We start from the raw sequence: 103,415 nt of genomic DNA, 5'->3' as shown, positions 1-103,415 counted from the left end.
CAGGCTCTGCCAGGCTCTTGAATGTCCCAAGTGCCACAGACCCAAGGTCTGACCACCTCACTCCAAGTCTGAATTACCCAGGTCATTTATTCCACATCCTGCCCTTCTGAATCCTGGGCTTCACTCCCTCTGGCCCCTCTCGGCTCTTAGGCTTGTTCTTTTTTATTTATTTACGTTGTATGTGTCTGTGTTTGGGTGCGCGAGTGCTAGAACACTCTGTGGCTCTCAGAGGAAAACAAGTAGGAGTTAGCGTCCTCCATGTGGGTCCCAGGGATCAAACTCAGGTATTCAAACTCAGTGGCAAGTGTCTTTACAAAAAACCTTCTCTGAGTCCCAGGGTTTTTCTACCCTGGGATCCCTGTGTAGAGTACAGTGGACTCTGGTTCATCTTTAGCGTTTCAGCTGAGGCCTCACCCCTTGACCCTTGTCCCCTCTCTGGCTCACTCCAGCCTTCGATACCTCCACGGTAGCTCATTCTAGAACCTTCTTTGCTTTTGTTTCCTGAGGTATGGTGAGCACTGTGAGGACTCTACTTTGGTGATTTGCCTTGTCCTCTCAGGCCTTGGATCGTGGCAGGAGTCTTTGGCTGTGAGCAGACTGGGGTGGCACAGCTGTTACACTGCCTGTGTCTTAATTCGGGTTACTATTTCTAGAATAAAACACAATGACCGAAAGCAAGTTGGGGAAGAAAATGTTTATTAGTGTATGTTTCCGGATCCATAGTCTATCACTGAGGAAAGTCAGAACAGGAACTCAAACAGGATGGGAACTCACTTGGAGGCAGGAGCTGATGCAGAGGCCATGGAGGGGTGCTGCTTACTGGCTTGCTCAACATGGCTTGCTCAGCGTCCTTTCTTACAGAACCCAGGACAATCAACCCAGGGATGGGCTCACTTGGAATGGACTGGGCGCTCCCATATCAATCACTAATTAAGAAAATGCCTAACAGGCCGTCTATAGCCCAGTCTTTTTTATTTTTAAAGATTTATTTAATGTATATGAATACACTGTTGCTGTCTTCAGACACACCAGAAGAAGACATCAGATCCCCATTACAGATGGTTGTGAGACAGCATGTGGTTGCTGGAAATTGAACTCAGGACCTCTGGAAGAACAGCCAGTGCTCTTAACCACTGAGTCATCTCTCTAGGCCTACAGCCCAATCTTATGGAGGCATTTTCTCAACTGGGGTTCCCTCCTCTCAAATGTCTCTAGCCTGTGGTGTCAAGTTGACATAAAAGTAGTCAGCCACATGCTGCTTCCCAGCCCTGGGTCCCAGTGGGCACCTTTTTGTTCTGAAGCTTGGGGTTCTCAGAAGGAGCCAACATGGCTGGACAAGCAGAGGCAGTCATTTCTGGCAAGGGGTTCAGAACTGGGGATGACACGGGTTGGGGGTGGGGGTTTGCAATCCTTATCACAAAGGATGACTAACAGAGGACAAGGAAAGGCTGTGCAAAAGATGAAGCAGGACTCACAATGGAAAGAAAGACAGACATGACTCAGAGCACAGCTTCATTTCCTGAGTGGGAAGGCAGGATCATGGTCAGGCCCGAGAGAGGTCGGACAGATGGGATGGGAAGAGGGTACTGGGATGGACCCTCAGCTCTAAACCCTAACCCAAGGCTAGGCAGGGTCTGTGACTTTCACCCTCTGGGGGTGAGAAACTGACAGCCCATGAGCAGTTTTTCATGATCTGGCTGAGAACTCCCCCTCCTCTCACACTGGAGGGCTGAACACGCTCACTAATTATAGCTTCTGGGACATTCTCTGTCACTAGCCAATTCTTCAAACCAGCTGGGTGTCTGATGATTCAATTCACTTATGGCTTGAACTACCTGGGACTTAGCACAGACCCCTACAGGCAAAGGATTCAGTCTCACAAGCAGGCACCCCTGCAAGAGGCCAGTCCCAAGCCTCAGGCTACCCTTTGTCCTTTCAATGGATAGGTTGTCTATGGGGCTTCTAGGACCCCCTCCTCATGTTCCATAATTAGCTAGATTGGCTTGCAGAACCTTGCAGAATGGGTCTATTATAAAGGATACCAGTGGATGGCCAGATGAAAAGGCGTACCTAGGGCGGGATCTGATAGGGTCCTCAGTGTGGGCTGTTCTGTCTCTGTGGCGTTGGTGTGCTCAGCGTTCATCAACCTGGCAGCTCTGAAAGGGACTCTTTGCTCAAGGGTTTGCAAATACCCATCCTCGGGGTGGGGGTGGGGGGGAAGAACAGTAGGCGGGGCTAATGGTTCCAACCCTATGCTAATCTTTTGATCTTTCTGATGTGATAACCTGCCTTCTTCTGAAACTACCCAGGGGCTGCCCTCCTCCGAGGAGAGCTCCTGAGCATGAACTTGGAAGGACAGATAGAAAGGTGCTTAGTGACTAACAAAAGATGCCCCCAGATACAGCCTCCTGATACACCCCTCTAATCGGAGCTCTTCAAAGGAAGAGAGGCAAGATCAGAGCCAGTCTGGATTACATAAATCTCGCCTTAAAAACCACACTAAATGGGCTGGAGAAATGGCTCAGCAGTTAAGAGTACTAAGTGCTCTTCCAGAGGTCCTGAGTTCAATTCCCAGCACCCACATGGTGGCTCACAACCATCTGTAATGGGATCTGATGCCCTCTTCTGGTGTGTCTGAAGACAGCGACAGTGTAGTAAAATAAAATCTAAAAACAAAACCAAAAATCACACATCAGAAATTCAATGTCATCCTGATGATTTGCCATGAGAGAGCTTGTCTCAAAAGGTGGGGCTGGCGAGCCAGATCGCAGGTAAAGGTACCCAAGCCTGAGTTTGAACCTTGGGACCCACGAGATGGAAGGAGAGCACTGGGTGTCTTCTGATCTCCGCACATGTACATACAATGCACTCACAACAGAGGATAAACAACAACAACAACCAAAAAAAAAAAAAAAACCAGAAACCAAAAACAAAACAAAAGCCCCCGCCCAAACTAAATAGCTAGGTATGGTGACAGTGGTTGTCCCAGAAACTGATGCAGAAGAAGCTGAAGCAGGCGAATTGACTGGAGTTTGGGTCCAGCCTGTGCTAAATAGTGACTTGTAATCCAGCCTGGGCTACCATGGGAGACCCTGTGTCACATAACAAAAGACACCCCTGATGCTAAACTGCTTGCTTGGATTCTCTCCCCAGCATTGCAACCCTACAAGTCGGGTTCCTTTATCACTCAGGAGATTCCAGGGCTTTGCTGGATTCTACACCAGCCACTAAAGGACAAACCCAACTATGTCATTAGCACCTTGGTAGCTAGCTCTAGAGTGAGATTCTATTTTTAAAAAACAGGGTGTGGGAGGGGTGTGGGGATAGAGAGGGGTGTACACAGACAGAAGGTCCGGATCCTAAACGTGTGGCAAAGTGACCTCTCCCAGGCTGTGGGGCCCGAGTCTCCTGCAAAGACTCTGTTGACAGCTGAGACAAATCTCCTTTCCCACCAGCCCTTGGAGGACACGTGGGCTTCACGTGGGCTTTCAGCTCAAGTAGGCCCTGAGGCCAGTTGAGCTGGGACATTGAGAGATGAGGCAAGGCCCTCTTCCAGCAGCCCCACACTGCTGCTGGGCCTTTGGTATGCTGCACTGAGCCTGTCCCAGGACCAACAGCAGAAAGGAAGCAAATGGGGCCAGCTCGGGCTGGGCCCTCCAGCAGCTCTTGAGTACTCTGATGGTCTTCCTGCTACCTGTCCATTTCTTGTCACTGTCTATCACCAGGTGCCTGCTCTTAGCAGTCTACAGGAGCCTGAGGTGACCATCGTGGGCTCTCAGAAAAGGTCATCCTAAAATTGCAGAGTGGTGGCTCTGAGAAGGCCCCAGAGTGGTCTCGATGAACAGTTCCCAATGGTTAGCGACCTAGACACCTGCATCTGAACACCCAGGGTCCCAGGCCGGGAAAGGCTAAGTGATAGCTCCATAGATAATGTGTTAGTGTGTACATGTGTACATACATGTGTGTCTGGTGTGTGCGTGTGTGATACATGTGTAATGTGTGGTATGTGTGTATGGTATGTATATGGTGTCTGTGATGTATGTGTGTGGTGTTTGTGTCTGTGATGTGGGATGTATGGTATGTATATGGTGTGTGTGGTGTGGTGTGGTGTTTTTGTGTGTGGGGGGTATGTGTGTGGTGTGTGTGTGGTGTGGTGTTTGTGTGTGGAGTGTGGTGTTTGTGTATGTATGTGTGTGGTATGTGTGAATGTGTGTGTGTGCGTGTGTCTGGTTTGTGTGTGTGATGTTGGGTGTGTGTGGTATGTATGTGGTGTGGTGTGGTGTTTGTGTGTGTGTGTGTGTGTGTGTGTGGTGTCTGTGGTGTGGGGTATGTGTTTGTGGTGTGGTGTGTGTGTAGTGATGTTTGTGTGTATGGTGTGATGTTTGTGTATGGTGTGTGTGTATGTGTCTGTGTGGTGTAGTGTTTGTGTGTGTGTATGCCCCAGGTCTGGCTTTTTTATACAGGCGCTAAGGATGGAACTCAGGTCCTCATGCGGTGTAGCAAACACTTTTACTGAGGTATCTTCCCAACTCCCCCTTCCTCTGTCTATCGATAGAGTCTTGTTATGTAACCTCGGCTGGGCTCCAAATCTCCAGCCTCAGCCTTCTGAATGCTGGGATTACAAGTGGTCCACCATGTCTAGCATTAGAAGCTTTGTTGTTCTTGTTGTTGTTGTTTTTGTTAGTTTGTTTGGGTTTTAATTTTTTTGTTTTTTGAGACAGGGTTCCTCTGTGTAGCCCTGGCTGTCCTGGAGCTCACTCTGTAAATCAGAGGGTAACTTTGAACTCAGATCTGCCTGCCTCTGCCTCACTAGTGTAAAGCTTCTTAGGACTCTCCAGTCGTAGCTGCGTCCTAGAATAAAAGCCTGTGGCTTTGCAAGGCAGCTCTTTGGTGAGCAGAAGCCCCAGTTTTCTCTTCCCTCCATGACTGTGTGTGGGCAGCCCTTAGCAAGAGCCTCCTCAGTTGGGGACCTCACATGCACAGCACTGAGCATCCTCGGTTGGGGACCTTGTGTGCACAGCACTGAGCCTCCTCGGTTGGGGACCTTGTGTGCACAGCACTGAGCATCTTCAGTTGGGGGCCTCGCATGCACAGCGCTGAGCTCTTTCCCTAGCATGACGTCAGAGCTTCCAACTGTCTTCGGAGCCCTTTGTAGTCCCAGTGGTTCCCTAAGCTCCTGCTCACCTGTTACTCCCCCAATACAGTGTGCAGTCAGCCTGGCACATTCCAGCCAAGACAGTGTGAGCTGTGTTGCCGTTTTTCCTGGTTACTTCCATTGACGGTGGCCTTTATCTCCAGCTTGCTCCTATATCCACGATCTTCGCTGGTGTAAAATTCGTCACACAGGCCATTTCCCCAGTGAAATTTTACCTGACTCCTCTCTAGCCACTGCCTTCTACTTACAGAGAGGTTTCTAGACGTGTCTATTAGAGAGTCTGCCTGTCTGTCTATCCTTCTGTCTGTCTGTCCACCCAACCATCCTTCCATCTGTCCTTCCGTCCATCTGTCTATCTATCTCATTTTGTATCCCCGACTGGATTGGTACTCACTCTGTAGACCAGGCTTGTCTAGATCTCACAGAGATCCACCTGCCTTTGCCTACCATTCTGGGATTAAAGGTGTGCACCACTAAGCTCAGTTTTAATTTTTGTCTGAAAAGTTTTCAAAAGAGTTGCAGGAGGTTGGAGGTAGAGCCTGTGCTTTATTTAGTCAAACCTCTGGACTCAATCCCCAGTACCTTATACTCAAAAGCATTGAAACTTCTACTTGTGCTCTCTGTGTGCCCTGGGAACTTTCTCCTTCCAGTTTCTCCATCTGCAAAGTAAGGAAGGAATACTATGGCCTACAAATGGGTTTACCGGCTATGGGGTCTTTTCTGATCTATGTTGTACCAGGGATTTTTTAAAGACAATCTCATGACATCTATATCTATATCTATCTATAGCTCTACATATCTATATATCCCTGGTATTTATGTAACTTAGATTAACTTCATTCAAGGCAATTGTCCTGTCCCAGCCTCCCTGGTGCTGTGATAACAGGTATTCACCAAGACACCCCACTTTTCTTCTTTATGAGGTGCTAGGGATGGGACTCAAGGTCTTATACATGAAGATTAAGGGAGCACTTAGCACCAAGCCACCCAATAGCCCTTGAACTTGGAGCTTAGAAGTTAGAGGCATTTTCAGGGGATTATTTTACACAAAGCTCCATAGTCCAACACGTAGGGATGATGACCGTGATTCGCTGGCCACGCTCCAACATTTATAAATCACCAGGGGCTTTGAAAGAGAATCTGAAGCATAGCATAGGTGAGAGCCAGTGTGGCTTTGTGGCAAGATGATGGATCACACAATGTGTGTGTGTGTGTGTGTGTGTGTGTGTGTGTGTGTGTTTGCGTGTATATGTGTGCAAGCATATAGAAGGGGCATGGAGCGGGGGCTGGCTTTATGCTGCCCCGTGTAGTTACAGGATGGCTAGCACCAATGTTCTCAACTGTGATCGCCCCTTGGAGTCACCTAAGAGCTATCCTGAGGCCCTTCTCCAAGATTCAGGTTTAGCTGTTTGGGGCACAGCCTGAGTCTGGGGTTTTTAAAGGCTCCCTGGGTGATTCTGGAGTACACTCAAGATGAGAAAAAGCCATTAAGGTCCACACTGTGGTGACTGGAAAGGATCCAGCTAGGTTAAAAGCCGGCTCTCCTGTCTTTGGACTTGTTGCCTCGTGAGGTAATACGCCGCCCCAGCGCTGAGCCTTAAAGGCAGTGGATGGCGAAGGATAGCGGTGGGGAGTAGGAACCTCTGCAGTGTCCCTCAGAAGGGTGAGAAACACCAGCGCTTTCTGAACACAATGCTTCTCGAGGGGACTCAGGTGCACCAAGGTGAAGCATGCTGGGAGGCATATTATCCCTGAATGCTTGTCTAGTGTATGGGGTTGAGGCTCAAATCAGCAGCTCTACAAAAGAGCTACTTAGAGGCCTTGTCTAAACAGAATGCTAAACAAAACATTCTCTCTCTCTCTCTCTCTCTCTCTCTCTCTCTCTCTCTCTCTCTCCCCTCCCCCTCTGTTCATTCATCCCTCCTTCTTCCCTCCTTTCCTCTTTTTAAAAAAATTATTGGGGCTGGGGATTTAGCTCAGTGGTAGAGCGCTTACCTAGGAAGCGCAAGGCCCTGGGTTCGGTCCCCAGCTCCGAAAAAAAGAACCAAAAAAAAAAATTATTTATATGAATACACTGTAGCTGTCTTCAGACACACCAGAAAAGGGCATCAGATCCCATTACAGATGGTTGTGAGCCATCATGTGGTTGCTGGGAATTGAGCTCAGGACCAATGGAAGAGTAGTCAGTGCTCTAAACCACCAAGCCATCTCTTCAGCCCCTCCTTTTGGTTTATTTGAGACAAGGTTTCTCTGGGTAGCCCTAGGCTATCCTGGAACTCGTACTGTAGACCAGGCTGGCCTCAAACTCACATAGATCTGCCTGCCTCTGCCTTTGAGTGCTGGGATCACCGGTGTGTGCCACCACCACTTGGACTTTAGAATTTGAATTTTTAAGAAGTTCTATGTGGCCTTTTCCTCTGGCTTGCCACTGACCATCCTATTGTCATCATGGGCTGCCTCCCCACCTGGTGTTATCCATATTGTAAGAACAAACCATACCCAAAGTCTCATTTCTGCCATGGTGTCCCTGATGCTAAGATCCACATCTTTGACTTGGTATGGAAGAAAGCAGAAGTGGACGAATTCCCACTTTGTGGCCACATGGTGTTGAACGAATATGAGCAACTCTCTTCTGAAGCCCTGGTACATGGTAAAGAGTTGTGGCAAGGACGGATTTCATATCCGGGTGAGGCTCCACCCTTTCCGTGTCATCCATATAAACAAGACGTTGTCTTGTGCTGGAGCTGAAAGGCTCCAGACAGGTATGCGTGGTGCCTTTGGTGCCCCAGGGCACAGTGGTCAGGGTTCACATTGGCCAGGCTATCCTGTCCATCTGTACCAAGCAGCAGAATAAGGAACATGAGATTGAGGCTCTGCTCAGAGCCAAGTTCAAGTTCCCTGGCTGCCAGAAGAACCACATCTCAAAGAAGTGGGGCTTCACCAAATTTAATGCCGATGAATTTGAAGACCTGGTTGCTGAGAAGCGGCTCATTCCTGATGGCTGTGGTGTCAAATCTCTCCCCAGTCGTGGTTCCCTGGACAAGTGGAGAGCCCTGCATTCCCGAAGGCTTCCACAGTGCTCTCCTGTACCCTATCAAACCATGGTCAATAATAAATCTCACATCAAGAGAAAGAAGTTCTATGTGTTGCTACTGCTGCTGCTGGTCCAGGAAAGCCCACTGAGAATCACAACTTCTTGGTTATAAAATACTTAATCTTCCTGAGGTCCTGAGTTCAAATCCCAGCAACCACATGGTGGCTCACAACCATCTGAAATGAGATCTGATGCCCTCTTCTGGTGTGTCTGAAGATAGTGACAGTGTAATCATAATATATAATAAATAAATAAAATATTTAAAAAAAATAAAATACTTAATGGGCTGGAGAGATGGCTCAGAGGTTAAGAGCACCGACTGCTCTTCCAGAGGTCCTGAGTTTGATTCCCAGCAACCACATGGTGGCTCACAACCGTCTGTAAGGAGATCTGGTGTCCTCTTCTGGTGTGTCTGAAGACAGCTACAGTGTACTCACATACATAAAATAAATAAGTCTTTAAATAAAATAAAACATTTATACTGAAGCTCTGCCTTCAGTCACCTCCCCTGAAACGAATGAATGACTGAATGAATTAATGAATCACTATCACTGTTCTCAAGGCTTTTCTCAGCAGCATCATGAATGACTTTCTGGAGCAGCAAATTTTTCGTGTATCTTTGGTCCCTGCCTACCAACATCGTCAAATGTTCTCTGGAGGACAGAAGTGACCCAAGTTAAACAGCAATGCTAGAGTCTGGGCGATCTTCAGGATGGAATGAGAAAAACCCCTTTAGTCTAGGCGTCTGGTACAGCCCAGGGCTCAGTGCAGACGGTAGGGGTTCACTCAGGATGTTTGCAGAGAAGAGACAATGTATGCAGGGGTCCTAGAGACAGCTGATGAGAGCAGAGTGCTTTACACACACAGAGGCGGCCATGTTAAATTCACCCCTTCCCCCCAGAATACTTTGGCCTGGGTGGGGTATTCGCTGTCTAGTCTCAGGCTCTTGATTTATTTTTTTGGGTTTTTGATGCTAAGGACCAAAGCCAGGGCCTCATCTACAACCCCAGTGAATGCATCCCAAATCCCTTAAAAGTCTGGTCAACCCAAGTTCCTGACAGTTTCCCCCAAGGCTTAATTTTCACCTTGGTTTCACTCCATCTTGAGGTATCAAGAAGCAGCAGGCTCAGGCCAGTCTATAGTGGTGTGTACCTTTAATGCCAGCACTCAGGAGGCAAAGGCAGGCAGATCTCTGAGTTCCAGGCCAGCCTGGTCTCTAGAGTGGTTTCCAGGACAGCCAGGGATACAGAGAAACTGTCTTAAAAATAACCCCACCCCACTCAAAAAACAAAGATACACACACACACACACACACACACACACACACACACACCCCACACAAAAGCAGCATCAGGCCTCTGGACCTATGGCTTAGCAAATACTGTGGTTTTGATATGTAGAAGCAACTGACAGTTGGCTTTGGACCAGTCAGCATCTCTGTCACCTGATTACATGGGACAAAGGATGACTGGAACTGCCTCTTTCGGGGACTCATCCCAGACTGAGGCCACTGACATTCCCAAGAATTAACTTCTCTTCCCTGAAAGGCTCAACTGTCTCTGTACAGCTACAGGAAGTAGGGAAGCCAGGGCTGTGCTCTCACGAACTGTTTGTAAACAAGCTGCTTGTGGGGGTTAGGGATAGAAGGGGGGGCTACAGGTGGCTGGAAACAGTGACTTAAAACCCACCTCCCGCACAATTCAGCCCACAGCAAGCCACTCACTGAAAAAGAAGTTTGGCTCTTTAAGTGCCCAAGGTATTAAATGCTAGAGACTAAAGTCATAAAAGGAAATTAACTGAAAGCCAGAGATGCCATTACTCATTCGGGAGTAATTTTTCTCTCCCAAAGTGAGGAGACAATTTGCACCCCCTGGAGATGTTTTATGCTTAAATCTTTATTCCCAGGCTCGGGCCTGTTCTCTTCAATCCTAAGTGATACTGCTAATGGCTCCTGGGAAGGGGTTGAAGCTAGAGGGAACACCTGCAGTCAGTCTCCGAGGCCTAAGCCTTCCAGTCACCATCAACTCTCAAGGGCCTGCTGAGAAGAAAGGCTCAGTAGGGAAAGCCTGACAACTTGAGTTTGACCCAAGGGATCCACATGGTAGGGGAGAGCCAACTCTAAGTTATCTGTGACCGCCACATGTATATGTATCGTGTTCATCCCCGCATGTAGCCTGGTGACCCAAGTCTAACCTGTGGAAGCCATGTAAAGGTGGAGAGAATCAACTCTACCAAGTTGCCCTCGGATCTTCACATATATACCATGTTTACAAACACACACGATGGCGTGAGTAGAAGGGGCTGGACCGAGGCAAGTGGACCTGGTGTTAAAAAGGGTTAGAGGGCTGGAGATGCCTTGGGACTTAGGAGCACTTGCTGAGTTCAGATCCTAGCGCACACATCAGGTGGTTCACAACTGCTCCTTACTACGGCTCCCTGGGCTCCAATGCCCTCTACTGGCCTTTGCGGGTACTGCATACACACAGTGCACATTCGGGAGACACACCCATAGATTAAAAATTAAATTTAAGGGGGTTGGGGATTTAGCACAGTGGTAGAGCGCTTGCCTAGCAAGAGCAAGGCCCTGGGTTCGGTCCTCAGCTCCGAAAAAAAAAGAAAATTACATTTAAAAAGGGGTCTTAAGCTACTTGTGATTTCTGTGGGGGCATGAAGACGAGGCTGAATGCCTTTTGGAGCCACACTTTCCTGGAGAAGGCCATCATAGCCATATATGGAACACATTGGTGTTCAGGCCCAATGTGATGTCAGAGTTACCACTTTCAGATTGATGGGTTCTTTTCTTCCACTGTTCGTTTTGAGGCAGGGTTTTCCTGGGTCATGCTGTGTGGGTAATTCAGGCTAGCTAGCCTATGAGCTTCGAGACAATGCCTCTGTCTCCAGTTCTCATCTTGCACCAGTACATCTGGATTTTTATTTAGTTTCTGGGGACCAACTCAGGCTAGCCTCCAACTAGCTACTATCAGAGCATGACCTTGAACTCGATTCTCCTGTCCCCTGGTTCCAAGTATTGGGGCCTGATCTCATAGCACACAGTCCTTCCATAAGGTAAAGGCTCAAAGTAATGACATTAGCTCCATGCTGTTTAACCCCATCTTCCCCCCAAATATCTGACAATGGAATCTTTAAACAGTGTCTGCAGAACCTCAGCAAACGGCAATCTACAGGATGTACCTGATGTTTACGCTCTCTGGGGCTTGGCTCCTTCTGTTTGCTGTCCCTGTCTCTGTCACACTGAGGTCCTCTGGTTCATGAGACACACCACATACCCTCAGGATTGTGTCTGTTTTTAGACAGCCCTCCTCACATCCTCTCCCCTATCCAAGCGTAATCACACCATCGATGTTTCCTTGTTCTCTCCCAGGCACAATAAATCGCTTCCCCCTGTGTTTCCAGTGTGCTTTAGTCAAACTTCATTCACTGTATTACAAGTAATTGCTCTGAGAGCCTTCCCATACGGCCGACTTCTTCATTAATAAGTTAAATAAATCTCTGGCTTGTGCTCACTTAAAAAAAAAAAAAGAGTTTATTTCCGACAGTGTTCTCTACTGGTCTGTGCATTTCTCACAGTGTCAAGGACAGGATGTCTTCTGTCTCTGTCTTCGGCAATGATGACTTTACCTGTCACATAACAGGTGCTTGTTGAGTGACTATGCTCTAAAACCAGGGTAGCACCCTCTCTGTAACATGGGATAAATATGATTCAAGATCATAAGCTGAAAGTCTAAAGCCAAACATACTCAGATAGGAAAACTTCTTGTTTTGAGACAGAAGTTTCCAGTAGAAGGCACATGACAGAATTTCTCACCATCTCTGTCAGAGCAGGAAAATCAGACAAAAAATAGGATCATAAAAAGCTCCAGAAACCGCCATGGCTTAGGCCCATCAGACACCCATCTCCCCTGTGCACTGCTCGGGAAGCAGCGTCCTGGCTGGGGCTGTCACACTCCTGTCTACTCCAGGACCCCAAGCACAGGGCTGCCACTAAGACAAGTGCTCTGGGCAGGGGGCAGAGCAGACAGGCCCTGTTTGTTAGAGATGTGTCCAAACACATGAGCGCCAGGCTCTTCCGGACCTCACTGATCTCCTCTGGATGCTCAGCTTTAGTTAGAGACGCTATTCTCCTGACAGCTATGGAACACAATTACACAACGTCATTTTCACAGGAGTGAAGAAACCTACCAACAGAAAGGGGAGCTCCACACAAGGGCCACCGACGTGTAAGTGGACTGTATATACCTCCCGGACATGTGCTTGCTCTGACTTACAGCAGCCAAGCCACAGAGAAAAGACAACAATAAACCCAAGCCACAAGGTTCTTGTAAAAAGGTATCTGTTTGGATTTTTAATACAAAATGACTCAAACACAGAAACAAATATCATACAAGCTAGTTATTCAATTTAAAAATAAAACAAAAATAAATGCAACTAACAAATTTCAAATTGCCACTCCCTGTCTCCAGCCTAGATTAAAAACAGGAAATATCAAACCAACGTTTGTCTTTCTGAAGAAATCTTATTTTTAAAGAGAAGAAACCAATCCCTGAATCTGGCGGGTGGTACCAGAGGCCACAGTGGTTCTGGTAAATGGGGTACAAGAGGTTGCTGGAATATGGCCATCAGGTCCAGCTGCTTGCTAACGATGGTCATCTGAAGGCAGGTCAGCCCAGACACCATCTGACTCTGGCCAATGGCGTAGTCTGAGCCTCGGGTCACGGGGCCTTCCATTCCACATTTTCACTGGATCTCACCCATGTACAGCCTCTTGTCACTGGATGCTGAGAGGACTGAGAAAGAAAGAGCGAGAGGAGACAATGAAGGCTCAGGACAATCCTCGGGCTCAAGGGCCCTGTGTCAAGAGACAGCTGTGACAAAGAAGAGCAATTGGATTTAGCTGGAATTCTCCTAAACACACAGGGAATTGCAGTCTGGCTTTTCATCCAAGTCCTCTCAAAATCGGGAAGATGGCTGTACACAGGAAACAGCCAGGCTCAAACCCAAGAAAAACACTGTTGATGTCTATGCCAGTCTCTCTCTCTCTCTCTCTCTCTCTCTCTCTCTCTCTCTCTCTCTCTCTCTCTCTCTCTCACACACACACACACATGCATGCGTCCACCTATGTGTTTCTTTGGGGCTGTGGCATTCTCAGACAAGATTTGAGATAGTCTCTCTGTTCAGCCCAGTCTGACCTAGAACCTGCTATGTAGACTGGCTAGCCTTAAACCTCCAGTGAGCCTCCTGCTTTTGCCCACTCAGAGCTGGGATTACAAGTCCCCACCCACCCAGTCAATGTGCTTTATAGAGTCCTGGAGAACACTAACAGGTTTTCTTTAATTGGCTTAGCTAGCTAATCAAATTTAATATAATTTTAATCTAAATATTTACAAACCATTCTTGACTACATACAATCCCTGCCACTCAGAAGAGACAAAAACATGGAGAGACCTGAACTGAGGGGTGACAAAAGGCCTCAGTCTATTCAGTCTTCTTTGAGGTAAGGAACTGATGGCTACCTCACCATCTGGGACAGCAATTCCAAGACTGAACCATAGATGGCAGCAACCCCCCTGAGGCATGTGTCCACTCCAGGCTCGCTCACTCGCTTGCTCATTCATTCATTCATTCATTCATTCATTCATTCATCCATCCATCCATCCATTCATTCATTCAATATAAGTAAGCCCTGTCTTCAGACACACCAGAAGAGGGCGCTGGATCCAATTACACATGGTTGTGAGCTACCTTGTAGGTGTTTGGAATTGAACTCAGGACCTCTGGAAGAGCAGTCAGTGCTCTTAACCACTGAGCCATCTCTCCAGCCCTCCAGGCTCATTATTAATAAGCTGCAACACTGCTTCATACTGACTCTCCCTGAGATCCCCTCCTGTGGTTTAAGTGCTGAGTTCACCTGAAGAACCTGGTATTTGGGAGGCCGAGGTAGGAGAGGTAGGAAGATTACCTCAGATGAGGCCAGCATAGGATACAAAGTGAGCATCAGCTAAGCCAAGGCTACATAGTAAGACCCAGCTAGAGAGACTTTCAGTTTGGCCTAGTAATGGTGGTGCAGGCCTTTAATCCCAGCACTTGGGAGGCAGAGGCAGGCAGATCTCTGAGTTCTAGGACAGTCAGGGCTACACAAAGACACCCTGTCTGGAAAAATTAAAAAGATTCCCAGTTCCATCTGAGCATTCGTATAAAAAGCAACCCCTGGGTTACTCCTGTGCTGGGTCTCCTGTATGCTGTCAACTGCCTTCCTCTGGTCACTGTCACTGTCCCAGCCCCCACATCCCCACACCCCCAAACCCTCAAACCCCAGTGTTAACACTGAATTCACATAACTGACTCCTGCCTGCCTGCCTGCCTCTGTACCCCCAGGGTCCTGGAGAGAGGTCACTTCCCATCTGGAGCAGTCATGGCAGACATGGACTTACTGATGGGCTCATCGGGATGGAAGGCCACCTCATTGATGGAGCCAGCATGACCAGGAAGCTTATACAGGATCCTTCTGCTTGTGGTGTCCCACACGTACACAAACCTGCAAGATGCCACAACAAACAAAGGAAGGTCCCTTAGAAGAGGGTCAGAGCACTTGGGCTGGAAGCAAAATGGAGAACGTTTGCTTACTGAACAATCCTCTGGGCTTTGGAAAACAGGACAACACCAACTGAAACAGAGAATATTTGGGGCTTCAAACCAACCAAACTGAGGCCAGGCAGCAGTGCTGCATGCCTTTAATCCTAGCATTAAGATCTCTGTGAGTTTAAGGGCAGCCTGATATACAGAGTTCGTTCTAGGAAAGCCAGGGCTACACAGGGAAACCCTGTCTCAAAAAACAAACAAGGGCTGGAGAGATGGCTCAGTGGTTAAGAGCACTGGCTACTCTTCCAGAGGTCCTGAGTTCAATTCCCAGCAACCACATGGTGGCTCACAACCATCTGTAAAGAGATCCGATGCCCTCTTCTGGTGTGTCTGAAGACAGCTACAGTGTACTTATATATAATAAATGAATAAATCTTAAAAAAAAAAAGAATGCTAAAAAACAAACAAACCCCAACAAAATAGATACAGTCCATGACTGATTATGCTATTTACAGAATTGACAAAATTCTGAAATCACAGAAAGACTATACCTGCAATCCCAGCACTGGGAAGAGGGAAGCCAGGAGGACTATGGGTTTGAGGCCAGCCTAGAATGTACTGAGATGGTCTAAACCCCTATACTCAACAAATGAACAAGAGTTCATTAGTTATGTCCTGTGCTCTCTCCGTGTGGGCTCCAAATCTGAGTAACACACTTGGAATAGTTGGGTATATTGGCACATGCGTGTAAACCCAGCACTTGGTACAAACAGGCTGCAAGACATGGAATTTAAAGGCCATCCTGGGCTATATAAGACCTAAATAGTCTAGACAGGAGGCAGACCCCATCCCTGCCTCTGAGCTAGTGCTCATGCCCTCTGATGCCTATCTCTGCCACGCACAAGCCACTGTCCCTCACCAGCCCCGCCCCAGGCAGAGGGGAAGGCTGACGGCACTGGAGTCAGAATAGTGGGGGCAAGGTCCACAGCATGGACTCACTGGCCAGCTTGTCAGACAACTGCCTTTCTTTCGTTAGAATAGTGGGGGAGGGGCTGGGGATTTAGCTCAGTGGTAGAGCGCTCGCCTAGGAAGCGCAAGGCCCTGGGTTTGGTCCCCAGCTCCGAAAAAAAGAACCAAAAAAAAAAAAAAGGTGGGGGAAAAAAGGATTCTAGCTTTTTTTTTTTTGGTTCTTTTTTTCGGAGCTGGGGATCGAACCCAGGACCTTGCGCTTCCTAGGCAAGCGCTCTACCACTGAGCCAAATCCCCAACCCCTGGATTCTAACTTTTTGAGAACAAGAATATACGCAAAGTGGCACGCAGAATTAGTGACTGCTATTGCTAATGTGAGTGTGTTACACAGCCAGAGCCAATGAAGTCATGTGCTGACCTGAATCCTCTTGGCGGCTCAGCCGGTGCCTGTAACAGGGCTGCGGAGGGTTAGAGGGCACAGGGGGAGGTGATCTGTAAGCAGAAGGGGAAACCCACCAGACCCAGGCACAGCTGGAAAGTGGTTTTCTGAGTTGGATATTATCTCTCAAGTTGGCAGAAACCAGCAGAAGCCTAGATCTCCAAGGGTTTACTTCAAGGCCTTGCTCACTCCTCATGGCTGCCAATTACATGCTAAATTTAGAGGGTTCCTTGTCCTCCCCACACGTGGGCATGTCACCATTTGGTAGAAACCAGGTTACTTATACAACAGAACTGACTGCTGACTTTAGGCTATCAGGGTGGCCTGTGAAATCCAGCCAAGCTCAGCAGAGGAGCACGCTTTCCTTCCACCAAGCCATGTGTCCTCTTTAAGGATTGGTCAGAGGAAGAGGAGCAAGAAGACATTGTAAGTCAGAAGATGTGAGCTGGACACGCTAGCTCACTCCTGCTCGGAGTTCAAGGCCAGTCTGCCGTACGCACTGAGTCTGAAGACAGCCAGAGATCCATGATGACACCTTGTCTTGCAAAGTTTCTAAGCATGTCCCCAAAGGGAACCCCTGCTTTCAGGCCTCTACTGTGAACCTCTAGGCGTCACTTACAAGTCCTTCGTCCCTGGCACTCAGAATCTCTACTCCATCAGATTTTCTCCCAAGTACGCAGCACCACAGACACCAGAACCAGCCTGTATCTGACAGGTGAATTCTGCCCTGTTTCCCATTCACAACTAAGGCCTTGAGTCATTCTAAGTTCATACTCGGGAAAGCCTAGTGACTTGGCAGAGATGGACGCTATCTAACCTGCTTCCCTCAGCGACATTGGCACTTTCCACCGAGCCTGGAGCTGATTCTGAATTATCTTTAACATTGACAGCTATGACCAAATGCTGGGTTGATACAAGGGTGGCATTTGATTGTCACCTCTGACCTAGGAATTTGTCCTTGAAACAGCAAGCGCTCAGAATTCAAGCACCAACCAGTACCCTGGGTTTACAGAGGATGTCAAAAGATTGTTCTGACTGTGAGAGCCATTCACAGAGATGCCCCCAATGTCTGTCTAAATGTAAGGAAGAAAAATATGTATAAAAGTTAGATGTATGGAACAAAGAGCAATGTGTCATGCTAAAGGGAGAGAGGGGGAAGGGAGAGGGTGAAGGAGAAGAGAGAGAAAAGGCGAGGGAGCGAACACTGAGAGAGTGCCATGGATAGCTCAGAGAAGGAGCAGAGTGGTTACTGGGAAGACAGTCTAGAGAGCACTGAGGGAGGTGTGAGAGACCCTGGAGAAGAATGGCAGGAGGGACAGCCTCTAATGTATTACATGACGGGAAGGAGAAGGCAGAGACACTAGGAAGATTATCAGTCTCCAACAGATATAAACACAGTCGACTCTCTAGGCCTAAAAACAAACAGACAGAAAACTACGTGTGTCCAACATGGGCTCTAAACCATTTGTCTTCACACGGCTTCACTTCTGAGAGCCCCTCAGTCACGTGGAAAGCTGTACCTCTGTTGTCTTCACAGTTAGGCATTAGGTGTGGGACCCGCATAGCCACCCCATTCTCCACCTCATACCCAGGGACCCTTACCTGTCTGCTGAGCCAGCTGCTATCTTGCTTCCGTCTGGTGACCAGGAACACCTCAGGAGGTTCTGCAATGAAAAAAGACTCCATGAACAGTTAGTGTGCTAAACCCGTCTCGCTGCACTAGGGGTCAGCTGACTTAATTCCCTACTAGGCTTCAGTATCTCCCAGACGTCATCAGCCATCACACTCCTGCTCAAAACAGCACGCTCTGTAATCTCATTAATTTTTCTTTAAATATTTCCGTATCTTACTTCTAAAAAAAATTCTTATTCATGTATTGGTTTTTCTAGACAGGGTTTTTCTGTGTAACAACATCCTTGACTGTCCTAGAACTCACTTTGTAGACCAGGTTGGCTTCGAATTCATAAAGATCTGCCTCCCAATTGTTGGGAATAAAAAAAAAAAAAAAGCATATGCCACTATGGCCTGGCCTACCTTATTTATTATCAATCTAAGTGTATTATTTTAGGTAATCTGTCTGCAAGTATGTTTGGGCATCACATGTGTGCCCAGCAACGGAGGAGGCCAGAAACAGGCATCATATCCCCTGGGACTGGAGTTACAGACAATTATGTTCTGTGGTTACCAGGAATCAAACCCTGGTCCCCTGAGAGGGCAGTCAGTGCTTTTAACTGCTGAGGCAACTCTCAGGCCTGCTTTGTAATCTTATAATACATAAAACTAGATGCAGAAATGTTTGACCCGGGTTGGGGATTTAGCTCAGCGGTAGAGCGCTTGCCTAGCAAACACGAGGCCCTGGGTTCGGTCCCCAGCTCCGGGGGGGGGGGGGGGATGATGGTTGACCCTAGTTATTAAGGACAAATCTGTCCATAAAAATTTGTTCTGTCTTTTTTTTTTTTTTTTTTTTTTGCGGAGCTGGGGATCGAACCCAGGGCCTTGCGCTTCCTAGGCAAGCGCTCTACCACTGAGCTAAATCCCCAACCCCCTTGTTCTGTCTTTAAATGAAGGCTCATAGCTTCACTTAACTTGATTCTATTAAAATATTTTTAAAATTTTATCTTGTTTTTATTTTTCTTTGCTGTTTATCTTGAAGGAAAAAACAAACAAACAACAACAAAATCCCCACCAAACCCAATAGAAATAAAATTTATTTATAAAATAAAGCAGTATGGGTAAGTTTGCAAAAGGAAACCACTGACATCTCTTAAGTAGCTCTCTGACAAGGAAGCTGCCTCCAGAAGAGCTGCCCAGGACACATTGGAGAAAACGATCCTGAACTGGAGCCATCATGCTAGGAGGGGAACAGACACAGACCAGGGCTCTGACAGCTGGTATCTAGGTAACAGCAATGGGGGCCTGGGCCACAGACAGTAACTTACAGGATCGAGATTCCCAAGGGATAAGGCCAGAAATGAAAGCCCTGTCAGGGAGGTGCTGAAGACAAGTCTAGGAATGAATGGGCCCCAGTCTGGCAACCCGTGAGACTGCCTTCTCTAATACACTCTATTAATTTCGCTTCTGGTAAGAAGAGCTGTGAGCCCACCATGGGGGCAGCTCTTGTAATCTGAGCACATGGGAAGCTGGGCAGGAGGGAGGGCAGCTTTGATGAAGAATGGCTACTATTACCAGACTTAACTCATTCATAGTGCGTCAACAACTCTATCCTGAGCATCACTTCAAATACTTCTTCAGATCAAACGCACAGTAAAACCAACCCCCAAGGCAAGTCCTACTCACCTTTTCAAAGTTGTGGACATTTCCTTGAAATATCTTCACACATCTCTCTTTGGGAGCAAATGGCCGGACATCCCAGACACGCACTACAAAGCAAATGGCAAAGCAGTCACGCTACAAACACACGGAGCCAGCAGCTCCTAGGTCAGTAACAAATGCTGTCTTCTGGGGAGGAGGCCCCATGTGACTCTTCCCTTCTCCTGTGGGAACAATCTACACTAAAGCTGGGCTGCCAGGGCCATCCTTCTCACTAAGTTAAGGGCGCAGAGGAGAGCGGAGGAAGCAGGAGGGAGGACAACACAGTTGGGATTGCAACTGAATATAGTTAGATCTGCCTGTCAAACACGCGTGCGCGCGCACACACACACGCGCGTGCGCGCGCACACACACACGCGCACACACACACATGCATGCATGCACGCACGCACGCACGCACGCACGCACGCACGCACCATTTTTTGGGGGTGGGAAATGAGGCAGGAGGTTCAATATAAATGAGACTTTAAGGTCTCCCTGGATCTTTTTTTTTAATATTTTAATATTTTATTTATTTATTATATATGAGTACACTGTAGCTGCCTTTAGACACACCAGACAAGGGCATCAGATCTCATTACAGATGGTTGTGAGCCACCATGTGGTTGCTGGGATTTGAACTCAGGACCTTGGGAAGAGCAGTCTGTGCTCTTAACCACTGAGCCATCTCTCCAGCCCTCCCTGGATCTTAAAACACCTAAAATGAAAAAATAGTTCCCAAATGATCTCTGACAGTTTACAGTCATATCCAGCAAAGCTTCAATATGGCAATAAATTTTTTTTAATTAAAAACAACAACAACAAAAAAAGTTCTGTGGCTAAAGAGACAGCCTGGTGCTTAAGAACACTTGTCGATCTTGCAGAGGACCTGGGTCCAGTTCTCGACACCCACGTGGTGACTTACAGCCACCCACCTGTAACTCAGTTCCAGGAGGTCCAGTCCCCTTCTGACCTCTAAGGGCATCAGGCACACATACATGGGAGCACGTAAATCCATGAGGGCAAACATTTGTACACATTGAATAAAAAGAAAAAATATTTTCGGGATACAATGTGAGCACATGCTTAGGTATATTCCTGTGTGGAGATATCAGAGGCTAGACTCCTTGCCTTTCTTTCTTTCTCTCTCTCTCTCTTTTTCAGACATGGTCTCATTCTGCAGCATTCCATGGCCTGGAACGCTGTATGTCAGAGGTTCTCAACCTGTGGGTCTAGATCCCTTTGACAAACTTCTATCTCCAAAAATATTTAATTTCTAGTCATAACAGTAACAGAATTGTAGTTGTGAAGTAGCAACAAAAAAAACTTTCCAGGTCACCACAGCACAGGAACTGTAGTAAAGGTCGTAGCACTGCCTTATGTAGATCAATGAGGCTAACCTTAAACTCACAGAGTTCTGCTTCCCAAGTGCTGGGGTTAAAGGTGAACACTGTGCTCAGCTTCTACCTTATTTTTTGAAACAGGGTTCACTGAGCCTAAAACACTCTGCGCTGCTAGACTGGCTGCCCAGGGAGCCCCCAGGGAACCCCAGGGAATCCCTTGCAGCTGGGATTACAGATGTCTGAACTCAGGTCCTCAGGTCTGAACAGCAGGCACTTTACTGAGTCATCTCCCTTAGCCTCCACCGACTGCTGTGAAGAAGTCGGTAAAACCCAACTTCTCCTTCCCTTTCACTTGATAGGCACTGACAGAAACCATCCTAGTGAGATTAGTGTGTATGACACTGTCCTTCCTCCCCAAGACACACGCACTGCTCCCCATCCCCAGTACATGCAAACACTGTCCCCATTCCCAGTTGCTGGGGATTTAATCCAGGGCCTCACGTACACCAGGCAAGTGCTCAACCATACACTCGTGCCTTAGAAAACACGAACTCAATCTAATTTTGAATCTTATATAGAAATATGGGTAATCCAGGTAAAGTGAGAATACATCTTGGCTTCCTGCTCTGCAAAATTAAGAACACCACCACCACCACCTAAACACCACATTTTTTTTTTTTTTTTTGGATACAGTCTCATGTAGCCCTGGGTAACCTTGACTATTAACTGAGGTTAACTTTGAGCTTTTAAAACAATAAGCCTATTCAAAGGATAACAGTAACAAGGATTCTCACTATTCTAACAGCGATGTAGGGAAGGCTTCGTGTTCCTTACTTTCAGAACATAGACTAAAGGTAAATCCACCCAAGGTCACGTGCAATCATGCACTGTGAACAGCAGTGAGAGCCATTATACAGCAAGGGTGGCTACATCGGGACGTTTGCTCCTGACGTGAGAACACGTTCAGGAAGTAAAGACGCAGAGCCATCAACAGGCACTTCCTCAGCATCTGTTACACACCAAACACACTTGTGCTCTGGTCTCCACAAGCCTGCCAGCCTGCACAGCAAGGGCATTTCCTACTTGCCACTGTCCGTCTCACTACAGCAAACCCATCCTCCCACTCTGTACCTCAGTGACAAGCAGAGGGAATGGGAAAGGGAATGTGCTGGGAAAGCCAGAATGGTGACACGTTTTCCTGAGGACTTTGCTACCGAGGGAAGACAACTGTCAGAAAAGAGCACATAAGAAAGCTTCAAATGGGGGTTGGGGATTTAGCTCAGTGGTAGAGCGCTTACCTAGGAAGTGCAAGGCCCTGGGTTTGGTCCCCAGCTCCAAAAAAAAAGAACCAAAAAAAAAAAAAGAACCAAAAAAAAAAAAAAAAAAAAAAAGAAAGCTTCAAATGCTCAGCAGACGACCACCCATGTCACTGGCAGTCAGCTAAAGATCCCAGTATCAAGTCTGCATCCAGAGCATCTCAGAGCTGAAAGGGAAGTGTAGCCCTCCGACTACCTGCGTGGGAAGCCGGTGCATGGAGGAGATGCCGTGTGTAAAACTGCTCAGACTGGCACACGAGACTTAGGACAAGACTTCTACATCCTGGTCTTAGAACCCTGGATCCTAGATCACCTCATGCAAATGGTCTCCTAGCTGACAGGCAGATCTGTCAGCCCCTTTCCCATTGGACTTCACTTAGCCTGAGGCACAGTTCCGTCCAGACCTTCTGTGTGGCTGGATATATCCCCAGACTCCCAATAAAAATATTTTTTTATTTTTTTATTTTTTATTTTTTTAAAGATTTATTTTATTTATTATATATATAAGTACACTGTAGCTGTCTTCAGATACACCAGAAGAGGGCATCGGATCTCCTTACAGATGGTTGTGAGCCACCATGTGGTTGCTGGGAATTGAACTCATGACCTCTGGAAGAGCAGTCGGGTGCTCTTAACCGCTGAGCCATCTCTCCAGCCCCAATAAAAATATTTTTACAAGATTTATGTTTTTAGTGTGTGCAAATGTGAGGGAGCTCGCTCACAAATGAACGAGGAGGTACACGTGGCACGGAATGTCTATGGAGGTTAAAGGACAGGAGTGACTGTTCTTTTATCACGTGAGCCCCAGGCTTAAACTCAAGTACACTAAATGCCCCAGCCCCATCTGGGGTCGCCAGACCTGCCCCAGAACAGCTGTTCTCCAAAGTTACCTGTGTTGTCCATTGCATTGGACAAGAGATAAGATCCTTCAGAACTCAAGCTCAAGCCAGTTACAGAGTCGGCATGGCCTCTCATGGTGTAGGTTAACTTGTTTTGGCGTAGGTCCCAAACCTGCAAAAAATGCAAAACTATACATTCAGGATTCAAACTGAAAAACAGCAGAGAAAGGCTGGTGTAGTGGCAGACACCTTTAATCCCAGCTCTCTGTGATTTTGAGGCTAGCCTGGTCTACACAGTAAGTACCTGGAGAGCCAGAACTACATAGACACTGTCCCAGACAAGGAAAGAAAGGAGAGGACCAGCAGAGACACTGGACATGGTGGCTCATGACTTTAATCCCAGCCCTTGGGAGGCAGAGACAGGCAGATCCTGTGAGGTCAAGGCCAGCCTGGTTTACACAGCCAAGCCAGGACAAACAGGGCTATACGGAGAGACCTTGCCTTAAAAACAGCAATCAACAGACCAGATGGATGGAGTCTACAGAAGGCGCCTGGAGGTCAGTGTGTTTGCTGCTCCTGTGTAGGATCTGGGTTTGGTTTCCAGCAGTGATACCGGGTCACTGTCTGTAATTATCACTCCAATGGGGATCCAGTGCCCTCTTCTGACACACAGCAAGTGAGTGCACACGCAGGGCACACACGGAGGCAAAACATTCACATACATCATTTAAATTTTAAAAAATCTAAGAAATGAGAAAAAAAAACCTATGTAAAACCAGATGCCAGGCTTAGTGGTATATGTCTATTCCAGCACTCAGGAAACAGATGACGAAGGAGTTTGAATTTGAGGCCAGTTTAAACAGAGTTCCAGACTAACTTGGCCACGAGACCATCTCAAACCCCCAAGCCCCAAGCCAAGAGCATCCCTTGTGGAGAGAGGCAGAAGGATCAGGAGAAAGATACTCTGAGCTATATATGCATTGAGGCCAGAGGTTTCAAGACAAAAATTAAAAACCCCACAATGATGGGCACAATGGTGTATTTAGGAGCATCACTTGGGAAACAGTCAGAATCGCAAGGAGTTCTAGGCCAACCAGGGACACTCAGGAAAACTGACAGACAAATGAACACAAAGCCCAAAATTATATAAAGTAAACAAGAAACTGAAAAATACTGTGTACGATTTTTCATCTTATGTCATATATATGCATACAGAAGCGACACATACATACATGTATGTGCACACATACATTTAGAAAAGAAAAGGAAAAGCTTATTTATGCAAAGAACCCTTCTGAGCGTCTTCTGGAAGACAGAATCAAGAGTATGGAGGTGTCTGTCCTCTGCTGTTTGTTTAGAGCTCAGGTCAAAGTCCACAGTTTTGGGCGCTACCGGTGAATTACTTCTCCGGCCTCAGCAGCGTCCACATCTTCTGTGCGTGTCCGTGTTTTTGTGGTGCTGGAGACTGAACCGAGGGCCTCAGGCAGACCAGGCAGGTGCCCTTCCATTTCTAAGACTCCAAATAATAAGGCTTTGCACATGCCTGGCTCGTGGCAGGCTCTAAACATTATTGAGCAGGTCCTAAAAATAACTCTAAAGCCAAAATATAAAGATATATATAATAGACGACTAAGCATATATGTAAAAATAAACATTAACACCAACAGAAGCAGCCTGGATGTCACGAGGAAAAGATTAGCAATTCTGTGAAGGTCATTGGTATTCAAAAACCCTTCATTTAATACAGCCATGTAATTTTTCTAAATGAATAAAGTTATCTGACATCCCCTAAAGCAAGACACTTTTTTTCAGAAAGGAGTTGGGTAATGCATGTACGATGTAAAGTCTGAATAGTGGGGCTGGAGGGTGGCTCAGCGGTTAGGAGCACGCGATGCTCCAGAGCATCCCGATGCATTTCCAGGACATACACTGCAGGGTACTACAGCTACAAGTTAACTTAGCTCCCAGGGGTCAGACACTCTTCTGCTTCCTAAGGATGTATATACTCACACAAGCACCCACACGTGCACTGTGAGTGTTTAAATATACGCCTCCAACGCCAGCACCCAGAAGGTGCAGGTGGAAGGAGGCGAGTTTGAAAATCTGCCGTCCAGACAAAATAAGCCGGGTGCCGTGGCTCACACCTTTAACCTCAGCCTTAGGAAGCAGAGGCAGGGTTCAAGGCCAGCCAGAGCTACAGATTTACTGCGAATGCCAAACCAGAAATCTTAGCTCAGAAAGATGAAGACTGCATGATTATGAGAACCAGGATGCTTTCCAGAAACACAGGAAGGATATTCTAGAATACAGAGCTAAATTTAAAAGCAATATTCTTGGACTATATTTGTATGTTCCTCATATTTAAGATAAGTTCAAATTTTGGAGCAGAACATGCAAATATCAACATTCAATGGCTAGGACTTATCCTCTACAGAGAACCTGCCCTACGAGAAGGTGTAATATATTGTCTCCAGAGAAGACAGGAAACTCCTAACAAGGACCAGGCAGACCTCAGAAATACACTACACTCTAGTTCACAGAGCAGCAGCAGCCACGCTATTCATAGTCAGATGTCGTTAACACAAGAAGGTTGCTCTGCCTGTCTGTCCCTGTAGTGCAGATAGAACCAAATTCTTGCAGCTTGACTAAAAAGAAGCCAGTCCCACACAGGTACACACTCATATTACATACCCCATACATTCTGGAAAGGGAAGCACAGGACAGACACAATGGCTGACAGACACTGGGATGGGACACGGAACAAAGGCCACACTGTAAACTTTTGGGGGATGGAAACTGTCCTACACTCTGGTTATCTGTGGTTTATTTTTATTTTATATTCATTAGTGTTTTACCTATGTGCATTGGTGTGAGGGAGTCAGATCCCCCAGAACTGGAGTTATAGACAGTTGTGAGCTGCCATGTGGGTGTGGAGAACTGAACCCGGGTCCTCTGGAAGAGCAGCCAGTGCTCTTAACCACCAGCCATCTCTGGTTACTTAGCAGCTTTTTTGTTTTCTTTTGGAGATAAGGTCTTATTATGTTGCCCAGGCTGATCTCAAGCTTGTGATCCTCTTGCCCTAGCCTCCCTACTCTAGCACTATAGAGAATAATGTGATCTGGGCAAGCATTAACATGATTAAATGATGTATATAGGACTCTGCCTGTGTGTACACCTGCATGCCAGAAGAGGGCATCAGATCTCTTTACAGATGGTTGTGAGCCCCCATGTGGTTGCTGGGAATTGAACTCAGGACCTCTGGAAAAGGAGTCAGGGCTCTTAACCACTGAGCCATCTCTCCAGCCCCAGCATTAACATAAAATAAATGCACACCAAGTTAGATCACATGTATCTTTCCACATGTATTTATTCGTTTATTTACTCATTTCTTTGGAGAGTGCACCTGCACTTAGGGAGGTGAGATGACAGCTTGCAGGAGTCAGCTCTCTCCTTTTACATGGCCACAAGGGACTGAATTTAGGTCCCCTGACTCTGCAGTGGTGACAGGTCACGTCTTTGCTACTTTCCTGCTGCTTGGTAAAACTAAAGGACAAAAGTAGCTTATAGGAGGGTTAATCTGGCTCATGGTCTGAGGCTACTCCCAGTGAGGAGTTCTTGCAGGAGGGAGATGAGGCAACTGGTCACACTGTGTCTACAGTCAGGAAACACAGAGCAAGGACTGCTGGTGCTCAGCGAGCTTTCTTCTTTACACGCAGTCCAAGACCCAGTGAATGGTAGGTACTCCACATTACAGTGATCTCAGGACTTCAACCCTCACACACATGCCCAGAGATTCTAGACCCTCCTGCTATACTGGCTGGTTTTGTGTGTCAACTTGACACAAGCTGGAGTCATCACAGAGAAAGGAGCCTCCCTTGAGGAAATGCCTCTGTGAGATTTAGCTGTAAGGCATTTTCTTAATTAGTGATCAATCGGGGAGGGCCCCATGTGGGTGGTACCATCCCTGGTCTTGGGTTCTATAAGAGAGCAAGCTGAGCAAGCCAGGGGAAGCAAGCCAGTAAGTGACATCCCTTCAATGGCCTCTGCATCAGCTCCTGCTCCCTGACCTGCTTGAGTTCCAGTCCTGACTTCCTTTGGTGATGAACAGCGATGTGGAAGTATAGAAGAATGAAAGGGAAGGAAGAAATTAAATAGTACCAAAAACTCTTCAAGCACGCATGACTGTGGATCCAAGATCTGGGTTCTGTCTGCTTGCTTGTCTGTCCCTGTCGATGTCTAGTCCTCCTCCTCCTCCTCCTCCTCCTCCTCCTCCTCCACCACCACCACCACCACCACCACCACCCCCCCCACCAGCAGCAGCAGCAGCAGCAGCAGCAGCAGCAGCAGCAGCAGCAGCAGCAGCAGGACAATCAACCTTCGTGAAATACTGTGGTGAAGGTATAATCCATGGGGTGACCACACAATGATGTTGAAGTGTGACCTCCGATCCAGCGTCCACCTCCCAAATGCTTGGATTACTGGCAGCTTCATCCCTCTAATTTTATTTGAGGCTGAGATGAAATTCAGGGCTTTGTGCATGCCGTGGAGGTATTCCAGCCTGTGAACTGAACTGCAGCTCCAGCCATCTATTGTTTTCTCAGCATTTCATCATGGCTGGCTCACTAGGAGGAGCAGGGAAGGACATCCTCAGCCACATGGAAAGCTTGACTCAGATCCCAAGTCTGGGCTACATAAGATGTGTGTGTGGGCGTATGGGAAAAAGCAAAGGAGAGAGGGATGGTGGGACAAGATAGTTTCTGAGCTCCTCACATACTCAGGCAGAGGCAGACAGCGAGCGTAGCCTGAGAACTGCCTGTCAACTTGCACTTACCCAGTCTAGGACTTGGCTGAACCCCACGACCCCACGGGGAGACAATGGGTCATGGCCACCTCAGCTGCTCACTCGAGGAAACTGGGGCTTAAGGGAGCTGAAGACCAGGTGATAATCACAACACTAGAAAATGGTGGGACTGGGGCTAGAATCCAAGAAAGCTGAGTGCTACTGTACTGTCAAATGCTCCATGGCCTTTCTCCCATGTCTTTTAAGTTGTCTCTTCTTGGACAAGCTTAGAAAACTTACTTTCCACAGTGTCAAAGAGAGCCACACTAATCCCTCTGTCATTAGACCGGAGAGCTCAAAACAATCATTTTCAATGTCTTTAGTGGGGTGACATGGCTCAGCAGGTAAGGCACCTGCCACCACGTCTGACAGTTTGAGGTCAGTCCCTAGGACCCACAGGGTAGAAGAGAACTGACTGCAAATTATTCCCTGCCCTTTGCATACAAAATTAAGTGTAATTTAAAATGAATAAACAATGTCTAGGCAGGGAATGAATACACTGTATTTTTTTCTATTCTTTTCTTTTTCTGAGATAGGGTCTCTCTATGTAACTCCAACTGTCCTCACCATATAGACCAGGCTGGCTTTGAACTCACAGAGATCCATTTACCTCTGCCTTCTGAGTGCTGATGTTAAAGGAATGAGTGTGCCACCAGGCCTGGCCATAAATTACGTTTTTCATAGTTCCCCTCTACCCAAGGATTTCACACTTCGTATTAATCACCTGACCCTTGGAAACATTTATTTATTATACATAACTTTTACTTAGGATTAAATAGGACAGAAAGAAAGTAAATTTTAAGTCACTTTCTTCCTTTTAGTCGGTATTAAGTGCTAACCTCCTGCAATCTCAACACTTAAAAAAGACTAGTTTCTGAAATGTAGGTAGAAGATACATATAAACAAATATACCTTGATGTCATTGTCTATTCCGCCAGAGATGATCTGATCGCTCGTGTCATTGAAGGTGACGGCTAACACCTGGTATGTGTTCTGAAATGTCTGGATGGCTGCTTTCTTCCGGATGTCCCAAAGCTGAAGCAGAAAATAGGCACCATCAGTAACACGTCCCAGCACATCCTCCACTCAGCTTCACATGAGCAGGAAACGCCAGACCCTTGCTAATGCTTGGCAGCTCAGCTCTTCCCCCCCCCTAAAAGCAAAGTCCATCGAGCTACCTCCTCCCCACCCAAGCTGGAGCAAGCTACTAAATAGCCAAGCTTGGCTACAAGGCCACATGCCCGATAAACTTTCAAATAAACAGAATATGGGCTGGAGAGATGGCTCGGTGATTATGAACACTGGCTGCTCTTCCAGAGGACCGAGATATGATTCCTAGCACCCTGTGGCAGCCAGTTCCAAAGGATCTGACTTCCTCTTGTGGCCTTCAAAGGCATCAGGCATGCAAGGGGTGCACAGACAGATATGCAGACAACTATACACATATAATAAAAATAAATCTTAAACAAACAAAGCCAGTATGTAAAACATAAAGACAAATATATATAAACAAGTGTCAGGGACGAGGAAGACCTAGATGCTGCTCAAGGAAGAGCTTGCTCAAGAAAGGACCATCGTGCGTTCTGCTAAGTTCATAGACTGTTCTCTGCACTCAATCAGCATGCCTGCTGAGCCTGACTTAGCAAGGCTGTAACCGCACTGTCTTGACCTCACTACATCTCCAGTGCTTTCATTATGAAACAAGAGTGGCTCACAAAGTGAGATCAGTTTCTCACACAATGGAAGGCCAGTGGAATAAGACATCTTTTTTTTTTTTTTTTGGGTTCTTTTTTTCGGAGCTGGGGACCGAACCCAGGGCCTTGCACTTGCTAGGCAAGCGCGCTCTACCACTGAGCTAAGTCCCCAACCCCATAAGACATCTTAATAACAGTTTCAGACTCTCTGTCTCTCTAAAGACAAGGTCTTACTCTGCACAGGGCCCCAAACTCCTGGCCTCAAGGATTCCTATTGCCTCAGTCTTCCAAGTAGCTAGTTCCAAAGACACATGCCACAGCCAGCCCAGATCCCTTTGTTAAAGCGTGAATAACGACGGTGCACCTATGTCCTCAGTTTCTGAAAGGCTGAGCCATGCCAACTGCTTAAGTTCAAGAGCTTGAGACTCTCTAGGCCACAAGTAGCTTGTTTAAACACCTGAATTAAAAAGAAAAAACCAACAAACCAAACCAAAAATTCACCCTCCCCAAACCTCCCAAAGCTTGGAGACAAAGTGCAAGTGTGTACGTGCTTGTGCATATATGTGTCTGAATGGACATGTGTGTATGGATGCATGTTACCCAAGTTCTCTACTGGTCTCCACCTTAATTTTGAGACACACATATGCATACATTACGCTCATAATACAAACAGCAGATTAACAAATGGCGCATACGGTTTATTCACACAAAAGACTCTGAGCCAAGCTGTGGCATGTATCTCCAGTACCAGTAAATATGGAATGAACAGGATATGGGATTTGGACCAATGAGAACATGTAGTAAGTTCTAGGTCAGCTAGAGTAAGATCAAAAACCCCAAGAGGGCTATAACTACTCAGCGGGTAAAGCTGCTGGTTGGCAAGCCTGCTGACCTGCGCTTGATCCTTGGGACCCAAACAGTAGGAGAGAGCTGACTCCTAGCTGTCCTCTGGCCTCCACATGCACATCATGGTATGCATGCCCCACCTACCCCAATAAACATAAACAAACAGGTAAAAAAGTTAAAAGGCTAGAGAGATGGCTCAGTTGAAAGTGTTTGCTAGATACACGAGCAAAGGGTTCAGATTGACCTCCAACATCCATGCACAAGCTGGCATGGCAGTGCCCAGCACGGGGAGCCGGAGCCGGATCATGGGGCCTGCAGTCAGTCACCCCTGCTCAGCAGATGCGCTCCAGGTTCAGTGAGCGCCTGTCTTAAAGAGTAAGTGGAGAGAGGAAAACCCTGGAAGTTGACGGTGGCCTTCACCTGTGTGAAGGTGAGCACGGCATGCACACCCGCACATCCTGAGGAGGTGGTGGCAGGAGAGAAGTCATCACAGTGCAAGCTAGGTTCTGTGTGGCCTACCTGAGGCCCTGCCTCAAAACAAAAGAACACCTTAGTCAGGGTTTCTATTGCTGTGATAAAACACCATGGCCTAAGCAGCCTGCAGGGGTTCACATCAGTTTACGTTCCCATCAGTAAGGAAGATCAGGGCAGGATCTCAAGCAGCGCAGGAACCTGGAGGCAAGGACTCATCCTCAATCAAGGAAATACCCACAGCCTACCTACAGCAGACTTCACAAGGACATTTGCCCAACCAAGTCCCCCTTTCCAAATGACTCTAGCCATGTCAAGCTGACAGAAAACTAGGCAGCACAAAAACCCAACCAACGCCAAAAAAACATGAAAAGCTCAACACCATAGTTTATAAAAGAAATGCAAATAAAAAGTTACTCCTGCATGGTGTACACTGCAGAGGCAGGCAGGACTGTGTTGAGGCCAGCCTGGTCTACATAGTGAGTTCCAGGACTGCTGGGGATACAGAGACCCTGCCTCAAAAAAAATCAAGACAAACAAAAACCAAAAGCAACAAACAGAACCTTAACAAAAAAGATACTATGATCATGATCTTATTTTTACTTTTGTTTTTTAGGACAAGGTCTCACTTTGGAGCTTTAGTTAACCTGGAACTCATCCTGTAACCCAGGCTAGCCCAGCAGGATAGCTACTGTAATAAACAGACTGGGCTGGGCAGTAGGGGTGCATGTCTTTAATCCCAGCACTGAGGGGTTGGGTGGGCTGAGGCAGATGGATCTCGGGCCAGCCTGATCTACGGAACGAGTTCTACAATAACCAGTGATACAGAGAAGCCCTAGGTCGGAAAAACAAACACACCCAGGAGTGCTGCATGCCTATAACCCAGCAGTGCGGAGCCTGAGGCAGGCAGAGCGCTTCCAATTTCAAGCCAGTCTGAACCCACACAGTAAGTGTGTCTTGAAACCAACCAACTGATCAACTACAACACATAGTGCTAGGCACTGTAGTGCACTATTTGAACTGTGGGTTACAGTCATTTGAACTCAGGGGTTAGCCTGGCCACACAGCACAGACTCAGTCTCACCAGACACCTCTCATCCTAGCACCCAAGAGACTTAGATAGGAGGAACAATGGTTCTGAGGTGAGGTTTCTGTACATGGTAGGACCCTGCCTCAAAAAAACTACCCCCACCCCAAGCCAAGAATTCCTTATCTTTCTGCTCCCCCTCCCAAGCAGCATGGTCACAGAGTGGAGGACCACATTCAGCTGTGATCAACCTTTGCATACATGTTTATAGTGTGCATCTGTGATGCATAAGCACAAGGTGTACACTGACACCGGGTGCCCCTCCACCTTACACAGAGGTGGCTTCTAAGCCTAAGGCTTGTCATTTCAGCTAGTCTGTAAAGCCAGCCTGTTCCGTGGATTCCGTCTCCACTGCCAGTGCACTGGGATTATAGTAGCCACAGAGCTGGCATCTTTCGCACATGGAGGTAGGTATCTGAGCTGTGGTCCCCATGCCTGCACAAAAAACATGTTTCCTCAGCCGTGAAAAAATGAGTCTGTTGCACCATGTGGCTATCATGTAAATTAAAGTGGTACACCGCAGTGTGCTTGAGGTAGGTGCTCCGGGGGCAGAGGAATCTTCTGTTGTCTTCTCTAAATCCCCATCCTGGGTCAAGATGGCTGTGTAATGGGGAGATGGAGAGATAGCAGGCAGCAAGGGGCCTGACCCTGTGCCCTTGAGAACACTGAGAAGGTAGCCAATGCCAACAGGAGTCACCACTGACTATCCCATGATTTAAAAATGCCCTTAGGGGAACCAGAAGCCAGGAGCTCAGCCATGGGAGAACCCTCAGTGTAAACTCCAGCAGAGTGCCTCAATTTCCCCAGTCCTTTTCTGCTGGGCGTTCGAGTGAGCTTGGATTTGACAGTTTCCTCCGTCTCTTTCTCAGGCAGGCCACCTCAGGTCTCTGATGGCCATTATGAACTGATTCTAGGATTTTTGCTACTTACTGTTTGTTCTTTTATGTTTGCTTGTTCTGTACTTAATAAACTCACTCATTAGAATCCAAAGGCACAGGTATCATGGGTCATTTTGTACAGCTATCATAGATCACACTGTACAGAAAAACAGCCAAGGCTGGCCTCAAATTTGAGATCTTCCCCCAACACTAAGATTGTAGCTTGTCTCATTTCAGTTGTAGGAAAGATCTAGGGCAGGCAGACCAGACTCCACAGCAGTTACCAGGGGTCATATATAGGACAGCAACAGGATTGACTTCTTTAACAGGGCTGGAGTTTTGTGGGAGAAAATGAAATGTTTGGGTATCAAAGTCATTTTAATTTTGATTTACTTCATTTAAATGCTAGGCATTGAACCCAGGCCCATGTGTGGAAGGCACGGAGTTAGCCCCAGTCTTGCTTGTTACTATACAAGATTCCAAGGTGAATTTAAGTTTATCTCAAAAAGATCCTCCAGGAAAGTCCACACTCCTTAGCATCAAAATCAAGGCTTTGAGAATCCAGTTCCCACATAGGTGACAAACCTTTCTTCAATCTTTGTCTCAATGAATAATTTTTACTCAGATCAAAATAGTATTTATCCCTCATTCCCCCTTCCCCCTTTCTTTGAGGCAGGATTCCCTATATAGCCCAGGCTAGTCTGAAACTCACCATTTTCTTGCCTCAGCCTCCTGTTTCTGGGATTATAGGAATGTAGCCCAACGCCTGGCACCAATCTGTCTTTAACCTAAAAGGTATGGTAGCCACTTAAAGTTTGATTAAGATAATTAAAAAATTTTTGAAATAATCACAAACATACTAAAACGTTGTAAATTTTTTTCTTTTTCCCCTAAAATCATTTTAAAGCAAATTGCTGACTTAATGCCCTATCCTCCTGAATGCACCCTAGGGCTTGTCCCAAAGATGGTTCTTACTTAACCTCAATATGCCATCAAAATGAAGAAATTAAATTTACCATAATTCTCAAACGCCATTCAAGCTGAACTATTATCCCCCTGCCCCGCAAAGACATTAAAGTTCAGTTTGTAATTATGTGTTAAATTTGTCATGGCTTTTTTCTCTCTTAGATTTCCCTTGAGTTCTGTGGCCCCAGCACTTCTGAAGACCACAGAGATCTTTCTCTCTGTACTTGGATTTCTTTGGTGTTGCCTCGGTGAGACAGAAGACTTATCTTTGGTGGGAATATCACAGAAATGGTAACACATCTTTATCGTGTATCAGCAAACGGCTCACGGATCTGCCTCATTGTTAATGACATTCAGCTGCATTACTCGCCTAGAACTGTTTTACAAGGTGCTCTAGGCTCCTCTTATATTTTCAGCTGTGAGGCGAGTCTTTAACATCCGAGTCATCTCTCCAGGCCCTACGCTCATCTTAAAGCACTTTCCCTGACTAGGTCTAAGCTAAGAGCCCAAGTTTTGTTTATTGGCAAATGGTATTTAAAGACCAGGACATAAATAACAAAAAAAACAAGCAAACAGGGCCAGGTGTGGTAGTACTCTTGGTCACCTTTAATCCCAGCACTCAGAAGGCAGAGGCAGATTTCTGTGAGTTTAAGGCCAGTCTGGTCTACAGAACAAGTTCTAGATTAGCCAGAGCAATATAGAGAAACCCTGTCTTGCAAAACAAAAACAAAAACTAAACAAAAAAGACCAAGCCATGACGCTGAGACTCAGTGGTTCAGAGCAGAGCACATTCTCAAATGCTTGAGGCCCGGGGTGATAGTCAGGAGATCAAGTTAGTCTTGTTGCTCCTAAGGCTTCTTCTAAAGCTGGGCAGTATGTGTTTACCTCAGAACATAGATGCCTGCACACACAGATTTACATCCTTTTTGTTTTCTCAAAAAATGTCCAGTGCATCCCAGGCTGGCCTCAAGTTGCCAAGTAGCTGATGGTGACTTTAAAATCTGGATCTTCATGTGTCCATTGCTCCTGTGCTGGGGTTACAGTGTGCACCATGCCTAATGCACGTGGTGCTGGGGATCAAACCCAGGGCTTTTTGTGTGGCAAGCAAGATCCACACCACCTGCACCATTTCCCCAGCCGTATATATATTGGATTCACTCCCCAAAATACTGAGAGTTCACATTCTGATCCCTCTGGAGTGAGTATTGCCTCTTATCTAAGAATGTTTATTTTCAAATAAGAATTTCTCAATTTATGTTATCAACTTCTGAAAAGAAAATGGGAGTTCATACTGATTATATCTGAGCACAGTACCACAAGACTTGTTTGATTTTCTCTCCTACTTTTTGAGAGTGAGTTATCTTCCTGCGATTCTAAATAGTTTTACACATTTGATCTGGCTTTGTGTATGTAGCCAATTTCCCACTTTCTCTTCAACTCTTTGCCTCCCTTGGTGCCTTCCCACTTTGGTTGTCCTTAAGGATCCTCCTCTCATCTAGGCTGAGCTGACCTCCTTACAATATAGTAGACCCTATCACAAGAACGCAGTCCCATAAAAAAAGTTTGATTGATGCCTTCAAATAAATTCAAAATAAAGAACTATGCAAAAAGTACTCATCTTTAAGTGATATTACATGTTATCCATATTACAAAATATTACTTTGATGGGGCTGAGAAGATGGCTCAGCAGTTAAGAGCACTTTTTGCTATTGAAGAGGACCTGGGTTCGAGCCCCTGCACCACAAGGTGGTTCACAACCATCTGTAATCCAGTTGCAGGGGATCCAATGCCTTCTGATCTCTGTGGATATAAGGCATGGACATGGCACACATAGACACACACACAGAAACTTATACGCAGAAACACGAGGACAAAGGGCTGCTTTTGGTCATGCCTGTCTCATCTCAGCAACAGAAACTCTAAACTAAGAAAGGCCCATGGTCTCAACTACTTAAAATGCTGTAGTTCAGGACTAGCCTGGGCTACAGGTGATTAGGGCTGAACTGGACAACTTATTGAGATTCAGTCTCAAGTGCCAGCAGAGGTCAGAAGAAGGCACTTGATCTCCTAGAACTGGAGTCACAGAGGGCTGTGAGGCACCACGTCGGAATCAAATCTAGGTCCTGGGCAAGAACATCAAGCGCTCCTGACTGGTAAGCCATCTCTCAAGCCCCATATTTACTGTTCTTAGGAAGGACTAGGTATGTATGCTATACACACAGAGACACGCAGACAGAGTATCCATACACATAAAACAAATGTCTCTTAAAAAAAAATTAAAAAGTAAGAAGCCAGGATGTGGCAGCCAGAGAAGGGGGACCAGGAGAGAGAGAGAGAGAGAGAGAGAGAGAGAGAGAGAGAGAGAGAGAGAGAAACATGGTATCAGGATATATATGTATGAAGTAGTAGCGTGTGTGCATGCATGTATGTAGGTGTGAACACGGTATCAGGAGCTACATGTATGAAAGTGTCGCAGTGAAACAAACCCATGATGCAGTTGGTATTATGAAGCACCATGCTTTCCCCCTTCCTATTTCTAGGCTTCACTTTCTCTGTTGGTAAAGTGAGCATGCTAGAGAGGACCAGTGGGTTCTAAATTCTCAGTGGAGTAGCATTTTAAAGATTTCCATGACCATTCGAGACTCACTGAATCAGGTTCTGATTAGTTTTTACTTACATGCTACTTCCTTATTTAGTTCTTTTTCTTGAGACAGTCTGGTTGGGTATCTCAGGATGACCCTTCTGACTTTAACCACCAGGCTGGGTGAGTTAGTGTTATCATTTGTCTTTTGAGACTCTCACTTCCCAGCTGAGGTTGGCCAGCACACCAGCTCTACTCTGGGTATTTTCAATAGGCTCTTCAGGTGATCCTAACACACAGTTTGGGAATCATCCCACTAAATGATCTGCAGTTCCCAGCCTAGGTGACTGAGATCATTTGCTGACCTTTTTTAGACATCTGTAATTTCACAACAACCTTGTAAGACACATCTATTACTATTAGAGTTCAAAGGGTTGACAAGGCACAAGTCCACAAGGCAGTGGTGATGCACGAGGCCAGCCTGGTCTACAGAGCGAGCTCCAGGACAGTCTCTCTACGTACACAGAATACACAGACAAACCCTGTCTCTAAAAGAAACCACAAACAAGTAATAACAAAACCCCAAAACAAACAAAAATCCCAACAAACTAGTCACACAGTTCACAGCTGAGCCATGAGTCAAATCCACGCAGCCCACTGATTCCATAGCAATATATTCTATAGAATTCTATAGAGTATTATTTTAATTAGGAAATTTTTGAGTGTCCTTTGGAACACTGGCAGGAAGGTAGGATAGAGACTGTCTTAAACAGCGACACAGAGAGATAACACCTACCTTAACTGTGCCATCGTCGCTGCCTGTGCAGACAAGCTGGGGCCCCCGCCTGGCTGGATAACAGGAGTTCACAAAGGAAGTATGCCCTTTTAGCCTTTTAACTCTCTCTCCTGTTTCACTATCCCACACTGCCACAGTTTTATCTGTTGATGCTGAGAAGAGCATGCTAGAAAGAGAACACAAAATAAGACAAACAGGGACTGGAGGGATGACCATGACTCAGTGGTCAAGAGCGCTGGCTGCAATTCCAGAGGACCTGAGTTTGTTTCCCAGAACCCACATAATGACCCAGTAACTCTAGTTCCAGGGAACTGATGCTCTCTTTTGGTCTCCACAAGTACTGCATGCATGTGGTATACAGAAATACATGTAGGGCAAACACCTAAGTGCATAAAATAATTCTCAAAAAGTCCTCCCCCTTTCTCTCCAGAAGGTGTCCAAGTGCCTGCTGCGCTGTGAACACATGAACACAGGGTGCCTCGCCCTGCCTTTGGCATCCTATCACCGTCTAGATTCTGCATCAGGTTGACCTCACAAACAAGACCGTGGTTTCATCAGCTGATCTTTTCCTTCTCTGTGATACACATGGATACAATGTCCTCTTACATGAAGTATTTAAGCACCGCCTGCTGTGGTCAGGAGGAGGCTGACTGTGGTAATCCTACATTTAATAGGTGAGTAATTCCAATCCTTTGTTCTGTTTCTGAGAATGTTTCTAAGTTAAAGTTGATCTCACAATGCTCTATGTGGTCCAGGCAGATCTTGAACTCAAGATGCTCCTGTCCCATCAACACCCAAGAGCTGGGCATGGAGTACATGCAGCAATACTCATTATAGTGCTGAAGAAAAAAACATTATTTCTATTTTATGACAACAGGTATGTTGCCTGTAAGTGTGTGCCATGTGTGTGCAGTGTCTATAGGCCTGAAGAGGGCTTCGGATGCTCTGAAACTTAAGTTACTGAGGGTTGTTATCAAGAATGTGAGCGCTGGGAACTGAATCTAGGTCTTCTGCAAGAGCAGCAAGTGCTCTTAACCTCTGAACTGCCTCTCAGTCCCTTATAATGCACTCTTAATTTACAGTATAATAATGTAGCACTGTGAAGGTTGAGATCAGAAATGAGAAACAGGCCAGGTGCAGTGCCATATACTTGCAGTCCCAGTTACTCAGGAGCTGAGGCAGGAGGATTGCAAATCCGAGGTCGGCCCGAGTAAATGATTCAGAGGGAAACACAAGGGCTGTGGAGATGGTTTAGCTGGGATGAGAACCAGAGTTCATTCAAGTCTCCACATGAAACACTGGGCATGGCCATGCATACCTGTAAACCTAGCTCTGACCGGGCAGAGGCAGGAGAGGATCGCTGGGACTTGCTGCCCACCAACTTCGCTCTAGACTCAGTGAGAAAACTTGTCTCAGGAGACTAATGTACAGAAATAAAACAGGAGAGCTGATGTTCCTTTGTCCTTAAATGCACGTATGAGTGCAGACACACTCTACCTCCAAAATGCCATCTATATGCTATTAGCATAACGTCTATCTTAGAATATAGAGCTATGAACAAGTGAAAATAAAAATTAAAAAGAAAGAAAAGAAAGATTATGTGTAGGATGATGTCATTATGCAGATGAAGGCAGCTACAAGTTAGAACGAGGCCTGTCATTGGACGAGAAGGAAGGATGGGTGGGAGAAAAGTTTTAGAGGAGGAGGAGACTGGAGGGAGAGAAGAGAGCAGCCGAGAGAACATGGAGGCGGATGTTAAGGTTCCTCTCTGTACATTTACAGGTTGTTATGATTACTTTTAAGGGATGGATGTGTACAGAGCTCTGTATGTCTATCTAGATGAGCAAATTATATCTTATCAATTGGATCAGAGGTTACTGTGTTGTGTGTTCTTTCATGTGGTGATTTAATTGAGTTCAAGAGAGTGTGTGGTGGCTGGACACACTGGGCCACCATGGAATTGGTATATGTATGTCTGGCATGATGGCAAGCTGCCTTGAGAACTAGATGGGTAAAGAGATTGTTGCCGGGCTCAGATGGCTCAGAGATCAAGGTATCCATTTCCAAGCCTCATCTCTGTGCCCCATATTGTAGAAAATAAGAACCAACGCCCCAAATTGGCTACTAATCTCCACGGCTGTTCTATACCATGTGCCCTCCCCCCCACATCCCTAATGAGTATGTTAAAACTCAACAGTTTTGGTAGAAAAGGACTTCAGAAAAATGTATAATATAAACAGGTAAAATGTGGAGAATTTCCTTATCTATTTGTTAATTTTAATTTTTTCTTTTTTTTTTTTTTCGGAGCTGGGGACCAAACCCAGGGCCTTGCGCTTGCAGCAAGCGCTCTACTACTGAGCTAAATTCCCAACCCCTAATTTTTGCTTTTTAAAAACATAGGTTATTATTTTCATGATAAAAATAGCTAATTTCAGCCCTCTGAATCTTTTAACAGATGTAGGCATTTGTCAGTTTGACTCCTAGAACCCACATAAAGGTAAACAAAACAAGCTCCACAAATCTGTCTGACCTCTATACACACTCTTTCAGAGAAACATCATGCACATACACAATAGATAAAAATGTAGCTCTGGCTGCCCTGAAACTATGGAGGCCAAGCTGGTCTTGAACTCAGAGATCTACCTGCCTTTGTCTCCTGAGAGCTGACATGTGCCACTATACCAGGCAATAAGAGCATAAAGAGCTAGTTTTAAATCACATTGCTTTATGTCTCGTATAACAAACTAGCTGAGTTCTGGCAGACTAGGAGAAAATGATGATGTGCTCTGAATTGTACATTACATTGCTCACATGGGCCTTAAAACTGTGATTCTCCTGCTGCAGCTTTCTCAGTCTGACATTACAGGATTATAACACTATGTCCCCGCTAACACATACCTGCTAACGTCTCTGAAGAGACAGAACTCAGGGCTGACCCATGGGTAAAGTTTGCTGAGCATTAATGTGGGCAGCAGCTGTCACTCACGTGCAGCCCTCCCCCTCACCTGCCGTCTGTGTTGTAGTGCAGCTCCATTACTGCTCCGCTGTGTCCCTTCAACGTAGCATAGTTGTCACAGTCTCCATAGACGCTCCACAGTACTGTTGGGAGACACGAAAAGCCACTGTCAGCCACAGAACTGTCACTTGGAAAATGACCAGAAAGTCTTTTTGAAATTACACACCCATGGAACAACATTCAGATCGGCTTTCCTGACACTACACCTGTGTGTGTGTGCTTGCATGAAGGTGTGAAAGGAAATGAGTGCACTTGAACAGAAGTCAGAGGACAACTTTTGGTGGTGTTCGTTGGGCACCATCCACCTTCTTTTTTGAGATAGATCTCTCGAGGTCAGGAACTCACCAAGTAGACTAGGCTGGCCAGCTGACGGGCCCCAGAGTTCTGCCTGTCCACCTCCCCAGAGCCGAGACACAAGCACATGCCACCTTACCCGGCTTTATATGAGTTCTCAAAATTGAACTCAGGTCCTAACTGACTGTGCTGTTTTCTCTCAGCTTTATGAGACAAGATTTATTCTTATTTTGAGTATCTTGCTTGCGAGTATGTATGTATATACAGATATATATGTATATACACACACATATATACATACATATACACACACGCACACATATATACATGAATATATGTATATGTATAGCACATTCATGCCTGGTAACTATGAAGGCCAAAAGAGGGAGTTGATTCCCTGGAACCGGGATTACAGATGGACGTGAGCCACCATGTAGCTAATGGGAACTGAACCTGGGCCCTCTACAAGAGCAGTATCTGCACTCACCTGCTGAGGCATCATTCCAGACCCTCAGCTTTCATTTTTAAAAAGCTGGTACCTTGGGCTGGAGAGATGGCTCAGTGGTTAAGAGCACTGACTGCTCTTCCAGAGGTCCTGAGTTCAGTTCCCAGCAACCACATGGTGGCTCACAACCATCTGTAATGGGATCTGATGCCCTCTTCTGGTGTGTCTGAGGACATCTACAGTGTACTCCTATACATGAAAAAAAAAGTTGGTACCTTTACTTATATGCTTTGAATCTAGAGTCTGAACAGAGGAACATTAAGCTATAGTACCTATGAACCACCTTCTCTTTAGTTCTATTGATTCTTTAAAGCTGTGTGTGTGTGTGTATATGTGTGTGTGTGTGTGTGTGTTTTCACACTCTCACATACCCTCAGGTCAGAGGAGAGCATTGGATTCCCTGGAACTGTATTATAGATAGTTGTGATGTCAGGTGCTGGGAACTGAACTCAGGTCCTTTGGAAGAGCAGCAAGTGGTCTTTTTTGTTGTTGTTCTTTTATTTTATGTACACTGGTGATTTGACTACACATAAGCCTGTGTGAGGGAGTCGGATCCCCTGGAGGAGTTACAGATGGTTGTGAGCTGCCATGTGGGTGCTGGGAATTGAACTCAGGTCAGCAGCCAGAGCTCATAACCGCTGAGCCATCTCTCCAGCCCATTGTTTGCTTTTGTTTTTTTCTGTTTTTTTTTTTTTTTTTTTTTTGAGACAGGGGTTTTTCTGTATAGCCCCGGCTGTTCTGGAACTCCCTCTCTAGATCAGACTGGCCTTGAACTCAGAGACCAACCAACCTTTGCCTCCAGAATCCTGAGATTAAAGGTGTTAGCACGTCCAGCTAGCAACTGCTGAGCCACCCATTCAAACTGTACTTATTTTTTTTTTTTTTTTTTGGTTCTTTTTTTTCGGAGCTGGGGACCGAACCCAGGGCCTTGTGCTTCCTAGGTAAGCGCTCTACCACTGAGCTAAATCCCCAACCCCTGTACTTATTTTTTAAAGTATGGGTATTCTTAATGAGGGTTGAGAATCAGGTAGCAAATGATTTAAGTTAGTTCCTCCTGAAGATTCTGATCTTTCTCCCTCATATATGAGGGTCCTAGGTATGGATTAAGGCCCCATGTTTTTACAAGTAGAACAGTTCTCTCTTTCTTCTTAATGCTCAGTAACCATTAAAGCCAAACTGATGCTCTTACTAAATCAGTTCAAGAGTTGTCTCCAGGGGAAGAAAAAATTCAGCTGCTCTTGGTAGCACGAGCCTGTAATTCTAACACTTGGGAGGCAGTGGCAGGAGGATTAGACATTCCAAAGTCATTCTCACTACATAGCCAGTTTAAGGTCAGTCTGGCGACATGAGCCAGTAGGACAGTAGGAGAATGGAAGAGGGGAGGGGGAAGGAGATGGGGAGAGGAGAAAGAGAGCCAAGAAGATTATTTAACTCCAACCAAAGCAACCCACTTTCCAATTAGCACAACGGTTCCTTCTTCTTATTTACCACATGCACCCGAGGTTGTACCAGAACGTGTGCTCAGCATTTTACCACGCAGCTTTAGCTAACTGTAGCTGGCTTAACCTCCCAAATTAGACAGATGCCAAATTAGACTGATGTCTGATGCCTCCTATGGATGGCACTCAAAATGAAAGAGATCATATTAGCAGAGAGCAGTTAGTAACTCCAGTTCAAACACTGTGCCTTACGTATGAGTCGGTCAAATCCTGCAGAAGCCAGGGTAGATCCATTGGGGTGAAACTTGCAGCAATACACTTCCCCTTCGTGTCCTGAGAGCAGCATGATGGGGGCTTGAAGGGACGAACACCTTGGCGGTCCCTAAACCAAAGACAAGTGTGAGGAATGGAACGCTGGGGGCAGTGCATCTCATCTGCTCAGGGCACAGCACCTCTGCTCACAGAACTCCTCCTGCCTCTGGATAATCCCGTGGACAGTCCAGCGTATGCCCTATGTGCTCTCTCCTTCCTAAGGCTGTTTTTGTTCCACAGCCAACTTTTGACTGCTTGGTCACATTGAACTCCTTTATGCCTCAGGGTCTTAACAGAGAAAGATGTCTTCTATAGAAGCACTCACCTTATTTTGTGTCTGTTAAGTATTGCCTCCCCAGAGTCTGTCTTTCATCACTCACACTATTTTGAGTGAGGCAGCCCCCCTACCCCTTATTCCACTGGGTCCAGGGCACTCTGTCAAAGCCCCATCACTACCTGAACTTCCTTCTCTTACATCATTGCTCATACCTTTCTTTTTCCCCAAAGAAATGAAGCTCTGGTCGTTCTCCATTTTTCTGTCTCTAGTCCATCCAGTTAGCCTTTGAAAAACCCAGTGGGGTACAGTTTATTATGCAAAATAGATTTTGGGGCATGAGCGGGGTGGGGGGGGTCTTTTTTTTTTTCTTTTTTCTTTTTTTTTGGAGCTGGGGACCGAACCCAGGGCCTTGTGCTCGCTAGGCAAGCGCTCTACCGCTGAGCTAAATCCCCAACCCCGAGCGGGGGTCTTAATATGTAGCCCAGGCTGGTCTTAAAAATTTTCAGTCCTCCTAAGTGCTGGTATGACAAGTGTGTATCACTGTGTCAGGCTTAGCAAAGTAGATTTGATTGTGTGGTCTTGCACACTAAACCTAGGCAACCTTGTCAAATAAGAACCAGTGTATTACCAATAATCCTGAAGTCTCTTTAGTAGATCCCAGTATACTTACTTATTTTTATTATCATGTACTAACTACACCAAGTAATGGGTTTTATTACGAAATATCCATAAATGCAGATAATGTCCCATGGTCATACTCATCCAGTATATTTAGTCACAAAAATGTTACCTGTTGGCTAGAGAGATGGCTCAGAGATGCTCTCCTAAAGGACCCACATTCAGTTCTCAGCATCTTCAATGGGCAACTTTCAAGAGCTGTAACACCAGGTTCTGAGAATCCAACATTCTTTTTTTTTTTTTTTTTTTTAAGATTTACTTATTCATTTATTATATATAAGTACACTGTAGCTGTCTTCAGATACACCAGAAGAGGGTATCGGTTCTCTTTACAGATGGTTGTGGGCCACCATGTGGTTGCTGGGAATTGAACTCAGGACCTCTGGAAGAGCAGTTGGGTTCTCTTAACCGCTGAGCCATCTCTCCAGTCCAGAATCCAACATTCTTTTCTGGCCTCTGAGCCCCAACCCCAGCGCACACACACCTAACATATCTAGGCGCTGGAGAAGACAGCACTTGGTAAAACAATAGACCTTGCATTCTAGTACAAAGTGTGAGAAAGGCAGACAAGCAAACCCAAGTAAAACACCCCCTGTTGTGTGCCATGGGAAGAAACAATATGGGTTCCAGAGTGCAGGACACTTCAACCTAAAATACAGTTGTCAGAAGAGCCCCACTGAAAAGCTAGTATCTGAGCAAAGATTTGAAAGAGTCAATAGTTGACCATGTGGGCATTTACAAGAACATCCCAGCCAATGCACCACAGAAAAAGTAAGAACATATATGTGTGTGTGTGTGTGTGTGTGTGTGTGTGTGTGTCTGGAGCCAAGTGACATGCCAGAAAACTAGTAGATGAACAAGGTAAAGAGGGGAATTATTACAGAGAATTTCCTTTTTTTTTTTAGAAGGCAAGGATCAAGGTTACACAGTTCTCTTTCCTTTCAACAGGATTTTGCCATAATAATAGCTTAGATGCTTGAAGTCCTGGATCTTCCAGCCCCAGTTTCTCAAGTGATGATTATAAATGTGTGTATCCAGCTTTTTTGGGGGGTGGGGTGGGAGTGTCTTTCTATGTTGTACAGGTTGGCTTCCAATTCCTTCCCTTAAAATTTTCTTGTCGGTCTTCTGGAAAGCTGGAACTACAGTCCCACACGCCTTGCTCACTTTATTTGTATATTTTAAAGACCACCGCAAAAGGATTTGGTTAAAGAGTTGGGGCAGGAGTACACCTATTTCCTCATCTGAACGTGTGGCGGGTGTGATTACTATTTTACAAGACATGTAGTTAAAAGCATGGGTTCTGATTCAAAAAAGCTTGCTTTCCCCATTTTGCAAAATAACAGCTGCTTCCAGGCTGTTATCAAGATTAACGGAAATTTCACACGCAAAACATCCAAGAACCAACTAATGTTAATTACTATTATAAATGCAGAGAAAGAAAAAGCTGTACCAGGTAGCAAAGCGAGCCACTATCATTCATTTGCATTGCTTCTCCTCTCATTCATTCATTCGTTCACTCTGCCAACTTTCCTGAATGTTTCTTTTATGCTAAATCCCTGAAGATTTAGGATGCGGAAGCTTGGGTCTTGACTTTGAGGCCAAAGTTTTAAATGATTCAATGCCCCGGAAGGGCTAAAAACAGGCGTCTAACAGGGAAACACGTATGGAGCACACACAGAACACAAGGCACCTTTACAGAGGCCTATTTTAACTTCAGGCTCACTGCTTTTCCGTTCCTGCAGAGCTGATACCATCCGTAGGAAGAGGGGTTGGGGGCCGAAGGGGGGATGCCTCCTCACTTACCGTCTGCAGCAATGCCCCCGGAGTCGCCTGCTGTTGCCCGGCTCCGGGGCCGGATCCTGCGGCTCCCAACAGCAACTCATGTCGCGGCCGCTTGACGGGAACCAGGGGTAGCTCTGGGCCCTTGCGTTTCTGCTGCTCGATCATGGCGGCAACCACTACCCTCGGCGCCGCCAGTAACCGCGCCGCCTGCAGCAGGCGTTGCGCAATTGGTTTCAACTGAGTTCTTCCTCCAGAACTTCCGGAAGAGAGCAACCAATCGATTTCTAACATTTCCTTCTGCAACGCCCTCTGAATACACTCTTGCGATTGGTCTCTTCTTGATGACGTCACGAGAACTCCACTCTGGATTGGGTCGCAGAACTGACGTTCTCCTCCGCCCCCTCAGGCGCGCCGTGCATTGTGGGTGAGAACGAGCGGAGCAGATTCAGTGTTCCTAGGGATGAAGCGGCTGTCCTGTTAGGAGCGGACGCGGAGTGAGTGTGTGGGGAATCAGGCGGGTGGTTGTTACAATTTGGAAGTTACGAGTCAGGCCTGAGCCTACCATTTTCAGCTACCAGCTTTGGCAGCGGGGTGTGGCAGGGGATGTCCTCGGAAAGAGTCCCCGGAAAGAGAAGTCCTTTGGTAGGCTGGAGCAGAGCTTTGGGATCTCTGGATGCAGGACTCGAACTCTCAGGCCGCTATTCATTGACAGCTGCTCTGCAGGATGCCGATTCTGGATCCCACTCTGTGCTGGCCTTCCCAGGCCCGACTCCCGGCCTCCAGGCTTCAGTGCCTGGCTTGGCTGAGGCGGCGGACTTAGTTTTGTCACTGCTTTAGCCGTCTTTTCTAAGGACTTATTTATGTCCCCGAGACAGCCAGCGATAAGGAAAGTATCAGATGGCTCCCCAAAGCACAACTTTATTGAGAAGTCAAATAGTCGTGCTTACGTACCAGGCCTTCTCGAAAGTGGTCCATGGGGTTGGGGATTTAGCTCAGTGGTAGAGCGCTTGCCTAGGAAGCGCAAGGCCCTGGATTCGGTCCCCAGTTCCGAAAAAAAGAACCCCCCCCCCCAAAAAAAAAAAAGAAAGTGGTCCAAATGGTATTTATGATGCAGTGCGTTGGAGGTCATTCTGAAGAAACATGGTCCCCTACCTCAGGGTGTGGGAAACGTGTTAAGCAAATCTCACCAGTTGATCGGAAGACTACCTGAACGAGCGATGCCTCATGCTATGAGTTACTAATAGAAGCTTGAAGGCTTTTCAAAAGAAAAGATGGCTGAGCTGTTCCTATCTGATGGGACAGTTCTAATTATGGGACGAGAGAAAGGGAGAACGTTCTGCACAGAACAGCATGTGCAATGCCCTATCAGTTGGGAAGATGACTGAGACACAGTGGGTCTGAGCGGGTGTGCTGAGAGAGAGTGATTGAAGTGACTATGGTATGGGATGAACCCGGAGGTCATGAAGATTTGCAGGAAGTTGAAGCTTTTACTTTAAAATCAATAGGAAGCCAGTCAAAGTTTTCTCTCTTCTCCAGAATGTGGTGCAGAAGATGGCTTGATCCCTCAGACTTAATGGTGTGATGAAACTGGAGAGATAAGGGGAGGTTTACTGGGAACAAATAGACCATTTTGGGAGCATGAACAGTAGTTCTGATCAGCAATGTCAGTGAGAATCAAGGTGAGGTGGGACTGAAGACAGGTTTAACAGTTTCTTGGGATAGCAGGGAAGTAAATTGGATAGGATTTGGTGATGATGGATTGGATGATGCCTAAGAGAGGATTATGTGCTTAGTCCCAACATTGGAGGCCGAGAGACTGGAGGATTGCTACAAAACCAAGGCTAGGCTGGGCAACATTGGGATCTTTCAACTCACACCAGGCTGCTAGCATGACACCTTGTTTCATCCCCCTCCCCCCACCGCCCAAAACAGGGTCTAAATATGTACTTCTGGCTGTCCTGGAACTCACTATGTAGACCAGGCTGGCCTTGAACTCAGAGATCTACCTATTTCTGCCTCCCAAGTGCATGTATATATTTGTTCCTCATGAATGCCTAATGCTAGCATGTGAACTTCCATGGAGGTGCTAGAAACTCTAACCCCAAGTCCTTTGCAATTGTGTCTTCACTAGGGTTTTATTACTGTGAACAGACACTATGACCAAGGAAACTCTTATAAGGACAACATTTAGTCGGGGCTGCCTTACAGGCTTAGAGGTTTAATCCATTGGTGCAGGAGGAGCTGAGAGTTCTATACCTTCATCTTCTAGAAGATTGAATAGCAGTGTCGAAGCCCACCCCCACAGTGACACACTTCCTCCAGCAAGGCCACACCTATCCCAGCAAGGCCACACCTCCTAATAGTGTCACTCACAGGGACAAGAATATACAAACCACCACAAAGAATGACAAGTACTCTCAACTAATGAGACATCTCTTTCTAGCCCTTGCGTAGTGAGATTCTAGCTCACAAAGCCAGGGGCTGGGGCTGGGACTTCTGGGTTCAGTTCTTAGCACTGCAAGAAGACCTTTCCCATCAAATAAAAGTTTAAAAACTGGTTAAGGCTTCTGTTCTGTGGGAGGAGCAAACAAAAAAAGCTTTAGGCAGGGTAGAGTGAGTGGTACATGCCTTTAATCCCAGCACTCAGGAAGCAAAGGCAGGTGGATATCTGTGAGTTCAAGACTAGTCTGTTCTACATAGAGAGTCAGGACAGCCAGAGCTACATACAGAGAATCTGTCTCAAGAGAGAGATTTGATGGGGGGGGGGGTGTCTTAAGATATAGCTCTTCCTAATTTTATTTAGATTTTTTTAGAATCATTATTTTATGTGCATAAATGCTTTTCCTGAATGTATGTATGTGCACCATGTATAAGCCTGGTGCCAGAGGAGGCCAGAGGAAGGCATCAGATCCCCTGGGAGTGGAGTTACATACTGTTGTGAGCCACCACGTGGGTGCTGGGAACAGAACTTGGCTCCACTGGAAGAGCAGTGCTCTCTCCAGTCTTTCTCATTCTCTCACAGCCTAATTCGGCAAGGAACCACTTAAGCGTATTGCTCTTTCCATGACTAATGTGTGTGGAGAGGAACTAGGATGTCTGCCCTCATTTTGAGTGTCCCAGTGCTATTATAGATTCTATACTTGGCTAATTAACTTTTTAAATGTGGTAGCGACTAGTAAAGGCCTCTTAATAGACTCACGAAGTTCCAATTAATAACACCCGTTCTGTGATGTGAGGCAAGGGATGCTGGGCAGAAGGAGGGAAAGTCTGGAGGTGAAAGTGCTTAGCTGGGAAGTAGGAGAGGGGCATTCAGTCATTTCTCTAGAATGGGCAGATCAGCCTCTGTCCTGTGTACTTCCTTTAGTGTGTACATGTTCCTGTGTGTAGGTGTGCATGCATGCACATGAATGGAGATGAGAGATTGATACTGAGTATCTTTTTCAGTTGCCCTCCACCTTATTTATTGAGACAGTATCACTAAACCTGATGCTCCCTGAGTCCACTAGATCTATCTATTGGCTACCTACCCCCCCAGGGATGCTGGCGTCACTGCCTCCTCAGCTGGGATTACAAGCTGCACATCTGGGCCCAGTTTTTATACTTGGGTGCTGGGGATGGAAACAAGTTTTCATAATTACAAGGCAAGCCTTTCTGACTGAGCCTTCTCACCAGCCCCAAAAGTATACATTTAAAATTGAAAGCACATAGAAAAGCTGGAGAAACACTCAGCCATTAAGACCTCTTGTTGCTCTTGCAAAGGACCAGGGTTCAGTTCCCAGCACCCACATTGGGTAGTCACAACCAAACTTAACTCCAGTTCCAGGGGATCTTCTGATGCTCTCTTCTACCTTTAGTGTTGCACATGCTCAAGTGCGAACACACAAACACACACACACACACACATACACAGAGAGAGAAATAAAATTTCCTTTTTTACTGTATAACTTTGATTGGCAGGAACTCACTATGTAGACTAAGCAGGTTTCCAACTCAGAGATCTACCTGCCTCAGCCTCCTTTTTTTTAGAGGGAGGGGTTCAAGATAGGGTTTGTCTTGGGCAGCTCTGGCTGTCCTGGAACTTGCTCTGTAGACCAGGCTGGCCTTGAACTCAGATCTGCCTGCCTCTGTCTCCCCAGTGCTAGGATCAAGGGTACAGCACCACTACCCAGCTAAGACTTCTGTTTTTGATGTTTTTCAGGCTTAGCCAAGAGCGTTAGACTCTGGGATCAAATTCTGCTGTTGCTAAGACGTGTGTGTGTGTGTGTGTGTGACTATGTATTTCAGGCTGTCTTCAAACTTTCTCTTCTTTTCACCCCACCTGAGTATTCGTGCATGCTAGGCATTCTATTACTGACCTATATCCCCAGTCATAGGCCTCAGGCTTTCTGTGTAGCCCAGGCTAGCCTCAAACTTATGATCATTTCCTGTTTTAATTTCCCAAGTGCTGGGATCATTGGCAATACAGGCAGAGGTCACTACACCCAGCTTCATTGCTAGGTGATCTGATTCCCAGAAGCTGTTTATTAGTAATGTACATAGAATGGAAGCTATGTTTCGAGATGTATTACATGTATCTGAACAGCATAGTACCTGGACATAGTAAATACTTGGTAAATGTTGTTTTCTTACCATTCTTACATGTGTGACTTTTTTTTTTTTTTTTGACAAGGTCTTACTATATAACCTTGGCTAGATTGTGGCTCAGCTGGCCTGAGACCCTTCTTTCTGATGTTTTTGAGATCTAGGCACACATGCCCTTTCTTTCCAAAGTCATCCCATGACAAATGAGTAACAGCAGTAGTGATAAAAAGAAGGAGTACCACGCAGGGATGATGTCACTGGAGTAGTGATTTAGGCGGGTAAGGCAGGAAGATTGCTTCATCTCAGTTCAGCAGGGGTCTAGAACCGGCCTGGGCCATACAGTGAGACCACATCTCAAAACAGTGACGGTGGCCATGCAGTTCAGTCGCCAAGTCTTGTACAGCATGTACTGGGTTCTAGATTTGACATCCCTTATCATAAACGAACAAAACTGATCTGAATAAAGCCAAGCATGGTGCACATGCTGTCATTCCAGCACTGAGGAGGCAGATGCAGGAAGACCCTCGCAAGTTCAAAGATAATCTAAGCTACATAGGAAAACTCTTGTCTCAAAAGAACCCCAAAAAACAAGGCGAGGAAGATGGTAAGGGTACTTGCTGTGCAGGGGTGAGGGCCTGAGTTCAAAACCCCAGAGTCCACACAGAAAGCTATGGCTACTTGTGCGTATGAATCCAGTGCTGTAGCAGAGGAAACAGGGTTCACTGGGGCTTGTTGACTGCCCGACTAGATCCAGGTCAGTGAAGAGATCCTGTGTCAAGGGAATGAGATGGAGTGCCCGCCATGTGCACCAATATACAGGCATGCCCATATACCATATACACAAATAAATGTAAGTGAAATGAAAAGCACCAACAGCATCCAGATGAACTAACCTGTGTAGACTGAAAGTTCTGTAGCCTAGTGACTGGGTAAGTAACAGATCAGAAGAAGTGACATCCAGGTTCCCAGATGTCCCACAATAAGAATGCTGAGATGGGATGAGAGTCCATTGTGTAGCCTGATGTTACTCCTTTTTGGAGGTTATCCATGGCCTGTCTGCACATTTCTTTCTTTGTGTTTCTGAGGATGAACTTAGGGTTTCATGCTGAGTGCTAGACAACTCTGCCATTGGACTCCATAACCAACCCTCTTCATTATTCCTCATTTGTATGTGTTATATGTGTGTTCATGTGTGTGTGCGTGGGTGTGTGTGCACAGGTGGGGATGCATGGAGGCCAGAGGTGGATGTTCAGTATCTTCCTGATCACTCCTCACCTCGCCTTTTGTGGTCGTTTGTTTGAGACTGGGTTTCACTGTGTATCTTTGGCTGTCATGGGGCTGACCTCCAAATCCCAGAGGTCTGCCTCCTATGCCTTCCGAGTGCGGTGATTAAAGGTGCAATCACCAGGACTGACCTCTTTACCTTTTCAAATCCACTAAGTCCATCCACTAAGCCTAGAGCTCAGGAATTTGGCTAGGCTATCTGGTCCGTAGATCACTGACTTGGGATCCATCTGTCTCTACCTCGTACCACTGTGGTTACAGACCCATGCCACTGAGCCTGGATTTGTATGTATCTGAACCCACGTTTATACAGTAGGCTCTCTGTGACCGAACCATATCCCCAGCCCCTCCTCCTTCTTTAATACCGATGTCTCTCTAATTGTTGTTTCTTTCCGAAAGGACGTTTGAATTAGCTTTAGCGGAAGAGAAATGGAGGAGCCGTAGACTATTAAGGATGAATTCAGGAAGGCCTGAGACCATGGAAAACTTGCCTGCACTGTATACTATTTTTCAAGGAGAGGTATGTTTTACAATTTGAAACTTCCCCTTTAGAGTATGGAAGCATTCGAGGGAGGAAAGCATCCGGGTTATCCCATTTGAAACTATCTTTGATGGGAAATGCTCTGGGGCCTGGGACATGCAGACCTTCTCTGAGCTACAGACTTCTGGGTACTTACACCTCAGAGCATCTCTGCCTTAGAGTTTAAACTTTTTGTTTTCACAAAGCGGGTCCCTTTACCAGTCTTTTTTCAATTTAGCAGATGGAATCGTTATCTATTTGGTGCCAAAGCTAGAAATGTGGTCATTGTACTTGATTTCATCCTTCGACTCACTGTTGGTCTTTGCTCTCTCCCTCCTTCATGAGTCCTAATTAAACCTCCAGTCTGCGAGGTGATCCATGCCTCTGCTGCCCTGTAGTCCAAACTCTGCGTCTCTTGCTTGGCTCTGACTGGAGTTGCCTGCTTCCATTGTAGCCCCTCTCCAATCTGCTCATGACTGCACCCAGATTATCATTCCAAAACAGGTTATGCCCAGAAATGTGGCTCAGTTGGTAGAGTGCTTACCCAGCATGCACTTGGGTTCCATTCCCAACACCACAAAAGCCAGGGTGTGCTGCTGTGAGCCTGTAATCCTAGCAGTGTGGAGGATCAGGAGTTCCGCTCAGGCTGTCGGGCTTGGCGGCAAGCTCTGTGCCTGCTAAGCCACTTGACAGCCCTGGTTCTGTTTAATTTTGAGGCCGGGCCTCACTCTGTAGCCTAGTCTGGTCCCAAACTTACTTTGCAGTCAAGCCTTGGTCTCAAGTCACAGCAGTACTCCAGTGTCAGCCTTCTACATGTTGGGAATTATGAGCGTGAGTGTTGGCCTAATGTATGTTTTTATGGATCATCATTAAGAAGGGTGGTTGGAGGGGAGGTAGAACTTCACAGCCTTTCAAAAAAATTTATTGAGGTAGGGTCTCACTTTGTAGTCCTGGCTGGCCTAGAACTCACTATTTAGACCAAATTGGTCTCAAACTCAAGAGATCCACCTACTTCTGTCTCCTGGGTGCTGGGATTAAAGGTGTGTGTCATTGACACATCCAGCCTTTAATTTTTTCTTTGTGTTCTAGACAAGGTCTCTACAAGGTAATCAAGGTTGATCTCTATCTTCCTTAGGATTTCTGTTGCTTTGATAAAACACCATAACCAAAAGCAACTTGGGGAGGAAAGGGTTTACTTTACTTCCACATCACAGTCTATGTAAGAAGTCAGGGCAGGGGTTGGGGATTTAGCTCAGTGGTAGAAGCCTGGAAATAGGAACTGATGTAGAGGCCGGGGAAGAAGACTGCTTTTGCCTTGTTCCCCTGGGCTTGTTTAACCTGCTTTTTTCTTACAACTCAGGACTGCCTGCCCAGGCATGACTCTGCCCACAATGGGATGGGCACTCCACATAAGTCATTAATCAGGAAAACGCCCCCACAGGCCTCTGGTGAAGGCGTCTTCTCAGTTGACGTTCCTTCTTCCTGGATGAGCTTGGGCTGTGTTGACAACAGACAAGACGGTCTACAAGTCTAGTTGTGTGTCCAGGCCAGCTTGGAACTCGTGATTCCCTTCCCGCTAGCTCCAGAGTGCTGAAGAACTCCGTAGTCATGATGCTTTCTCGGCAGCACATGGTGCACGGTTCTCAGACACACTGGTGCATGCTGGTTAGTGGATGCTTCCCAGTCTGCTCTCTGTACTTGACAAGTGGAGGCAAGGGGATCTTATTTGTGTAGGCTAGCCTGGGCTACAGAGCGACAGCCTGTCTTGAACAAACCAATTAAAAGAACAGTCCCGGGAGGCAGAGGCAGGTAGATCTGTAAGTCTGAGTTCAGCCTGGTCTACAGAATGAGCTCATCAGCTAATATTTACATGAAGGACCAGTTTACATTAAGATTGAAAACAATAGCCAGGTGTTTATCGAGCATTTGGGAAGTAGAGGCAGCCTAATCTCTGAGTGCAAGATCAGCCTGGTGTACATAATAAATTTTAGGCCAGCCAGAGCTACAAAGTATGACCCCATCAAAAAACATACTTGAAAACAAGCAAAATTAAAAAAAAAAACTTCCGAAGTGTGCTAGTGTGCGTGCGTGTGCAACCGAGTACGTGTGCCCCAGTGCGTGAGACACACACACACACACACACACACACACACACACACACACACACACACACAGAGTGTTATGAATTTCTTCATAAAAGTAACTCCTTTTAGAAGGTGAGAAGGCTCTTCTCAGAAGCTCGGTAATCCCCCAGTGGTTAATGAATGACCAGGCTATGTTCTAAATCTGCCAAGTCTGTTCTCTCCAATCTAGCTGGGACTGATTGCAGGGTCACGCTGAAATGTATGTATGAAGGAACCAGGAGCCATGCGAGAGAACGTTTTAAGAGAGCGGCAGTGGAGAGGGAGGCCAGGTCAGGGTGTCTGGATGCTTCTGCTACAGTGATAGCCACAGTGGCAGTTTTACTTCACCAATGCCTTGGAATGATTTATCTCAGAAATCCATATTCTTTTAAAAACAGGTTAGGCATTTTTTTCTTTCTTTCTCCTTTTTGAGACAGGATTTCTCTGAGTGTTCTAGAGCTAGCTCTGTAGACCAGGCTGGCCTCCAACTCAGAGATTAGATGCCCTTGCCTTTGCCTCCTTAGTGCTGAGATGACAGGTGGGTGCCCCCTCCTCCCAGTAGGCATCTGTTTCATAAGTTGTTTTTATTTCATTCTCACTGACTTGGTACCTGGTATACATAGCTGGTATAGAAATGATGGCGTACAACTGTCCCTCCGGCTGGTAGTGTGAGTTGTCCTTAGCAGGGATGGTGGCAGTGTTTAGTGACTGAGCAGGTGCAAAGTCAGTATCCATTTTCTTCTCATCCTCTGAGATCTGCCGCCAGTGTCTGTTAAACATGGCGGGGGTGCAAGGACAGCAGTGGGAACTAGGGTTTGTCTGAGATTCACCACAGACAAAGGAGATGCCAGAGGGCGACCAGTATTGGTAGAAATGTCACTGGAGTCAAATTAAAGAATGCTCTGTGCCTGGATGCGCTACTCTCCAACGCTGAACCAGGAGTCCTGAGCCTGGGTTTCATCATTTACATTGTGAAGAGAACACGTTTCAGGACCAACACAGACTCTTATCTAAAGAAGGAAAGTCATTTTACCCAAGGCCTGAGTTTCTGTTGAGATAATGGCTGAATTTCTCCCCTCACCCGCCCTCCTGAGTCATTTGAGTGATTATTCTTGGGACCCCAGGAAGACAGTGTGCTCATCCGTGGCAGGTGCCATCCTGTTCATTTCAACTCTGACGGCACCCTAGGCGACACAGGGGAGACACCTGGTGCAGGAAGGAGGCAAGAACACCTTTCCTCACTGAAGACTTGCACGCTTTTCCTCTGAAGCTCATTACCCTCTCCCTTTGGGCGAGGCAAAATTAAGGTCTGTTATTACCTCTAAAGATGATAATGTGGCCCTGGAGTCTCAGGATTGAGAAGTTATTTTGTCTTAATTTACGACAGCAAGGTGGTTTGGGCCCTAACTTCCAGATGGTGTTGTTGAGTTTCTCAGATAACCGTGATCCTTAGTAGTGCCAGTATGAGCCTGCTCACCTGTCTGTCTGTCAGAATCCCAGAGCAATGTCAAAGTGCTTTAGCTGAGACATTTGTTTTTATTTTTGTTAAAAATGGGAAGACTTGGGGCTGGAAAGATGGCCCAGTGGTTAAGAGTATTTGCTGCTCTTACAGAGGACAACACATGGTGGCCTGTGACCATCTGTAACTCCAGTTCATGGCGATCCAGTGTCCTTTCTGATCTTTCTAGGCAGCAAGCACGTGCATAGGGTGCATGCACTAATGCAGGCAAACACTGATTCATAAAATAAATATAATTTTTCTTTAAAAAATGGGAGATAGTTCTCCATCTAGGACCATTTTCACAAGGAACAAATTGCTTTGTGGACTTGGGTAAGTGTTTGGCATCTCTGGCCTTCAGTTATTTCATTTAAAAACTGAGAGGATGAATCAGCTTATGTCTTTGTTGTTTTGAGACGGAATTCCACTCTGCCAATACACATGAGCTCACGGCAGTCTTCCTGCTCCTCCAACCCTTTTTCCCTGTCCCCATCCCCTCAGGCTATGCACACTGTGCCTGGCTGGACCAGCTCGTTTTAATGTCTTTTCTAGCATCTTTTCTTACCTTTTAAAAATACTTATCTTTATGTCATGCGTATGTGTGCTTCCCTTTGTGTGTGTGGCTATGCACCACAGGCATGCAGTGCCCTTACAGGCCTGCAGAGGGACTGGAAATGCAGATGGCTGCCAGCCGCCCTGTGGGTGCCGGGAACTGAACCTGAGTCCTCTGTATGAACAAGTGCTCTTAACCCTGAGCCATCTCTCCAGCCCCTTTAGTAGCTTTCTTAAAGCCCTTCTGGTTCTGACTTGTTGTGATCTCTTAATTGTATTGTTTTGTTGTTGTTTTGTTTGTTTGTTTTGTTTGAAACTGTTTTATCCTTACTTTCCCATAGCTTATTCCTTTGTATACCTCAGGAGAATTGAATGTTAGGGTTATAACCCTTTCTTCATGGTGGCTCTGGAAAGAATACAGTTTCACCTCATGGTCGGCCATGCCTTCTATAAAGTGAATTGGAGGCCTGCCTGCCTGCATTACCTGAGATCCTCTGTCAAAAACAATAAAGAGGAAAGCTTGATTCTCAGTTGTGCAACATTGATTTTTTATTTTGTCTTTATAGGTTGCTATGGTGACAGACTATGGAGCTTTTATCAAAATCCCAGGCTGTCGGAAGCAAGGTGGGAGCCCTTAACGGGGAATTCAGCACTTCCACTCATTCTACGGCCCCACGTCCTCGCTCTAGGGCCTACATTTTTCAGATAGTTGCTTGTTTATCTTACTCTGTTCTCAGTGGAGCGATAGGGATAAAGAGTTTTGTGTGTGTGTGTGTGTGTGTGTGTGTGTGTGCGTGCGCGCGTGCGTGTGTGTGTGTGCGTGTGTGTGTGTGTGTGTGTGTGTGTGTGCGTGTGTGCGCGTGTGCGCATTGCGTGCATGCCTTGATCTTAGGCTTACCAGCCTCTGTTAACTGAGCACCAGATTGATGTTTGTTTTTAGAAGAGACTGGAGAAGCATTTTAGCCGTATGTGGTGGCTCAAGCTTGTAACTCAGCACCCAGGAAGCAGAGGAAGGAGGGATGCCACAAGTTCGAGAGCAACCAAAGACTACAGAGTGAGGCTCTGTCTCAAAAGTTAAAATCACAACAACAAAGGAGCTAAGGAGATGGCTCTGAGAACACGAGGAATTGTGTTCACTCCCCAGCACTCACATAAACAGCCAGGCCCGGCATCCATTGTTGTAACCCCAGCACTGGAAGGCAGAGACAGTGGATCCTGAGAGCTCACTGGCTGCCCTGCCCATCATGTTCAGTGAGAGACACTGACTAAGGGCACACACGACAGCAGAGGGTGCCAGAGGAAGACATCTGATGTCCTACTGTGGCTCCTGCATGCACATGTGCACTTACACACACACACACACACACACACCTGGAAACACAAAAGTAGGCTGATCTCGGAGACAATAGAATGAAGAAATGAAAAATGAATCTTGCCGCGTACCATGGAGCATCCCATGGTAGCCTAGGAGAGATGAATGCAGGAGGACTGAACTTGGAGCTAGTGAGGACCACGTGATTAAAAACTGCACGTCATAGCTTATGCCTTTTTGGTTCTTTTTTTTTTTTTTTTTTTTTTTTTTCGGAGCTGGGGACCGAACCCAGGGCCTTGCGCTTCCTAGGTAAGCGCTCTACCACTGAGCTAAATCCCCAGCCCCACTTATGCCTTTAATTTTTCCAGCTCTCCGGGGTCTATTATGGGAGTATCGCACTTGAGTGTGAGACCAGCTCCTGCCATGAGACCAGGCCACAGAAACAGGAGCAGGCTCAGTAGGTAAAGATACCTGTCATGGAGAGTCAGAGGACCTGAGTTCAAAGTGCTGCCCCCATGTGGTAGAAGGAGAGAATTGACTCTTGCAAGTTCTCAGACCTCCACGTGTGTCCCCGTCACACCCATACAATTAGTAAAAACATAATAAAAGCAAACCAGTAAAAACTAAAAGGTTGGCATGGTAGCATACACTTTTAATCTTAGCATTCAGGAAACACAGGCAGGGGGATCTCAGTAAGTTCCTGGCCCTCCAAAGCTGTAGTGAGAGGCTCTGTCCCAAAAACTCAAAAATCAACCACAAAAAAAAGCAAACATGAAGCAAGGCAGATCTCAGTTTACTGACGTGGGAAGAATCTAAAATAATAAGAATTTAAAACCAGTCGCAGAGCATTCGTGGGCATTCCCTCCCTTCCCCTTTCACCCCTTTAAAGAGTGCACCGTCTCTGTGTTTTAAATGACTGTCCTTTCAGAAACTATTGAACACATTCCTCCCACAGGCCTCCTGTGGGGAGTTGGCTTGCGAGAGGAAGTACAGAGGAGAGGGATTTTTCAGCCTTTGGAGTCTTTCATAGTTTTTTTCTGTCAGAAAGCTGCAGATCTGTGGCTCCATTAGCCTCGGTGACAACTGTGTGGCACATTTCATCCTTGCGTTTAGTGGCTTGCCTGTGGTCTTCAGGCTGGCAGGCAGCAGTCTGTAGTTAAGTTCCGGGTTTTATGTCGGCTGGGACTGGGAAGGTGGAGCTCATCCCAACCTCAGGACTCATGCCTCTTCCTGCCTAAAGACAGATTTTCTCGTTAGTGTGCTCGCCACGGCTGCTGGTGCCAATTTCGTGTGGGCATTTATGTGACACTTTGGGGACAGTGTGGAGAGGAAAAGCCTGCTACCTTTCAGCAGTCAGTTTTCACCTCACTCGTGGCTGTTCCCTGTCAGACCATACCTGTGATAGTGGCTGACAGCTGACAAGTGCATCTGTCGGGCTGACAGCTGTGTCAGACGCGCAGCGAGAGCTCAGGAAGCCAGATAATTAGGCGGGCATCTGAGCTCTGATCCTAACGTCCTATGTAGGTATGCTGGATAACTGGGCAGACGACTTCGCTACAGCGTGTCTAGCTTCTCCAAAGAGGGACATCATTAGGTGTGGCCTTGGAGGATGCGAGCATGAGTTAACTGGTCTGGTCAGAACGTAGCGTCTGTCTTTTAGGGAGGTGCTAATTTGAATTACTTTCTCAGAGTCCGTTCGTAGAATCCTTTAACCGCTATCAAGTTAAAGATACCTTCCTGATATTCAGGTCAAAACTAGTCTTTCTTTTTTTTTTTTTTTTAAACATTCACTCGTTTTGTGTGTGTGAATGGGGGGGCCTTGAGGACATGCCATACACTTGTGTGGGAGTCAGATCATAACTTGGAGGTACTCTCCCTCTACCGTGTGGGCTCTGGGTTTGACCTCAGGCCGTCAGGATGGTGGCAATTGCCTTACCCACTGAACCCTCTCCGTGGCCCTAACCTCGCCTCTGCGGTGTTGCTCAATAGAACTCAGTGTGCTGGTTGTAATGTTAGAGATTTGTTCTCAGTAGTTGTGTCACACAAACCAGATTTTTCACTTTTTTGGATACCAACAAGATATTCAACAACTCTCAGTTCTGTTCTGACATATCAACCTTGACTTGATATCAGGTCCAATTGTTAAAGGGATTCTGTCCCACGAGATTGCCATCTCTCAGGTACCCCTAAAGAGGACCAGCCAGTCTAACTTGGAGGTGTCCATGACCCCCTACTTAAGTTTGGTAATTAATGTAGATCAGGTATTGTGTTCACCTATAATTCCAGCACATGGGAAATAAAGGCAGAGAGATCAGAAATCAGGCCAGCCTTGCTACATAATGAATTGGAGGCCAACCTAACCTGGGCTACATGGAACTCTGTTTAAAAAATGAGCAGGGTAAGTGAAGCACTCCTTCACTCCCAGCCCTTAGGAGGAGGCAGAGGCAGACAGGTCTGAGTTCCAGCCAAAGCTATTCTGCAAGCCCCTGTCACAAACAAACAAAACACCATAGTAAAAGTTCACATAACTCATCAGAGCGTTCGTTCACCCTTGCTGGTTTACAGTAAGTGCAGTTCAGGAACAAACAAACAGCGGAGGTTAGTGGAGTGGGGCGAAGGCACTTGTGAAGTCTGCTCTCTCCAGCAGTGCCATACTCTGTGCCAACGCATGAGCTGCATGGATGCGTTCAGGGACTGCTGTGTACTCAGATATGTGCAGGGACTGTTGTGTAGACAGATACGTGCAGGGACTGTTGTGTGACAGATACGTGCAGGGACTGTTCTGAAGGCCACTTGCTCCCCACTCCTCCTACATTCCTGGCTCTGGGAGTTGGATGGATGGCACTGAGTGTTCCTGGCCTCTCATTATTGGATTCTTCCTGTGACCACCACAGCCAGAGACTATGTCACCTTGCTGGCATAAACTCGGGTATGATCAAAGGGGGCTTCTTAAAACTAGTAAAACATAGTCCTGTTACTCAGATAATCATGTTTTATGGATTCTTTGCTGGAAACAAGGACAAAGACCAAAACAGTACACACACACACACACACACACACACACACACACACACACACGTATTTTCAGGTTTTATTATTATCGTTGGCATACATGGGTGTCACAGTGCACATGTGGATGTCAGAGGACAGTTTTCGAGAGTCAGTTCTCTTTTTCCACATTAGTGATGCTGCCTCTTATTTCTGCCTGGTTGTATACTCCAGGCTGGCTGCCTGTGAGCTTCCAGGCAACTCCCCTGATAGTGCTGGAATTATAGACATGAGCCACTGCAGTTGGCTTTTTGTGTGTTGGTTCCAGGGATTGAACCGGGTCCTCAGGCTTGCAATCAGTTAGCTGCTGAGCCAGCTTGCTGCCATTTTTAATCTTTTGAGGCAAGTTCTCACACTATATCTTGGGCTAGCACTTACAATAATCCTTCTGCATTAGGTTCCTAGATGACAGGATTATGGGTAAATGCCAGTCTACCCAGCCCAATGTATCTTTATGTTTCATATGTTACCATGTCTGCAGTCCAGTGCTGTAGCTGCTGGTTTTTGTTTTAACCATTAAATGTAAAATAGCTATATTGCTTGCAGCTGTCATAGTAACAGTGGAGCCCTATCCGACTACATAACAGAAGGAAGTTAAGCAGTGTGTAAGGAAGGTAATGAAGACTGCCTTGAATTCACCTAAGCTGCTCGGATGACTCAGGCCTAGGACAGTGCCTGAGATATACAAGCCATGAGTCTTGTTACATAAACACATGAATTCAATTCCCAGCTCAGTCATTTACTAGCTTCTTGACTTGAGAAAATCACTTGATTTTTGAGTCTTTAGTTTCCTCACCTGTAAAATGGGGATGATTTGCATATTTTAGGACCTGGTTATTTGATTGACTGTCTTTCATTCATCCTCCGATCCACTTTTACCTGTAGTATCCTCTTAGTGAATGTTTGACTATAAGGGCACGGAAGCATTAACTTCTCTGCCAGTATTATTATCACATGCTATTCACTGGAGACGACTCCGGACAGGCTAGAGAGGGAACGTAGCCCAGAGATAAGGCAGAGTGTTCCTTTTGCCAAACGTATCTGTGGATTGGCAAGTTTGCCTTATGTTCTCTTACCAGTGGAAACAGTGAAAGAGATTAATGCTGAGCCTAAAACAATGGGGAACATTCTAGGCGCTCATGCTTCTCTCTCTCTCTCTCTCTCTCTCTCTCTCTCTCTCTCTCTCTCAAGTGTCAGGGTTGTGTTATTTTCTTCTTGTGCTGACAGACATTCAGTTGGGACTCATTCTGTTAAGTGTCATGTTGGATTTATTGAACATGACGATAGATTTGATATGCCCTTTGGGCATTTATAGCTTCATGTCAGGAATCTAGACACAGAAGCTGAGAGTAAAGCTCAGTGAAACAGTACTCGCCTCAGGATTCAGTCTGGGAGGGAAGTAAAATGTTTCTGTGTCTGCTGTCTGCACTTGGAGAATCTGCCAGAGTAGAGTGATGAGCTACTGGGCACACTCCTTTGCCCCAGCATGTGGGAGGCGGAGGCAGGTGGATCGCTGAGGTCAAGGTCATTCTGGGCTACAGAGTGAGTTCCAGGACAGCCAGGGCTACACAGAGAAACCCTGCCTCAAACAAACAAAACAAAAAAGAAAGAAACGCTGCATGCTTGGTGAGAGAAGGCCTTGCTGTTTAATTGCTAATATTTCCTTGTGGCTTTCAGTAAGTAGGCTTTTAGTTCTAGGGAGGGAATACAATGTTCTGTTGGATGTCCTAGGCACATTAATTTCCCTTACATTATACATTAATGATAGAGGAATGGAAGGAGTTTCAATTGTCAGAGGACTATTGTAGTCAAAAAAGTCCCACTGTGAGGCTTCCCTTTACTTCAGGGCATCTGAATTTGCTCCTCAGACTTTACAGTTAGGCAAGACTGCTCAATACGTCATCATGGTTGGCGATTAAAAACCCTGGATGCATGAATTATGCTCAGTTTGGAAATTATATGTGGCCTAATTAAAACCATCTTATCTATATACTTACACAGGAGGCTTTTTGGAGAAGAAGTGTCAATCTACTGATTGATCTGTCTTAGATGTAAGAGACCCATTGGCCACAGATGAAGAAAACAGGAGCTTCTAATACAAGGGATAAATGTGTTGAATTTCAAGCATATACAGACACTTGCGTGTGTGCATGCAAGTTAGTTAGAGAGGAAAAGACTCTGGCAGCCAGATGAGATAGTGCTGGTCCACAAGTGTCAGACTGAGAGTCTCAGTCAGGCCTCACAACTTTGAGGCCAGCTTGGCTTACACAGTGAGAACCTGTCTCAAAAACAAAGCTAAGAAACCTCTCAATTGACTAGAGAAGGCGGTTTATTTTAGACATAATTTCTGGCTTATGCTTTAAAGCAGTTACTTATTTTCATCTTCTCTAGAAATAAATCTCCAAATATTCTTCATTATAAAATATCTGAAAATGAGTAACAGAGTAGGTGTCTGTAAATTGCTTTAACAAAGCAAAAGCACTTAGGGAGGAAATGGGGTTTTGAGTGGGTTTGTTTGTTTGTTTGTTTGTTTGTTTGAGACAGGGTTTCTCTGTGTAGCCCTGGCTGTCCTGGAACTCACTATGTAGTCTAGGCTGGCCTCGAACTCCAAGATCCACCTGACTCTTCCTTCCAAGTACATGTGCTACCACCCTGCCAGGAAAGGGTTTACTTCAGCCTACATCTCTCAGATCACATTCTATCAGCCGAGGGAACCTGGAGCAGAAACTGAAGCAGAGGCCATGGAGGAGTGCTGCTTACCGCTCGCTCAGCCCACTCTCTTACAGCATCCAGGACCACCTGCCCGGTTCCTTAAGTCAGTGTGTTAGGGACATTTTCTTGTTGAGGTGCCCTCTTCCCAGATGACTCTAGCTGGTGTTAAGTTGACAGAAATCTGCCCAGCACAGACGCTATATCCCCTGTTAGCATTTTTTGAGTAACTAGCATTTTTTTTTTTTTTTTTTTTTGGTCTTTTTTTCGGAGCTGGGGACCGAACCCAGGGCCTTACGCTTCCTAGGCAAGCGCGAGTAACTAGCATTTTAAAGATTCACCTTTAGGCATTTATAGTCACGCTGTGTAACTTTGCTAATCTTCTCTGTATCATTCCAATTTTAGTATATGTGCTGCCGAAGCGAGCACTACGCTATGTAACTTTGGATTGTACTTTTATTTTGTCGTGGAAAATGCTGGATATACACAGTTCTGCACACATTTTTACTATGAAATAAATCACTGGCATGTTTGGCTGGCTCTTCTGGCGACAGCCCAGGGCTGATGTAATTGCTCGCATTGGGTGTTAGTTTGCTTCTAGATTCTCCTGGCATGATGCGTTGTGCCAGCATGGCAGCCTGGATCAGTAGCTGCCCCAGCCACTCAGGCGACTAAGGCAAGTACATGAGTCTGCATGGTCAAAGGTCAGCCTGAGTGCACAGCACAATGCAGCCTGGTTATTTTCTTAGGCTGGATTCCTAGAAGTAGTTATGGCGAGATCGATAGCCAGGACTGGTGCGAAGGGGCAGACATGTGTTTTTGACTGATATTGCCAAGGACTTCTAGTTTCTTCCTCCGTTAGTACCAGATGTATCAGGTGTTTGTGTTTTGTTTTGCTTTTAAAGAAGGGCTGTCCATTCATAGCCTCAAGCTCTGACCTCTCTCCCACGAGCTTGGATTAGATGATTTAGCCCAGTTTATGCCTCTAGACTTCATCTGCTCTTTCCTTTTCCCTGGCAGACTCCTGACACCTACTGGTCAGGCTGTGTGTTTACAGCAGTTTGTAGTTGGTAGCTGTGTTTTTGAGATGGATGATTGATTGGCTAAGTGGTTCCTTGTGTCTCCACCAAACAGCCAATGTCTGTGGTCAGGAGGGTGGAGTTCCTTGATTGACTAGACTCTGTCCTGTGCCCACTGCAGGGGATTTCCTTGGGATATAGAAAGAAGGTTGTTCTCTGAAGGAATTCACCTTCAACAGTCAGGAAGGGGGTATTTTAAAATTATTTAAGGGGCTTGGTGGTTAAGAGCGTGTTAGTTGTTTTTGTGTTGTGGGGTTGTTATCATTGCTGCTATTGTTGTTCTGGTTTTTCAAGACAGGGTTTTTCTGTGTAGCCCTGACTGTCCTGGAACTCACTCTGTAGACCAGGCTGGCCTTGAACTCAGAGCTCTGCCTGCTTCTGCCTCCTGAGTGCCACTGCCCAGTGTGCTTCATGTTTTGAGACAAGTCTCTCTCTATAACCTAGGCAGACCTGGAACTCACTATGTAGACCTTGAACCGACAGAGATCCACTTGCTTCTACCTCCCAAGAGCTGTGTACCTCTATGCCCAGCCACAGTTAATACTTTTTTTAAGATTTAAACTTTATTTTTGTGGTGCTGGAGATCAAACTCAGGACATACATTTAGGCAAGTGTATGCCTGTGCTACCTTCTCTCCCTGCCCCAGACTCCTCGGTTTTGATAGTTATTGTTAAATAACTTCTGAAAGTTAGTTCTAACTTAATAATGTTCCTTATTTTTCTATTCTCACCAGTATTGGTTATTGTCTTGTAAACACTTTGTCAGTTTACTGTTGAAAGTACTTTGCCAGGTATGTGGCACAGACCTGTAGCTGAGACCTGTAGCCAAGGCTACATAGTGAGACCGGTTTTTAAAAAGTACTTTTTGTATTTTTTTTTCACTTAACATCAACTGTAATTATTTTCTGTAACTAATTTAAATGGTTGCCTTCTTTTCTACTTGACAGATTTACCATTGTTTGCCAAAATGTTTCCCAATTATTAGCTATTAAGTGAATTTGGAATGTGTTGTTCACTTCATTTTGAAATTGGGTTTCAGTCTCTAACCCAGGCTGTCTTGGATTCATTATGTAGACCAGGCTAGCCTCAAATTTGTGATCCTCCTATCTTAAATTTTCAAGTATTGGACTAACATGTATTAACCACTGTGTACAATTTTTCTTATATTTATTTATTGTTTTATTTTATTCAAGTAAGTCTTTTGCCTGCATGTATGGAGAACATGTACATATCTGGTGCCTTCAGAAGTCAGGAGAAAGCATGGGTCTCCTAGGAACTGGAGTTAGTGTTTGTGAGCCAGCGTGTGGGTACTGGGACTCAAACCCACCTTTGCAAGATCACGTGCTCTCTCTTTTAATTGTACTTTTTGTGCATTGCATGGATGCACAGAATGCGTTTCTCATGCATGTCTGTTCGAGGGTGTTGGATCCCCTGGCACTGGAGCTGGAGACAATTGTGAGCTGCCATGTGGGTGCTGGCAGTTGAACCAGGGTCTGGAAGAGCAGCCAGTGCTCTCGACCACTGAACCATCTCTCCAGGAAATAAATGCTCTTACTGCCAAGCCATTTTTATATACCCAATTCTTAGTTTTTTGTTTTTGTTTTTTTTTATTTTCTAGTCAGGGTTTCTCTGTGTAATCCTAATCTCCCTTTGTAGATGGGCTGGCCTGGAACTCAGAGAATCCACTTTGCTCTCCCTCCTAGGTACTGGGATAAAAGGCGCATGCTGCTGCTGTCACTACCACCATCACCAGCAGCAGCAGCAGGCTACAGTTCTTACATTTTTAGCATTCATAGATATTAATACCTCCAATGCTTTTGCCCATGGGTGTTTTACCTCTTTTGATGTTTTCTCTTTGGGAACAATTCCAGATAATCTTCTAGCAAAGGTATGAATGCCTTGGCCAGAGGTAGAAGCATTTGCCTGGCATGTGGATAGAAGGATAAAGGATTGACACCACAGAAGGAAGCCTTGGCTTTTAAAGAATTTTACCAACTGTATTTCTTTTTTTTTTTTTTTTTTTTGGTTCTTTTTTTCGGAGCTGGGGACCTTGTGCTTCCTAGGCAAGCGCTCTACCACTGAGCTAAATCCCCAACCCCACCAACTGTATTTCTATCTACACTGTATGAGTGCGGCTGGAGAGATGGCTCAGCAGTTGAGCGCAGTTGCTGCCCTGCAGAGGACCAGAGTTTGTTTCCCAGCTCCCATGTTGGCTGCTCACCACTGCCTGTAACTCCAGCTCCTGGGGCTCTGATGTCCCCCTCTGGCCTCTTTAAAGACAGATACACAGACACTCCTGGCATGTAGACACATATCCACACAGTTAAGAAGAAATCTTTTCAGGGGTTGGGGGTATAAGCTCAGTGGTAGAATGCCCATCTAGCATTTACAGGGCTCTGTTTCAATCCTGGGCAGAAAACAAAACTCAATTCAATATTCTTGTGGTTGCTGTCATTTTATTACGTATTTTTACTTTTCCTCCTATCCCTTGGTGCTAGGAATCGAGCCCCCAGCCTAGTACAAACTAAGCACATTCTACTGCTGAACTCTTCTCTAGCCAGGGAGTTGTTGAACCAGCGTTTATTGGGGCTGAAGAGACAGCTTAGTGGTTTAGAACACTCACTATGCTTCCAGAGGGCCAAGATTTGATTCCCAGCACCCACATGGCAGCTTGCAGCTGTCTGTAATGCCAGTTCCAAGAGGTCTAGCACCCTCTTCTGGCCTCTTTGGGCAGTAGCCACACACATGATGTACAACCATGTTTGCAGGCAAAACACCTATACACATAAAGTAAAATTTAAAGTGTTGGTTGGTTGGTTGACTAGGTTAAAGGGTGATCTTAAATTGTTTTAGCTTGTAGTGTTAATCTATATAAAATGTTCATCAGGATGTTCCTGTATTCCCTAGCTCCTATCTTTCCTACCCATGCACTCAGAGTATAAATGTGTGTTTTTCTTTCTCATCTCAGGTCTGGTCCATCGAACTCACATGTCGTCTTGTCGAGTGGATAAGCCTTCTGAGATAGTAGATGTTGGAGACAAAGTGTGGGTGAAGCTTATTGGCCGAGAGGTAAAGTTTTCTGTACCTTCATGTGGTCTGAAAGGTTTATAACAAGCTGAGGTTTTACTGGGACTCCATGATGGTGAGCGTGTGAGTGCTTGTGGTGAGGTTTTACTGGGACTCCATGATGGTGTGTGAGTGCTGGTGGTGAGGTATTTGGTTTTTTAAAGATTTATTGGGGTTGGGGATTTAGCTCAGTGGTAGAGCACTTGCCTAGCAAGCACAGGGCCCTGGGCTCACTCCTCAGCTCCGGGGGAAAAAAAAAGATTTATTTATTTATTATATATAAGTACACTGTAGCTGTCCACAGAGACACCGGAAAAGGGCATCAGATTCCATTACAGATGGTTGTGAGCCACCATGTGGTTGCTGGGAATTGAACTCAGGACCTTTGGAAGGGCAGTCAGTGCTCTTAACCACTGAGCCATCTCTCCAGCCCCTCGAGGTGAGGTTTTACTGGGACTCTGTGATTGTGAGCATGTGAATGTTCATGTTGGCTAACGTCCTTATTTGTAAATCTTGTCCCAGTCATTTGTCTTGAGTTCGAATCTTCTAGTTGTCTGTCCTGCAGACTTGGGAGAAATAATGCAAAGTATAGAAATGTGGTGCGGGAGTGTGTGTTCATAGAACTCTCCTCCTGAGGCTCAGAAAAGAGCGAAAGGAGATTTACTCTTTAGCATAGCTTCAGACAGCACTTGCCACATGCACTTCATCTTGGGCCTGAGGGAAAAGGACACACATTTCTCCTAGAGTTTGGGACACACAGTGGATGGGCAGCGCAGGCACGAGAATGCGTGCTTTCTGAGGTTAACCAGGGAACGGCAGGCAGAAAGCCAGGGACACTACCAGGAAGCTGAAAACAGTTGACAGCTTTGACGTGTTAGGGTCTGAAGCTCTAAGACAGAGCCAGGGCTGAGTATGGTATGGTTACTTCAGCATCCAGGAGGCTGAGGCAGGAAAGTGTGTATGTCTTCTGTCTGTCTGCCTAGCCCCACATGCAGGTCACACTGTGTTTGGAGACCAGAGTACAGCTTGCTGGAGTCTCTTTTCTCCCTGCACCCTGTGAACTCGGGGATTGAACTCATGTTGTCAGGCTTGGCAGCACACACCTTCACCCACTGAGCCATCTCGCTGGCCCCTGTCCTCTGTTTTACCTCCAGGATAGGAATGGATGAAGATCATTTCCTATATCTCTTCAGCCATTAATTACATCTGCCCTTTTTACTTCTTATATACCCCCCACCCGACCCCAACCCCTGTTCTTAGTCAATTTAAGGTTAGTGTTTGCTCTGATATTTACAAGTTGGACTCTGAGGTGTTACAGATCAGTGGTCAGGTATTCAAGGGCTTTGGAGGCTTGGGAACATAGATCGGCTGGTATATGCTTGCCGTGCAAGCATGAAGACCTGAGTTCACTTACACCACCACCTGAGTTGAAGGCTAGGTGTAGTGGTGTGCTCCTGTAACCCCAGTGCTGAGAAGGTGCAGAGAGGACCCCAGGGACTTGCTGGTCCCTGGCTGAATGGGGGGGCAGAGGAGGGCTTCTAGTTCTCAAAGAACAATGTAGGGGTTCCAGAGGAATGATCCAGGGTAGCCTTTGGCTTCTGAACACACATGCACTGACATGAATACTCCCTTACACACACACACACACACACACACACACACACACACACACACACACACACACACACACACACAGAGATTTTGGTGACTCTTTTTTTGTCTTTTTCAGATGAAAAATGATAGAATAAAAGTGTCTCTGTCCATGAAAGTTGTCAACCAAGGAACTGGGAAAGACCTCGACCCCAACAACGTTATCATTGAGTAGGTAAAGGGTTGGAGAGCTGAAACCCACAAGTCCAGACGGCAGTAAGCTAGAATAGGCTGGGCTGCTGCCGCTGCAGGGCAGATGTCCTCAGGCTTTATAGGTGGGACCGTGTTCCTTGAGAGTTTTTAGGCAGGGCCTCTCTGTATAGCCTGGGTGGCCTCACATCTCAGTGTCTTACCTTCCATTCCCACATGCTGGATTTCTGGATGCCACCCACGCAGCCTGCTGTGTGGAGCTGGAGAGGAGCGGCTCACACAGGGATCTGGCATCGGGGTGTCTTTTCAGCAGTTTTGTTCTCTGTCTCCTCTTTCTTGTCTCCACCCTGTCTGTCAACAGCTCATGAGGTGCGGCCACTGCCTCTCCTGAGAGGCTTCTACATTGGCTCTGAGGAAAGGTAGAGACGGTGGTATTAGGTTCCCACATCTTTGAACATAGCGCCTTCTACTTCAGAGTGGAAGGTTGTCCCTTGATCTAAGGGTGGAGTCTGGAGATCCAGGAAGCTTGCTATCTGACTCAAATCCTGTATTTCATTTAAAAATAAAAAATAAAAAACCATTCATTTCTTTATTGGAGGCACCATATGTGGGGACAACTTGTGGAAACAGTTCTTTTCCTGCTCCCGTTCAGGTCTCAGGGGTAGACCTCAGCTCCTCAGACCTGTATGGCAAATGCTTGTGTTTTGTTTCATGGGAAAAGGTGTGTGTTTTTGGAGAGTGTCTCTCTGTGTACCCTGGAGGGAATATTCCGATTCCAGGGACACTGACATTACCTTGTCCCTTCAGTGATTTGTTATTGTTGCCGTTGTTGTCATTAAGACAGGGTCTCTCTCTTTTAAAGATTTATTCATTTATTATATATAAGTACACTGCAGCTGTCTTCAGACACACCAGAAGAGGGCATCGGATCTCTTTACAGACGGTTATGAGCCACCATGTGGTTGCTGGGAATTGAACTCAGGACGAGTAGTTGGGTGCTCTTAACCGCTGAGCCATCTCTCCAGCCCCAAGACAGGGTCTCTTAACATTCGCATTGGCTGTTGTGAAACTTACTGTGTAGACCCAGATGGACCTGCCTCTGCCTCCCAGCTGCTGGCATTAAAAGCCAATGTGTCTGGTTCTTTATTGAATTTCTAGCCAGAATCTGCCTAATCCTTGAGAGCCCTCGCTGGGGGAGGCTCACCAGGGAAAGGCCTTTGCTGAGGAAACCTGCCAATCTGAGTTCAGTCTCTGAACCCCACACAAAGGTGGACGGAGAGACCCAGTGCTGTAAAGCTGTACATCTACTCCCAACCCTTGAGGGGCTTAGTAACTTTCTAGTGTTTCAAGCAAGTTAACGAAATCACACATTTATCTTTAAGTAAACCACATTATTATTTGTTGATTTTGGTGTTAAGCATCTTGTTCTTCCTCTCTGGCAGTGATATTATTGATTAAGAAATAACCAGAGATGGTGACACATTCCTATAATCTGAGTATTTGGTGGACTAAGGCAAGAGGATATGTAGTTAAAGGCTAGCCTGAGCTACACAGTGAGATCCTGGCTTGGGAACACAAACAGAAAGAGTAATGAATATAATTTGAATGAGATCTTCACTGCAGAGAACAATTTGAAGCCCTCATATTTCTCATCCTGAGAGAAATTGCTTCAGCTGTGAAGGAATTTTATCTGAAAAGTAGGGAGGTAGTGCTCATGGGAAAGGTGTGTGTACTGGACATAAGGCAGGTGGACCTCAAGCCTGTGATGCACACAGTAGCCTGTAAGGTAAGTGTGGCCTTCTGTGTCACTTCATATTCCTACTGTGTAGCTGGAGATAAGTAATCCGTGACTGTGTAGCAAATAGTGCGGTCAGATACTCTTGTGCAGGACCAGGGTTAAAGTACAGATCCTGCTCAGCACAGGGTACCTCTAGCCACTGCATGGGACTTAGCCTTCCATAGTTTTGTAGTTTAGTTGCTAAATAATGATGTGCTCGTGGGTCTGCGTATTTGTAAAACACTTCAGTTACAGTGGTAATCTTTCATAGCTCAGCTCAGAAATGGGAAAGCCTGGCATTTGCTGATTACATTGTAACAAACTTACCTTTTCTCGGAAGAATCCCGTGCTCTGCAGACTCACTTAAAAAAGTTGTGGATTTCTCAAAGCTAACCTTACAATGGTAAACCATAGAACAAGTAAGAGGACAGAAAGAAGGATAAGAAGGAAAAGGCTTTCTGTTTGCAGACTGTGTCTCTGTAAAGAGATTTTCTAGTAGGAGCCAAGGGGCTAAGCTTGTATATACTGTGGGCACATCCAGGAAAGCAGCCTGGAATGGAAGGGTCGCAGACGCTAGAATTAGACATCAATCCAGACTTAGTTCTTCTCAGACTACTGTATGATCTTGAGCAGATTTTTATTTTATTTTATTTTATTTTATTTATTTATTTTTTTAGAGATAGTGTGTTTCTGTATAGCCCTGGCTGTCCTAGAACTCGCTTTGTAGAGCAGGCTAGCTTTGAACTCAGAGATCCTCCTGCCTCTGTGTCTCAGGTACTGGTGAGGTGAGCTGTGATGCTGTCTAACTGGCACAGTGGCAGGGGGATGGGGGGTGAGCTGGCCCATGACACTTGTGCCGTGGGAGGTCTGATTGGACATGTAGCGTGTTAAATCCCAGAGTGGGATTAGAAGGAGGATGTTCTTCATCCGGCTGCAGCCCAGGCCTCTTCAAACAAGGACACCTGAAGCCCTGTGTTCTCAGATGCCTGTCTTGGCTTTTGTTATTCAGACTACTGTGGTGTGAAAGGGCCCAGTTCTTTAATTCATACCAGAAAATTGACTCTTTGTGCACTTAGATTCTTCTAGGGCAAAGGCCAGACATTCGTGCAGACATTTTCAGAACTTAAATTATATGCTTGTCTGCAGTATCCACTTGGGTAGCTACGAATAAACATGGGGCCGTTTAAATGTAAATTAATGAAAATTAAGTAAAATTTCAGAACTAGGTTTGATGGGGCAGCAGCTTAGTGAGCACCTTGTCTCAAAATGCAAAGCGAAGAGGAGGCTGGGGGGCGGTGCCGCATTTGCCTTGCATGGAGGAAGCCCAGCTCAAGCCCAGTGTTTCCGGTGTACAAACAAGGGAGATCTAGTTCTTTTTCGGTTTTCTTTTCTTTTTTTAGATCAGTGTAGGTGTTTTGTCTGCATGTATGTATGCACCACGTGTGTGTAGTGCCCTCGAAGTCCAGTAGAGGGTGTCTGATCCCTTGGAATTAAAGTTAGAGATGGCTGTGAGTTGTTTGGGTGTTGGGATTCGAACCTCAGTCCTTTGGAAGAACAGCACATGCTCTTATCCTCTGAGCCATCTCTCTAGCCCCATGAAATTTAGCTTTTTCACTTTTTCTTGGTTCTTTGTGAATTTCACATCATGCACCCCAGTCCCACTGGTCTGCCCTAGCCCCTTGTACCCACCCTCCACTCTTGCAATTTCCTCCGCAACAGAAAGGAAAAAAGAAACCTTGTTCTGGAAGCTGTAGTGTGTCACCCTTTGCCCACACTTCTTCCTTGCAGTGTTCTTTGTAGTGATTGTTTGGCCTCATTGGAGGCCTCTGGCTTCTGCTGCCTTGTCAACACTGGATCCCTGGGACTCCTCTCGGATGTGCTGTTGGCGCCCTGTGTCATGGAGAACCTGTAGTTTTGGATCTGTAGAATCAGTGCCTTCATGCACTCCAGCAGTTCATTGATGGGTGTTAGATGGGGTGGGTCAGTAATTCTGTAGTCATATCCACACTTAAAAATGTTTAGTAACCGTATTTTGCTCTGACATGGTGGCATGTGCCTTCAGTTCTAGCAGAGGTACATGGGATTCTGTGAGGTCAAAGTCAGCCTGTCTTTGCCATCAGCAAAATAATATCATATACCAATGAGAATAATGACTCACAACTATAGACAGCGATGCAGATGAGTTTCACAAACAACAAAATTATACAGGAAGTATCGCGTGTGTGTGTGTGTGTGTGTGTGTGTGTGTGTCTATGAGTGTGTGTGTAACTGTGTGTCTGTCTGTCTCTGTGTGTGTGTCTGTGTGTGTGTATGTGTGTGTGTATCTATGAGTGTGTGTATCTGTGTGTGTGTGTGTCTGTGTGTCTGTCTGTCTCTGTGTGTGTGTCTGTGTGTGTGTATGTGTGTGTGTATCTATGAGTGTGTGTATCTGTGTGTGTATGTGTGTGTCTGTGTGTCTCTGTGTGTCTCTGTGTGTGTATGTACCTTTTGGTTTGAAACTGGGGATTTTTGTGTGTTAGATATCTATTCTTAACCCCAAGTTAACATAACATCCCAGGTACTTTAGTACTTTTATTTTAAGATGGCTCCTTGCTAAATTGCTCAGGCTGGTCTTGACCTTATGAAACTCCTCCTTAACCTCCCCAGTCCGGGATTATAGGGCTGTATCACATAACCGATGCACCGCCAGCTACTGTAAAAGGAAAAGTGATTTTATGCTTTTGGAAGCTAGAATGGTGGTCACTCTGGGAATACGCCGAACTAGGAACAAGCATGAGATTTCTGCTGTTATCAGTCCCGGTGTTGGCTATATGGGAGGGAAAGTTCATACTAGAAACTAGACGAGCTGTATGCTTACTGTAAGTGTGTGTGCCTTTTCTATAGGAGCTCATGCTCACTAACAGTGTGATAGGAATGTAAACAACTGTAACTGTGGCAACAGTGGCCCAGGAGCTGGGGGAGAGGCCTTGGAAGAGGGAAGGGAGCCTTGGAACTTGCATTGTGGAGGCGGGGGGAGGGGCATTACAGAGCGGATCTGTCTAAGGAGAGGCACTCGGCTCCTATGAAAGGTAGAATTAGCTCTTTACCAGGTCCTAGGGAAAATGAAGAGGGAGCTGGAAAAGGAGTGGAGAAACCAACTGAAAGCCCCAAAACCAAGGTCTCCCAGGAGCTCAGCCTTGGTTTGTAGAAATCCTGTAAAGGTCTTTTAAATCCTCGAGTGATCTGATAGGGTCTGTAGGGTGTTTTCCCATGGTGAGAAATTATTCTCTCTCTCTCTTTTTGTGTCTTGTGTCTTGTGTCTTTCTCTCTTTCCTTTCTTTTTTCTGGAGACAGGGTTTCTCTGTGTTCCTGGCTGTCCTGGAACTCACCCTGTAGCCCAGGCTGGCCTTGAATTTAGAGATTCACCTGCCTCTCCCTCCAGAGTGCTAGGATTAAAGGTGCGCGCCACCACTGCCTGGCAATTATACTTTCAAATATCTTCCCTGTGTATTATTGCAAGGAAAGCTGGTCTCATTCATAATGTTCATTCAAAGCCTCATTCTAAATGAGAAAAGTAAAAGAGGGAGCTGTTCCATTGTCTCGTTCTGTCCAACACTTCTCTTTTCCTTTTTCTTGTTCAAAAACAAAACAAAACCAGCGCACAGTAGCGCGCTGTAATCTATCTGACCACTTCTCTGCAAAGCACCAGTGGTCAGGATGTCTTTCATTACAGGCAAGAAGAGAGGCGCAGGCGATCCTTCCAGGACTACACTGGGCAGAAGATCACCCTTGAGGCCGTCCTGAACACGACCTGCAAGAAGTGTGGCTGCAAAGGTAGGGAAGCCAACCTTTCTCTCTCCTCTCCTTGAGGACGCTCTGCTGGCTGAAGGAGACTGGGTTAGTGTAGCTCGTGCCTTCTTCAGGCAGCTGCTGGCTGCACTCACTCACAGGGTCCTCCGACACACTTGTCTCCAAGCATGGTTGCTCTTCTGTAGAATGAAGTGCCTTGAGATTCCCTACGGATCTAAATTAGACCCTTTCTTCCTCCTCTTTAGCTCAGAATTAAGTTCAGAATTCTTAAGAGAGTGAGTGCCCTTTTTGTAACAGAGATAGAGGATTGCCACTTGCTTTTGGCTCTATTTCCTTAGGTTTCTTCTAGTCTTACTCAAATATTAAAAGCTTTTCAGCGTGACTTCCCCTCTTGGAGCTATAATGAGAGAGATTGCCATCTTCTCGTTTGCAAAGTGACCTCAATTTGTCACCTCCCATCCCGAGTTTCCATCTGTCATGCTTTGTTCAGTTTTACTAATTTATTCATTTTTAGTGTGGAATAGAGTTTATTTAGGGGCATGGGAAGGGGAGTTGAGAAGGGAGTAGAGGCAAAGAAAGAGTGGAGAGAGAGAGAAAAGAAGAGGCCGGCCAGGAACATGGGGGAGTGGTGAGGGAAGAGAGGGAGAAAGGAGCCATGGAGAGAAGAGGGTCAGAGTTGCTTTGTCCATTTTTGGCAGTGATGGCAGCAGATCTGTGTTCTGGTTGAATTGATGAGGGTCTTTTTTTTTTTTTCCTTTTTTTTCGGAGTTGGGGACCGAACCCAGGGCCTTGCGCTTGCTAGGCAAACGCTCTACCACTGAGCTAAATCCCCAACCCCTTATGAGGGTCTTTTTTAAATGTGCATTGCTGTTTTTACATGCATGCATGTCTGTGTGAGGATATTGGATCTGCTGCACCTGAAGTTACAGACAGTTGTGAGCTGCCATGTTGGTGCTGGGAATAGAATCTGGGTCCCCTGGAAGAGTAGCCAGAGCTCTTAACTGCTGAGCCATCTCTCCAGCCCTGCGTTTGTGGGGTTTTATAAGCCCCTACTTTTATTAATGAAAAGAGGAGGAGAATGTAGCAGTGAGGGAAGCCATCCCCTTGAGGAGATGGTGGCGGCATTCCTGATATTTAGAAAGCTGCCGTGTCCCCTTTCCAGACCCCATCTAACTTGTGGGCTCAGGGTACAAACATTACCCTTAGCTCTGTAGTTCCTCATGAACTTCTTTCCTCCTCTTGAAATGAGCTGTGTAGACCTTCCTGTAGCTCCAGGGACTCAGATGCCCGCTTCTGGTCTCCTTGGGCACCTGCGCCCGTATGCACATACCCACACATGTGTATGCATGTATATACATGCATAATTAAAAAAAAAAACCCCAGCTCTTCTTCAAAGACAACAAAAAAGGGACCCTCCTTAATCCCACAGCTCAGTGGAGCACCTTACTTGTATCCACCTGTTGCTCCACAGAGCAAGAAGAACAAGAAGAAGTAGAATTTGACCCAGCAAAGGTCAGGTTGAAGGTGGTTGGCTTTGGTGCATCAAAAGCAGCCCAAGGCAGGGAGACATCCAGCCTGAGCTAACTGTTGGCTTTGCTGCTGTGTGACCCTGAGCTGCTTAACTCTAGGTCTCGGTACCTGAGGCTGGGTTGTGGTCTGTGAATTCTTAGGCACCCTAGGTGTCTGTGCCTGTCTCTGTGCTGGCTTGGATGTGAGTGTCCACGTATCGCCAGCTCTCTTCCTTTAGGATTTGCCCTGCTGCTCTGTTCCCTCTCTTAAGCATTCTGCTCTCTGGAGCAGCCCTTCATTGTCAGGAACGAGTTTCAAAATAGATCTTTAAACATTAATAAGCCCCATTGCTAAGGGAGAGGGAGGGCAGCATAAGCCGCCTTGCTCTGCTTGCTTGTACCTTCTGCCACTTCCAAAGCTGCACCCGAGACTCTCACAGCTCTTAACTCCAGCTGCTCGCCTGGCTCCGGTTGAGTGAGCATTGCCACCTTGAGGTGGCAGAAACACTGCCCCAGATAAACTCAGCAAGCAATGTTTGAGCCCCCAGGAAGCATCGCCTTCAGAGGGGAGTGCCTCTTCCCTCTCTGACCTGTGTTCTTTTCCACAGGCCACTTTGCAAAGGACTGCTTCATGCAGCCAGGCGGAACCAAGTATTCTCTGGTCCCTGAAGAGGAAGAGGAAAAAGAGGAAGCAAAGGCAGAAGGCCTTGAGAAACCTGATCCCACAAAGAATTCTTCCAGGAAGAGAAAGAAGGTAAGGGCTGGCTTGCTGCTGTGTGTCTCAGTTTTGTAGGTCTCTAATGCTTTTCGTAAGCATTTAGAAGTAGAGAAAAGTGTGAAAGCAAGCCCTCATAATTTTTTCAGAGAGAATTGTATTGGCAGTTTTGGCACATTCTGATCTTTCTCCTGGCCTATGGCGTAAGTAGATGGTTATACAAATGCATAGAGTACAAAAGCACAGTCACTGTAGGTGTAGTTTGGTTTGTACTTTTTCACTTTTCTTATGGTTTTAAGATTTATTTATTTTTGTATATGAGTGCTCTGTCTTCATGGACACCAGAAGAGGGGGTTATATCCCATTGCTGATATTTGTGAGTCTCCATGTGGGTGCTGGGAATTGAACTCAGGACCTCTGGAAGAGCAGTCAATGCTCTTAACCACTCAGCCATCTCTCCAGCCCCTTGTTTTTTTTTTTTTTTTTTTTGTTTTGTTTTTTTTTTTTTTTTTTTTGGTTCTTTTTTTCGGAGCTGGGGACCGAACCCAGGGCCTTGCGCTTCCTAGGCAAGCGCTCTACCACTGAGCTAAATCCCCAACCCCTCCAGCCCCTTGTTAAGTACTCTTAAGTGGTCTTTAAGAGCTTGATGTTAAAAGCTATGTAATAGGGGTTGGGAATTTAGCTCAGTGGTAGAGTGCTTGCCTAGCAAATGCAAGGCCCTGGGTGGTCCCCAGCTCCGAAAAAAAGAAAAAAGAAAAAAAAAAAAGCCATGTAAAAGAGATCCCAAGAGTTCCAGGCCAGCCAAGGCTATCTTGTCTTAAAAAGCAAAACAAGGGGTCTGGAGAGATGGCTCAGCGGTTAAGAGCACTGACTGCTCTTCCAGAGGTCCTGAGTTCAAATCCCAGCAACCACATGGTGGCTCACAACCATCTGTAATGGGATCTGATGCCCTCTTCTGCTGTGTCTGAAGACAGCTACGGGGTACTCACATATATTAAATAAATAAATAGATAGATAAACAAACAAATAACTCTATCTTTCTTTAAAAATTAAAACAAAAAGACAAGCAAACAAAAAAGCCACATAAAGTTTTATGCTATGACTATGAGCATTGATTGATTGATTGATTGATTGATTGGGTTATTTGTGAGACAGGTTCTCTTGTAGCTCAGACTGGCTCCAACTTGCTAGATAGCCAAGGATGCCCTAAACTCTTGATCCTCTTCCTAATTACGCCTCTGTGCTTAGATATAGTCATTAATTTATTTCATTGTTATTAGATACTTATCTTCACCTCCAGGCTATGCCTCCTCACGTATGTTCCTGGGTTAAGCTTACTGAGTTGAGGCTCAGTAGTGCAGGGCACTGGCTGCCCTGCAGAGCACATGGCTTCAGCTGCCAGTACCCATGGTGGCTAACGACCACCCGGAACTCCAGTTGTAGGGGATCCGACACCCTCTTCTGGCCTCCAAGGGCACTGCATGCATGTACGTGCAAGCAGAGACCCATACATGAAATAGAAATAAATTGATCTTCTCAGAAGAGGGAGGGGTCTGGAGAGATGAGTCATTGGATAAGAGCTTGGACCCAGAGCACCCAAGTTCAGTTTCCAGCTCTCGTGTCCTCTGTCTGCTCCAACCGCCTGTATCTCTGACCCCAGAGGAGTCTGACAGCTCTGGCCTCTGCCCTAACTCACAGACATACATAGATACATTAAACACAGTCTTTAGAAAAACAGCAAGAATAAAGCTTTAAAAAAAAAATTTGCTGAGTCAAGGGAGCCAGGCTGATTGCTCACACGGGTAATCTCAGCACTCAGGAGGCAGAGGAGAGTGGATGGCCACAGGGCGGGGCAGCATAGGATGCAGAGTGAGCTCCAGGCATTTTGGGGCTGCAGACTATCTCTCTGTTTTAGAAAAAAAGCCTGGTGGGCCATGAGTTAGAGAACAGCCAGTCTACATAGAGAGACCTTGTCTCAAAGGGAAACTAAAGGGAACAAAAGAAAACAACAGCAACAGAAAGATATTGAAGACTTGAGGGCTTTTGGGGTTGGAGAGATGGCTCTGTGGTTAAGAGCACTTGTTGCTATTACAGAGGACCTGGGTTCAATTCCCAGCACCCACATGGTGGTTCACAACCATTCACAACTCCAGTTCCAGGGGGTTCGATGCCTCCTTCTAACCTTCATGGGCACCAGGCTGCCCACATGTAGGCAAAACAACTCACACTAAATAAAATAGATAGATAGATAGGTAGGTAGGTAGGTAGGTAGGTAGGTAGGTAGGTAGGTAGGTAGGTAGATAAGGACGGTTAAGATTCTAGATAGATTTTATCAAACCGTCTTCCCGGATGCCCTTGCCTGCTCCCATGAGTTTGCGGGAGCTTCTGTCCCTGGAGTTGTCCTTTTACTGCTTAGAGCTTAGTGAGTCATAAGCAGGTTGTGTTGTGTACAGACGGTGGCTGTGATGGGTGATGTTCCGTGCAGAGATGTAAAGAACTGTGCTATAGTTCGGTCCGCCAATAGTTGTTTCCGTAACTTGCAGGATGTTTCTGTGATTGGTTATTGAGTTCTGTTTTGTTTTGTTCTGTGTGGTTCCTGTTCAGAGGTAGGGAGAGCGGGTTCTCTCACTGTGTAGTCCTAGTTTGCTTTGGAACTCATTTGTAGACCAGGCTGTCCTCAAACTCACCAGAGATCCCTCCTAAGTGCTGGGATCACGGGTGTGCACCTCCACACCCAGCTTTTTTGGTGTTTTTTAAGATTGATTTTCAGGCTGGAGAGATGGCTCAGGGGTTAAGAGCACTGACTGCTCTTCCAGAGGTCCTGAGTTCAATTCCCAGCAACCACATGGTGGCTCACAACCACCTGTAGTGAGCTCTGGTGCCCTCTTCTGGTGTGTCTGAAGACAGTGACAGTGTGCTCACATATGTAGAATAAATAGATACATCTTTTAAAAGAAAAGATTGATTTTCACTCTGCAGCCCGGCTGGCTTTAAGCTTTCAGTGGTTCCCTGGCCTCAGCGTGCTAAGTGCTGGGATTGCAGCTGAGCCCCCATACTCAGCTTTTGAAATTTGTTAAGTGGTCCTTTTGTGTCGAGCTTGCAAGCTCTCGGAGTGAAGGCTCTGACATGATCTTTTCACTCAGGAGCACCCTCCCAATTGGATTTGCCATTGTGTAGGTAAGGGAAAGGGTGCATTATACTGATGGACGACTTAGCCCCGTAGCATGAAAGTCACTGACTTGTATTCTCTCCATGTCCCTGACCTGGGCTCTCCCTAGTACCTGAGACTTTGGGTTGAGTCTTTCAAGCCTCGGTTGAGGTCCTTGGGCGCTGTGGCTGGCTGTGTAAGTTTGAACCAACTGCAGTTCTTTGGTTTGCAGAGTGGGATTATTGTGGTCTCTGGCAGTGCTCCCTCCGGGGAAACGCCCACCCCTCAGAATAGAAGGTGATAACAAGTTCATCCCTAATTCATTCTCAGTTTTAGGAGACATGGTCTCGTGCAGCTCAGACCGAGTTCAAACTCCTTATGCAGTTCAAGCTGACCTTCAACTGGCCCTCCTGCCTCCACGTCATTCACCACAGCGCCTAGCTCCAACACTCTTTGTTTTTTGGGTTTTTGTTTTGTTTTGTTTTGTTTTGTTTTTGTTTTTTGGTTCTTTTTTTCGGAGCTGGGGACCGAACCCAGGGCCTTGCGCTTCCTAAGCAAGCGCTCTACCACTGAGCTAAATCCCCAACCCCTAGCTCCAACACTCTTAAACACAGTGCCATACTGCAGTCTCTTGGGGTTTGGTTGTTATTATTTAATGTCTGTGGTATTGGGCCTGCATGTTTGTCTGTGCACTGTGTGTACACCTGATGCCAGCAGATGCCAGAGGGGAGTCGGTTGTGAGCTGCTTGCTGTGTGTGGCGGGAATTGAACCTAGGTCCTCTACTAGAGTTGCTAGTACCCTTAACCAATGAGCTAATTCTCCAGCCCCCATGTAATCTCTCTTATGAGCTCTCTGACAAAACACACACATACCACCACATTTCCTGTTTCTGCCCCTAGGAGAGAAGCTATATGGCTTTATCCTGTTGTCTGTCTTACATTCAGTCAGGAATGTGGGCCTGCCAAAAGCTTTCCCCTCTCTTCCTCCTCTCCCTCCCCCTCTTCTCCTTCTTCTTCCTCTTCTCCCTCCTCTTCATCTTCCTCGTTCTCCTCTTCCTTCCCCCTTCCTTCTTCCCTCCTTCCCTCTTGCTTCTCTTCTCTTCTGTTTCTTCTTTCCTGAGACAGTGTCTGACTACGTGTATCCCAGGCTAGCCTTGGACTGGTGACCCTGCTGCTGGCCGCCTGAGTGCTGCTGGCTTTGTAGCTGTGCCTGGAGAGGGGATATTTCAGGCACTTGAAAATGATGTTGCTCCTGCCTTGCATGTGTCAGGATAGTCTTAGACACTTGATATAACAAGACACTAAGATCACTTCTAGCCGGTTTTTGTTTGTGTGGTTTTTTTGTTTGTTTGTTTGTTTTTTGAGACAAGGTTTCACTCTAACCATGGTTGGCCTGACAGAGATCTATCTGCCTCTGCCTCCTGAGTGCTGAGATTATAGAAATGGCTTGGTCAGTTTATTTTAAATGAATTATTTATTCATTTTGTTGGTGAGGAATGACATCACGCCTTGCTCTTGTGGAGGTCCAAGGACAATTTGGAGACTGTTCTCTCCTTCTATTGAGTAGGTCGTCAGGGGTGAAGCAAGAACCTTTACCCATTGAGCTTGCCTGCCCCGGGTTTTGTTTTGTAACCAGAGGCCTTTATCTCTTGGTGTTGCGTGTTGATTTATTTCTATATATCATATAAATCAGGATTCAGGTCTCCCAAGTTCCAGCAGTCCTCCTATCCTTTTACCCTCTCAATCTCCTTTTCTCTTTCCTTTTTCTCCTCTTCTTGGAGACTGGGTATCCCAGACTGGCCTGGAATTTGCTATCCTGCCTCACCTGAGTGTCACTGTCACAGCCCCTCCAAACCTTGGGTTCTCTTAGGGGATGGGCTACCTTTCCAGTAAGAAATGGACTTGAGGAGTCCATGTGTGGGCTTGTACACTACTCCAGGACTCGTGGTTCTGGGGCCATGTGCAGAAAGAACGGAGCAGTTTATCTGAAGAACGTTTGGTCCACACTGTCAACAGGAGTGGCAACGGGAGTGGCTGTAGGTGGTAGTCATTTGTGGACGGCTTCTCAGAGGGCGTAAGATCACTTCATTCAATCAGTTAGTTGCTTAAGGCGAGAGAGATAATCAGCTAAGGTATGCAGGGCAATAAAGGAAACACATCCAAGGAGGCCACTGGCTCTCATGACCTTCAAAGGACAGGAAGTGAAGTGTAGTCAAGTGGCTCAGGACTACAGCTGGAAAGTCCACGTGGAGGCTGCTGAACCTCACCCATTTCTCAAGTCACTTCAGTGTCTTCCTTCCGTATTCAGGTAGAAGAACATATTTAATACTAAGCCTGTAAGACAGGAGATGCCGGCAAAGTCTGCTCAGAAGCCTCGGTGCTTCAGCTTTTTAAAAAAACACGTTAATTATTTCAGTGTTATGGTGTGTTTGACGGCATGCATGTGCCACAGCCTGTGTCAGGGGTCAGAGGTCAGAGGACAACGTCGTAGAGTTGGCTCTCTCCTTCCTCTTCTGTGGGTTCTGGGGATGAACTCGGGTCACCAGGTTTGTACAGTAAGTGCTCATCCTGCCGAGCCATCCTCCTGCCTCCCCTACCCACTCCTACTTTGGGACGTGGTCTGGCCTCCAGCTCCCTGTGTAGTGGAGGATGACCGTAAGCACCTGGCCTTGCTGTCTGTATCTACCAGATACTGAGCGTACACCCAGGTACACTAATCCACTTCTGCAGTATGATGTCATCTCCCGCCATTCTCTCCACACACACTGTACTTCAGCTTCATGCACGAGTGAGCTTCTGTTCCAGTCACTGAGGGGCACAATGAGGAAATGGCCTGCTGTTGTCGCATTGTGGTCTAATGGAAGAGATGTAAGCAAACACAGTGAGACCTTAATACACCAGATAGGGCAAGTGCCATGGAGAAAGAGCTCTGGGATGTTTACTATGTGGCACTGGTCCCAGCACCTTGTGCATGGTAGGCCCGTGCTCTGCCACTGGGCCACAGCCCAGCCCGCCCTTTATTGCCATTGTAGATAGGGTGGTACTCTTAGAGACTATCATCTGAAACCACGTGCGATGCTGTAGTCCCAGCATGAGAGGCTGTGGCTGGGGGACTCCAAGGTCAAGGCCTATCTGGGCTGCATAGCAAGGCCTTGTCTCAAAAAAATAAAATAAAATAAGAGAGGATTATTTGGATCAGAATGTTATCTGCAGCATTGAAGTAGCTGGGTGCTGGGAGTGAGCTTGGCACTCATCAGGAGAATGTGGAGGCTGTATAGGTAGTACAGAGTGAGTGGCTGACAAGGAGGCCTAGACACTACAGAGGGCTGGCTGCTGGTTGTAGGAAATTCATTTTCTAAATAGAGCTTTTCAGCAGTGCAAGGACATGACCTGATAGTCTCACTGTGTAGTGATGGCTGACCCAGAACTTACTGTGTAGACCAGCTTGGCCTTGAATTCACAGAGGTCCACCTGCTTCTGTCTTCCCTTTTAAGATAATTTTTCGGGGGCTGGAGAGATGGCTCAGTGGTTAAGAGCACTGATTGCTCCTGCAGAGGTCCTGAGTTCAAATCCTAGCAACCACATGGTGGCTCACAACCATCTGTAATGGGATCTGATGCCCTTTTCTGGTGTGTCTGAAGACAGCTACAGTGTACTCATATATATTAAATAAATCTTTTTTAAAAAAGATAATTTTTCTGGCTACTATGTGAAAACGTGCAGGTCAGAAAGCAAGGCCAGTTGTCTTCAGGCCAGTTGACAAAGATGCCTGGAGTGTGCTGTCATGACTGTGGTAGAGAGGACGAGACAGGATCTAATGTAGATTTGAAGGCAGAGCTGACAGTCAGGTGAGAGATTGGATGAATGGCAGGGGAGGGAACTGATAACGACCGCATCAAGATTGGACTGTACCTGAAAGATCTGAGGTGAGAGACACTAGAGAAGCTGTCAAGACCTTAGTTTGAGTCAGGTGGTGGTGCACATACCTTTGATCCTAGAGCCCAAAAGGCAGAGGCAGGCGGGTCTCTGAATTTGAGCCAACCTGGTGTACAGAGTGAGGAGGACAGTGCTCCTGGGAGATACATCCTCCCGTCATCTGCATGCAGAGTCCAACCTCTGTAATGTGGGACAAGCGCTTCTCACTTCTCCAGGCCGTGGATACTGTTTCATTGAGTCATCAGAGCGTGTGCTGTGGGTGCTATTCTTAGCTGTTCTCTGTCTGAAGCGCTAGACCTCAGTGAGGTGAGATGACTGGCCAAGACTGCAGAGTAGAGCTCAGGCTTGGGTCTGCGTGACACCTGGGTCTACGTGACACCTGGCTTGCTGTTCCCTCCCATCACCTCAGGGTGGATGGCCCAAGCAAACAGGCTTGCAGGATGCTGGCTACAAAAGCCTGCAGGAGCTTCTCTGCTCTGTTCTCCCGCCCTCCTCCTGTAGTCTCCTCTTAGGAGCTTTGCTGAGGCACTGTAGGTACTTAATTCAAGGAGGCAGCTTATTCAGTGTGAAGAACTACCCAGGTTGCCCCACAGGAGCCTGGGAACCAACCTACCAACTCTGGGTTTGTGCTGTTAGCGCTGGTGACATGGTTGTGTGTAGGGTGTCTAACTGTAGGAACTCTCCCCCCTTGTGGGAAAAAAGAGATGTGAAATGTTTGTTTACCTCTGCAGACTTTCTGGCACATTCTGCTTCTTTTCACAGCTCTTGCCCTTTCTTTGTGAGGAAAAGTCACGTGATCATGCTCCCTCCGAAGCTCCTTTATACCAACCACTTGCAGCTCATGATAGTTATTACCAATTAGGGGGAAGAGAGGCTATTTTTCCATTGCTAGCACGTCAGTGGAGGCTACTTTTAAGGGGAAGGGTCACGTTTGAATCGCAGTGGCATCCACCAGGGGATCAGGACTGTTCCCCATCCTCTGTGGCAGCTCCTCACCCCTCCAGGGTTCTGGACCTCCCATGGCATACTCTGCAGAGTAAACTTGCTTATGAAGATGTTTTTTACTAAAAAGGATAGCGCAGGGGCCAGTGGTGTTGCTCAAGCTGAGACCTGAGTTGGTGGGAGAGAACCAACCCTTGAAAGCTGTCCTCTAACTGCCACTTGTGGGCTATGGAGTGCAGAGTGTGTGAGTGTGTGTGTGTGTGTGTGTGTGTGTATGTGTGTGTGTGTGCGCGCACACACACACATACACACACATTCACTTATAAATATAACAATTGCAGTAGAGAGAAAAGCCTAGGGTACACGTTCTCCCAAAGAATGCAAACGGCTGACTTGGTAGTACACTCATGCAGTTCCAGCATTCTGGAAGCTAGGCGGGAGGATCAACTCAACTACATGAGACCCTGCTTCAAAAACTCCTCCCCCAAAAATACTTGTTTTTCCTGATACTTTAACCATTAAAAGGACTGATCTAAACTTACTTGTTTTGAGACAGAGTCTCTTTCCACAGCTGTTGTTATCTTGGAACTCACTATGTATATCAGGCTGGCCAAGAACTCACTGAGATCTACCGTGCCCAACAAGTACTTAAACAAATACCTTTAATCCCAGCAGAGGCAGGCAGATCTCTGAATTCTAGGCCAGCCTGGTCTATAGCGTGAGTTCTAGGACAGCCAAGGCCACACAGAGAAACCTTGTCTCAAAAACAAATGAAAAAGACTAGTTGCTTGTTTTTAAAAAACAACAAGAAAAAAAAAAAAAAACACTGGGCTGGAGAAGTGCTATTCAAGTTCAGTTCCCAGAACCCACATTGGGCGTCTCACAACCACGTACAACTAACTCTAGCCTCAGGGGAGTCTAAGGGCACTACCTGCACAGGTGTGTGTGTGTGTGTGTGTGTGTGTGTGTGTGTGTGTGTGTGCTCGCGCGCGCACACACACACACACACGCTCGCGTGCATAGTGGCGTGTCTATGTTGTATACATGAGCACACTTTCACTGTGGTTCAAATAAGATAGAAGTCTACAAGTGCTGTGTGTCTTAGTTCTCCCTCGCGTTTGGGATTTTGCTGCCTTTTTATTTTAGTCTGGCCGGTCTGGAGCTCCCGATGTACACTCCCCCAAATCTGCCTCTGTAGCACTGCGATTGCAGGCATGCACCACTCTACCCTGGTTTCTTTTTGCAAGGGCTTATGCAGTTCTGCCTGACCTTGAAATCCTCACGTCCCTGTCCCCTCTTCCCCACTGCTAGAATTGCAGGCAGCACCACAGACAGCTGTAGTTTACCTGGTGGTCACCGCTGGGGTTTCGATGTGAGAGACAGACACACGAGTGTTGAAACTTTACATTTCCCTCTTAGGAAAAGAAGAAGAAGAAACATAGAGACAGGAAGTCGTCTGACTGTGATAGCCCTGACTCTGAGAGTGACACGGGCAAGAAGGCGAGGCACACAGCAAAAGACAGCAAGGCTCCAAAGAAGAAAAAGAAGAAGAAGAAACACAAGAAGAAGCACAAGGAATGATGGTGGAGCAGGCCGCAGCAGCCTTGGCTCCTGCAAAGACTTACTAGTGAGAATGTGGCCTCCTACCCCACTGACTCTGTCCCCATGGTCTCGGATGGCTTTTCCTCATGCAGCAAGCAGATTGGGGAGCCAGAGGGCAGCTCCCAAAATGGTTTTTCCTTGTTGCTCCTGATCCCTTTGCAAGTGACCCCTGCACCCATCGCATTCACGAGCTCAGTTTCTTCATTCAGCAGAAGGGTCTAGTACCACCCCGGCTGCCACTGCCAGAGCTGGATTCCGTTGCAGGAGTCTGTGCTGGAGCCACAGGTGCTACTGTGGAGGTGAGCCTGGCTGTGGCGGAAGAGCCACCCTGACCTGCCTGCTGTCTGGGGTGGTTGTGGGTGGACTCTGCGGCCTCTATTCGCTCAGCCAGGGCCTGTGAGGAGGACAGTGTTTGCAGTGACCGCTGAACCAGAGATCTGTAGCCAAGGTCATTGCTCTGCTTCTATCACTGTGTGACTGACTGGTTCCATTTCAGGCCTCTGCTTAAATTCCTGGCATAACTGGAAACGTGTTTGGTTTTAAACTTTGCAGAAGGCTTCATTCCTATAATCCTTCCTGGGTGACTTAGAGACTTAACACATCAGTTCACAGAAAACACTTAATATGTTATCCAAGACCCTGGAAAGAGGCCAAGCAGAGGCACAAAGCCAAGGCCACTAGCAGGTCACAGCTTTCTTGAGATTACTTATAAATCCTCTCTTCCACAGTGAAGACCTCTTTCCCCTGGGCTGACTAGGAAACCAGTGTTTGTAACCTGAGGACTTGCTGGGCATGATGAGTGTGTGGCTCTTAGCAGTCACCTCCCACCATAGTGGTCCACGCGTGGACCTTGATGTCCTGAACTTGTACTCCAAAGAGAGGGTGACCACAGCATACCACGTAGCTAATCCAGGACTGTTGTGTGCAGGATGGATGTGAAGTAGCCACTCAGTGACAGCCAGCTCCTCTGAGCAGGGGCGGGTCAGTGCAAAGGCTCGCATAGGTGCTGCTGTCTCCGCACTGAGCCCGAGACTGTCCACTCAGCTCCTTATCAGCCCTGCTTCCCAGGTGACCTGCAGGCCTTCACTTCAGCACTGACACACAGGAAAGAAGACCAAAGGCAGAGGCAACTGGGTGGCCTTGGCTCTGCTTTATTGACCTTGGAGCACCCTTTGGATACAGTTTTAAAAAATAAACCACATACACAATGGGACCTGGGTCCAGGCTGGTGTCCCATATCTCCAGGAAAAGCCCAACCAAAGAGTATTTATATAAAACGTCAGAGGGGAGAAACATGAGGCAACGTGGTGCTGAGTTAGGGGTAGCCATTGGCAGAGGAGCAGTCAGTGACGGGGCAGCCAGGTCACGCCTCCTTCTCGTAAGTCCGAGTGCTCACCACATTGCCATGGGTGAGAGTCTGCAAGGAAAGACAGGGTCAGATGGGGCAGAGCAGGAGAGGGAGCACTCCCCACCCTCATCCTGAGCTGCACTTGGGGACCCCTGTGCGCCAGGCGCTTTCCTTTTTCTTTTTTTTTTCTTTTTTTCTGATGCAGATCTTTTAAGGTAGATGTTATAATTACCATTTTAGAGATTTGGGGGGAAAATAGACCCTTGAAAGAGGTAAATTGGTCAGGATCCAGTACATTCCTGTTCCTCTTTTATGTTCAGCACCTGCCTAAGGGGGTGTCTGGTGCAAGGCAGACAAACTGGTGATAAGAGCAGCCAGAGCCTTGAGGAACTAAGCTACCAACTTTCCCTTCCTCCCTGACCATCCAGTATTCAGGCTCAGTAGAGACCAGCCATGGCCTCCTCTTACTCTATTACCCGGTGAAATGGTCCTGTTTGTTTCCTCCCTTCCAGAACTAGGCACCTGACTTCTGACTCAGAGGGGACCCCAGTCTCGTGTGAATACACAATCAGCAGGTTCCACGGAGCCACCAAGGGCTGTGGTACTGACTTTGTGGTCCATGCTCCTGGCCCAGGTGCAGTCCTCCAAGGCTACTATATTCTAAGGATGCTCTCAAACTTATCCCAAAGCAGATCTACAGGCCTGGTTGTATCACCTCCTCTCTAGACAATAGATGTTTTCAGGAAGCCAGGAACAGTAGACAAAGCATGAATAAGGAGGGGGTGCTCCCGGCAGTGCCAGTCAGGCACACACTTGCTCCTGCAGATGCCTGCATTCCTACTCAGGAAGACAGAGTGGCAGCTGCTCCCCTCCTGGGATCAATTGGCCCTGCTTTCTGCCTCCTCCCGGGAACACAAGCAGGAGGAACCATTTGTGGGCAGCTGCTGCATCCTTCCTGCTTGGCTGGGCTTTGGGCTATGAATACACTGGCCTTCCAGTAGCCTCCAGGCTCCAGTCACTGTACGCATCCTAGTGGCCGTTAAAGAAGGTTACGTGTCCAGAGTCAGATAGCTTTTAGGCTGAGGCTTGAACCAAGACCTGTGACAGCCATGACCCCATCCCCGCCTCTCGTCCTACTTCCTCCCGACCCCAGGAAGGCCCTGGCCTGAGGAAGGCACGGTTCCTGTCGTTGCCCATCTTACCAGGATGAGTTTCCCATCACTTAGTTCCCGTGTAAGCGTAGTCTCCTGCCCGTCCCACTTCTGCACATGGACCAGTTTGCCTCCGTCCAGTGTCACGACCGACTGTAGAAAGAGGGAGAGCCTAAGTTGTGACCAGAGCCAGAACAGAAGGGCAAGACAAGCCCAGACAGACCAGGAACCTAACCGGTGATGGTGCTGGGATCGGCATCCAGAAAGCCCACCTCCAACCCGGCTGCACAGGCTTCCTGCTCTGGCCGCTCGGCAGAGGAGGGGCCCTCAGGCAATGGAGGAGGCAGGCAGCTCAGCCTTGGGATATATTGGAAAATTAGACTTCCCTTTATATCACGTGACCTCCCTTAACTGGCAAAAGAGCAGCAATCGCAAGGTCCTTGGACGAGGACCTGGGTATCCTTGGAGTGTTCTCCAGCTCTAACTCCAGTGACCATTTGCTCCTTAGTGCTGCCAGCCTATCTCAGCTAGTTTGTGTTGGGCAGCTGTGCCAGATCTGTCTTCTCTAGGAACCTGGGAGTTGTAGGTCAGAAGGAGAACTAAGCAGGGTTTGTTGGTAGGACTCTAGAAAGATGGCGGCTCTTTTCTGTCTATATTCCACCTTCTGGAATCTTCATTCCCCGTTCTCCAAACATCCCAGTGGACCACTGTTGTATTTAATGTGGGATCTGGTCCCGCAGAAAGATGGCAAGTTCCCGGATGTAGGTAGGGAGACATGATGGAGCAGGGCGCCTTCCCCATCTCCAAAGCCAGCATGCTGTGTGGTCCTGGTCCTCTGCATCTGCAAGACTAGAACCTTCCCTGTTCTTTCTGGGGGCAACTGTGAGGAGGGAGTAGCTGAAGAGATAAGTTTTAGAGTCGTGATGCAGAGGATACGGTATAGGGACAACCTATAGATAAAAGCGTTACTTGGTTCTGTGCCTGGCCCAGTGCTGGGAGATGTGGAGGAAGCAAGCTGCCAAGACAACCACCATGAGTTAACGGAGTAACACTGGAGGCAGGCGCTCCCTCCGATCCCCTGAAATAAGTACGGAGACTACAGACACCCACAGCACTCAGATTGGTAAATGCAGGTTCTAGAGCACAGCTCTGCCTGTCAGCTGGTGGCACTGGAAACAGTTTGTCCTGGTCAGTGGTCTAGCCTGGGATCTACAGAACGGGAAATCTCAGGATAGAGCTCAGTTTTTTTGTTCCCAGCTGCCTCCTTTGCTGCCAGAGCCAGGATGACCTCGGTGTAGGGCACTGACTTCTGGGCATCACTCCTAAAGCACTTCAGGTCACAGCCATGACTGATGTCCTCGGAGCTGCTGCCTACCTTGGTGTACAAGGTCACCCAGCTGGAGCTGGAGACACAAGGTCGGAAGAATATCTTGGCTCTGCTGCCCACTCCAGTGACAGCTGACAGATCCTTCCCAGGAAGGTGAGAAGAGAATAGGCCAGAGTTTGTACTTAGTCCCTGAGCCATCCCAGCACTGAGCAGGCTTTATGAACCTGCCCCTTGGGGTAAAAAGCCAAGATGCTAAGAGAACCAGCTTCTTACTATCCAAACCCCTTTCTCTGACTCACCTTGACCTTCCTGTCATCTGCTGTGACCTCGTCAAACTCTACTCCCAGCTGAAAGCTGATCTCTGTGTTCTTGAAGGTACTGTGTGTCTTTATGGTGATGGTATCCCCATTCTTCTCAATGATTGTGGTCGGCTTGGTCATGCTAGCCACCTGTCTGGTGGCAAAGCCCACACCTAAGGGCAGGGGCAGAAGGTTGAGACTCCATTAGCTAAGATAGAGAAGTGTTGTTCAAACCCAAAGAGAAGTTTGGGGCCTAGGCACTGGGAAGGCGGTCCATAGTGGCCCACAGCTTTGTGGGGGGCCATTTTCTCATTCAGTCTTTTCCTTAGCTCTGCAGCTGTTAGACTGATGTCAGATATGAGGACTGTGGATGTCTGGGAAGGTTGGCAACAGTGGAAGTTAAGGGACATGAACCACACAGCCAGCCCCTCACTCAGTCCTGTCCCTGGAAGGTTTTGTAGATGTGAACAGGGTCACAAGTCAGATGGGGCACCATGTCCCCCCCAGAGCTGCGTACCTGCTGCCTTCTGGCCTCCTGAGTGCTCAGACCAGGGACTGAAGAAGAGATAGTCAACTGCCTTCTAGAGTTCCCTAGACAAGGACTGTCTCCCGTTTCCACCCTGAAAACCGAGACGACAATGCTCTGCCCTCTGTGGCAATGCCACAGCTTCAAAGCCTCCTGGTTAGAAGCACAAAGGAGTTTTGTCTTCTACGGACATAGGGGGCTGAACGAATAGCAACAATGGGATGACATGAAGTCCCCGGGGAAACTCCTGACATAATCATTGGCTCTGAGACCTAGGTGAGGTCCCAAGTGTCCCTCAAGCAGGTGAAGCACAGACCCCTTAGGTCAACTCTTTGGGTTGTAGCTTTCCTGGAATCTTCCATTCCTGACTACCTGTCCTCTGGCCTCAGCACATGCTAAGCCATTCCTGGCGAGGCAGCCCAAGGTAGGGATATGGTATTGTGAGAAGCTGTGTACATTGCACAAGCTCTACATGGTGGCCAGGTAATACTCGGGACAGCCCTAAGCATAGGTTCTGTTACTTTCCATTCACAAATGAGGCTTAGACACTGTGTCATCTCAGCCAAAGTCAAACAGGCCAAGCATGGTGACTCCCCTAGAATCTCGCTCAGAAGATGGGAGCAGGGGAAATGCCAAGAGTTCAAGGCCGGCTTGGGCTGCATAGCACCAGAAGAGTGAGCTATAGTGAGACCCTGTCTCAAAAAGGCTAAATAAATCAACAGCCCGTGTTTAGTCACTTTGTCATTCTCAGAACAACATACTCTACCCTTCAAGCCCACCCTCTGGGCTTGCGGTCACTTAATGAGGCTGGGCTGCTCTGTTCTAAAAAATCTTTGGTTGTATAGGATAAGTCAGGGGCTTTGGCTACTACAGCAAGGAGTGAGACTTGGCTTTGCCTACTGGTATCGGGTGGGTTGACTTCTGCAGTGAACCAGCCATTTTCCCAAGACCACAAGGTGTGGGGTGCTCCTGAAGCCACGGCTCATGAAGCCATGGCTGAAAGGTAGGGTGAATCTGCACCTCACTGGCCTTCAGCCTGTCTATATGTTCGGGCTAAACAGAATTTCAGTCCGCTAACAAAAGCTAAGGGTGCAGCATGGGACGATGACATGCTCAGCCTGCTCAAGGCCCTGGTTTCTGTCAGTACCTATAGAACAAAGGCCTGAAGACAGCGGGCCCTGGGGCCGAGTCTAGGAAGGCAGCTACAGCTCAGGGAAGCAGAACTAAACCCAAGTAATCTAATAAAGTACTCCCTACCTTAACGGCCAACTAGATGGGCGTGGGCACGTGCCTCTAACCCCAGGAGAAGCTCCACAGGGAGCTCCAGGAGAGCCAGGAATGCGCAGTTAAGACCCTGTCTCAAAACAAAAAGCAAGACCAGTGGTCTTCCTGGAGGACCATGCTGTTCTCAGGGTAGGGTAGATGCTGGTGGGAGCACTGGCTGGAGCTGTGGCCCATCAGTCATGGTGCTTGCTTAGCAAGTGCAAAAGGCCTTGGGTTCCATCCCCAAAACCAAAATGGCAAATCCTTTGTGGACTTGTTTCAGAGAAGAGCCAGAAGTAGGTGAGGGGCACACACACCCCCAACATGTTATATTCCAGCCCTCCCGCCTCAAGAAGGAGGAGTGGAATCTAACTGAGACACGACACAGGCCAGTTTTCCCTGCCCCAACCTGGTAGGACTCCACAGGAAGGGTCTTTAGCTAAGCCCAAGGCAAGAAGGGAAGGGCGGGGGGCCAGTCCTGGGTGAGTATTCATATGACATTTCCCACTCCCTGTCCTCTGTTGAGATGGGAAGAACTCTAGGTAGGTCTGGGTTTTCAACTGTTTGGAAGGCTGAGAGATAGCAGATTACAAGGTCAAAGCCAGCCTGGGCAAGTTAATGAGAACCTGTAATGCCTGCCAGGTATGCACAAGGCTCTAAGTTCAGGCTTCAGTATCCTGGAGAAGAAATCCTGGGTTTTTGGGGTTGGGGATTTAGCTCAGTGGTAGAGCGCTTGCCTAGCAAGCGCAAGGCCCTGGGTTCGGTCCCCAGCTCTGAAAAAAAAGAAAAGAAAAAAAAAAAATCCTGGGTTTTTGTATCATGATGAGCTTGTGCATACTGGGGTGTTTTCCTACTAAGCAAATCATGGAACCCCCCCTTCCTCCCCCCCCTCCCTCCTTCCTTTTTCTTCAAGATAAGCTTTCTCTGTGAAGTCCTGGCTGTCCTGGAATGCTCTCTGTATAGACCAGGCCCGGAACTCAGAGATTTGCCTGCCTCTGCCCCCTAAAGCACTGGTCTTAAAGGCGTGTGTCATCACCAACACACACAGTTTTCCCAGGTCTTACAAATGTTCTTTGGAGCGTTATTCTCCCCCAAACCACACTCCCCCTTCTGGCACCCTGTCTGTATCTCAGATAGCAGCTTTCTTCACCTTATCCCGGGTGCTGATCGGATGGGAGAATGGTGCAGGCGGAAAGCCTACGTGTACAGTGGTGTCCTCTTGCCCTGCCCTAGCAGCAGTCTCTGGCCGAACCCAGGGGTGGCCGCACTCACTGAAGGTCAGGCTGGTGAGAACGAGGGCATCTTCCAGAGAGAGGCCTCTTCTGTACTCTAACGTGGAGGGGGAGGACTGTTGCTGACTGACCCGCGTGAGTCTTCACCTCTTCCCAGATCGAATTCACTGATTTTCTTTAGTTTACCTCCAGGCCTCTAGGTATTTCTTCCTACAGTACTCTCCATCTGCTGTTCCCTTTCGGGATTCAATTTCTAGACCACCATGCTCTTGCTGCCAACCTCCCTCCTGCTTTCACTGCCCCCTCACCTCCAGATCGCCTACATCGCTTCCTAGAAAGCTTCCCAGCCCGGACCTCTGCAGCCACGGCTGCCTTTCCGCCAACCCCTCGAGCTACGGAGGCTCACCAAGCTTGGACCGGGACAACCTCCTCCCAGGAGGCCGGGATGGGGTAGGGTCGGGTGGAGTTGCTCCAGCCCAGACCACCCTCAGCGCCCCAGTATTCCCAGCCTGGACTGGCAGGGAGGTTGCAGGAGGCACACGGGGCCCTCCAGCAGGAGCTCAGCGCTAAGATCTCCTCGCGGGCCCTCCTGACCCTTGGATCCTGCGCCAGTCGTTCGCTCACCGAGTGACTTCATGTAGTCATCAAAATTCTTGCTGTCCACTAGCTTCCAGGTACCGACAAAGGCGTCCGCCATGGTGCAATGAGAGAGGAGGCGTGCAGGCAGTGAGAATCGCGGCTCCCGGCTGGAGAGTCTCTTTAAATAGCCCTCGCATCACATGATGAAAGTGGCCCACACCCCTTGCTCCCGAAATAGGAAGCCCGGGCTTGCACTCCCTCAAGGGGCTAGCGCCCATCCCCCACAGCCCTCCGGGCGCCTACGTCAGCGGCGCCCGCGGTCCCGCCGGTGCCCTCTAACCCATCCCTGCCCGATTGCCCGGCGCTCCCCGCAACCCAAATAGAGCATCCATCCCACCGCCATACTGAAAGGAAACTCGCTCTTGAGCTGGCGTCACGCTGGGGAAACGCCGCCTGATCCTTCTGGCGCCTTGTTTCACTGTGGTTTTATTACAGTGTGCGTGGACGTGTAGGCGCGCTTATTGGGGAGGGGGAAACTGGGGCGTTGCAACTCGCGGGAGTCATTTCTCTCCTTCCACCGTGTGGGTCCCACGTATCAAACTGGGGTCGTCAGGCTTGGCAGCAAATGCCTTTACCTAATGACCCATTTCAACGGCCCTATGTCCTCTTCTTGTAGAAGAGGCGCGGAGGCTCGAATGGGAATGACGCGGTCACCATAAGTAGAAAAGATTTGGAGCCCGGACAGAGAACGTGGTCTAGTGGCCCTTGAGCCTTCTTGCTTCATCCAGACAAGTGGAGAAGAGTTGCCTTGGACACCGCCGAGGCTGAGCTGCCCAGCGCCTCACCTGCTCTGGGAGAACATGACCTTGCTTCCCTCATGCTAGCCCCACACGTGCTTGCCCCTCCCTGCGGAATGTCTCCTGCCTGCGCCTCTCTCCGCAGTCCCACTCCCCACCGCTGCCTGAAAGCGCTCCAGGCTTTTCTGACCTCTGAGCTAGCGCCAGGGTCGTTCTTCACTCCGCGTAGAAAGTTTGTCTATTCAGATAGTTCTTCTGGCCTCGGCCACCTTAACTGCCGGAAAGCCGCGACCCTTTTCTGGAGTCAGTTTTATCTCTGACTTCTGCCACTAGACTGTTTGACACCTTAAAGCACTTTATTAAATAAGACCCACTTCATGGATGGTTGTAGCCGGCTTTCAGGACATGGACCCACTGAACTTTTCCATTGGTAGGTGGTATCTTCTCCTTTTCATAGGTGAGTAAAGGAAGCTCAGTGGAGCCCGTTCCTTAGTTCAGCAGTTTCTGTTTAATTATTACCAAGTCGGCATCTCAATGTGTAGCCGGGCTTGACCTTGAACTAAAGATCTTCCTGCCTCTGTCTCCTGGATTACAGCTGTGTGCCGCTGGCCTGGCGTCAGTCACTAGTTATTAAGGCACCTGGAAGGCAAGAGAATCTTGAGTTTGGGGCCAGCCTGAGCTACATAAGGAGGATCCTCTCTCAAAGTAAGTTCCTGGTCTGTGCTGGCCCTGCTTAGGAGAAGACCACATGGAGCAAGGTTCAGGCTAAAATATTTCCTCTAGGAGTGTCATGCTGTTAGGGACTCTAGAAGGAGCCTGTTCTGATTTGGGGGGGGGGGGGGACATCAATGAAGGCCTGAGTGTGCAGACTCTCTACACAGAAGGAAGTGGAGTGCACAGAACTTCGGCCTCTAGAAGGATGTGCAGGACCAGAGCCCTGGAGCCTGACCAATACACCTGCAATGTGGCAAGGCCTCTTTCCTGGGCCTCTGTTTGTCGGTGTTTTTTTCTTCCCAGAAACATGGGCTGTTCAGGGGAGGGAAGCCAATAAGGAAAAGTCCTCTCACCTCTGTCTTGATCCCTTTGGAGATTCCAGGTGCCAAAAGGCTAAGAGGCCCAATTCTGCCAAAACTACAGGGACAGGCCTCAGGGCTGGGCCGGGAGCCCTGGTGACCTCAGCAATGGAGCAGGTGCTAAAGGAGGAAGGACATGGGATGGTTTCTGATTCAAGGTCACAAGCTGAGGCAAGGAGCCTCCTCTCTCAAAGACTGAGAAGTCTGAGGCCCGGGACCAGAGCAGTCTGCCTACATGGACTCTGGAACATAGTGCGGGAGCTGGGGTTGGCAGGCAGCTGTTGGCAAAAAGACCCGTGTTCTAGTCCAGATCTCAGCTGTGCTAGCCATGCCCTGTGGTCTTGAGCAGTTCACTTAAGCCCCTCGGAATCAGTTTCATCTTTGAAATGGGGGATATTTGGAAATCATTAGAGAAAATACATTTAAGACTCTGGTTTGCTTTTTTCTTTTTCTTTGTTTCATTGTTTCTTTTTTTGTTTGTTTCTTCTTTCCTTTGTTTCTTTCTTTCTTTGACAGAAATGGCTAGGTAGCCCTGCCTGTCCTGGAATTCACTATGTGGACAAGGGTAGCCTTGAACTCAGAGATCTACCAGCCTCTGCCTCCTGAGTGCTGGGATCAAAGTCATGTACCACCATGCCTGGACCTACCTTCTCCTTCTCTTCCTCCTCTTCCTTTTCTTCCTTCTCCTCCTCCTCCTTTCCCCCCACCCCCCTAAGACAGGGTTTCTCTGTGTAGCCCTGGCTGTCCTGGAACTCACTCTGTTGACCAGGCTAGTCTCGAAACCAGAGGCCTACCTGTCTCTGTCTCCCAAGTGCTGGGATTAAAGGCAGGCATGCACCATCACCTGGCCTGTTTGCTTTGAAGAAGAGCCACTGAAAGGAGATAAGATAGCTCGGTGGGTAAGGTGGTTACTGAGCAAACATGAAAATTTCAGCACCCACATAAAAACCGGGCATGGTTGTTCATGTTGAAACCCCAGTACTGGATGGGACCCAAAGCCATGTGCATTCTGGGTAAGGGTGCTTGCTGGTAAGCCAATGTAGCAGAAATGGTGGGCTCCCAGGTTCAGTGAGAAACTCTGTTTGAAAAATAAAGTGGGCAAAGAAAAGAACGAAACCTTTAACCCCTTTCATTCTAGCCCTGTGGCGGTAGGAGGATATATCTGTGGATTCCAGGCCACCAGCCAGGGCTGCTAATGAGACCCTGTCTAAAGAAAGTGGTAGAGGGGTTGGGGATTTAGCTCAGCGGTAGAGCGCTTGCCTAGCGAAAGGCCCTGGGTTCGGTCCCCAGCTCCGAAAAAAAGAAAAAAAAAAGTGGTAGAAAGTGACAGAAGACACCTGTCACACCTGGCTGATGTTTACCCCTACTGCCACGAAGGGCTGCCAGGTCTTGGGCTTCAGAGCGGGTAGGACACTTTGTGTTCCTTGTGCTGAGCCCTGCCTGGGTTGAGCAGCACAGGATCTTGAGTTGAGAAGTTGAGCTGTAGACCTATGCAAAGCTCTGGCCTGGGCCACTAGGGTTGATTCCTTAGCCACACCCACTTTTTTTCTGCTAGGTTTATTGATGTTTGTTGTTGTTTTGTTGTTTGTGTGCATGACAGCTGTGTGTGAGCTTCAGGGATGTGTGTGAAATGTTGTGTATGTGGAGGGCAGAGGACAACTTTCAGCCTTGTTCTTTCCTTTTACTCTGGGTTCTGGGAGAGTAGAATAGAACTCAGTTACGTGCTCATAGCAAACACATTTATCCACTGGGCCATCTCACCAGACCACTACTTGTTTCTCTCTCTCTCTCTCTCTCTCTCTCTCTCTCTCTCTCTCTCTCTCTCTGTGTGTGTGTGTGTGTGTGTGTGTGTGTGTGTGTGTGTGTGTGTGTGTGTGTATGTGTTTACCCCCAGTACTATGCTAAGCAAGTGCTTTCCATGAGGGTATATCCCCAGCCCTCAGTTATGGTTTTTTTGTTTGTTTGTTTGTTTTGTTTTGTTTTGTTTTTACAATTTGAATGGGATCTCACTAAGTTGCCCAGGCTGGCCTTGAACTTACTCTATAGCCCAGGGAGGTTTTGCCTCAGTTTCCCAGACTTGTACCACTGGCTTCAGCTCATTCTCCCTTCTAAGTATGTATGGTTCACACTTCATTCTCTGAGGGAATATATTCCCTCACCCTGCTACGTTAGAGGCTAGAGTTGAGCCTCATCTCTTTTCTCACCCTTCTTGCTCTCAGTAGATGCAGGTGTGGCTATTACATCTGGCAGGCATCAGGGCCTGTCAAGAGCAGCATCTCTCCAATCTTCCCCCTATAGTGATATAGTGATTCTTTGCTTCCATGGCAACCACAGGCTGGGAAGATGAAGAGGAGAGGTGAGTAACCAGGAGGGAGCCATGGGGTGGGCTGATCTGTGGCTCCTTGTGGAGGGGGAAGAGGAAGCATATTCATCTCTGGCTGTTTCCAGGACCTTCTCTGCCATCTTGATGCCTCTTCGTGGGAGTGTCCACTAGCTTGGGGGAGAGCCTAGAGGTAGAGGCCAAAGAGGCTGAGCCGGGCCTCCACCAACCCTGAGACATGGAGACATGTTTCTTCTGCCTATTCCTACTCCATACAATAGGAGTTATCCTGGCAATGGTGGAATAGAGTGTTCTGTTTCTGCCTACCCCGGCATCAGTGAGTCTGAGCTTCCTCCACTGCTCTACAACCCCTCTTAGTGAATAGTGTGCTCACTTTGGAAAGAGAACTGCTTGGTAGGCCCCTTACTGTGTGGAACTACCATCCCTTACTATGGTCTGTCCTTACTGTGTAGAACACTGCGGCAAGCCCCTTGACCTCCGAGTTTCCTTTCCCTTCATAAAGGAAGGCCTTCAGATTCTCAGAGCATGGCGTTAAGACAAAATTAAGGGGCCTAGGGGTTGGGGATTTAGCTCAGTGGTAGAGCGCTTGCCTAGCAAGCGCAAGGCCCTGGGTTCAGTCCCCAGCTCCGAAAAAAAAGCAAAAAGAAAAAAAAAATTAACGGGCCTAGGAGTATAGCTCACTGACAGAACATTTGCCTAGTCTGTGTGAGGCCCTGACCTTGATTCTTACTTTGGAGGAGGTGGGGATGAACATAAATAAATAGAAATCCCAGCCCATCAATATTCAATGAATAGGAATTTCCTTCATTTCTCCCTTCCAGGCCCCCATGTTATTTTAAGACACTGAGTCAGAAGGAAAGGATGTATAGCGTTTTTTCACGGAGGCCATATCGCTGACTTTAGATACTGTGAATAAATTCCCTCATATTTGCATTTCTCATTGTTTAAATAGCCCCTTTACCATTGTTACTTGTGCTGAGCTCCGCAGGGGTCCAAGGTAAAAGGGAGTGCAGCAACCAGAGCCTCCTGAGTGCGGGTGCACATGCGCACGAGTGTTCCTTTGCCACTGGGAAATCCGTTTCCTTGTTCCTCAGGAGTTCTAGAGAAGCGATGATAAAGGCCTAGGTGTACTGAGCAGCAGTGTGCTTCTGAGAAACCGCTGCCCGTGGCAGGTGCTCAGAAAAGAGAACAGTGGCTTTCCCTGTTCAGGGGGACCCAGCTCAGAGAGGAGCCACACTGCTCTTCTAGGAAACAGCCCATCTCTTGGCGGCTCACAGAATAAAACCCAAACTCATTGGCCTGCTCTCTCTGTCTGTCTGTCTTTCTCTGTATCTGTCTCTGTCTCTCTCTCTCCCTCCTCTCCCCCTTCCCCCTCCTCTCCCCCGCTCTCTTTTCCCTCCCTCCCTTTTCTAGTTTGTTAATAAAATCCTGTCCTAAGAAGAATGTTTAGGAGCTGGAGAGATGGCTCAGCAGCTAAGAGCCCTTGCTGCTCTTCCAGAGGGCCCAGGACCCAGGTTCAATTTCCAGCACCTACATGACAGCTCTGTATGCAACTCAAGCTCCTGGCAATCGGACACCCTCACACAGACACACATGCAGGCAAAACACCAATGCATATAAAAAATGAAAAATAAATCACTAAAACATAAAAAGAAGAAGAGTGTCTGGCAGGGAGTAGGGCTCATACCTTGATTGAGTGGGTGAAGGCTTGGATGAACAAGCTAACAAGGGAATCTATCTACTGTCAACACACGCCTGCTCTAAAAGAAAGAAGAGGGGATTTATTCTACACTGGATATGACCAACCACGGTCCTGGGAACATGGCCTCAGCTTATCCCAAACAGCATACTTTGGTTTTCATTTTTTTAAATTTCTCTCTCTCTCTCTCTCTCTCTCTCTCTCTCTCTCTCTCTCTCTCTCTCTGTGTGTGTGTGTGTGTGTGTGTGTGTGTGTGTGTGAGCGTGCGCGCGCGCGCACACACACACTTTGGGGGAGCTGGTTCTCATCCTTGTTGAGTTAGTCTCTCTACTGCTGTGCTGTGTACTCCAGGCAGAGGAGGCCCGATGACCGATGGCTCCGGGTTGATTTCTTGTCCCTGCCTCTGTCTTATTGTAGGAGTGCTGGGATTACAGATGGACTGGAGGCGGTCAGACTTTCACTACAAACGCATTTCCCCACTGGGCTGTCTCCTTAGCCCTATACAGACCCTTGATAGTCACAGAACTAAAGAAAGTGCTAACGGGGCAGTTACCAAACTCAAGGGGTGTGTTGCAACAGATGAGGAACTCTTACTCTGTGCCTCAGGTGCTGTCTGATAACATTCTTTGGTGGAAGGTAGCGCCCAGCTGAGTGACTACATTCCAAGGGATGTTCCCTGATAGTTACAAGGACGGTAAGGACTAGAAACAATCCCAAGGTATTTTGAGCTCTGGGCCTGAAACATTCCAACTCTCCACAGTCACCAGCTTCTGAGGGCTCAGTCATCTGCAGGGTCCCAGCAAGGGTGTGGCTTTTCAGGGCACCGAGTTCAACGTACTGCTCTAGCTTTGGGGGCCACAGAGCGGGACTTGCTTTCCCATATCTGTTACATATGTACCAGCTGTATTACCTGGCGACCTCCCATTTGGGCCAATTTCTCTGTAAAAGCCATCAAGATCACCAACAAGCTGGCCCTCTGAGGACTCAGAAGACGAGAAATGGCCCATGGGGAGTGTGGAACAAAGACCTTCATCAAAACTCTCTCACTAGCTGCATAGCATGTGTCCCCTTGCAGAGGCCCCTGCCCTCTTCCCTGGGCTCTCCCAGGTCTCCCTTTCCAGTACCATTGCCCCGTGCTTTGCAGGGGTGGCTTTGTCCCACCATAGGCCTCTTTGCTCTTTCTGCCCAGCCCCTGCCTCATTTAGTTAAGACCTGTTTCTCAGCTTAACGTCACACTGCTGCGTTTATCCTGCTTTGAGGGGGTCTATGGCTCTGTCTTAGCCATTCACTGGAAGCCATTCTCCGGCTGGCTGGGTCTGTGTTCCTCCCTGCTGTACATAGGGCCTTCCTGGCAAGTGTTTGGCTATCTGATGAACTGACCAGAGCGAAGCAAACCCCTGTGCTCCTGGCTCCTCCCCTTCTTCTGCTTCTTTTTCTTTTGGCGCCAGCCAAGTGACTCAGCCCTTAGAGAGAATGGCTGCAGAACCTGTTGACGTAAGTGAATCCTTGGGACAAGGACCACGTCCCAGGAGTTGTCCTCTGACCTCCATGCATGTGCTATGTGATACACACACTCACAGACACACAGAGACACTAAGTTGTTTTACACTATTATCGTTGTTATTATTAATTACTGTTATTGTGTTGTGCACGTGTGTGCACAAGGATGTATATGTGAGCGTGTGTGCACCAGTACACATGTGGATAGCGGGCAGCTTTGTGGGGTCAGTTCTCTCCTTCTGCCGTTACCTGGGTTCTGGAAACCAAGCTCATGTCGTCAGTCTTGTGGAGCAGCAAAGGGCTTTGTCCACTGAGCCATCTGTCTTGATGGCCTGCTTCTGTGTCCTCAGTCTGCGCCTCCCACACCGGCTCTCAGCCTCCCCTGCCAACTGATCTCATCTCTTGTCCTCCTTTCACGCCCCATCCTCAGGCTCCACGTGTTCCCAGGTGATGATTGTCCTCTAGGCTGCTCAGCCTGCCTGGATCTGAAAGGTGGCTTTCTTCGGGGCCAGGGCTGTTGCCAAAAAGTCAAGAAACCAGGTCTCAGGCTTGGGAAACTTGCTGGTTCCTCTTTCCTTCACCAACCTCTCAAACGAAAAGATTTCTTCTGAAAAAAAAAAAAAAAAAGCCCTCATACTGGACTGGAAGTAAACAGAAAGGCAAATCTGTGCTGGGACTAGCTCTCCTTAAGCTCTGTCAGAGACGCTTAGGAACCATGGTGGGCAGCAGTCAGTATGCAGGCTCATAACTGGTGAGCGAACAGAGAATACGTGACTGTTGAGTGCTCAGCCCCAAGTGGGACATTTACATCAGCTCTTTCCCCTCAAGGCTTTCAGAACCGTGCAGAAGACAGTTCAGCTAAGAGCCAGAGGGTGGGGCAGAGTGCTGTGAGCCGCTGTCTTCTGCACACGGCAAGGCCATTGTAACCTCAAACTCACCACATGAGATGGGACAGCCAGCGTTCCAGCGGGGATGGGAGAGGGACATGTGAGTCTCTACCATGAGATGAGGAGACAGGAACAGTTAGTGGCTGCTAAGAGAATGGGGAGTCATTTTCTTTTGGGGCCTGGCAGCACTGCTAACTGGACTCGGTGGGGCATCAGGAAGAAGAAGACGGTCAGTTGGACGTGGCGAGTTATGGGGGTCCTGGGGATGTAGGAGGGGATTAGGTTTGGATATGAGCAAGATACATGTATGAAGTTGTCAATTTGCTGTAGATTTTCACCCAGAAGTGAGCGAGAAAGGTAATTCGAATGCTTTATAAAACGGCACCTTTTGGCTTGGGTGGAGTAGTGCACACCTTTGATCCCGGCGCTCAGGAAACAGAGGCAGGGGGATTTCGATGAGTTCAAAGTCTACATAGTGAGTTCTAGGCCAGCCAGAGCTACATAGTGAGACCCTGTCTCAAAAACAAGCAAAATACCTAACACTTCACCTGCCCCTGGGTTGTAGCCTGTTTTGTTCCAGCCGCTCTCCTTGTATATAAGGGATATCTCTGTGTTCTCGTCTCAGAGTGCTCTGTTCAGAAACAGCCTGCCCAGGATTCTGGAAGGATCCAGGAAGTTCCAGGAGTCTTCGGCCTGGTTCCCAAGGACAAGTGGTCACTGTGTTCCTGAGTGAGGGGGCCGGCAAGGAGAGGCTCTTGGTCTCAGCAGTCCAGGGTCCCATATGTTCCAGGAAGCAGATACAGAGCCAAAGCTGGCATCCAGGCTTGGGCTGTCCTGGACTCCTCAGAGGTCCCTGGAAACAGCCTGCAGGGGCTCTACAGC

General features: G+C 47.2%; 3 protein-coding genes, 1 non-coding gene and 1 pseudogene across 9 annotated transcripts; 2 read left to right on the top strand and 3 right to left on the bottom strand.

Annotated features, from left to right (window-relative positions):
• Nucleotides 1–7,491: 7,491 nt before the first annotated feature.
• Nucleotides 7,492–8,361, top strand: Rpl10-ps6 (ribosomal protein L10, pseudogene 6; annotated as a pseudogene).
• Nucleotides 8,362–12,570: 4,209 nt separating this feature from the next.
• On the bottom strand, nucleotides 12,571–45,727 carry Snrnp40 (small nuclear ribonucleoprotein U5 subunit 40). Its single transcript, NM_001134556.1, has 10 exons — nucleotides 45,545–45,727; nucleotides 42,727–42,856; nucleotides 40,226–40,319; nucleotides 37,221–37,386; nucleotides 28,814–28,936; nucleotides 23,113–23,233; nucleotides 19,552–19,634; nucleotides 17,857–17,918; nucleotides 14,699–14,802; nucleotides 12,571–13,054 (listed from the first exon to the last, which is right to left on the bottom strand). Exons 1-10 carry the CDS (start codon nucleotides 45,686–45,688, stop codon nucleotides 13,005–13,007), a joined length of 1,077 nt encoding a protein of 358 aa, NP_001128028.1. The 5' UTR covers nucleotides 45,689–45,727; the 3' UTR covers nucleotides 12,571–13,004.
• A 205-nt stretch (nucleotides 45,728–45,932) lies between these two features.
• Nucleotides 45,933–87,724, top strand: Zcchc17 (zinc finger CCHC-type containing 17). 6 transcript variants are annotated; one of them, NM_001109267.2, is made up of 8 exons: nucleotides 45,933–46,017; nucleotides 51,788–51,908; nucleotides 56,648–56,705; nucleotides 67,197–67,297; nucleotides 69,024–69,115; nucleotides 74,584–74,684; nucleotides 76,777–76,922; nucleotides 86,329–87,724. In NM_001109267.2, the coding sequence occupies exons 2-8, from the start codon at nucleotides 51,843–51,845 to the stop codon at nucleotides 86,488–86,490; spliced, it is 726 nt and encodes a 241-aa protein (NP_001102737.1). In that variant the 5' UTR covers nucleotides 45,933–46,017; nucleotides 51,788–51,842; the 3' UTR covers nucleotides 86,491–87,724. The 6 variants fall into 6 exon arrangements, 4 of the variants coding, with proteins under 4 accessions (NP_001102737.1, NP_001382543.1, NP_001382542.1 ...); XR_015620008.1 differs by lacking the exon at nucleotides 86,329–87,724 and adding an exon at nucleotides 77,769–78,636 and having other exon boundaries at nucleotides 45,937–46,017; nucleotides 76,777–77,259; NR_172648.1 differs by lacking the exon at nucleotides 69,024–69,115.
• On the bottom strand, nucleotides 63,477–63,579 carry LOC120103233 (U6 spliceosomal RNA). Its single transcript, XR_015621503.1, has one exon. It is a non-coding gene; the product is annotated as a U6 spliceosomal RNA (small nuclear RNA).
• Fabp3 (fatty acid binding protein 3) lies at nucleotides 87,645–94,388 on the bottom strand. The gene is made up of 4 exons (NM_024162.2): nucleotides 94,282–94,388; nucleotides 90,637–90,809; nucleotides 89,062–89,163; nucleotides 87,645–87,928 (listed from the first exon to the last, which is right to left on the bottom strand). Exons 1-4 carry the CDS (start codon nucleotides 94,352–94,354, stop codon nucleotides 87,875–87,877), a joined length of 402 nt encoding a protein of 133 aa, NP_077076.1. The 5' UTR covers nucleotides 94,355–94,388; the 3' UTR covers nucleotides 87,645–87,874.
• Nucleotides 94,389–103,415: the final 9,027 nt, after the last annotated feature.

The sequence above is a fragment of the Rattus norvegicus genome, chromosome 5 (genome assembly GCF_021556685.1).
Source record: "Rattus norvegicus strain SHRSP/BbbUtx chromosome 5, alternate assembly SHRSP_T2T, whole genome shotgun sequence".
Classification (NCBI taxonomy): domain Eukaryota; kingdom Metazoa; phylum Chordata; class Mammalia; order Rodentia; family Muridae; genus Rattus; species Rattus norvegicus.
The sequence above is the reverse complement of the archived record's forward strand: the minus strand, read 5'-3'. Positions and strand labels throughout refer to the sequence as shown.

Bases quoted from the DNA above. Each gene is read 5' to 3' on its own strand.
- Snrnp40 (NM_001134556.1), bottom strand. From the start codon at position 45,688: ATGATCGAGCAGCAGAAACGCAAGGGCCCAGAGCTACCCCTGGTTCCC. The intron at 23,234-28,813 runs GTATATTTGTTT...CATTTTTTGCAG, and splicing joins GAATAGACAATGACATCAAG to GTTTGGGACCTACGCCAAAA. The intron at 14,803-17,856 runs GTAAGGGTCCCT...GGCATCTTGCAG, and splicing joins GCAGCTGGCTCAGCAGACAG to GTTTGTGTACGTGTGGGACA.
- Zcchc17 (NM_001109267.2), top strand. From the start codon at position 51,843: ATGAATTCAGGAAGGCCTGAGACCATGGAAAACTTGCCTGCACTGTAT. The intron at 67,298-69,023 runs GTAAAGTTTTCT...TGTCTTTTTCAG, and splicing joins TGAAGCTTATTGGCCGAGAG to ATGAAAAATGATAGAATAAA. The intron at 74,685-76,776 runs GTAGGGAAGCCA...TCTTTTCCACAG, and splicing joins CAAGAAGTGTGGCTGCAAAG to GCCACTTTGCAAAGGACTGC.
- Fabp3 (NM_024162.2), bottom strand. From the start codon at position 94,354: ATGGCGGACGCCTTTGTCGGTACCTGGAAGCTAGTGGACAGCAAGAAT. The intron at 89,164-90,636 runs GTGAGTCAGAGA...CTCTTTCTACAG, and splicing joins CAGATGACAGGAAGGTCAAG to TCGGTCGTGACACTGGACGG. The intron at 87,929-89,061 runs GTAAGATGGGCA...CTTTCCTTGCAG, and splicing joins GTGATGGGAAACTCATCCTG to ACTCTCACCCATGGCAATGT.